Source organism: Nicotiana sylvestris, chromosome 5 (genome assembly GCF_000393655.2).
Source record: "Nicotiana sylvestris chromosome 5, ASM39365v2, whole genome shotgun sequence".
NCBI lineage: Eukaryota > Viridiplantae > Streptophyta > Magnoliopsida > Solanales > Solanaceae > Nicotiana > Nicotiana sylvestris.
The window spans coordinates 62067043-62211221 of NC_091061.1; the positions used below are offsets into that span (position 1 = coordinate 62067043).

The window sequence follows — 144179 nt, forward strand, 5'->3', positions numbered from 1 at the left end:
TCCTCAAACACGACTGAAGAAACGAAGACCGGGCAGTGAATAGGATTCACGAACGGATCTCAACAGACCGAAACTTCGACTCTTCAGCGATAACTGAAGCGGATGACTGTTATCCTCGAAATTTCTCACTCTGTTTCTGCCCGTTTTTGAGTGTGTGTGCGTAAGGTCGTTGTTAGGTGAGAGACAGCGACGGGGGAACTGGTTTTCGGTGATAATCCGTTCGGTCTGGTTCGTCGCTGTTTTCCGACGGACTGGCGACGTGGCTGGCGGGGCTGGTTCGTCGGCTTGGTTGAAGGTGAAAGCGCTGCTTCTGTTCTTAAAATGAAGAAGAAGATGTTCCGGGGTTGTTTGGGTGGGGGGTGTGAAGAAGATGACCTCATAGGGGGGTCTGGAGAAGAAAATGTGAAGGGGGTGGGGGTCACTCATTTGTGCGCAGCCTTAGCAGCTGCTGCTTGGTTTTCGTTTTTTTTAGCCTCCTCCAGTTCTTTCGTTCCCACGCAGGTTTTGCCTTTTGCTTTTTTTTTGTTTCGTTCTCGTTCCTTTTTTGTGCTCCTCCCTTCCCTCATTCTTTAGGTAAAGCTTGTTTATATACATAGGTCTAGGTTAGTGGTAGGGTTTTAGGTTAAGGGGTATGGGCCTAGGAATTATGGGCTTGGCAATTGTGGGCTATGTCCAAAATTAGGCGTAAAGATGGGTTGCTCGAGCCCAAGCTCTATTCTTTCACTGCGAACGAGATTAAAAATACGAGCTCATTTATTAATTAATCCTACTATTCAAATAATTACTAAAATAAAACTAACCATTAAAACAAATCTATTTTTGGTATTTTCAAATATCATATTAAAATAAAAATACAATACTATCGTTGTATATATTTTTTAAGTTTTTTTTTAGATTAAAAATGACTACTAAACATTAATGAACCTATTTTTTATGATTTTTGTTTTCTTGTAATAAAATAAAGTAAAAGAGTTAAAATTACTTAAAATATCTATATTATGCCTAAGTTAAATATTTTACTCTAATATATAAAAAAATCTTGGGGAGGATCAAAAATCACATGTCTACAGCTGCCCCTCTTTGACTGGAAACGTATAAAGTTTTCAAACAAAGACTGACTAGACAAGTTTTTGACCCGACCCTTATTTGGAGAGACTAATACTAAGAGAGGGGGGAATGTGACCGAGCCCTGGTATCTGGGCTGCCTACATATCCTTGGCTATAAAGGAATCATGCCACGTGTAGTTCAAAAATGAGTGAGATGACGGAGTATGTTGAGGTGGAGATCCGGTCGAGGTGTCGTTCCGCCGAGGTTCCGGTCCGTAGTCCTGCTATTACATCAAAATCAAATCATGAAACAGACTAGCCAAGCCTATTAACTACGAGTTACAAGATTCCTATCTATAAGTCTTCTGAAGCTTGATCTTGAGTCTTGAGTGGTTCTTCATGCAGACTTTAGATTTGAACCTTAACGCTTGCCAGTTGCAGGTGCTAGCTTGTTCTTCTTTAGATTTTCGGACCAAGACCGGACATGTAGTGCTTGTGACCTCGGCCATGTCTTGAACAACTCACATCCTTCATCAATTTCTGCATTTGGATTAACTTGTTGCCTTTCTCTCTTTTCCTTTATTGACTAACTTCTGTTGATCATCTAGGACTGCTGACTCGCATTCTTGACGCGAGCTTCTTTTGTTACTGACCTGAATTGCATTCTAAATTGAATTCCCTTTCTTCCAGGTGGGCGGCTGATTGCTAAACTTGAACCGTCTTCTCTTGTTACTTGTCACTGTTTTCCCTTGCACCTTGAACCATTTTTCCCTGAAACTTGAACTGTCTTCCTTCGAAACTGCTTTCCCTTGAAACTCGAGTTGTCTTCCTTCGACACTGTTTTCCCTAGAAACTTGAGTTGTCTCCCCTTGTTCTCCAAGTGGGCACCTGATTACAACAAAATAGACAAAACAAAGAAATTTTTCTGCCCCAGTTTGCACTAGGAAGATTTGTGAGTTGTTAGCAAAATTGTAAACCACTTGTACTATTGATGCAATGATGAAATTAAACTAAAGAATAGACTAGGAAAACTATAAACTAAGCTTGACTCAAGTAAAAACTGACCCTATTCTCCAGGCGGGGCTCCCTGACTGCTAACTTGAAATGTATTCCCTGCTCTCCAGACGGGCTCCTGACTTCAAAATAGACAAAACAAAGAAAATTTTCTGCCCCAGTTTGGTGGCTGGGCATAGATGTAAGTGTAAAATGGATCATGTTACCAAATATTACTAAGAATTTGAAAACTAAAACTTGAATTGTACTCCCTTGTTCTCCAGGTGGGCTCCTGACTGCTGACTTGAAATGTATTCCCTGCTCTTCAGGCGGGCTCCTGACTGCTGAACTTGAATGTATTCCCATGCTATCCAGGTGGGCTCCTGACTTCAAAAATAGATAAAACAAAGAATTTGAAATCTAAAACTTAAATTGTACTCCCTTGTTCTCCAGGCGGGCTCCTGACTACTAAACTTGAAAGTATTCCCTGCTCTCCAGGCGGGCTCCTGATTGTTGAACTTGAATATATTCCATGCTCTCCAGGCGGGCTCCTGATTGCTGAACTTGAAAGTATTCCCTACTCTCCAGGCGGGCTCCTGATTGCTGAACTTGAAAGTATTCCCTGCTCTCCAGGCGAGCTCCTGATTGCTGAACTTGAATGTCTTCTCCCTGTTCTCCAAGCGGGTACCTGATTTCAACAAAATAGACAAAAACAAAGAAAATTTTCTGCCCCAATTTGGTAATTGGGCGATTTGTGAATTGTTAGCAATATTGTAACCCACTTATACTATTGATGCAATGGTTAGAGTAAAGTAATGACTAGACCAGGATGTGCGTCTCCTATGAGTAAAACCCAAAACTTTGACTAGCAAATGCGTCTGCTAAAAATAAAACCTGAATGAACCAAACTAGGAAGTGCGTCTCCTACGGGTGAAATCTCAATTTAGGAGGTGCGTCTCCTAAAATAAAATATAACTTGAAATACCAAGACTAGGAAGTGCGTCTCCTAGGGGTGAAATCTCAACTTAGGAAGTGCGTCTCCTTAAAAATAAATATAACTTGAAATACCAAGACTAGGAAGTGCTTCTCCTAGGGGTGAAATCTCAATTACTCAAGCTAGGAAGTGCATCTCCTAGGAATGAACTTAAATGAACCAAATAGGAAGTGCGTCTCCTAGTGGTAAAAATCTCAATTTAGGAAGCGCGTCTCCTAATACAACAATACAACCTGAACTACCCAGCCTAGGAAGTGCGTCTCCTAGGGGGTGAAATCTCAATTTAGGAAGCGCGTCTCCTAAAACAAAAATATAACCTGAACTACCCAGACTAGGAAGTGCGTTTCCTAAGGGTGAAATCTCAATTTAGGAAGTGCATCTCCTAAAACAAAAATATAACCTGAACTACCCAGACTAGGAAGTGCATCTCCTAAGGGTGAAATTTCTATTTAGGAAGTACGTCTCCTAAAACAAAAATATAACTTGAAATACCAGACTAGGAAGTGCGTCTCCTAGGGGTGAAATCTCAATTACTCAAGCTAGGAAGTGCATCTCCTAGGAATGAACTTAAATGAACCAAATAGGAAGTGCGCCTCCTAGTGGTAAAATCTCAATTTAGGAAGTGCGTCTCCTAGTGGTAAAATCTCAATTTAGGAAGTGCATCTCCTAAATCAAAACATAACTTGAAAACCCAGACTAGGAAATGCTTTTCCTAGTGGTGATGTGTGATCTTCTCAATAGCCTTTGCGTAAGTAGAATTGGGGCATTACACCTGAAAATTTCAACCTTCCAAGCTTTGATATGAACACAGCTTCCGTCCCTATCTCAGACAAAGAAAACTTGTGAGTTTAAACATGGTGGTTGGTTTGTAGCCTTGACTTTGCGGCGGCTGATCCTTCACTTGCCATGATAACTTTGATTTCACCTTGAAAGACATTGCTCACTTATTGACTAACCAATTTCTTTGTCACCCTTATCACAGAAAATACCTCTTCTCCGTTCACCCAACATCCACTATCTGTTGCATTGTTCATGAATTGATATATACCAAACCTTTGTATTTCACATGAATCCCAAAGCATGTTGATTGTTAACAACTCAGTGCGCACGTTGTTCTTTCCTAACTTATGCCACTTTGATATGCTAGCCAAATTCCGTTTTGTACAATTGGAAAGTTGGTAGAAAATTTTGAAGTCATTTCTCACTTGTTCTAACCAAATAGACTCAGTAAGAGGAAGTAAACAAGACAAAAGGAACGGAGTAAAGGACAGAGGAAAGAGGTGATTCCTAACAAGAAAACTACAAAGTAGAAACCTATCAAATGTGGATACCCACTCTAATGACCATGACATGCACTTGTGGCTTATTCTGTTGAGCAAGTCTGATGTTCAACTACTATTATATCCCTAAACCGTGAAACTGGGCTTCAATGCTCCGATTTCTCTCAAATTACTGTCGCCTTACGGTGCCCGCGAGGGTTTTTACCAATAAGACTCTCATTTTTTACTTCTCTCAGCTCTCGTCGCCTTACGGTGCCCGTGAAGGTTTTCACCAATAAGACTCTCTCATTTCATTATTTTCTGCTTGGACCAAAGTGTTGCCCCTGATATGAATTACCTCTCCTTGCTTGACTTGACATCTCTCGAAGACTGATCGGAAGGTCTTTCTTTGGACCGTAACGTGGGCTTTTGGATAGGGTTAAAAAGAAAGGATATCAAAGGCTCAAAACAATTCACATGGGTTCAAAATTACAACTTCCGGAATCAGATTTCTTGCAACGACCACAACTTCTGCCCCAGTTTCTTGCTTGGGGACTTTTGGATTTTTATTTTTATGGGACCGAACCGTGAGGCTGCCTACGTATCCTTAAAAGGGATCAGGTCAAACGTAGTTCATGACATAGGAATTGCTTCATTTTTGTACCTTTCTCTCTTTCTTCTTTTTCTCTTTTTTTCTCTTTTTTTTTTCCTTTCTTTTCTTTACTCTTTTTCTCTTCTTGTTGTTTTGTTGTTTTCTTTTTTCTTTTTCCTTTTTCCTCTTTTTTTTTCAATTTTCATCTTTTCTTTTCTCTCTTTTCCTTTACTTATCTTTCATGCTTGCGTTTCTGATCTTTGCTACTGATTCCAAAAGAGGGGTATGAAAGAAAATAAATGAGGCTCAAAGGGGTAACGAAGGATAAAGTATTTAGATAGCAGAACAAAATGTCTTCATCATTCCAATCTCCAAAACATGCCAAGTGCAAACTACACAATTAAGCAGACCAAGGAAAACATTTGTAACATCTTTTGATTGTACAAGACTTGAACACCATATCCACACATTCGCCTTCTACATCTGTTAATTACCAAGCACCATTGGACAACACCCTCACTCTCATTACCACGAACGACCCCCTACAAATTTGGGGCAAACTTGCCATTATCTTCACCCGATGCAGCATGATGCATTTCAATAGTGTGTTTTTATGTTCCACCTGCCCTAGTTTCACACAATTTGGGCTTGAAGTGATCTCAAAATGCCTTCACTTATTTCCCTCCAATATACCTACATCTTCAACATTGTTTCGTTGCTTCATGACTAAACTAACTTTTTAAGACCAGACTGAGAATTACGCATGCATGTCATGTCACTAGAGTCAACAGGAAAAGGACTATAAAAGGAAAAGAGAACTAAACAAAAATGACTAAAAATAACAGAAAACAGGAAATTGCATTAGACATGAAAGGGTTTGAACAACAAAACAAGCAAACTAAACTGGGTTACAACCCTGGAACAAACCTAGACAACACTAAACGAGTTACTACAAAAAATAAACTAGGCAAAATAAAAGTATAGAAGGATTTGAATCACAAGACAATATCCGGATTACAACCTTGAAAATAACCCGGACGACAGAAATGACAACAAAATAAACCACCAAGACTCCTCTCCAGGTAGCCAAGAGATGAAGTGTCTTTCCAATTACCAAGCACAACATCCTAGCCACTGGGTTCCACATCAATATTGCCAAAATCATTAACAACTTCAATATCACTAACTTCAGTCCGCAAGTTCCGAAGAGGATTTGCATGCTCCCTGTCATTGTCATTGATCACAATTACCTCTTCTTGAATCATTCTTTCTATTTCCCTTTTCAAAGAACGACAATCTTCAATGCTATGCCCTTGGACATTAGAGTGGTACATGAATCGTACAGTAGGATCAAAGCCTTTTGCATATGGGTCTGGAGTATAGCCGAGGAGTGGCTCAATCAGGCCAGCATGCTTTAACTTTTCAAACAAGCTTGTGTAGGATTCCCGAATTGGCGTGAAACTATTTCTTTGCCTTTGTTCCCTTCCCTGCCCCTGTTTTCTAGGGTTGTTGGGTGCTCGAAAATGTTGTGAAGGCAAGAATGTATTATGCGGTGCTGGCGCTCGCCATAGGGAATGACCTAGTGGTTGGACATATGACCAGACATTGTTCGGAGGATAATACTAAGGTGGATTACGTGGAGCTCGGGGACAGGTTTGGGGTTGGAGTTGAGGCTGGGTAAATTGGGGAGGCGGGCCCTTTGGTCCATGTCGTGACTCTGAAACAACCATAGCAACATCATCGTGTTCCTTCTGACCCAGCAAACTTCCTGTGTCGTTCTGAATTGCTTGTGTTGTGGCTTTTAAAGTAGAATAACTCATGATCTTGCTAGACTTCAACCCGTCTTCTACCATTTCTTCCATTTTTACCACATCATTAAAAGGCCTACCTACAGTCGTGATCAAATGCCCAAAGTAAGTTGGTTCTTGATCTTGAAGAAAGTACTCGACCATCTCTTTTTCTTCCATGGGAGGATGGACTCTGGCAGCTTGCTCTCTCCATCTGAACCCGTATTCCCTAAAGCTTTCATTAGGTTTCTTTTCCATCCTGGCGAGGGACATGCAATCTGGGACAATTTCTATATTGTACTGAAAGTGCCTGGCAAAGGCCTGAGCCATATCATCCCACGTGTACCACCTGCTAGCATCTTGGCAGGTGTACCACTCCAGAGCTGCCCCACTCAGATTTTGACTAAAATACGCCATCAATAATTTGTCTTTCCCACCGACGCCTCTCATCTTACTGCAGTAGCCTCTCAAATGGGCCACGGTATCTCCATGTCCATCATATAAATCGAACTTTGGTATCTTAAACCCATCAGACAGTTGGACATCAGGAAACAAGCACAAGTCTTTGTAAGCCACGCTCATCTGGCTCCTTATCCCTTGCATGTTTCTTAAAGACTGCTCTAAGATTTTCACCTTCCTGGATATCTCATCTTGCTCCACTGTCTTAGCAGGCTTTTTAGTTTCACCGGGAGGCTCAAAATGAGGAGCGGGAGAGTATGAATCTGAGACTTTGAAAGTTGGTTCTGGTGCATAGTGTTGGGCATCAGGGACTTTGAACACAACCTCGTTAGAAGATCGAGGAAAAGTAGCTGGGGGAGGAACTACAAGAGCATGATTGGCCAAAGGAGCGGGATATGAGGTGATTTTGGCGGGTAGAGTGTGAAAAGGTTGTGGGGTGATATCAGCAGCAGTGAGAATCTAGATTTGGGATGGCGGTGGGATAGTTGCAGGGTTTTCGGTGTAGCTAGTGGGGAATGAAGGAGGAGGATGCCCCCTGATCCAAGACTGATACATTTCTGTCATCTGTTGTTTCACCCTTTGGAACTCCTCTTTCAATTCAGACTCCGACTCCACAAACTCCCTTGACAGGCCAACAACTCTTGAGCCCAAGTTTTTGCTAGTCATGGTTACCTTGCCCTTTGGCCTTGTGTTGAATGGATGAATTATCTTAAGAACCACAAGCCAACCAACCTTCTGCTATAATGAGGAGAACAAAAGGAACAAAATGAGGTCATCATGTTAGCGTTAGAGCATTTAACAGCTAAAAATATCACATTTTGTGCCATGTGCCTAGCAATAATTAACGGTCCAAGAATGACTTCGAGGGTCACAAGGTCACTTGGCGTCATCCCAATTTATCCATTTGAATCTTCTATTTTCTTTTTAACACTTCTTGGCTTGCTCATTTTTCTTTCTCTTTTTTTTTTTAATCATCACTCTTTTTTTTTCTCTTATTTCTCACATCCCATAATTTCATCTCTTTTTCTTCTTTCTCTTTTTTTCTTTTTTTTCATATTCTTTTAATAAATAAAAAAAATGATTCGATCGAACCCTATGTAGGTTGCCTACGTATCATGACGCCGCATGAATCAGATCTTTGCGTAGTTCTGGAGATCGGGAATAAAGTAAACAAACTAACGTTTTCTTTTTTCATTTTCTTCTTCTTCTTTTTTTTTTTCTATTTACCTTAGTGACTAATCCGATGAGAAAAGAGAAATAAAAGAAGCAAGTCTTTTTTTTGAATCTTCTTGACTGAATGCTCTATAACCTATTCTAAACTCAAGCTTAATGAGCATGTTTTTTTCTTTTTTTTTTTTGAAACAAATACTCTATTAAGGAAAATCCTAGAAGAGAAAACCCCTTTTTTAATTTTTTTTATGAAGAAAATCTGAATAAACCACAGAAAAATATTTTGAATCTTCATTTGATATCCTGACGCAAGATTTCGTAGCAAGCAATGAAAAAAATAAAACAGAATGTTTCTGGATTTCAATTTTGATTGCCTAAAGGAAAAATTCTAATGATAAACAAAAGATAAAGTATGCTTTTTTCTATGTACAGTATCCTAAAGTTCTAATGAAAATAAAAAGAATTTTTTTCCCACTAATTTCCCAAAGAAATACCTCAAAAGAAAATCTTTTTGGATTTTGGAATTAACACCTTAAAGAAAGCTTTTAAAGAAGTACAAAAATAAAAGTACTAAAGGGAACATAAAAATAATTCATTTTAAGTCCTAGATATTAATTGCCTAAAGAAAAAACAACCTCAAAAAATTTTCATTTCTAGAATTAGTATTCTAAAGAAAATTTATAACGGAAATATAAAATGCATTATCTCTTTTTTTTTTGGATTTTTGAGTTACAACACATTTTTCAAATATAAAGCAGAAAATACAATAACAAAATACTTGACATTACTGTACGAAACTAGAAAGTAAAAGACGACATAAAAAACATAAAAATAAAATAAAAATAACAAATATAAAAATGTCCTTAAACAACTCCTGAATGCGGTGGTCCTGGGGTATCTGTCATTCTCAAACTCCGGTAAATAAATCCACACCTGTATGAGAAAACTTTAAACCAACACTATGTGAGACAATAACACTCCCTACTGGACACATGCAAGACATGATTGAGGCTATTTTTGCAAAATGACTTATTTGACCAAAAGGTGGCTAGAAGTGAAAAATTTGGCTATGACCCCGCAAAGCCAAGAACTAAGATTTACTAGGAATACTGGACCCTATGTGGGTTTCCTACGTATCACGCACCGAAAGACGAGAATCAGGTATGCGTAGTTTGGGCAGATTGGATACGGGCGATAATTAAAAAAAACAATAAATTTAGAGATAACATATTTATTTTTTGCTTTTTCTTGAAAAATGATGAAACATGCAAAATCTTTTTGGATTTTCTTTTTCTCTTTTTTTTTTTTTTTTGATTTTTTGATTTTTGGAAAACGATGAAAAATTGCAAAATCTTTTTTCCCCTAAAATTTCAAGCTCTTTTTTTAACAACATAATTGGGCCCCACTCGCTTTATCTCCACACTTCATTCTCTCTTTTCTTTCTTTTTTTTCATTTTTCATTTACCCTCAACTATCATTGGTCCGCCAAATGACCTTTTTACCCTTGAATAAATGCAACATGTAGCACATAGGATGCATCAAGATGGTCTGTTATTTTGGGTGCACCTGTCCTAGACGGATCCAACCCCTGTGTTGAGTCCCCCAAAGTCAAATGTACGTGATGCAAACAAGCGTTCCTACTAGGGATCTGACATGAGGTTTTGTTATACTGGGTTCAAAACCTGGGTTTATTGTTCTAGATCTGGCTTACCCGAGCGGACAGCTCGAGCCGAAGCGAGGGCAACGTACCGGGAGCACGAAAGTCTACCCGGCCTAGTTACTTGACCCAACCTCGTTCTATTAGGTATGACTTCTAACAAAAAAGTGGGTCACGCGTACATGTGCACCATAAATTCAGAAGACTCAAAAAGAAGAAGGGTTTCGTAGCAGTTTATATATACAGTTCAGATAATATTAAAGCGGTAAAAAGCAACGTTTAGTACATTAAGCCCAAACATGTAAAAATCAGATAATAAATAAAGCCAAATATAACAATTCATCCAAGCTCGAATTCTTGAACCATGAACCAGAAGTTCTGGGTTCTTTTGTCCCCAGCAGAGTTGCTAGAGCTGTCACACCTCCTTTTTCACTTACACCCACGGGGAAAGGGTATAAATAAAGGAGTTTTTCCATTTAAAGGACAATCGAAACGAGATTTATTTATTAAAATTCAGAGTCACCACTTGAGAGATTTATGGTGTCCCAAGTCACCGGTTTAGAATCCCGAATCGAGGAAAGATTGACTCTATTTAACAGTCCGCAAACCAGAAATCCGGGTAAGGAATTCTGTTAACCCGGGAGAAGGTGTTAGGCATTCCCGAGTTCCCTGGTTCTAGCACGGTCGCTTTGATTATACTTGGCTTAACTAAATTGTTTAATTACTGAACTTAGAACCTATGTGCACTTACTTTTCACCGCTTTTTAATTAAGAAGATTATCTTGAAATGAGTCACGCGTACGTGTACCCATTTTTTTTTTTGGCGCGTCAAAAATCATGTCACGCGAATGTGTCCACAATTAATAACGCTTTATTATTATTAAGAAAGTTTAGTCAAAGTTGCGCGAACGCATACTTCGATTTTTTTTTTAAACAAAAAAATCGTAATCATATCACACGAACGTGTACACCACCACAATTATAGATTAAAAGCGTACCTAGAAGTATACTAGCGGTGTTCATGAATTATTTAACTTATTCAATTTTGAACAAAAAAGCAGCAGAAATTGCAATGTTCCATCTCCCATATTTTGGCACCTTATGCCAACTAGATTGACGTGTGCCCCCATTAAAGAACAAATAAAGCAAATGCTTAAAATTCAAGATGCCAAAGTTTAAAAATTCTCTGCCTTCCACTCTTACTCACTTAAATTCCAATTATCACATTAGCCATCTAATTAATAATATCATATGAATAATTAATCACACTAAAATGAAGTCAATATGCTAATATTCTTCAAGCAATGTTCAATGCCAACAACACAGAACGTTCAAAAATGAAATACAGAGACTCATTCATGGCATATATGATAAAATAGTGATGTAAATTAAGAGATGAACCTTAAGAAGGATCTGACTTTGAAAGTTTATAGCTGGGAAGATCCAAAGGCAAATGAAAATTCCAATAGGATTCACGAACGGATCTCGACAGACCGAAACTTCGACTCTTCAGCGATAACTGAAGCGGATGACTGTTATCCTCGAAATTTCTCACTCTGTTTCTGCCCGTTTTTGAGTGTGTGTGCGTAAGGTCGTTGTTAGGTGAGAGACAACGACGGGGGAACTGGTTTCCGGTGATAAACCGGCCGGTCTGGTTCGTCGCTGTTTTCCGGCGAACTGGCGACGTGGCTGGTGGGGCTGGTTCGTCGGCTTGGTTGAAGGTGGAAGTGCTGCTTCTATTCTTAGAATGAAGAAGAAGATGTTCAGGGGTTGTTTGAGTGGGGATGTGAAGAAGATGACCTCACAGGGGGGTCTGGAGAAGAAAACGTGAAGGGGGTGGGGTCACTCGTTTGTTCGCAGCCTTAGCAGCTGCTGCTTGCTTTTCGTTTTTTTAGCCTCCAGTTCTTTCGTTCCCACGCAGGTTTTGCCTTTTGCTTTTTTTGTTTCGTTCTCGTTCCTTTTTTGTGCTCCTCCCTTCCCTCATTCTTTAGGTGTTAGCTTGTTTATATACATAGGTCTAGGTTAGTGGTAGGGTTTTATGTTAAGGGGTATGGGCCTAGAAATTATGGGTTTGGCAATTGTGGGTGTGAGCACGTGATTTTTGCCTCATACGAATTACTCCAAAATAATTCCCCAAAAATTAGGTTTTGGTTTTGATTATTTGTTATTTTTAGGAATTATTGCGTGATTTTTCTGATTGTTTGCATATGTTTGTGTGCATGTTTAATTTTATTAATGCATTAAAAATACAAAAAATATAGCATTTGCATTTAAGATTTGATTTTTTACATTTTTGGAATTAATTAATAATTAGGTATTTTACAAAAATGAAAATTCGCAAAAAATAACATATTTTGTATTTTAGTCAAATTGTGTGATTTTCTTTTAATTTAGTATTGCATTATTTGTGATAATTCAGAACTTAAGAGATTGTTAAAAACAAAAACTTAAGGGTAATATTGAGGATTGTTTAACAAAAAGGGTATTCATCTAATTGAGAAGCTTCTCAATAGTGGTAGGGTTAGAATTACACTAGCTAGTTTAAGTGGACAATTAAGAAATAAAAAGCTGAAAATGATAATGAGAATGACACTAATTGATTAATTTGGAGAAAATAAGTTAGTGGGGATAATTAAAATAAAGTAAGGGATACTAGTAATGAGGATGGCATTGATTGAGTGCCTATAAGAGGGGAATTCGGAAGGAGAAGAAAAAAAGAGGGGGGCGGAGAGAGCGGTATACACTCGATATACACTCTGGATACACTGAATATACAGGGGCAGAGAGCTAAGAAAACTTGGAAGAGATTCTGAGAGAAGGAGACAAGAAAACATTCTGAAAATACTGGAAAAAAAACCGGAATTTACTGTTTCATTGATTTCTATTTTCTGGTTTTCAATTTCGAATTGGCTGAAACCATCTTCCATATACTGTTTCATTGAACTATCTGGGGTTAGTAGCTGGATTAAAACTGGGACTGTTTTGTTGTTGCTAGTGATTGCTGTTGTTTTTACTTCTGATCTCACCCCCTTTTGACTTTCATTTTCAGGTATTCCTTCATACCCTTTGCTAACAAATGAAGTGCCACAAGTTGGAACCAGATTGAATTTGTATACAGATTTGGATGTTCGAATTGGAATTTGAATAAGAATCTTGTTTGAATGTTAAATTCTATTAGCTTCTACTGTTTATACTTTTGTTTTCTTGTTATGATTCATGTGTTAAGTTGTCCAACTGTGCTCAAGGTATAGATTGTATACAACAATAACTTCTGCTGAAATTTTGGCTATATATGTATAGATTGTCTGGTCTTAACTGTAACCAATTGATGTTTCCATATAGTTTATGCCTTAGTTTAAAAGGGGATTATTGTTGATTGATATATATAAAGTTCTTATTCATGCCCCGACTCATTTTTCTCCCCTCCTCAACGGTTAAAAAGATTATGAGAGATCACTGGTAGGTATGGCTTCAGGGATTCGATCCTGAAGTCCTTGCTTGCAGCCGGCGTTGCCAAAATATTCAGGCCCTTCCGCTAATAAAATGGTTTAATAAAGCCTTGTTGTTTGGAAGGGACTTCTCAAGTACTTTAGTGTTAAATAATTAGGGTCTTAAAAAATGGAAATTTGAGGCAAGCCATAGTTAGACACTTAGTAACAAATGGCTCTTGTGTTAATTTCATAATGTAGAGGTAAAATAATAAATATTCCTAGAGAAACCTTTAGGGCCGTTTAAAATATTATCGTGATTGTGGACATGTTCGCGTGACATAATTACGAATTTTCAAAAATAAATTAAGGTTCGCGTCCGCGCGACTTTGACTAAGTTTTTTTTTCTTAAATAAATTAAGTGTTGTGAATTGTGTACACGTACGCGTGACATGACTCTTGACACGCCAAACCACACGAGTATACGTATGCGTAACTCGATAATTCTTTAAGTACGAGTAAATCATGTAATTAAAAGCTGTAAAGGTAAAAATGCATGTAGTTTCTAAATACATAATTAAATAATTTAAGCCAAGTATAAATGGTTAAGCGATCGTGCTAGAACCACAGAATTCGGGAGTGCCTAACACCTTCTCCCGGGTTAACAGAATTCCTTACCCGGATTTCTGGTTCGCAGGCTACAATACAGAGTCAATCTTTTCCTCGATTTGGGATTCGAACCGGTGACTTAGGACACCATAAATTATCCCAAATGGCGACTATGAATTTAAATAAACGAATCTCATTTCGAATAATGTCACTTTAATTGGAAAAACTCTCTTATATACCTTCGGGTGTAGGAAAAAAGAGGTGTGACAGTGGGCTATGTCCAAAATTAGGCCTAAAGATGTGTTGCTCGAGCCCAGGCTCTATTCTTTCGCTGCGAACGAGATTAAAAATACGGGCACATTTATTAATTAATCCTACTATTCAAATAATTACTAAAATAAAACTAACCATTAAAACAAATCTATTTTTGGTATTTTCAAATATCATATTAAAACAAAAATACTATACTATCGTTGTATATATTTTTTAAAGTTTTTTTTAGATTAAAAATGACTACAAAACATTAATGAACCTATTTTTTGTGATTTTTGTTTTCTTGTAATAAAATAAAGTAAAAGAGTTAAAATTACTTAAAATATATATATTATGCCTAAATTAAATATTTTACTCTAATATATAAAAAAATCTTGGGGAGGGTCAAAAATTACATGTCTACAGTTGCATCTTTCTTGCATTCAACAATTGCCTTAAATCCTCTTGATATTGTTCTACAGGACCTTGATCAATTGGTTCTTGAAAAACTTCTACATCTTCAATCTCATCATTTTGGTGTGCCCTTTTCGATATATATCGACATGTTTTCTCATCGTGGCCCTGATGTTTACAGCAATTACAATACAAAGGTAGATTATCATACACAATTTCCTGAAAAACTTCAACAATTTTTCCAGATTTTTTATCCAAACTTTGGATTCTCACTCGCTTGGGATGCTTGTTCATCAGGTCCAAAATTACCTTCACCCTCGCTGTGCTTGGTTTGGATTTAATTTGTGTTGCTTTATCAATGGCTATAGGTTTTCCAGCAGCAGAAGCAATTGATAGCAACGAACGCATAGCAAATAACTCCGGCGACAGATTCGGCAACGAAATCCAAACTACTGCCATTGTAGTTTCTTCGTTTGGATTAAATCCATTTGTCCATGGAAAGACTCTGTACTGGTGTTCTTTGCCATTCCATGATAGGTAATTTACTGCACGAGCTAAGGCCTGTACATAATCTTCATTTTGATCGAACCTTAACAAAATTTGCCTTGGTGCGAGTGAACCTACGAGGCATCGACCTTTTGTTCCTAGATGTTTGGGCAATAAATTTCTTAGCTCTTTGAGATCTGGTGCACCTGAAGATAGTTTAAAAACAACAGATTGGTGTAACCCCTCCTCCATTGCAAATTCACGTCTTTCTTCCATGGTAAAACAAACAGTTGGTTCGCCATGTACATATTGAATCGATTTCAACACTGTTTTTGTTGCAATTTGTGTTGGTGATTTGGTTTGGATCTGAGCAGCATATGTTGGTTTAATAGATGGCTCTCCCACAGCCAAAGGCTGGGGAGAGGACGCAGCAGACATGAAACTCTTCAACACTCCATTAACGTGAAGAATCAGAAGAAATTAATGAAGAATGCATGGTTGCTACAGTAACCGCAAAATGAAATTTAAGATCATTACCAATTGGTTACAAATTTGAGTATGAAAACAATTGGGGTTTATGCGCAAAAAGAAGATGCTTTTTTTGACACCAAGTTTGCGACAATCCGCCACCGGATGCCGAAATTATGGCCGGAAAATGGTGACGAAAATACTATTCCTTCTCTTCCTAGAGAGAAGGCAGAGAATTTTTAGAGATAACCCTGAAATGCAGTTGCCTTTTAGTACTGTCTACAGAGTTTCTTCTGTTTTGAAGTGGTTGTTGCAGAGTTTAGAAGGAAAAAAAAATCTTCATATAAGAGATAATTTAGCAATGACTAACCTGAAAGATAACATCTCATTGAATTTGCATATAAAATTATATTTCTTTCTAGCTCTCCACTGATTCTAGGAGGCTGATCGTCTTCGCAAGAAGAAACCGTTAGGTCTCACAAACAAAAAATTTTACTCTGGATTAAATTAGCATGAAATGTCCACTTCCAAAGCTGCACAAAACATACAAGGAGATTTCATGTATAAGGCAAAATAATTGAGAAGTGGTGCATTTGCTGTTAATTATAATGATACAAAATACTTATTGTGGTACTTTATCATAAAACATCGTCTGATTTGTTCTGCCAAAGGCCAATGAGTACTGAAACCAATAGTTTTTACCAGCTCCCTATTGCTTACAGCAACACAAAACAACAAAGCATATGTTTGTTCCAAATTCAACACTCACGATCCTGCCAAGGACCGATACACTCCTTTATATTCTTGTGAATCACATGCATGAAGCCGCCAGTAGAGGTGACCAGTGCATATAATTGGAATAGTAGCTCATAATACCAGAAAATCTAGTAGAGGGAAAGAGGAACTTAAATGACAATATCATGTATATAGTGGAGATCGTGTGATTAATCAGTAAATAGATATTTCATCAGGAAATCTCTCTTAAAGAAAAACTTCAACTTATGTTTGCAAGAGTAAGTTAACTGATAATAAATTATCTTCTAAGATGAAAAGCACATCCCCATTCTTCCATATTTCTCAAGTCAAATGCTGATGATTTGTTAGAGAATTGACGGAATTCTCTAACCATAGCTTAGAAGAAAAATAATATACCATAGCTATATTTTTTATAATTATGAAGAAAGTGAAAGGAAGAGGACTTACAGCTTTCTCATTAACATCCAAGAAGTCACGGAGACGCTGTTATTTGATTTCAGCTCTTCCTAGACAATGTACATGACCATGGGGTCTATCATATGGTATTGTTGTAGATGGTACATACAAAGTTTGATATAAGTAGGTCCAAAATTTTGATAAATTATCAGGAAAAATATCACTAAAACGAAGCAGAACAATAAAATGAAAGTTACACTCTACTACCCTTATTAGACTTTAGAACCAACTGAACTGCAGCATCCAGCGAAAAAATATATGAGTAAATGCCCCATGCAATTTGCTCCGTCCCTCTTCAACTGTGACCTAAAAATCAATTTTTTTTTATAAGTAAAAAATTCAAATTGAAGTAGATAAATGTCAGAGCTTATGAAAAGCTTTGATCAAGCACCTATTTTAATCAACACAGGGATGTGTTCAAATAGGATATAGGATCAATAAAGCACTAAAGATCAAAATATTAAAACAAACTATTTACTTTCTCATACCATCAATAAGTGCCACAACCAATGGCTCTGCCAAAACACTATCATCATACACTCCCTTCCTCGACTGTGAAAGTGCAAATTCATGACTCATCAAATCTTCAACTCTACTCTACAACAATTTTATGGGAAACAATATTCCAAATGTCTTAAATCTTATATATGCTAAGATCAAAAGAGTATAAGTCCAAATGCCTCTGAGGAGAAAGATGAGTGCCTTGTAACAAAATCAATACATTAAGCAAATCATCAAGCACATTAGACACGGTATGCTTATCGAATAAACACTTTACCCATTCAAAACAATACACATGTATACATCTGAAACTTGCAATAACAAAACTGCGAGGTAAGCAAATGGCATGACGGTATCATATATCATATTTGTATTGTTTTTCTTGGAAGAATAGTCGAATTCATACTGTACTTTACCAAGTGAAAAGCTTGTTAAATATGAATGGATTTATTAGAATAATGAAGCCTTTTTTTTAGAATATATAAGAATTTACCAAATTGAAAAATGAATCTACAATTCCAGAAATAAAGAAAGTGAACCGACAATTAAATTTTAAAATGCAATCTAACCTTAATTACACACTAGTGAATTTATCCGCGCTTCGCGCGGTCATAAAAATCATATAAGTGAATTTACGAAATCATATACGTATATCCATATCTATATAATATGAAGTTGGTCATTACATTAATAATGTGACACGCCTCATAAACCAAGAAAGGTGTTTGCTTGTTTTTTCTCTTTTTTATTTTGCTTTTTATTCTCTCATTCCTTGCTCTTGATATATATTAATTAACCCCCACCGCCCACCCTTAGAATTCTCTTATTAAATGAAAAAATAATAATTGATTTGTGTAGGAACCGCAAAAGCCATCCGCCACTGAAGTGTTCTCATTAATTCTTGAATGGTTATTCAACTTCTCATATGAGTAGATAATAAATTAATTGCAATAATTACGAGTATTAATGCATGACTGAATTATGTTGTGAATGTTCAGCCCTTTTTCTTCTTGTGTTCCTGGTTCTAGTAATGTAGTGAATAGCAGTCTTTTCCAACCAAAAAAAAAAAGTGAATAGCAAGTCTTTTTGTGAAAGTTTTACTAATGTTGCCTTATCTTCTGTTTTCTCCAAGAAATTTACTTTCTTGAAAGAGAAGAATCTCCATGATTAAAAGTAAAATTCACGAAATTGATTATCTGGCAAAATGAAATCGGATGGTATAAAACAAATAAGATAATTATATAATATATTTTAGAATATATAAAAGACACAAGTATCTCAAGTTAATCTCTCTATTTCATTTTAGCCTTTACCAGATACATTTAGGAATTTGATCATGAAGGTTATAATGACTTTATATAAACCCAAAAGAAATTCAATCTCGAACTTTATTTGCCGTGAAAATCGATCAAATTCATATGAAGAAATTTTTTCACAACCACTTTCTTGTTTGGACAAAGAAAAAATAATAAAATAAGAAAAAAAGATAAAGAAGATTCCTAACTCATCAGCCTTTTTCTTTCCCGGCTCAAAAACATAATCTTATCTCAATTCTATTTTCTTATCTTCCTCGCCTCTTTTACCGTCAACCGTTCTAAAAATTATGTTCCGTTAGAAATTAATGTCTCTAACTCTCTAAATGTCCATGTTCCTATTTATATGTAGGAGTAGTGATTTTTAAGATCATATTTTATAATGTAATTTCAACTTAAAAGATTTTTAGTTGTTTTAGTAGGAATAAGAGATAAAGAAGATATAAGAGTATACCACATGCTGAAACAAAACAAAAAAATAATACCCCAATATAAGTATAACATAACGAAATTTAAGATAACAAACAAAACTTGCCTCACGCGAATTAAAAAGGTAAAAGAAAATATAAAGGCACACCACAAAACAATCTTAATTCCTTGATGAGGCTTATGCCAGAAATAGTTCTTATGAAAGGATTAATTTTTTTATGTAATATTTTGTGCTTCTAACATGAAGTGAAAAAAATATAAAAGCTAGAGAAAGAAGATAATTAGTTTTTTTGGCCTATGAGAGGTGCCAAGTCTCAAGAACATAATCAACATGCAAATAAGAATATAAGTTGTGTAAAATCAGAGAAACAAAACACAAAAAGGAAGTAACATCAAACCATATGTTTGTTAGCCTTGAACTGTTGAACAAGAGTGTCAACCTGAAATAAAAAGAAAGAAGATCACCAATTATTACTTAAATCAGAATATTTCGAGATATAAACCTCATCATTGCTAGAAAATATTGCTTCTAAAATACAGAAAAAATTGCAGTACTTCTAACTTTTATTTATTTTAAAAATATTTGTGTAATATATATATATATAATAACTTGTGTTTTAAAATAAAACCCCATCAGTTTATATGTTCTCTAGAATATTGACATCAGTTTTTTAGCTCTCTTTAATTACAACAATAGTGGGCGTACTTGATATGCTGGCAAAAAGGGGGCTATTTGACATGAAGGTAAATGATGCCAATTAAGTAAATAGAATAAAATCTTATTGAAATAATTTTTTCCAGCATTTAGAAATTAAATCCCACATACAACAATGCTATATCAACATTAAAAAGGGGTACTTGACATGAAGATAGATGTTGGCAATTAAATAAATAGCACAAAATCTTATTCAAATACTTTTTTCTTGTATTAAGAAGTTGAATCTCACGTACGACAACAGTATATCGATATATTGTACAATTGATAAGTAACTCAGTTCTGAATAAAATTGTAAAATATTAAAAAAGAAAATTCCATGATAACTAAGGAAAGAAGGCAACAAATACTTCACCTGAAGTGAAAAAATACGTGAGGAAAATAATAAAATTCAAATAAAGCTCAAGAACACAATTGAATGTGAAAATGATCTAAAACAAAGCCGCCTTGAGCAGAAATGTTCCTTTTTTGCTGGAGTCCTCAATGTCTAAAACGTAGCAGATAATACAAGAAAAATGTGTTGCTACATTCTTTAATTTGAAGAGGCAGTAGAATCAATTTATGAATATGAGAATTTTCCGTTTCTGATTTCAATGTAATTAACTCCTTCACCATTAATTAAGAAAGATAATAGGAGTGGGGATTTGTTTGGGCACTGAAGAAGAACGTTTCTTGTTTTGATAGGCGCTATTTTCTTAATAATACAGATTGGTGGCAGTTATTCTTATTAATTAGGAAAGTAAATGCACCTTTTGAATATTTTTATGAACATAATTGTGAAAAAAATTGGTGGAAAAGTAAAAAAAAAAAACAGGAAAAAAGATAAATAGCAATCCTCAACTATGAGAGGTGCCACATCAACTTTACTATTTCCAGAATTATATATATATATATATATATATATATATAATGTCAGTGATTATAGATGCTCGAGAGTATTCCAAAGAGAAAATCATTCCCAACTCTTTCCCAAAGGACTTTACTCTTAACCATGAAAAAATATATAGAAAAATTTACTCCCAAAGCTACAGTAACATAAAAGTAGAATCCACATATATGGCCAAAAATAGAAAAGAACCCATTTTCAGTCAGTTATAAATTGTAAAGAAAGAAAAAAGTATAATATGATGTTAATCTTAAAGTAAATTGCTTGATTTGTTTTGTCAAGGATCAGTAAGTATTGAAGCCAACTCACATTTAAAGAAGAGTGAAAAATTACCTTTTATCCTTGAAGTTGGTATTGATGTTCTTTCCAAATACCTGAAAAATAAAATGATAAACACTTTGCCATTGAACACTTTCGGTATACTTGAAAAAATAAAGATCAATTAGAATCAAAACATAAGTCTCGGTCACAATTCACATACACTTTTTGCTCAAAATACATGCTCCCTCAGTTCCAATTTATTTGAACTTGTTTGATTGGGCATGAAGTTTAAAAAAAATGAAGACTTTTAAAATTTGTGGTCCTAAGGGCATCTCCAACGTTTACCCCATTTTGGGGACAACTGTTACACCTTGTGTATTCGGCGTTATCATGCTGTAAATGGGCTAATTCGATAGGAAGATAATTTCTATGAAATATTTTAATGATGTGATAGTTATACATTAAGATTGGAAGTCATTTGAGTTGTGATTAAAAATTCGACAAAGATCGCGCGCAAGTTACGGGTTTAAATTTTACTGGAATTTGGATAAAATGTTGATGAGCGTTTCTCTCAATATACTGGGAGTTATGGTGTGTTCTACCTACCGAATCGAAGGTCTATGAGTCTAGTTTCCAACGCAACAAACCGTTCATTAATACGACTTCGGAGTAGAGAGATATTAACATTTTCGTACAGGGGTGCACACTGTTACGGGAACAGTGTGCCTAGTCGGGTTTAGTCAAAATTTCCTTATTTAAGTCAATTTTTAAAACAGAACCCCTGCGTTTTATCCTCTCCAAAACAGAACCAAAAACCTAGGGATTTTCTCTCAAACTTCTCCCATCCATCTAGCCAAGCATAACAACAATTTAGTCATCCTCAAGATGGAGAACACCATGGTAGCTTCGGAATCGTGAATTCTTCGGTGTTTCACTTTTCATAGCAAGACTCCGCCTTGAAGTAATTTCGAATTTTGAGTAATTCTGGTCACGTAAGGTATGATTTAACTTCTCTTTGATCTTTGTAAACTTCTACCATAAGAATTCTTAAGAAATAGTTGAAACCTCTATAGAAATATTCTTGATTTTTCTTAAGAAACCTCTATTAATATGGCTTGATTGTTGGGGCTGTTCTATATGGTTTTATTGTGTTGTTTTGATCTGTGAAGACATGGATGGAATTCTGTTGATGAGGAGATGTAGTAAAGAAAAATTTGGTGGTGTGTTGGGGGGAAATTAATCTACAAAAGAGTCTACAAATTCATGGCCACAAGTTGTTCGCGTAAATGTCTAAATGAAGAATTATTTAAGCTATGAGCTTGAATTTGATTTTGAATGGTTTGTATTATGTAGGAAATCATTCCTAAGGCTTTTGAGGTCTTGGAAACAGTATATAACCCCATCGACAAGGTATGTGGGGCTTTCGCTATACTTTTCGGCATGACTAGAATTCGAATAAACGTTTATCGAATTGTCTCGTCGGATTCGAGTTATTTCACCTTCAGCTTATAAAGATGCTTAGACCTGATCTTTTCTCATAGATTGCTTACTCTAGAGGATATCTATGAATTCTCGGATTTCCTTGTTCCTTGCTTAAAAAGAACTAGAGCCTTTTTACTCGTTCTCATTTCGACATTCATATAAATCATGAATAAGGAACACTTACTTCAAAGGTATTCATAATACATAACTCTCATGTTCTTAGTACTTGTTGGCTCGTAGTTGAAAAATTATATATTTTAGCAACAACCATGATAGTTGAGGAATAATGATGATAGGCCACTTCGACTCTTCTTAGAATACGTCTTTTAAGGTTGGTTTCGCATTGCACCTATATAATTCATGATTTAGTACATGTATGTATTTACTTTCATTACCGAGCCGCACTATAGACGGCCGGGTATGACACATATTGTGTAACCACTGATCAGTTGGGATTACCGAGCTCCACGTGGCCGGGTACGATTCTACCGAGCCTTTATTATGGCCGGGTATGTTATGGATATTATAGCCCCACAGAGGGATTTATTATTATATAATGTGATATATTATAAGTAGCGATAGTGAACGACGGTGTCACGAGCATACATTTATATCCATGTTGAATTTTAGTTTCCTACCGAGGCTAGTTTCAGAATTCAAATTATCTCTATGTCTCTTCTATTGTTAATTACATTTTTCATGTTACACTTGTCGCCCTACATATTCAGTACATATTTCGTACTGACGCATTTTTATGCGCTGTGTTCATGCCCACAGGTTCGAATAGACAGAGTGGCGTGCCTCCTCAGTAGGACCCCCAGGATCAGCGTTGGGTTTCGCACTCCACTTCTTCGGAGTTGCTGACTTTGAGTCCATAGGTACTATTACAGATGTATATGTGTGGTTTTGGGCATGTCGGGGGCTTTGTCCCGCCCTGTTGAGATTGTCTTACACTCTTAGAGGCTTGCAGACTAGCGGTCATTTTATATATATATTTTTCGTATCGCCCTATCGACCTTCTGGATAGCTGTTATACTGTTGTTACAGCCTTGTTGGCCTAGTTTATATATATATATATATGTCGTGTTGGGCTCTTCTGCCTGCAGGTTATTATATTTCAGATCATATCTCATGGTTGGTTCGCTCGGGCCTTCGGGCATCGGGTGCCAGCCATACCTCCCAAGGTTGGGGTGTGACAACAACTTACTCCAACCATTTCCCCATTTTTTCCTTCAAACTTTTTTATATTCTTCTCTCTCTTCTATATTGTATTATTATCTTTCATTTTAATTTTCATTAAATAAATTTCATCTTTTAATTTTTTTAATTTGTAATTTCCATTAAAACAATTTCATAAAATTTTAAATAATATAATTTGTAAGCCATTAGTATATATTAACTAATAATTCAAATAAAAGTGAAACCATGGCGATACAAAATTAATTAAATACATATTACATAACGATAAAATTCATTCGAAATACTACATAAATATTCAACTTCAACTTTTAATAAATTTAACTTATAATTTTACATAAAAATAATAAATGCACAAAAATTAACTTATCAAAATTATACGCCAAAGTTAAGATGGAAAATTAATATTATAAAGATATTACATAAAAATAATTAGATATATATAAAGAGATAAATTAAAATATTAAATAATAAAATAATAATAAAAAATATGAATAGTAATGGGGGAGATGAATAGTATACCCCATATTTGAGGGAACTTTATTCATCCCCCATTTTGGGGACAAAAATGGGGGAGGGTTGGAGCTTCATTACCCCAAAAATTGTCCCCATTATGGGGAAATGAGGTAAGGTTGGAGATGATCTAAACAAGTCAAAAAGGGGTCTAGAGTATTTGTGTGGTTATAAAAGCTTCTCATTAAGGGTAGAATTAGAAGTTTAAGCTAAATTGTTTCCAAATTTAGAAAGGGATCATTCTTTTTGGAACGGACCAAAAAGGAAATAGGTTCACATAAACTGAAACGGATGGAGTAGTATACTTCAATAATTGCTTATAAAGCAAGAGGTACATATAAGGGTGTTAAACGGGTGGGCCGGGCCGGGCCGGGTTGCTGTTTTTTGGACCCGTACGAGTTACGGTCCGGGCCGATTACGGGTTGGGGCTTAACGGGTTCGGGTTCATCCGGGTAAAAATTGAACCGTACGGGTTACGGGTTGAGGGGGTCGGGTCGGGCCGGGTTTAGTGTATTTTTTATTTTTTTTGTATTTTGTATAACTATTGTAAGTTATATTAATACTTTGTATTAATTTAAAGATTACAAGTTATATTAATACAAAAATATTAATATAAATTGCAAATGCTACATTTATTTCAAAATTCAAAATTAAAGTTTGCATTTAAAAAGTAAATTAACAAAAAATAATAAAACTAAATTTTCATGCATAATAAATTAACAATACTTCAAATTAATCTAACAAACTAAAACATTAAGCATAAATACGTCTAATAATTTTAAAATAATACAAATTGTCTTAAAATCTTAAATACGAATTTCCGGAGGACGCTCAAGACAATACTTGATATGCCTCCTTAAACTGCCTGTGCCAGACTCTGAACGAAAATTTAAGACTTGACCACAGTTCTTGCACTTTACTTTCTGACCTTCTTCATTTTCTTCTACCACCTCAAAGTGTTGCCAAACATATGAGCGCACTCTAGAAGTACGAGACATGATTTAAATTGAATTGAGATTTGAGAATTGAGAATTGAGAATTTGAGATTGAAACTTTAAATCTTGAAAATTGGAGAATGAGAGATTGAGAAATGAGAGTTGAGTGAAGAAATGAAGAAGAGGGGGTGTATTTATAGTTTTAGAGAAGGTTAATTTTGTAAATTGAAAAAAGGTTAAATTTTAAAGAAAAAAAAAGGTTATTAATGCAATTAACCCGTTGGGCAACGGATCCCTGCCAGGTCTGACCGTTGCCAACGGTTAGTGGGCCTCACTTAATTCAAAAAATTAAAAAACAAAACAAAAAAGAAAAGGTTGTACCGGGCCGGTTTAACCGGTACACGGTACTGTTCACGTGGACCGGGTTTGATTGGTCCGGTTAACCGTTACCAAAATTTAAACGGACCAACCCCTTCTACCCCTCCTACCCAGCCCCACCCGGCCCCCTATGTACCGGGCCGATCCGGTTCCGGTTTTAATCGATCTGGGCCGGTCTAGTTACGGGTCAACCCGGCCCGTTAAACACCTTTAGGTACATATATGAAAAATATCCCAAAAGAATGTATTTTTTCAAAATTAACTTCATCGTAAGAAATAGGGAAAAAGGAAACAACATGCATATTATACTTCAGAAAGTACTCCAACAAACAAAAAATTTAGGATGATGAAACAAAATTGTGGGTATGAGCAGTAGGTGAAATATAGAGAAGAAACAAATTCAATAAAAATAGAAGAAATTGTAAAAGAAAACATAAGAACAACAAGGAAACGGAATCAAAGCATGAAAGCACAACGATAAAAAATTCAGCATTTTTCCTAATTCCGAAATGAGAATAACTTAAGAAATGAGGGAAAAGATAGAGAAAATATTTGTCCTTTTTCCTCTTGGTTGCCACCTGGACTTGGTTCCCTCTTTATCAAAATGATCTAGAGGAGAACGAAAGGGAAAGACGATGAGGGGGAAGATCCAATCGAAATTAGTAGTGGTTTACCAGTTTCTGAATCTTAAAGAGCAGAGGAAATTGAAGAACGACCAAAGAAGCAAAGATACAAAGAGAAATAGAAATGTGGTCAACTACGTGGCTGTTCCAGCTCTACAATAAAAGACATGTAAAAGTAGATAATTTAAAAGTTTAATATACCCTCAATCTGAAATCTATTGACGTGAAACAGACATGTCGAAAAACTTGCTCTCCTATATAATATAAATTTAAAATACCACCGTATATGCTGACACGCATTCTCACATTTTGATCCATATCATATAAAAATACCAATAGAGAAGTATTGTATCATTTTATGCAGTGGTATATGACTAATTACGAAGTATAAAAAAAATATTTGGGACTTATGATTTGAACATGTCATTACATTTATGTGACTATTAAGTGTTGGGATAAACTCTCCACAAGAATAATATTTACGGTAATAACAGCGGAATAATAACATAGTGCCGAGATGCGGAAAGAACAGCAAGGATACAAAAATTTTAACGTGGAAAAATTTTCTGAATAAGGAAAAAATCACGGGTCCGAGAGGAGCAAAGTAATCCACTATAATGAGGAATTTTACACTTCATAGTCCTGAGTAAATACTCCAGGAACCACTATACACTCAAAAGAAATAACCCTCTTTTGAGATTCCTACCTGACTACAATATCTTTCACACTCTCAATTTTTCCTCACAGATTACACCGCATATGAACACCTCACACTGCTTTATATGCTCTCAGATATATTTCTCTCTGAGATTGGTCTGTAGAAATGAGAGTTGAAACTCTCATTTTATGGTGTTGAGCGCCCAATCTTCCACCAATCAAAACGATTGGTTATTGCAATTTGCAATTGCAAATTGCTTTGTCTAACGTCTACTATTTTTGACACACTACTAGAAAATGAACCTATTGAACGGTTATTCTGCAACGGTTATGTAACTGTTATAATATATCATATTTTGGAACGGTTTTTATCATCCCAGTAGAGACAAAAGGCTTTTGGGACACTTTAGAAGCAAAACCGTTCCAATAGTATAATAACCATCACCATAAGTACAACTATTGAGACGGTTTCTAAAGGCGATACAATAGAATTATTTGTGGGAACGGTTTGGTAAAATAAGTGTATTGGGCGGTTCATTTTTCCCTCCTTTCTTTCCCTCCAACATATTTATTAAAAAAGAAAATGTAGGACCCCGCAAGCATTTTAACTACTACTAATTTATACTTTATATTTTAAAGAGGCACTCCTATAAAATCTTCTATCTCTCTCTCTAAGAACCCACGCGTCATTTAAGCTTTAATCTAGAATAAAAAATCGACCAAAATCTACTGTCTACTCCGGCGAAGGAAGACCAATTCTATCACAATTCGAATTTTTTACCTTCGGGACTCGTGATGGCACCTACTAGTGAAAGCTAGGTAAGCCAATCATTATAATTATTTTACCTTTTCCATTTTTAATCCTCTAACAGTTGTGAGTTAGCATTATATAAACAGGGGAATTAAATAAGCGAAAGAACGAAATGTAACAATTTAATGTTACCGATACAAATCCATAAAATAAAAACTACCCAGAACTGGTGTCACAATGTCACGGACTATCTAAGAGTACTAGAAATAAGGGTCCGAAAGATAAATATAAGTTGTTTCAGAAATACATAGAAGAAACAGTATAGAAATATAGAAGGAGACACCAAGGCCTGCGGACGCCTGCAAGACTACCTCGGGTCGCCTGATGGACTGAAGCAGCAATCTCACTATGGTCCAAAAGCTGCAGCACCGGGATCTACATACAGTGCAGAGTATAGTATCAGCACAACCGACCCCATGTGCTGGTAAGTGCCTAGCTGTCACGACCCAGATTTCCCACCCTCGGAAGTCGTGATGGCACCTACTAGTGAAAGCTAGGCCAACCAACCGTTTGAATAATTTACTTTTTCCCATTTTTAATCCTTAATTAATTAGGAACCAATAGTTTATAAACAACGGAATTTAAACAAGCGGACGAAACAAATAAATCCATTTAAATAATTCCAAAGCGATTTCTTAAACAAAAGCTACCCAAAACTGGTGTCACAACTTCACAGACGGTCTAGGAATACTACGAACAAGGTCCAAAAAACAAATGCAACTTTGTTTCTGAAATACATAAATGAAATAAGATGAAAGGATAGAGGGAGACGCCAGGGCTTGCGGATGCCTGCAGGACTACCTTGGATCTCCGTATGGACTGAAGGTAGCCACCCAAAGCTAAGGTCCAAAAGTTGTTGCGCCGGGATCTGCATACAGTGCAGAGTGTAGTATCAACACAACCGACCCCATGTGTTGGTAAGTGCTAGCCTAACCTCGGCGAAGTAGTGACAAGGCTAAGACCAGACTACCAAGTAAACCTATGCAGTTAAATTATATACGACGGAAATAAAAGCAGGGATGTATAATTAGGAATGGGAGGGGGAAACATGCTGCGGGGAAACATCATTTAAAATAGAAAGACAACAAGTAAATACGAGGAACACCATGTCTCAATTATCAACAAGAATCAGGAATCAAACAAGTGCACGACATCACCCTTCGTGCTTTTACTCTCGTCCTCACCATAAGAATTAATATGAACTACACGACATCACCCTTCGTGTTTTTACTCTCTTCCTCACCATAAAATCAATATAAACTGCACGACATCACCCTTCGTGCTTTTACTCTCGTCCTCACCACAAAATTAATATAATCGGTACGGAACTGTACATCGTGCGGCACTGCATCACCCTTTGTGATTTTACACTCTTCCTCACAAAATCATACACGGCATCACCCTTCTTGCTTTAACACTCTCTCACTAAAACAATACACGGCATCACCCTTCATGCTTTAACACTCTTCCTCACCCAAACAACAAACACAAGCAATAGGGCAAAGAAGTAAATAAAATTACAATAAAATCCCGGCAAGGGAACAATCGTTCAACAATCAAATCCCGGCAAGGGAACAATATCAAAAGCATCAACATCTCGACAAGGGAGATAGCATTAAAAGCAACAACATCCCGGCAAGGGAGACAATTTAATAATTCTATTCTCTTTTCTACTTTTACTTCATAACTCACTTCACAACTTGAGCCAATACTTTATAATGTTCAATTGCCAATTATACTTTCACAATTCATATCTCAGCTTGAGCCAATGCTCTACAATGATCAATTACCCATAATACTTCCACAAGTCTTGTTCAACAATAGAAATCATCATATAAAACATGAACAATACGAAACAGAGTCACATTAATCATAGTATAAGACTCGCGGGCATGCTTGACACCAATGTATAGATACTCTTCACAATGCCTATACGTCGTACTCAACAATTAACACATAGCAAATAAGACATGACTCCTAATCCCTCAAGTTAAAGTTAGACAAAACACTTACCTCGATGCCAAGAACACAATTCAAGTCTCAACTATCGCTTTACCTCTTGATTCCACCACCAATTCGCTCGTATCTAGCCACAAGTTACTTAACTATACCAATAAATGCTAAATGAATCAATTACAATGCATGAAAATAGGTATTGCCCCCGGGCCCACATGGTCAAAACCCGATGTTCGAACCAAAACCCGATTACCCATTCCCCCAAATATATAATTTGTTTTGAAATCGGACCTCAAATCGAGGTCAAAATCCCCAAAATTTGAAAAACCTAGGTTCTACCAAAACACCCAATTTCCCCCATGAAAACCTTTGATTTTGAGTTCAAATCATGAAAAAATATGTTAAATATTAATAAAAACAAGTTAGAAATGACTTACAATCGATTTGCAAGAGTATTTGTCTTTGAAAAATCGCCCAAAAGTGTTTTGGTTTGGAAAGGGTTTGAAAAATGAAAAATTTTCGGTTAAGTTATAAATTTGTAGGTCGCAGATGTCGCAACTGAAGTTTGTTATTCTCTCATTTGCGACAACATTTCGCAATTGCGAACTCGTAGTTGCGATGGGGGAGTCACATTTGCGACAAAGGGAAATTGCTGGGCCACTTTGCATTTGCGAAGAAAGGATCACATTTGCGACCAGCCCTGCCCAGGCCTTCTCTCGCATTTGCGAGCTAGGCTTCACAAATGCGAAGCCTGCAGGCCTGCAACCTACCAGCTAAAAACCTACAACTTCCTAAGTTCAATTCCACTACGCGGCCTATCCAAAACTCACCTGAGCCCTCGGGGCTCCAAACCAAACATACACACCAACCTAAAAATATCATATGGATTTGCTCGTGCAATCAAATCATGAAAACAACATGTAAAACCATGAATTAAACCTCAAAACTTATCATTTTCACCAAGAACACTTAAAGTTCATAACTCTTCAACCGGAAGTCCAAATCATGTCAAATAAACTCCATTTTTCACAAAATTTCACAGTTATCATTTAAATACTATAACAAGTTTGTACCGGGCTCCGGAACCAAAATTTGGGCCTGATACCAATGGTTTCAAACATTAATTCTTTTCTTTATTTCATAAATAATTCAGCAAAATAATTTCTTTCAAAAATTGATTTCTAAGGCTTGGGACCTCGGAATTCATTTCCGGGCATACTTCCAAGTCCCATATTTTACTACGGATCTCCCGAGATCGTCGGAACATAGATCCGGGTCTATTTGCTCAAAATGTTGACCAAAGTCAACCATAATCAGATTTTAGTTCTAGAAATTTCTATTTCTCATACTTTCACATAAAAGGCTTTTCGGATATAGGTCCGAACCACACATGCAAATCGAGGTGAGGTAAAAAGGATATTAAGGCCTTGGAACACAGAATTTGTTTCTAAAACAAGTGATGACCTTTTGGGTCATCACATCCTCCACCTCTAAAACAACCGTTCGTCCTCGAACAAACATAAGAAGGAAGTACCTGAGTCGGGGAAAAGATGGGGATAACGACTCCGCATATCGGACTCGGACTCCCAGGTCGATGCCTCAGCAGGCTGACCTCTCCACTAAACACGAACAGAAGGGAAACTCTTCGATCTCAACTGACGAACCTGCTGGTGTAGAATAGCTACCAGCTCCTCCTCATAGGACAAGTCCTTGTCCAACTGGATAGTGCTGAAATTTAACATGTGGGATGGATCGTCGTGGTACTTCCGAAACATGGACATATGAAACACTGGATGCACGCCTGACAAGCTCGACAGCAACACAAGTCTGTAAGCCACCTCTCCCACTCGATCAAGAATCTCAAACGGGCCAATGAACTCAGGGCTAAGCTTGCCCTTCTTCCCAAATCTCATCACGCTTTTCATAGGCGACACCCGAAGAAATACCCGCTCACCGACCATGAATGCCAAATATCGAACCTTTCGGTCGACATAACTGATCGAGGCCAACCCTGCACTACTATTGAGTAGTGAGAGAGGTCGAAGCAGCTTTTACCCGATTAAGGTCGGGATCGATTTCCACAGAGAGCTAGATATTGAGTCGGGTGTCTATCTAAAGTGGAGTTGTGTATTTGCTCTTAATTGCACTTCTAAACATTTTGGGTTTTGATTTACTTCTAATTTTATATATCTATAATGCTCAATTAAACTAAAATAATCTAAGGTTAAACTATTGCGAGTTGTTCAAATGGGTAAAAGGCACTAGGGTAGTGACTTTCGCCTAGGTGGTCAATTGACAGGTACTTGGGTATAAGACATGATTGTCACATTTGGGGATTACGATATAACCATTGCACGATTCTACTCACTCTACACCTCTCGATAATTTGAGTGATTTTTCTCGGATTGACTTTCTCAAGACCAATTGGGTATGCAAATTTGCACAAGCTATCAAGGTTCAAGTCGGGTATTACTATCTCTAGATTGAACCCTTTAATTGGGGCTATCAATCTCTTGAGTATGCCCCAATTCCTTGTTGGACCAATTTCAGAGACTTAGGCTCTCTTTTTCAAGAAAAGTCAAAGTCAACTAAACACAAACTAGTGTTTGTAACCACTAATTCAGCAATTAAACATGAAATTAGTCCAAATATCAAACACCCATAGACAATCAAGCATCAAAACACAAGACCCATCAATTACCCACACTAGGGTTGAGCCACAACCCTAGCTTATGGGTCTAGCTACTCATAATTAGAGAAGAAAACAAAGAAATAGATGAAGAAAAACTCATATTAATTAATTGCTAAATTAAACTTGAAGATTCAATGTTGAAATGAAGCTAAAATTACTCAAAATAGCTAAAATATTCGAAGTTACGAGCACAGCCAGTGTACAAAACTATCTGATAACCTAAAAATGGGAAAAGAAACTATTTTTACTAAGCTGAAAAATCTGGATAAAAATACACCGGTGGGGCTAGTGCGGACCGCACAAAATCACGTGCGGCCGCACTAAGGCTCTTAACTTAAAACTCTAGCTCTCTGAACTCGGGCAATGCGGACCGCACAGAATCGAGTGCGGCCGCGGTGGCTTCTGGTGCGGTCTGCATGAAATGGAGCGCGAACCGCATTGGACTTTAGACTTGGAACTAGCACTTCTCTGAACTCTGGCTTTGCGGACCGCATTTAATCGAGTGCGGCCGCGGTGAACTCAATGCGGACCGCACAAAATCCCATGCGGTCGCAATGCATGTTGGCCTGGAAATGCACACTCTCTGAACATCACTTCTGAGGACCGCACAGAATGGTGTGTGGCCACACTGGCCTTGTTTTGCTTGAGCTTTGTTTTGTCTTGGTACTTGTGCAAGTTTCACTCCTTTTTGAGCTGATCTTTGACATCTTGTCACCTTGTTGATACATGCAATCAAGCACAACTTGTGAGCCTTTGGGACTATTTTTACACATTTTTAATCAAAACTTAAGCAAGAAGAAGTATAAAATATATCAAAATCCCTAGTTATCAACTCCCTCAAACTTAAGCTTTTGCTTGTCCTCAAGCAAGCAAAATAAGACTCACCCCTTAAGAGAACATCCAAGAAAATTTAGCTATCCTAAAGTGACCTCATCTAGCATCAATTGGGGCTAACAATTGCCCTCAATACAAATGAACCATTAACAACATTTACCCTTTTAAACACCATGGATTAAGTGCGACACATGAGCATCAAGAGTTGACTCAACACATCAAAGAACTCTTTTCTATTACTTTGGTCATTGTGGAACCCAAACTCACACATGCTCAGCTTTCTCTAAGCAAACCTCACATTTAGAATAGTAGCACTCAGAACGAGGTTAATGGGAAATCACTCATCTCTCTCAAGAAAAAGTCACAAGTCCGGCTCTAAGTACCATATGCTTGCCCCTTATGTGAGTTACCACTAATATAAGTTTCATTCAACTAGAGATCATATAGGGCTTTTGTGGATACATAGTGAAGGCTTTTGGTTCTGGGTAAGCAATGTTTGGTCTAAGTAGCTTCCATCTTCCCTTAAGCACTTCTTTTGTTTCATTTTGGCACACATTCACTTGACTTTTTGAGTCTTTTCACTTCTTTCTAAGGGGTTAGAGAGATACACTGTCAATCTTTTTTGTTCATTTCAATTCTTTTCTCCTTTCTCAACTTTCCACACCTTTCATTCTTTGCTTTTTCTTGAATCCCTTTTTATTCTCTTACACATTGAACATTCTTTTTGTCTTTTTGCTTTTCTTTCTTTTTCATTGCCTTTCCTTTTCTTCATGTTTGTACCTTTTTACCACTTTGTTGCAATCCTCATCTCTCCCCCCAAAATTATACTTTTTCCATATGCTAAAGGAAAGATCGGGTGCCAAGAGAGGGTATCTTTTAGAATGGGTAAAGGCTTGTATCATGGTTCTTGAAGGAAAAAGATCTAAGGCTCAAAAGGGTTGACTAGGGATCTTATCATTGGTAGGTTATGGAAGTGTTCAAGCTATCATTTGGATCAAGGAGAGCCTATAATCATGTCTCAAGACAAAGTTCATTTAGGATTTCGCTTCGACAAACATTCAGGGCAAGTTCTAGACCAATGGCTTGGGACTTGGACTTGCAATGCAATTACTCACCACACAAGCTATGGGATCGCTAGAGACATAGAGTCGGGGGCCCAAAACGACCTTAGATAAGATTTGAGACAATGGCCCCGAAAAACCACTTGATGATTATCGGTCAACACAAGAGTCTCAAGGTCACGACTTTCACCATCCTAAACACAACAATTTGTTTTTGACCATGAGATCAAAGACAATTGTGCTAGGCTCAAGTGAAGCTTTTCTTGAGGCACCCTTATCACTAACTACTAAAAACAAAAAGAAAAACGGACTCAAACTCTTAAGAAGGTTGTCACGCCATCCATCATTAGGAAGAGTCACCCGGTTCACACAAACTACACCTTTGGAAAGAACCGTGGCATTAAGAAAACCAAAGGCTTATAGTAAACGTTTAAAACAAGAAGCTGCGAACATAAATAAGAAGCTAAGAAAAAAAATTGCGGAAAGTAAAATGAATATATATAAGAGGGGATTTAATCGAATATACAATAGATGGGATGAATATGTACAATGTAACATAACTTTATATACAGACCCAAAGTATAATAAAAGTACGAGAAATATAACGAAATGTTAAAATTATATACAAACCAAAAATGAAAAATAAAGAAAGCATAGAAACTCTCAAATATATACAATCATCCACAAATCAATGTAGGGCCTACCCCCTCAAATGAAAGCTGGCATTGTCCTCAATGCCAACTAAACCAAATAAGCACTAAAAATAAAAAAGAAAAAGGATATAGAGACTCCCTATCGCCCGTCTGTCTGCATGGGATCCTGAGTGGTCCCTAGGTCCTCAATATGCTCGGGAACCTCAGACTGGTTCCCTATAGCCTGTTGCTCTGCTGCTGGGACCTGGACGGGCTCCTGGGCTACATCCTGTGGCTGACTGGAAGAGGTCTCCGGTGGGTCTGCCAACTGGATGAGTGCATCATCTGCTCGGGGAATCATCCTCTTTCTCTTGGGCGGCCTCTGGGACTGCTCTGGATGGAAATGAGCTGTTGGCACCGGGTCTTGTAGCAATAAGTCCAAAGGCAGATGATCTGCCTTCATACTGTCAACCTCAACCCTCAACTCCTTTATGGACTCCTTGGAAGCCCGCGTCTTTCTCATCTTCTTAGCCTCCTTCGCAAGCTCCTTAAGAGCTTTCCCATGAGACTCCACAGCGTCCGTAAGAACCTTTTGTGTGTCAAGGATTTTCTTCTGGTTGTCTATAATATCCTTGAGGACGTCCTCAATAGACTGTGGGATCTATGGAGGTGGAGATGCCGACTGAGCTGCTACGGTAGATGTGAGGACAGACAACTTGGATGAAGCTGTCTGCATCCAGTTGTTGATGCTGAGAAGAGTCTGGCTCAGTCGGTGTGCAGTCACTGGGTAGGCTCGGGAAGGGGTGTATCTGGATCTGCTGAAGTGGATGGACCAGGGGGAATGCCCGCTGAGGTGGAGGAAGGCTGAGTAGGAGCCACTACCACAACTGGATCTTTCGACTGGCCAGTTGGAGCAGTGGCTGTTCCCTTGAAGTTCTTGCCTTTTGGGTTGTCATCACCTTGCATACTGTACCATGAGAACGGGGCCTTCGCTTTTACCTTGATATCAAATGGCCTCTTTTCAACTTTTAGGTCCCTGAAGTACATAGTTAAGAAGCTGGGGAAGGGGTAGTTTTTGTCACCCTCACTGACTACATGCGTAATTACTCGAGACATTACCTTCCCGACATTAATCGGTATCCCTCCATGATCGATGCCACCAAAACTGCCCAATGAAGAGGGAGAGAGTTGTCATGAGTAGTGGGGTCCAATCTGCTGCATACAATAGTTTCCCACCCCTTGGCCTCGAAGTTCAAACTTCTTCTCAAAATCTTTACGCCCGCATTCAACCAATCGGGGGTGGTACCTGAGATTGCCAGATATTGTGCCAATCAGGGACGAACCTCCTCGCCCAATTCCATCTTTGCTAAATATATTGCCTCATCCTCCTCATCAAAGCCCAGGTAATCATTTATGGTCTTCCCGTCAAATAGCACTTTCAGGTTTCGCACCTTGGTCCCTTTGGTGCCCTTTTTGATGTGGGAAGCATTGGTATAAAATTCCTTGACCAAGTGCTCATTTTCATATACACATTCACCCAAAAAGTACTCCCAGCCAACTCTCTCCCTAATTTGCCTCCTCATATTGGGGTTGTGAGTCAATAGGTCTCTATTAACAAAGCTCCTCTCTAGGATTAATTTCCAACCGGTCACCATTCCATGCATTTGTGATAAGCTAGCTCACTTACAAATCAGTCTTGACACACCTTCGATTTTCTAGTTCTAGCAACACCTCCCACCTGAGGTTCACCCCCTTCTCCTACTACCTGTTCTCCTCCTACTTCCTTATCGCCTCCTACTGCACCCTCTCTGGATAATGAACCTGTGGGAGAGGTGGAGTATTCATCCCCGCTGCCTTCCGCTGAACCCTCAGACGACTCAAAAGATACATTTACTGAAGCTTGGGTAACGGGGGACGGTGGATGAGTGTCTCTTAGCCTGTTCCTCTCCGGCCAGTCAAGGATGTACTCTGGCACGGAGTCTGAAGATATATCTCGGGAGGGCTTGTACTCACTCCCAGACTGATCGATGGCCCTATCAGCAGCTTTAATCAGCTTCCTTTTATTTTTAATGTTTTGCCGGTCTTGAGGAGTCAGTCTTATCATTTTCTGTTTCCCTCCTAGGGAGGACTCTCCTCTGCCTGGTTGTTTAGAGCCCTTGCCTCTTTGTTTCACAATTGTCAGATGTGAGAAGAACTGAAGATTAACGATTCCAAGCAGTTAGTTACGAGCAAGAGGAAAGATGAACAGTGATTTTACGAGTTCTGAGAGTCAAGAGATCAAAAAGTGTAAAAGGAGGGCCTGAGGTCCTATTTATAAAAAAGGACCTGGGGCCAAGCTTACCACCCCAATGTGGACCGCACAAAATGGCAATGCGGTCCGCATGCTCAAAGTCATGAGGTACAGACCAAGGCAGCCACTGCGGTCTGCACTAAATACACTGCGGCCGCAGTAGACCACCGCGGACCGCACAAAATGCAATACGGCCGTGGTGGTAAACTTTAGAGAGCTATTAATTTCATCCATCATCAGTGCTGTCCGCACTAAGTTTGTGTCCCCCCGCACTAGGTTCTTTGCGGCCGCAAAAAATATGGTGCGGTCCGCATTGTAAACTTCAGAGACTTGACAATTTTTTCACTGTGTCTTGCACTGTATTAATACAAACCTGTAACATCTCACAACCAGTTAGTCCAAAAATAAATCCCATCCTACAATGCAAAACAAAGAAAAACACATGGGTTGCCTCCCAAGAAGCGCCTGATTTAACGTCACGGCACGATGCAGGTTACCATCACATCATTTGAGATGAAGAAGTGCCACCACGTGGCTGTCATCAATGTTTCCCAAGTGGTGCTTGACCCTATGCCCATTCACTCTGAAAACTTCCCCATTTCTGTTCTTTAAATCAAGTGCACCAAACGGGGTCACACACACCACTTCAAAAAGTCCACTCCATTTTGACTTAAGCTTTCCCGGAAACAGACGTAACCGAGAGTTGAACAAAAGAACCAAATCACAAATTTTGAACTCCTTGCTACGAGCATATTTATCATGAAGGTACTTCATCTTGTCCTTGTACAAGGAAGAACTAGAGTAGGCATGGAATCAGAATTCATCAAGTTCATTAAGCTGCTCCATACGAAGATTGGCTGTAACATCCCATTCAAGATTTAGCTTCCTCAAAGCCCACATAGCCTTGTGCTCTAACTCAATCGATAGATGGCCAACTTTCCCAAACACCAACCGAAACAGATACATACCAATCGGAGTCTTGTAAGCAGTCTTATAAGCCCATAGAGCGTCATCCAACTTCTTTGACCAATCGGTCCTATTTGCATTGACCGTCTTTGACAATATGCTTTTGATTTCCCTGTTGGAGACTTCAACTTGACCACTTGCCTGAGGATGATAGGGAGTAGAAACTTTGTGATTGACACCATACTTTGCAAGTAAAGTGTCGAAAGCTCTATTGCGAAAATGAAACCCCCCATCACTTATGAATTGCATGAGAAGTACCAAACCTTGTAAAGATGCTCTTCTTGAGAAATGCAACAACACTCCGGGCCTCATTGTTGGGCAAAGACATGGCTTCAACCCACTTTGAAACATAGTCCACCGCCACAAGAATGTATGTGTTTCCACACGAGCTAACAAATAGGCCCATAAAATCAATGCCCCATACATCAAAAATATCAACCTCAAGGATGGTATTGAAAGGTATCTCATCTTTCTTCGAAATTCCACCCGCTCTTTGACATTCGTCACACCTCTTCACAAGTTCACTTGCATCTTTATACAAAGTTGGCCAATAAAACCAGCAACTAAGAACTTTGGAAGTCATCCTCGCCCCGCCATGATGGCCTCCATAGGGAGAGGAATGACAAGCCTCCAATATACTTAATTGCTCTTCCTCCGGGACACACTTTCGGATCACACCATCCGTGCAAATCTTGAACAAGTACGGCTCATCCCAATAGAAATCCAAACTATCCCACTTGAGCTTCTTCCTTTGGTTAGAAGAGAGCTCATACGAGATTATACCAATCACAAGGAAATTAGCAACATCCACAAACCATGGCATACCATTCATCGACACCGAAAGAAGTTGTTCGTCGGGAAAAGAATCATTGATCTCTAGGCCGTCACGAGGCCTCCCCTCCTCCTCTAAGCGGGACAAGTGGTCCACCACTTGGTTCTCACTACCCTTCCGGTCCACAATCTCCAAATCAAACTCTTGAAGTAACAAGACCCATCGCATTAGTCTAGCTTTGGAATCCTTCTTCGTCATCAAGTACCGGAGTGCGGCATGGTCGGTATGAATAATAACCTTAGCACCCATGAGATACGGCCGAAATTTTTCCATTGCGAACACAATAGCCAAAAGTTCTTTCTCGGTCACTGTGTAGTTCACTTGATCATCATTCATTATCTTGCTCGCATAGTACACCGGATGAAACGTTTTGTTCATTCTTTGACCCAAAACCGCCCCAACCGCAACATCGCTCGCATCACACATGAGCTCAAAGGGTAAGCTCCAATTAGGTGCGGTAATGATAGGAGTGGTGGTCAACTTATGCGTGAGAAGTTCAAAGGCTTGCATACATTTTTATCAAACACGAACTTAGCATCTTTTTCCAACAACTTGCATAAAGGATTCACTACCTTCGAAAAGTCTTTGATAAATCTCCGGTAGAACCCCGCATGACCTAGAAAACTTCGAACTCCCTTGACAGATGTAGGGGGAGGGAGCCTTGAAATCACATCAATTTTTGCTTTGTCTACCTCAATACCATGCTTTAAAATTTTATGCGCAAGAACTATGCCCTCTTCCACCATAAAGTGGCATTTCTCCCAATTGAGAACAAGATTTGTTTCATCACAACGGGCCAAAACTCTATCAAGATTCTTCAAGTACTCATCATATGAATCACCCACAATACTAAAGTCGTCCATGAACACCTCCAAAATGTCTTCCACCATATCGGTGAAAATGGCCATCATACATCGCTGAAATGTAGTCAGTGCATTACACAACCAAAAAGGCATCCTAGAGAAAGCAAAGGTGCCATATGGACAAGTAAATATGGTCTTCTACTGATCTTCTGGAGCAATTAAGATTTGGTTGTACCCAGAATACCCATCCAAGAAATAGTAGAAGGCACGCCCAGCAAGTCGCTCTAACATCTGATCAAGAAAAGGCAAAGGAAAGTGATCATTGTGGGTCACTTTATTCAATTTGTGGTAGTCCATGTATATCCTCCAACTGGTGACAGTTCTGATAGGAATCAACTCATTTTGTGAATTTGCAACCACGATCATACCACCCTTCTTCGGTACACATTGCACCGGTGATGTCCAAGAGCTATCAGAGATGGGGTACATAACCCCGGCATCCAACCACTTGATCACCTCTTTTTTCACAACTTCTTGCATTGCCTCGTTCAACCTCCTTTGATGCTCCAAGGAGGGCTTTGTATCATCTTCCAGAATAATCTTGTGCATATAGAATACGGGGCTTATCCCCCGAATATCAGCTAAAGTCCATCCAATTGCCTTTTTCCGCTTTTGAAGCACCACCAATGTGGCATCAACCTGCATGTTAGTAAGACAAGAGGAAAGAATAATTAGCAAAGTAGAATTTGAACCTAAGAACTCATACCTGAGGTGTGGAGGCAGTATTTTCAACTCCAACACCGGAGGCTCCTCAATTGAAGGTTTTGTTGGTGGAGTCTTCCTATTTTCGAGATCCAAATATAGTTTCCTAGGCTCGTAAGAGTAAGAGCCCATCCCATGTAAAGCATTCACGCACTCCACTCGGCCTTCATCATCATTGACATCAAGATTCAACAATACGGCCTCCAAAGGGTCCTCCACATAGATCATTGCACTGGTGTCATCAACTATCACTACTGTGACAAGGTCCACAAAAGAGCACACCTTCGTACTGTTGGGATGCTTCATTGATTTGCACACATGAAAGACCATTTTCTCGTCACCCATCCGGAAGGTGAGTTCCCCTGCTTCCACATCAACTAAGGCCTTCCCTGTAGCGAGGAAAGGTCTTCCTAATATGATAGGAACTTCATAATCCACCTTGCAATCCAAGATCATAAAGTCAGCTGGCAAGATAAATTTGTCCACCCGGATAAGCACATCATCAATAATACCCAATAGCCTCTTCATCGTTCTATCTACCATTTGTAATCTCATGAAAGTCGGCCTCGGCTGCCCAATACCCAAAGTTTTGAAAACCGAGTAGGGCATCAAATTGATATTAGCCCCCAAATCACATGGAGCCTTAGCAAAATCCACACTCCCAATGGTGCAAGGAATGGTGAAAGCACCGGGATCTTCAAGCTTCGGGGCCATTGAACGCACTATTGCACTAACTTGGTGAGTCATCTTTATAGTTTCACAATTCATAGACCTCTTCTTTGTTACCAAGTCCTTCATGAATTTAGCATAGCCCGACATTTGTTCAAGAGCCTCCACCAAAGGCACGTTGATGGATAAGCTCTTCATCATGTCAATGAACATTTTAAACTGATTCTCATTTTTCTATTTTGCGAGCCTTTGAGGATAAGGTGGAGGTGTCCTTGGCAAAGGAGCCTTGGCTTTAGGCACAACCGGCTCCGACATGTCTATTATGTGTTCCCTAGACGGGTTCACATCATTATGAGTTTCCACCTCGACATCTTGAATATCAATCCTCACTTCCTCATTCACATTTTCATCAATCACATTTTCAACCACCAAAGGAACTTCATCTTCTTGCAACTCAACATCATCATCCACAATTTGCTTTTGTTTAGAGGCATGCACATCACTTCCTCTCCCACTTCTTGTTGTTACCGCCATAACATGATTGTTCCCACTCTTTGGGTTCACTACCATATCACTTGGTAGAGCACCCTTAGGGAGAGTATTTAAAGACTGTGAGATTTGGCCTAACTGCACCTCCAAGTTTCTGATAGAGGTATGTGGGAAGCCAACTGAGCATCCAAGTCCACATTCTTCTTCATCATCTGTTTGAACATCATTTCAATTCTACCCATATCATTGCTAGAAGAACTAGGACCTTGAGATGGAAATGGGGGTGGATTTTTCGGTTGTTGGTACATTGGGGACCTTTGAAAACCTTACCCCTGGTTTTCTTGGTTTCCATTGTTCCATCCACCTTGATTGTTATTACCACCCCAATTATTGTTATTACCATTCCAATTTCCTTGGTTGTTTTGATTGTTGTTCTGATTGCCCCAGTTGTTGTTTTGGTTGTTATTCCCCCAATTACCATTGCCTTGTTGTTGATTGCCCCAGTTGTTGTTTTGGTTGTTGTTCACCTAATTACCATTGCCTTGTTATTGATTGCCCCAATTGCCTTGGGGTCTCCATTGTTGTTGGTTGGAAGAATTGCCTCTTTGGCCTTGATCCACCATAATCATTGTCAAATTGCTCTGAATTCCCTTGGTTCTGTTGACCTCTTTGTCTTCTTTTGTTGACAAGCATGTTAACACCCTCCATGGCATTCACTTGGCGAGGATTTTGAACTTGTTGCAACTGTGCCTTTGCTAGTTGGTTCATTATAGTTATCAACTCAGCTATAGCCTGCCCATGATCATGTAACTCCTTGGGCAAATGAGTGACCATGGGGTCACCTTAGGGCATATTAGCTCTACTTTGCCAAGCGGAAGAAGTGTTAGTCATCTCATCAAGAATGTCACAAGCCTCATCATAAGACAGCTTCATGAAGTTGCCCCAAGCAAGTTGGTTCACTATGCATTGGTTTGTGGTGTTAATACCCTGGTAGAAAGTTTGTTGGATCATTGCCTCGGTCATATCATTGTTGGGGAATTACTTCACAATTGTTCTATAACGCTCCCAAATCTCATGCAAAGGTTCCGTGGGCTCTTGCTTGGACGCCAAGACCTCATCTCTCAATGCAGCCATATGCCCCGGTGAGAAAACTTTTGCAATAAACTTATCCGCCAACTCATCCCAAGTAGTGATGGAATGGTTAGGAAATCGCTCAAGCCAATCAAGTGCTTTCCCTCTAAGTGAAAATAGGAAGAGTCTCAACTGAAATGCATCCTCGGACACATTAGTTTGCTTTCTCCCCGAACATGTATCCACGAACCCCTTGAGATGTTTGTAAGCATTTTGATTTGCAGCGCCCGTGAAATACCCACGCTGCTCTAGTAAGATCAACATCACATTGGTTATTTGAAAATTGCCCGCCCGGATTTAGGGTGGGACAATAGCACTTGCATAGCCTTGGTTCGGAAGCACTCTAGGAGCCACTCTTGGAGGTGGCGGAGGAGGGTCTGGAATATTGTCATTTGCATTAGCATTGGCCTGGCGGCCTCTACGTTGTCCTTGAGGTACAAGAGGCACCTCATCATCTCCGACATCATCTACCTCCTCCCCCAAAAAAATATTTCCAAGAGGGTTATTGGCGTTGTTTGCTGCCATTTGGAACCTGAAGTTGTGACACACACAAATTAGTAAAAAAGAAGGAAAGAAGAACAATACACAAAACTATTTAGATAGATAGCCAAAACTGTTAACTCCCCGACAATGGCACCAAAAAGGTTATTGAGGCCCACCCTGCACTACTATTGAGTAGCGAGAGAGGTCGAAGTAGCCTTTACCCGATTAAGGTCAGGATCGATTTCCACAGGAAGCTAGATATTGCAGTCGGGTGTCTATCTAAAGCGAAGTTGTGTATTTGCTCTTAATTGCACATCTAAACATTTTGGGTTTTGATTTACTTCTAATTTTATAAATCTACAATGCTCAATTAAACTAAAATAAGCTAAGGTTAAACTATTGCGAGTTGTTCAAATGGGTAAAAGGCACTAGGGTAGTGACTTTCGCCTAGGTGGTCAATTGACGGGTACTTGGGTCAAATACATGATTGTCACATTTGGGGATTATGATATAACTATTGCACGATTCTACTCACTCTACACCTCTCGGTGATTCGAGTGATTTTGCCCAGATTGACTTTCTCAAGACCAATTGGGTATGCAAATTTGCACAAGCTATCAAGGTTCAAGTCGGGTATTACTATCTCTAGATTTAACCCTTTAACTGGGGCTATCAATCTCTTGAGTACACCCCAATTCCTTGTTGGACCAATTTCAGAGACTTAGGCTCTCTTTCTCAAGAAGAGCTAAAGTCAACTAAACACAAACTAGTGTTTGCAACCACTAATTCAGTAATTAAACATGAAATTAGTCCAAATATCAAACACCCATAGACAATCAAGCATCAAAATATAAGACCCATCAATTACCCACACTAGGGTTGAGCCACAACCCTAGCTTATGGGTCTAGCTACTCATAATTAGAGAAGAAAACAAAGAAATAGATGAAAAACTCATATTAATTAATTACTAAATTAAACTTGAAGATTCAATGTTGAAATGAAGCTAAAATTACTCAAAATAGCTAAAATATTCGAAGTCACGAGCGCAACGAGTGTACAAAACTATCTGATAATCTAAAAATGGGAAAAGAAGCTATTTATACTAAGCTGAAAAATCTGGACACAATTACCCCTGCAGGGCTAGTGCGGACCGCACAAAATCACGTGTGGCCGCACTAAGGCTCTTAACTTAAAACTCCAGCTCTCTGAACTCGGGCAATGCGGATCGCACAGAATCGAGTGCGGCCACGGTGGCTTCTAGTGCGGTCCGCATGAAATGAAGCGCGGACCGCATTGGACTTCAAACTTGGAACTGGCACTTCTCTGAACTATGGCATTGCAGACCGCACTAAATTGAGTGCGGCCGCGGTGAACTCAATGCAGACCGCAAAAAACCCCATGCGCCCGCAATGCATGTTGGCCTGGAAATGCACACTCTCTGAACATCACTTGTGCGGATCGCATAGAATGGTGTGCGGCCGCATTGGCCTTGTTTTGCCTGAGCTTTGTCTTGTCTTGGTACTTGTGCAAGTTTTACTTCTTTTTTAGCTGATCTTTGACATCTTGTCACCTTATTGATCAAACCTGTAATAAGCACAAATTGTGAGCCTTTGGGACTATTTTGTACACATTTAGAATCAAAACTTAAGCAAGAAGAAGTATAAAATGTATCAAAATCCCTAGTTATCAATAACTCTTTTGCCTGGACTGAGCTGTACGAAGCCTATTCTGAATGATTCTAACCTTGTCCAAGGCATTCTGCACTAGATCCGTACCCAACAACCGAGCCTTTCCCAGCTCGAACCATCCAACCGGTGACCGACATCGCCTACCATATAAAGCCTCATAAGGAGCCATCTGGATACTCGACTGGTAGCTATTGTTGTAGGGAAACTCTGCTAAAGGAAAGAACTGACCCCACGAGCCTCCAAAGTCAATGACACAAGCTCGGAGCATATCCTCCAAAATCTGAATAGTCCGCTCGGACTGCCCGTCCGTCTGTGGATGAAACTCTTTGCTCAATTCAACCCGTATGCCTAACTCTCGCTGAACTGGTCTCCAGAAATGCGAGGTAAACTGCGTATCTCGGTCCAAAATAATAGACACGAGCACATCATGAAGACGAACAATCTCCTCGATATAGATCTCTGCTAACCTCTCGGAAGGATAGGAGACTACCATATGAATGAAATATGCTGACTTGGTCAGCCTATCAACAATAACCCACACTGCATCGAACTTCCTCTGAGTCCGTGGAAGTCCAACAACAAAGTCCATAGTGATACGCTCCCACTTCCACTCAGGAATCTCAATCTTCTGGAATAAACCACCAGGCCTTTGATGCTCGTACTTAACCCGCTGATAATTCAAACACCGATCCACATATGCAACAATGTCCTTCTTCATTCTCCTCCACCAATAATGCTGCCAAAAATCCTGATACATCTTAGCGACGCCCAGGTGAATAGAGTACGAGAACTATGGGCCTCCTCTAAAATCAACTCCCGGAGCCCATTCATATTAGGCATACAAACTCGAACCTACAACCTCAAAACTCCGTCCTCTCCTAAGGTAACTTGCTTGGCACCTCCGTGCTGCACCGTGTCTCTAAGGACACACAAATGAGGATCATCATACTGCTGATATCGGATACGCTCCAATAAATAAGAACGAGCGACTATGCAAGCTAATACACGGCTGGGCTCAGAAACATCGAACCTTATGAACTGATTGGCCAAAGCCTGAACATCCAAAGCAAGTGGTCTCTCACCGACTGGAATATAAGCAAGACTGCCCATACTGGCTAACTTCCTACTCAAAGCATCGGCCACAACATTGGCCTTTCCTGGATGATATAAGATGGTGATATCATAGTCTTTCAACAGCTCCAACCACCTTCTATGCCTCAAATTTAGGTCCTTCTGCTTGAACAAGTACTGCAGACTCTTGTGATCCGTGAACACCTCACATGACACGCCATATAGATAATGCCTCCAAATCTTCAATGCGTGAACAATGGCTGCTAACTCCAAATCATGAACTGGATAATTCTTCTTATAAATCTTCAACTAACGTGAAGCATATGTAATAACCTTACCATCCTGCATCAACACCGCACCAAGTACAATACGAGATGCATCACAATAAACTGTATATAGCCCTGAACCTGTGGGCAAAACCAACACTAGCACCGTAGTTAAAGCTGTCTTGAGCTTCTAAAAGCTCGCCTTACACTCGTCCGACCACCTGAACTGGGCACCCTTCTGAGTCAACCTGGTCATCGGGGCAGTAATAGATGAAAACCCCTCCACAAACCGACGATAATAACCTATCAATCCTAAAAAACTGTAGATCTCTGTAGCTGATGCTGGTCTAGGCCAGTTCTTGACTGTCTCAATCTTCTTCGGATCTACCTGAATACCCTATGCTGATACAACATGACATAAGAATGCAACTGAACTCAACCAGAACTCACACTTCGAAAAATTCACATACAACTAACTATCTCCCAACGTCTGGAGGACCACTCTCAGATGCTACTCATGCTCCTCCCGGCTGCGGGAATAGATCAGAATATCATCACTGAAGACTATCACAAAGGAATCCAAGTAAGTCCTGAACACTCGATTCATCAAATCCATAAAAGCTGTTGGGGCATTTGTCAACCCAAAGGACATCACCAAGAACTCATAATGCCCGTACCGAGTGTGGAAAGCTGTCTTAGGGACATCAGATGCCCTAATCCTTAACTGATGGTAGCCAAATCTCAAGTCAATCTTCGAAAATACCTTGGCACCCTGAAGCTGATCAAACAAATCATCAATCCTCGGCAATGGATACTTATTCTTGATTGTAACCTTGTTCAACTACCGGTAGTCTATACACATTCTCATCGATCCATACTTCTTCTTAATAAACAACACTGGCACTCCCCAAGGCGAGACACTACGTCTAATGAATCCTTTTTCAACTAAGTCTTGTAACTGCTCCTTCAACTCTTTCAACTCAGGCGGGGCGATACGATATGGCGGAATAGAAATGGGCTAAGTGCCCGAAACCAAATCAATGCAGAAGTCAATATCCCTATCATGTGGCATACCCGGCAGGTCTGAAGAAATTACCTCAGGGAACTCACGAACAACAGGCACAAAATCAATAAAAGGAACCTCGGCACTAGAATCACAGACATATTCCAAATAGGCCAAACACCCCTTCTCGACCATACGCCGAGCCTTTATATATGAGACAACACTACGGTAGAATGACCAGGAGTCCCTCTCCACTCCAAACGAGGTAAACCCTGCAAGGCTAAGGTCATAGTCTTGGCATGACAGTCCAAGATAGCGCGGTAAGGTGATAACCAGTCCATCCCTAATATGACATCAAAATCAACCATGTCCAGAAGTAACAAATCTATACGAGACTCAAGACCCCCAATCATAACTATACACGAACGATGGACACGATCTACCACAATAGAATCACCCACCGATGTAGACACATATACAGGAGCACTCAAAGAATCGCTAGGCATGACCAGATACGGTGAAAAATAAGATGACATATAGGAGTATGTACACCTTGGATCAAATAGAACTGAAGCATCTCTACTATAAACCAGAACAATACCTGTGATAACTACATTGGAAGCCTCAGCCTCAGGCATCACTAGAAGAGCATAACATCGGGGCTGGGCCCCACCACCCTAAACTACATCTCTGGGATGGCCTGCTGCTAGCTGGCCTCCACCTCTAGCTACCTGACCTCCACCTCTAATACCTCTACCTCCACCTCTAGTACCTCTACCTCCACCTCTAGCTGGATGAGCGGGTTGTGGAGCACTCGGTACCTGAACCATGGCACGAGAACCCTGATGCTGAGAGCTGCTTGATGCTCAAGGGCAAAATCAAGAAATGTGACCCATATCACCACAGGTATAACAAGCCCTCGGCTGCTGAGACTGCTGACCTTGACCACCTGAATTACCACCCCGAAAACTCTGGAGCGGTGGTGCACTGATAGGAGCTGGTGGTGCACTATAGGACTGCTGATCAGAATACTGCATATGAGAACCACGACCACCTGAAGTGCCGTGAGAAACCTGAAGTGCTGATTGAAAAGGCCTAAGAGGATGACCTCTACCATACGAATCCCTGCCTCTAGACGAGGTACCACTAAATCTGGCTGAATGACGAGGCCTCTTGTCAGACCCCTGACCACCTCCCTGCGATAGAACCATCTCAACTTTCCTGGCCACATTGGCCGCCTCCTAAAAAGAAATCTCACTCCCCGGATCCTTAGCCATCTGAAGTCGAATAGGCTGGATGAGCCCCTCAATGAACCCCCTCTTTCTCTCTTTTAGTGGGGAGTATAAGTAGAGCATGATGGGCCAAATCGATAAACCTGGTCTCGTACTGAGTAATAGTCATATAACCCTACTGGAGACACTCAAACAACCTCCGATAGATCTCTCTTTGAGTGATAGGGAGAAACTTCTCTAGAAATAGCTGAGAAAACGGCTCGCAAGTCAAAGTTGGTGACCCAACTGGTCTAGCCAAACAATAATCTCTCCACCAAGTATTGCCAGATCCAGATAAGCAAAAAGTAGCAAAGTCAACCCCATTGGTCGCCACTATCCCCATGTTCTTGAGAACCTCATGACATCTGTCCAAATAATCTTGGGGATCCTTAGAAGATGCACCACTGAAAGTGGTAGTGAAGAGCTTGGTGAACCTGTCCAACCTCCACAAAGCATCGACAGACATAGCTGCTCCATCACCGGTCTAAGCTACCACACCCGGCTGAACTGCTCCAACTGGCTGAGCTGCTGGAGTCTGAAACTGGGGAGCCATCTGCTCCGGAGTGCGAGTAGCAGGAGTCTGGGCTCCTCCTCCAGCCTCAGAGATGGCTGGTGCTACAGGAAGCAAGCCCGCCCGGGTGACACTCTCCATAAGGCCCACTAAACGGATTAGAGCATCCTAGAGTACTAGGGTAGCAATGAACCCCTCTGGGACCTGAGTTGGGCCCATCGGAACTGCCTGGGCCGGAACCTCATCATCAAACTCAACCTGAGGCTCCGCCACTGGTGTTGTTGCTCTAGGCTGAGCTCTACCCCTACCTCGGCCTCTAGCATGGCCTCGGCCTTGCCCTCTGCCCCTAGCGGGAGTTGCTACTGGGGGCTCGGGCTGCTGATCAGTGGATGAAGAAGCGTGTGTTCTTGCCATTTGCGAAATAACAGAGTAGAAATTCAATTAGTATTGAGAAACCATACCGCACGACAGGAAAGAATAGATGTGAAGCTTTTCCTAACTCTGTAGCCTTTGGGGGATAAATACAGACGTCTCTGTACCGGTCCCTTAGACTCTACTAAGCTTGTCTGTGAATTGTGAGACCTATGTAACCTAGAGCTCTGATACCAACTTGTCACGACCTGAATTTTCCACCCTCGAGAGTCGTGATGGCGCCTACTAGTGAAAGCTAGACCAGCCAACTGTTTGAACAATTTACTTTTTCTCATTTTTAATCCTTAATCAATTAGGAACTAACTATTTATCAATAGCGGAATTTAAACAAGCAGAAGAAACAAATAAAACCATTTAAATAATTCCAATACGATTTCTTAAACAAAAACTATCCAGAACTGGTGTCATAACTTCACAGACTGTCTAGGAATACTACGAACAAGGTTCGAAAAATAAATGCAACTCTGTTTCTGAAATACATAAACGAAACAGGATGAAAAGATAGAGGGAGACGCCAGGGCCTGCGGATGCATGCAGGACTACATTGGATCTCCGTATGGACTGAAGGCAGCCACCCAAAGTTAAGGTCCAAAAGCTGTTGCGCCAGGATCTGTACATAGTGTAGAGTGTAGTATCAACACAATCGATCCCATGTGCTGGTAAGTGCCTAGCCTAACCTCGGCGAAGTAGTGACGAGGCTAGGACCAGACTACCAAGTAAACCTATGCAGTTAAATCATATACGACGGAAATAAAAGCAGGGATGTATAATTAGGAATGGGAGGGGGAAACATGCTGCGGGGAAACATCACTTAAAATAGAAAGACAACAAGTAAATATGAGGAACACCATGTCTCAATTATCAACAAGAATCTGGAATCAAACAAGTGCACGACATCACCTTCCGTGCTTTTACACTCGTCCTCACCATAAGAATCAATATAAACTGCACGGCATCACCCTTTGTGCTTTTACTCTCGTCCTTACCATAAAATCAATATAAACTGCACGGGATCACCCTTCGTATTTTTACTCTCGTCCTCACCATAAAATCAATATAATCGGCACGGAATTGTACATCGTGCGTCATGACATCACCCTTCGTGCTTTTACATTCTTCCTCACAAAATCATACATAGCATCACCCTTCGTGCTTTAACACTCTCTCACCAAAATATTTCACGGCATCACCCTTCGTGCTTTAACACTCTTCCTCACCCAAACAACAAACACAAGCAATAGGGCAAGAAAGTAAATAAAATCCCGACAAGGGAACAATATCAAAAGCATCAACATCCCGGCAAGTGAGATAGCATTAAAAGCAACAACATCCCGGCAAGGGAGACAATTTAATAATTCTCTTCTCTTTTCCACTTTTACTTCACAACTCACTTCATAACTAGAGCCAATACTCTATAAGGTTCAATTGCCAATTATACTTTCACAATTCATATCTCAACTTGAGCCAATGCTCTACAATGATCAATTACCCATAATACTTCCACAAGCCTTGTTCAACAGTAGAAATCATCATATAAAGCATGAACAATACGAAACGGAGTCACATTAATCATATTATAAGACCCATGGGCATGCTTGACACCAACGTATAGATACTCGTCACCATGCCTATACGTCGTACTCAATAATTAACACATAGCAAATAAGATACGACTCCTAATCCCTCAAGCTAAGGTTAGACCAAACACTTACCTCAATACCACGAATACAATTCAAGCCTCAACTACCGCTTTACCTCTTGTTTCCACCATCAATTCGCTTATATCTAGCCACAATTTACTTAATAATATTAATAAATGCTAAATGAATCAATTCTAATGCATAAAAATAAGTTTTCAAATGATTTCCCCAAAAAGTCAAAAATCGACCCCGGGCCCACATGGCCAAAACTGGAGGTTCGAACCAAAACCCGATTACCCATTCACCCACGAACCCAAATATATAATTTATTTTGAAATCAGACCTCAAATCGAGGTCCAAATTCCCAAAATTTAAAAATTCTAAGTTCTACCCAAAACACCCAATTTCCCCCCGTGAAATCCCTTGATTTTAGATTGAAATCATGTGAAAAGATGTTATAGATTAAAGAAAATGAGTTAGAAATGACTTACAATCGATTTGGAAAAGAACTTTCTTTAGAAAAATCGCCCAAGAGAGCTTAGGGTTTGAGAGAGTTTGAAAAATGAAGAAAAATGCGTCTAAATGATAATTTAGCAGGTCGCAGATGTCGCAATTGCAACCAGGGTTGGCAATTGTGAACCCCTTTGGAACCTGCTATCTTCGCAATTGCAAAGAATCTGTAGCATTTGCGACCAAGGAAAAATCCGGTAACCTTCGCATTTGCGAAGATAACATCGCATTTGCAAAAAGGAGGGCTTCGCAATTCCCATTCTGGATTCGCATTCGCGAAAAGGAGGGCTTCGCAATTCCCATTCTGGGTTCGCATTTACGAAAAGGGCCTGCCCAGGCTTGGTTCGCATTTGCGATGTGTTGGTCGCAATTACCAAGCCTAAGAACTTCGCAATTGCGAAGCCTGATCTCGCAATTGCGAGATCAGAGGCCTGGGCAAAAATACGAGATACCAGCACGTGCTCCTAAGTCCAATTTCACTCCGTGGCCTATCCAAAACTCACCCGAGCCCTCGGGGCTCCAAACAAAAAATGCACCCTAACCTAAAAACATCATAAGGACTTGCTCGTGCAATCAAATTATCAAAATAGCATCAACAACTATGAATTAAACCCCAAATTCATGAAATCACTCAAGAACACCAAAATTTCCAATTTCTCAACTTTAGGTCCGTTTTATACCAAACCAATTCCGATCTTTACCAAATTGTATAGATTCAATCTAATTATTATTTCAAACTTGTACCGGGCTCCGGAACCAAAATACGGGCCCGATACCATCAATTTCAAATATCTTTTCATTTCCCAAAACTCTTATATTTTCCAGAAAATAATTTTCTTTAAAAAAATTTTTATTTCTCGGGCTTGGGACCTCGGAATTCGATTCCGGGCATATGCCCAAGTCCCAAATTTTACTACAGACCCTATGAGACCGTCGGATCACGGGTCCGGGTCCGTTTACCAAGAATATTGACAAAAGTTAACTTTATTCAATTTTAAAAGCCAAATTCCTTATTTCACTTAGTTTTCACATAAAAGCTTTACAGAAATGCGTTCGGACTACGCACGCAAATAAAAATGAGACAAAAATTTTTTTTAAGGCCTTGAAACACAGAATTTACTTTTGTTGACGACCTTTTCGGTCATCACAGAAAGGACGTCCACTTCGGCTAATGTAAGGAAAAATCCGATGTTGGATGTCAGTATTTTCTCCCTGTGCGGTGTTTGTATGGAATTTCGATGTTTCGCTGAAAAATTATTTTGCTACTTCACCGGTTTTCTTTCTCTGGTAATATTTCTCATACCCCCATAATTTTGCTTATGTTCTTTCTCTGTTTTTTATGATAATTTTTGTTATTTCTAATTTATAAAATTGGAGGTTATGTTGGTGGATTTTTATTTCATGTTAGAAACCATGAGATTTCCCCCGTTCGATGTTTGCTATCGATATTCGATGCTGGTTGTCTTGTTCGTTATTCTGGTAATATTGCCGATAAACTCATCATATTTTACTTCTGTTTGTTGTTTGCATTATACTTTTTGTGATTTCTCGTTTTCAGATTTGGGGGTTTAGCTGGTGAATTTTGATTTCGTGTTAGAAACCATGATAACCCCATTGTGATTTCTATTTGATGTTCGATGTTCGCTGTTTTGTTCGTTATTCTGAAAAATCATTTCGACGTTTTTTTGTTCTGTGGTAATATTGCTGAAAAATCACAACTTCATCTCAATGTTGTGAAAATATATCAGTGTCCCGTGATAGACTTTTTGGCATTTGTAATATAGTTTAGAAAAACTTTAACCCCATTGTTTTTGGCGAATGTAAAAAAATTGAAAAGCTCCTTTTGGCCGTCTGGGAGGCCATTTCTTGGTTCATGTTGAAAATGCTTCTATTAAACCATACATCCTCTTGATGTAGAAACTTGACAGTTCTTTAATTATTTTAGCCATTGTATTTTGTGCTTCAAATTGGATGTGACAAAACTAACTCTTAGCTAGCTTTCTTTTTACTCCTTCTCTGTTCACAACATGTATATGTTTGAAATTAGACAAACTTGCTAGATTTTGGTTGCTTTAATATATATATTTATTCTTATAAAAAATCTATCCTAGTGTACAAAATACGAAGTATGGTAAAATAGAGAATATTGAAAAGCTTGCCGAATGGTGAGTTAATGTTAGTATAGACCAATTTAATGTTAACTTATAGTTGCATGTAAAAGAAGGATTTAGGCCTACCACAGTATGACTCTTTAAATAACTATAAGCAAGCTTTTGCTTTCAAATGTGAAGTGACGAACAATTATATGTACTCTCTTGCTTTCAGAATGTTGAGCTGTTAGTACAACCTTTAAAGTTGCACCCAGCACAGATGAAGACGGCGTTAGACAAATTTGCAGCAGTCGGAATACTTCAGGTAATAAAAGAACTTACCCCGTCTGTACAGTTGAGTTAGAACCATAGTTTACTTCACTGAATAAGTATGTTTTCTTTTTAATTCTTAGACAAGTTCATAGTTTACTTTGCTGAAGAAGTATGTCTCCTTTTCAACACTGAGACAAGTTCCTTCTTAATCGACATTCAGTTATAAAGAGAAAAAGGTGATTTATAGGAATAATTTCTGGTTAAAATATTCGGAAAAACGTTTGCAGTTCATAGCTGTAATAGTCTCTACTTATTTTCAACTAAGATAAGTAGATTTTTTTCATATTTATGTGTAGCTGCTTCTTCAGGTACAATTTATTTGTTAGCATTTTGGACATGTATAGGCTTTTTAACCTTGTCCAAATGACACATGTGGTGTCTTAATCAATGATGTTATTTACCACATCATGTGATAAGTGCATCATGATTGCACTAGCAACACTTTCATCCAAGCTAGCCCAATCCTCAGCTTTCATGGTATTAGGCTTTATGGTATCAACATCTAGTTCTTTGTGTAATCTTTGTTGGATGAGCAAATCCCTCATCCTTCTTTGTCATGTTAAGAAATAGCTATCTCCATTAAATTTTACTACCTCGTACTTTACTTTGAACATTTTTTCACCGAGTATAGTACTACCGACAGTGAATAGTATTTCTGTGAACAAGCAGATCCTGTGATCTAATACTAGTTGTCGGGAAACTCCCAACAAAAATAATATTTACGGTAATAACAACGGAATAATAACGTAGTGTCGAGATACAATAATCAAGAAAAATAAAAAGAACAACAAGGACACAAAGATTTTAACGTGCAAAACCCTTCTAAATAAGGAAAAATTATGGGCTCGAGAGGAGCAAAATAATCCACTATAATGAGGAATTTTACACTCCGTAGTCTCGAGTAAATACTCTAGGAACCACTATATACTCAAAAGAAATAATCCTCTTTTGAGATTGCCACCTCACAATAATATCGCTCACACTCTTTTTTTTTACCTTACAGACTACACCGCCTCTGTATACCTCACACTGCTCTCTATGCTCTCAGATATATTTCGCTCCGAGCTCAGTTTGTAGAAACGGGAGCCGAAGCACTCCATTTATAGTATTGAGTGTCCAATCTTCCACCAATCAAAACGATTGGTTATTGCAATTTGAAATTGTAAATTGCTTTGTCTGACGCCTACTAATTTTGACAATTTGCAGAATCCAAAATAAGTGATAATGAAATCTGACACTTTTCCTTTCTTTTCTTTTTTCTTTTATTTATTTATGGGGATATACCCCACATAAAGTATTTCATTAAAGTTAAAATAAAAAATTTAAAGTTAAATTACTTTTAAATATAAAAAGATATTAATTGAAATAGATTAAAAGAGAAATATTGTCATATAAATTTGAACATGTGGAGTATTTCAATATTTGCAAATATTGTTAAAATATCGAAAACTTGTTTGATGAGTATTTCAAGTGAAATATTAATTTTCACTCACAAAATCTTTACTTATTTCACTTTAGATTCAACTATTATTCGATTTTCACTTTAATCAAATATTATTCAATTGCCTACTTCCACTTACGAAATAATCCTAGTGTTTTGTCTTATCAAATTGTCACAATTCAAACTATAGTATCATGAGCTCGTATTTCAAGCAATGCTGGATCATTGGCCATCTGATACGAATTTAAAAGTGGAAGACAAGAAATTAAAGATAAAGGATAATATTTCAGAATAAATCCAATAAAGTAGTAATTGAAAAATAATTTATAAAGATCAATTACCCAATAATTACGTAACAAAGTTAATCAAAACTATAGGAATACCTTCGAGTGGAAGTTTGATTCAACTTGAAAAACGCACTTTGAATAAAGTTGTCATCAACAATGGCAAACCACCATTACACCTCTCAAAAAAGAACTCATCATTCATCAAAATCAATGCGCCTAAAATGAAAGCGTTAAAAGGGTAGTTATACTAGATTGGGTACTTTAATACAAATTACCCAAATACCCCTAAGTTAATTCTAAGGAATTAAGTGTAGTGTGATGACCCGCCATGTCATCATGCCACATAAGCGCCATTTGACATATATTAATGCCATGTGGAAGCTTACATAAGAAGAATGCTAGCATTTGTGAGAAGATTCTAGAGAGGTATGGACATTTCCTTAGGAAGAACCTAGATCCTTATGGATTTGCTAGGAAAGTCCTTGGAATCTTCTAGACTTGTAGAGAATTCTAGAAAAAGCCCTTATCTTGTAAATATCAAGGACTTGTGTAATAATTAATATTTACACACTAGCCCCTAGAAAACTAGTATATAAAGGGGGCCATTCATTTGTAATTCATCAAGCAAACAATTCAAGTTCTCTCTAATACAAAGCTTCCTTTAACAATTCTCTTGTGTTCTTTCTTCCATTCTCTTAGCGATCTTGAGTGTAGCAAGACTGACTTGACATAGCAAGAACATGAGCAAGTTGTGCAAGATCGTGAGCGAGTTGTCAAGTGCCGCACGTGTACTTGGTTAACAACTAAGGACGTGACAACGTGGTATCAGAGCGAAGGTTTCAACTAAGGGAATGGCGAACGACGGAGAAATTAACGTTGCTAACACCAACGTCATCCAGGATGCTGCTGGCAAGAGCGGCCGTAGCAAAAAGAGGAATGCCACCAACAAGAGCCAGGAGGTGCCACCTAAGGTTGTGTCAAACGAAGGGCTTACATCCCAAGAACCATCTACCACTGAGGCGAGCGAGGATGAAGTGGAGGTCCTTCTAGAGGACGTCTCGCTCGGTAAAGAGTGGGTGATAAAGATGAACGAGGGGATGGACTCCGTGGAGATCTTTGGCCAACGCTTGGGGAAGGTGGAAGACACCCTTAACGTTCTTGAGGGGCACACTCTTGAAGAGATCGAGAGTATCCGAAATGACTTGGAGGGACGTACACAGACTGAGATGGAACTAAGGCAAACCATCACCGCCTTAGAGTGCAGACTCATGGAGACTTTGAGTACTATCGATGCTCTGAAGGCAAAGATAGAGTCACTCGAGGAGCATGTCAATGCTGGCGTGACCGAGGTAGCTAGCAATGTTGTGGTGACGAGGGAGGCCAAGATCGAGGCTCCCAAACCCCCAATGTTCAAAGGTGTTCGTGATGCACAAGAAGTGAAAAACTTCCTTTGGCACTTGGATAACTACTTCAGGCACGACAAAGTGAGGGATGACGAGGCCAAGATCAACACTGCGGTATTGTATTTCTCAGAGACTGCCATTCTATGGTGGAGAAGGAAGATGACCGACATGGATAAAGGTCTATGTACTATTAGCACATGGGATCAGTTTAAAGCGGAGTTCAAGCGACAGTTCTTTCCAAACAATGTCTTGTACGAGGCAAGGCGCAAGTTTAGGGAATTGAAGCAAACAAGGAGCATACGTAATTATGTTAAGGAGTTCACTACCCTTATGCTTCAAATCCCCAACCTGACCAATGATGACTTGTTGTTCCACTTCATGGACGGGTTACAAAATTGGGCTAAGCAGGAGTTGCAACGCCGACAAGTCACTGATATATACCCATAGTGGAGGCCGAATCATTGATGGACTTCAGGTATGACAAGCACGACAAAGGCAATGGCAAGGAGTCAAAGGTTAACAATGTCAAAGGTGGGAGAGACCGTGGCAAAGGCAAGGAGATACAACAACAATACTCCAAGACTCAAGATTTCAAAAAGTCGAGTGGCCATCAGGGCTACGCCGAGAAGAAGGGACAAGTCGAGAAGAAAGGATGCTATATGCGGAGGGCCACATGGCTTCAGGAATTGTCCTGACCTCAAGAGCCTCAGTGCCATGGTACGTGAGCGGAAGGAGCAGCCACAAGGAGAGAGTTCGGGAACCGCACAGTTGGGTATGATCGGATTATGTGGTGCTATCACGAAGCAAGCTATCCAACCTACCGAGAATGGCAATCAGTACGTGGATCTCACCATCAACAACAAGCCTGCTCGTGCAATAGTGGACACTGGAGCAACTCATAATTTCGTGACTGAGGCTGCCGCAAAGAGACTGGAATTGAAGCTTGCTCGAACCAACTCTCGCGTCAAGACCGTGAATGCCGAGATACAGAATGCTCGTGCGGTAGCTAATGGAGTTGGTGTCAAATTAGGAACTTGGAAAGGTATGACAAACTTTACCGTAACCGCTATGGATATCTTTGACATCATACTGGGGCAAGAGTTCTTTAGACATTGTCATACTTTAATCAACCCCTACCTCCAACGTCTCTTGGTTATGGAGCGAGAAGGAGCTTGCATGGTACCTACAGTGACTATGCCACACGGGCAGATCCAAGCACAACTATCAGCTATGCAGGTTGTCAAGGGGATCAAGAAGGGGGAGCCCACATTTGTGGCAGCCATTGCAAGTCTAGAGGAAGACAAGAATTTTCAAGAGACAATGCCGCCTTGCATATAGAAGTTGCTTGAGGAGAACAAAGATGTCATGCCTGAGGAGTTGCCTAAGCACTTGCCGCCTAGGCGAGAGGTGGATCACAAGATTGAGTTGGAGCCAGGGGCTAACCACCCGCATTTTCCCCATATCGTATGGCACCGCCCGAGCTGGAGGAGCTCAAGAAACAATTGAAAGAGTTGTTGGATGCTGGTCACATTCGCCCATCAAAGGCACCTTTCGGCGCACCAGTATTGTTCCAGAAGAAGAAGGATGGATAACTGCGTTTGTGCATAGACTACCGAGCACTTAATAAGGTCACCGTGAAGAATAAGTACCCAATCCCGCTCATTGCTGACTTGTTCGATAGACTTGGGCAAGCCAAGTACTTTACCAAGGTGGATCTTCGAAAGGGCTACTACCAGGTTCGCATTGCAGAAGGGGATGAGCCAAAGACAGCATGTGTGATGAGATATGGAGCCTTTGAGTGGTTGGCGATGCCCTTCGGCTTAACCAATGCACCGGCCACATTTTGCACCCTTATGAACAAGATCTTCCATCCCTACCTTGATCAGTTCGTGGTAGTCTACCTAGACGACATAGTCATCTACAGCAACACCTTGGAGGAGCACATGGAGCACTTAAGGAAGGTTTTCTAAGTCTTGCGAGAGAACGATTTATACATCAAGAGGGAGAAATGTGAGTTCGCGCAATCAAAGGTGCACTTCTTGGGCCATGTCATTAGCAATGGAAAGCTACGCATGGACGATGCTAAGGTACGTGCTATCCAGGAATGGGAGGCACCCATAAAGGTAACTGAGTTGAGATCCTTCCTTGACCTTGTTAACTACTATCGCCGGTTCATCAGTGGATACTCAGCAAAGACCGCACCATTGACTGAGTTGCTAAAGAAGAACAAGCCATGGGTTTGGATGGAGCATTGTCAAAAGGCGTTTGAAGGCCTTAAGACAGCTGTAATAGAGGAGCCAGTCTTGGCGTTACCTGACTTTGCCAAGACTTTTGAGGTGCACACAGATGCCTCAGACTTTGCCATTGGGGGTGTCCTGATGCAGGATAAGCATCCCATAGCATTTGAGAGCCGCAAGTTAAATGAGACGGAGCAGCGTTACACGGTACAAGAGAAGGAAATGACTGCCATTGTGCATTGCCTTCGTACATGGAGACATTATCTGCTCGGGTCGAGGTTCGTGGTCAAGACTGATAATGTGGCTACTAGCTACTTTCAGACACAGAAGAAGCTCACACCAAAGCAGGCTAGGTGGCAGGATTTCTTAGCCGAGTTTGATTATGTGCTAGAGTATAAGCCGGAAAAAGGTAATGTTGTAGCTGATGCCTTGAGCCGGAAAGCCGAGCTTGCTGCAATCACTTCAGCGAGATGGGACATTCGGGAGGCTATAAAAGAAGGCATGCAGCATGATCCAGCAGCCAGATAGCTTATCGAGTTAGCTAACAAAGTCAAGACGAGATGCTTTTGGATAGAAGACGGCCTACTACTTACCACAGGTCGGCGGGTCTACGTTCCTAAGTTTGGAGACATTAGACGACAGATCATAAGGGAGAGTCATGACACAATGTGGGCTAGTCATCCAGGTCAACGTCGCACTAGGGCCTTGGTTGAGTCAGTCTACTATTGGCCACGCATGTGAGATGACATAAAGTTCTATGTGCAGACTTGTCTTGTCTGTCAACAGGACAAGGTTGAACAACAACAACCCGGAGGACTTTTGGAGCCACTACCAGTTCCAGAGCATCCATGGGAGAGCGTGACTATGGACTTTATCACTTGCCTACCGAAGTCTGACGGTTATGGTACTATTATGGTGGTCGTGGATAGATTTTCCAAATATGCCACCTTCATTCCCGCCTCACCAGGTTGCACAGCTAAGGAAACCGCCAAGCTATTCTTTAAGAACGTGGTAAAATATTGGGGCTTACCAAGGCATATCATCAGTGATCGAGACCCCTGCTTCACTGGGAACTTTTGGAGAGAGTTGTTCGACAAACTTGGCACAGAATTGCACTTTTCTACTAGTTTCCACCCATAGACGGATGGACAAACGGGACGGGTCAATGCCTTAATAGAATGCTACTTGAGGCATTATGTAAGCGCGCACCAGAAAGATTGGGCAAGGCTCTTATACATCGCCCAATTCTCTTATAACTTGCAGCGGAGTGAGTCCACAGGGCGGACACCATTTGAGCTAGCCACAGGCCAACAACCACAAACTCCACATTCATTACCAGCCATGTCCGAGGGAAAGAGTTTGGGGGCTTATCATATGGACAAAGGATGGGAGGAACAGCTTGACACTGCTAAGTCATACTTGGATAAGGCAGCTAAGAAGATGAAGAAGTTTGCGGACCGTAAGTGGCGTCCCACATACTATAGAGTTGGGGACATGGTCATGGTGAAGTTTAACCCAAGGCAGTTCAAGGCACTACGGGGCATGCATCAGAATCTGATTCGCAAGTATGAGGGGTCATTTAAGATCATCGCCAAGGTAGGCAAGATCTCATACAAGCTTGACATGCCATCGTATCTTAAGATCTACCCTGTCTTCCATGCCAGCATGCTTAAGCCATATCATGAAGATAAGGATGATCCGAGTAGGGGCCAATCAAGTTGGGCTCCAATGACTATTACCGCCTCGCATGATCGGGAGATTGAGGCTATCATAGATTACCAGGCCAGGCAAAAACAAGGGCAAAAATCCACCGCTATGTTCCTCGTCCATTGGAAAGGGCAATCACCGGAAGAGGCCACGTGGGAACGATATGAAGACTTGTGGCAATTCAAAGATAAGATCCGAGAGTTTATGCAGCAACATTGCGCCGTGGTCGTCGCAATATTGGGTGGGGAAAAGTGTGATGACCCGCCATGTCATCATGCCATATAGGCGCCATTTGGCATATATTAATGTCATGTGGAAGCTTACATAAGAAGAATGCTAGCATTTGTGAGAAGATTCTAGAGAGGTATGGACATTTCCTTAGGAAGAACCTAGATCCTTATGGATTTGCTAGGAAAGTCCTTGGAATCTTCTAGACTTGTAGAGAATTCTAGAAAAAGCCCTTATCTTGTAAATATCAAGGACTTGTGTGATAATTAATATTTACACACTAGCCCCTAGAAAACTAGTATATAAAGGGGGTCATTCATTTGTAATTCATCAAGCAAACAATTCAAGTTCTCTCTAATACAATTCTCTTAACAATTCTCTTGTGTTCTTTCTTCCATTCTCTTAGCGATCTTGAGTGTAGCAAGGCTGACTTGACATAGCAAGAACGTGAGCAAGTTGTGCAAGATCGTGAGCGAGTTGTCAAGTGCCGCACGTGTACTTGGTTAACAACTAAGGACGTGACAGTAGTCACTTATTATAAGTATAGCCTCCAATTACATGTAGTCTTCATGTAATGACAAATTACACATATAGCCTCCAATTACTAAAGTAGCCATCAATTGACATCCAAAAATCATGTATAAAACATCATCACATGGAGTCATAAAATCTCCCAAGTAAGCACAAAGTATGACTCTTATAAACTTAACAAACAAGAAAAATGAATTGGGTAGTCCAAACATAGAATCATACCACATGTATAGAGCATATTTAGATCTACCAACTCTCATATAATTCAATGTCACTTCGTGCCAAGAGTCAAAATAATCAAGCTCAATTTTTTAGCACCAAGAAATAAAATATAAAACATCTCATGCTTACAGACAAATGTGCATGGTAAAGACACTTAACAATAAGACTCATGCACCATTTTAATCCAAAGAGCTCTACCACATGAATCAAAGCGAACATTCTTGAAGTATAACCAAGCATCCTTGAGATCAACAAAGAATATATTTCCCAATAAAATAATAGGCATTTGGATCAAACGCAAACCATCATAGAATGAATCACCGGGATCAAACACATATTATTCCCAAATAATCTCTATGTTGGCAACTTGGCAACTCACAACATGAATATAATAGCAATATTAATAAATCATAGTCATTAAGTACAAAGCTGCTACTATGACATTCAAGGGTATAGCAATTACCTCCACGGCTATAGAAAGCCCAAAAATAAGCACTAACCAATCAAACATACCATTATTACCTTAGATAAGCATTAAAGTTTTAAAACCTTTTGTTGGACCATTTAGTAGCTTCAAGCATCTATCTCTCTTATGGTTCCCTGTTTGATAATCCTTTACAAAGAAGTTCAAGATATTAGTCAAGTCACCACAAGAAGATTTATCACATTTAAAATTAAATAAGTTATTTCATGCTTCAATTAGCACTAAAGCTAGCATCAATTAGCACTAAAGCTAGCATCAATTAGCTCACTCTCATTTTTATTAAAAACTTCTTCATCCTTGAGAATAGCATTAGGACTTTCCTTCTCAAATAAACAAGTTAACTCCTCATTAAAAAATTTCTCTTCAAAGGAACAAGAAAATTCTCTATTAATATCCTTCACAATAAAGAAAGAAGGAGTCAGGTTGTTCAAAGAATTAGATTCATCCTTCCTGTTGCACCAAGTAAAAATAAGTAAGAATCATTCACACCAAACGTGAAAGATTCATGTTCACTCTCAAACACACAAGATTCTTGACTTACTTGCAAACTAAAATAATTATCCAAAGATGGATCCACAAAGCTCATCAATTCACTTTTACAAAGATTCATGTCCTCACTAATTTGATTATACAATGAATACATAACTTCACAAGATGAAGAATTCCAACAATAAAACTCATTAGCCAAGAGCCTTTCATCCTCTCTCAATTTTCACTCTCAAAAGTATTTCTTATAGCTAAAGAAGAAGTAAATTCATTTTCATGGCAAACATTCAAAGAAACACATTCAAAATCATGATTCCCAACCAATGACACAATACTAGTTTGAAGAATTTCAAATTCACAATCAATAGTAATTTTAGCCCCCAGATTATAATCAACTAGTAGGTGGTCATAACTTTCCTTTTGCATGTCAAGACAAAGTAAAGAATCATCAATATCACAAGTAGTTAGATTATCGCTCACAATCAAGTCACTAACAATGTCATTTGAAGTAACCAGAAAGTTATGACTAGCTCTTTTACCTTGAGAAGCAACTACTGAAACTTTTTTACCTCGGTCTTCCAAATTTAAGCTCACTTGCTTATTTGATGAAGTACATCAACTTCTTTTGCATTGCCCAAGTCATGAAGTTCTTCCCGTGTTTTCTCATCAATTGGCTCATATTCACAATTGCCAATACAAGAATTCAAATAACTAAAGGAAGAGAGTTAAAAAGATTAGAGTTAGAATAAGATATACTCTCTCATACACTCTTGTTTTTGTCTGATCTCTTTCTGTTTTCTCTTACTCTTTTCAATTTTCTTCTCATTCTTTGCTTTTATTTTGCAACTTATGCTCAATCTTTGGATCTTCCATGGGCAAAGGATTGATACCTCCTAACACATCTATCCAATGTTCTTTGAATTTTAATAAAGAGTTAACTTCCTTGAGATCATTGGTCAACACTCCCAATTGTTTCAATAATTGTTCCATCATGGCTTCCATTTTATTAGGAAGACCCTTCACTAGTTCTCATCATTCCTACAAAATAAACAAACAAGTTAGTCGAAATAAGGACTACACGTTCATTCTCTTAGTGTTTACACTAATTATAAATGTCACTCAAGTTCACTCGTGTATGCACTCAAGATCGTAGGCATTCAAGGCCGTCACTCAAATATTCTCACCACTCAAGCCTCTTACCGCTCTATGGTATTTGCCAAACTTACTTTCGAACTCGACAAGAGTATTCAATAAGTAACCCTTCCACTTTGAGGTCGGAGTGGAATATATATTGACACGAAAGAAAGGCACAATAAAAGCAACAGACAAGAGTAAAACACTTCACAACGAAACAAAAAGATAATTAGCACAAAATAATGACACAAAATTGAAAAACGAGTTAATCACAAGTAGGAACAAGTTACTAAGTATTAACTAGCCTATGAAGGTTTTTAAAATTGAAAAGGAATGAAAAGACACAAGTTCCGACCCAAAAACCAAACTCAAAACCTTCAAAACTTCTGTTGAGAAATTGCTGATGCCCACTCCACGATGGTGAATGTGGCCACGATTGGCTCCACGATTCACTCCATATTAAGAAATTGTAACGACTCAATGTTTAGTGTTGAGTCTAGTTGCAATCGTGGAGACAAAATTGAATCGGCTCCACGATCTTGGATATTCTCCAATCTATAGCAAATGTTCAAATTTTATCCAAATGCACGAACGGGTCCAATTTATAGAACAATTTTTTTTGAATTTTCATTTTTTGTGTGATTTTCAAATAAAATCAAATACTTAGCTAGTGTATATATTAACAAACACCAATCCAAGCTCTGATAGCCAATGATACCAATCTAAAAGTGGAAAACAAGAAATTAAAGATAAATGATAGAATTTGAGAATAGACAAATAATTGATAAAAATTAATCACCCAACAATTACATAACAAAGTTAACCTAAACTATAGGAATACCTTGAATAAAGTTGTCATCAACAATGCAAACCACCATTACACCTGTCAAAAGATTATTTATCATTCATCAACATTAGTCCCCCTAAAATGAAAGTCTTAAGGGCTACTTATACTAGATTGAGTAGTTGATTGCAAATGACCCAAATACCCCTAAGCTAATTCTAAGGAACTAACTGTGTTCACTTATTACAAGTATAGCCTCCAATTACATGTAGTCTCAATTGATGGAAAATTACACATAACCTCCAATTGCAAAAGTAGTCATTAATTTATATCCAAAGCGTATGTTGGCTATTTTGGGTCGTATCACTATCCCTCTAAAATATTAATTATGTAAAAGGTGCCAAACTTTCCTTGTCTGGATAAAGAAACCCATAATCTTTATCTATTCTCAGTCAATAATTTGCTAAAATAAAGAAACCAATATCGATCCAACAAAGACAATAATATCTGAACTACAGTCTACTTTGTAGATAACAAGTGATGAATAATTCTTGTGTCCACATTATCCTGCAATAAATAGACAAGTCAGAAAGTTTGTTATTTAGAGAAAAAAAAAGTAGTGTAAAATCGGTGATCCCATTTGTTGTATTAAATATTAAAATGGAACGTGAGGATGACAAGGAAGCATTCTGGCTGGCTGCTATAGATCCACATATGGATGACAATGATATGCCTTCACCTAATTAAAGCCGCTAATGGTTTCCTTTCCAAATCCATGTGCTCCACTAGTCAAATTTTCATAGGATATGCCAAATTTTACTAGCACACAGACAAAACCTCCTAGCTGTGGCAGTTACTCTCTGCTTAAACTTTAAATTAATTAGCTCTGTTTAAACAAGCTTTCCAAACAAAGTTATAATCAATCATATATGTCTCAATAGAGGCGGATCCAGAATTCAAACCCTATGGGTTCAACTTTTAAAATTTTTAGCATTGAACCTATTATATTTTTAAAGTTATGGGTTCAAATATATTATTTTTATAATTTTTTTAAATTCTTACATATAAATTTTTACTTCGTGTTAAATGTTATGAGTTCAATTTAACCTGTCGGTGATACACTATATCTGCCCCTGGTCTCAATCCCAGAATATCTAAAACGAGTTCTATTAGTTCAATTGTATCTCTTTTTATCGGCTCGAACTATGCATGCATATAAAAAGTACTTATAAGAGAATGTGTATATATAAAGATTTATTGTGAACTTATTAACTTCAAACATCTTAAATTCAACCGCGCTCGATCCTAAACTACTCAATGTCAGTTATTCATCATATTTTATCTATTTTGCGCTAATCGCCAATCTACTAACTCTCCTCATCTATTTAAGCTTTGGATTAACTATACTATTTGAGACTCGCATAAGAGGAGTTCAAGGTACGAAGTCGATATTTCAAAAAAATTCTGAGTTGTTGTGTGGATTATAGTATATCTTTGGCCTCTCTGTTTGGTGCTCAAGAATTAAAAAACTTCTAAATTTGTCATTTCATCACCAAGGAAAGCATAAAAAATGTCAACAATGGCTTTCCACAGTTGTGGTAATTTTCTCACAAATTCTTGCTCTAAAATGGGAAGTCTCTCCAGACATCTGAGTATTTCAGCTTCCTGGACAATGTCAGTAAGTCCATCCATTTCCCGATCGAAAACTCCATCGCATTTATTATACATAAGAAAGTAAAGATCAACCTCTGATTAATTACTTTAAGCAGGTCACTGGATCAAAATTCCTCGGGCATAGGGAAGAAAGAAGTATCTACAGAATTCCATCGATATCCGGTTCTGCAGTCTCAGTCTGAGACAAGTTACAGATCAAATCTCCATTTTGATAGAATGCAGCTTCCAGATGAAGTGTTAGACCAGGAAAACAGGCTCGAATTTGGTCAGTTCATGGCACGTGAAGCCATTCTTGATGAAGAATATTGGGTTAGTATCATTTTTCCACAATCTTTAATGAATGTATGTGTTCAGCTTCAGTTAATGGCTAAGCTGCAGTCAAAGCTGTACGTGTTTTTGACAGACAGCAGCATGGCTGAGAGCAGAGTCTCATTGGGAAGACCGCCAAAATGATCGGTATGTACACTGTTCCATGATACTACTATAAGTTTCTCATATATTCAATCTCTTAGTGTTCAAGAAAACTGGAAAACTAGGCATACCGATCATTCAACAGCCCATGTTCCTGCAGCAAACTGATATAAAGCAATCAATCAATCAACTTTGCCTCATGAATTAGCTAATCAGGATCAGCTATACAAATTCGCTATATCCATTTTTTTGTAGGATCCATCATATTATGACTATTTTTATGCTAGGACTGGCTATATTCTGCCATCAATCACACTCCTACTTTGTTTAAATTTGAGAAAACTCGGAAAGGCCAGAGTTAAAAACCATAGACGATCCTGCATTAAAATTAGACATAGATTCATCTGGTTGAAATAAAAAAGAAATGTACCAGCAACACATTGATAAGCACCTATGCTTCAATAAACAATCAGTATGAAGAAAGTCGATCCAAAGAGTAGTAGGTTGTAAGGTTTCCCATTTATAAGAAGCAACGACTGCATGAGTGACTAAAATCAACTTTCTCTGATTATGCAGATACATCAATAACTATAAAAGGAAATATGCGGAGCAGGTAAGGGTTAGCTATTTTACCAATTATCCAGGAAAAGCTTATGCACAGTGCATAAAATCTTCTAGTCCCATTATGCAGGAGTTTAATGCTCTGAAAAGGAGATGTAAAGCACATATCGGGCAGAGATGTACTTGCATTGTTACGGTATAAATTCTGGAACTTTTCTTCGCTGCATGTTGTTTTTCCAAAATTACTCTTCGTTCTTGCAAGACAAGCTTTATATATACTTCTTCCACTTCATTAGTTTAAAAAAAAAAAAAAGATTATATGTTATATATATCATCAGAGAATTTTAATAACTCTATTCTGTTGACATCAACAGGTGAGAAATGAAGAACAGAATATCAGACATACAGTACTTAAGAGTGTTGTTGGGACTCTAGATTTGATGATTGGGCACTTGTCACAGGGAGAGGATTTTCCTGGGGTATTCTGGTGTACCTTAAATAAAAAGATAGTGGTAATCTTTTATTTCAAAGATTTGAAAGTCTTCTATTCTCTTCCACAGGAAAGGGTGAATGCGCAAGTTTTCTGCAACACTGAAAGAAGATCCTCCAACAGATATGGTTATATTGCAAATTTATGTGTTGCCAAATCTGCTCGAAGGCAGGGTATTGCAAGAAACATGTTACATTTTGCTATTAGATCCGCGAAAGCAAATGGTAAGGAATTAGGATGCACCAATTCCATAATTGCTTGAATCATCAGAACACCTAAATCTGTTGTTTGTCTGACAGGTGCAGAAAAGGTGTTCGTGCATGTACATACAGACAACGGACCTGCACAAAAGCTGTATCAAAAGGTTGGCTTTGAGGTAATATAAACCAGAAAAATCAGTTATAACTCCAGTCACTCTTCTGGTTTTCTTTTACATGATGAAGCCCAAATTCCATTTATGCTTGTCTTATACCAGGTTGTTGAAGTGGCAAATCTTAAACTCTCAGAAGAGCAACCTCACTTGCTTTTACTCACAGCATGAAACACATTCAATGCAAGTCAACTTCTTTGTTACTTTTTACCTTCTTTTTTTCTGACATACTTGGGGGGCATATCCTGCACATCTTATTAGCTCCCAACATGCAAAAAGTTCACGTATATTTAGTAATGAAAGCTTCAGTTGTGATTAAATAAATCATTCATGTTCTGCTTATGAGGCACAAAATTTGAGAGGAAGAACTAATCAATAAGTTTCCAATGATACATCATGTCTTGTTTGACTTTCTGAAATTGACATTTTTCGCGAGCACATAGATTGGGGGTTTAAATGGAACAGTTGGTCAGTATTATATTTATCAGCTGAAGATTACCATAAATTCTGCAAGCACCTAGTAAAGCACCTCAAAACATCCACATCAGGTTAAATAGGCATGTTGCAGTTGGCCAGCTCGTCCTTGAAGATCAAGCATACAAGCACATTGCTCAACTCAACGCATTATCAATTACTCCTTTGTCTTTTTTTCAAACTGCTTCCTTCTTTCCTCTATAAGACTTGACTGCTGACAATCAGTCAAACCAGCAGCGAATGTGAAACTATTAGTTTGATTTCCTTCTTGTTTCATCATTGAGAAGAGTTCAAGAACATCTGCCCCATGCCCATGAGAGCACAAGTTCCAGTAAATGTCTAGGATACAACATATTCCTGAGACAACCTGTCAAAAACATCCCATGCTAGTTCTATAATCCTATACTTAAGATACATACGATAAGTCTGTATACGGCAGAGCCGTCAGTATGGGCTTGGCCCGTTGGGGCAGCCCAACCCAGCCCGTGATTTAGCAGGGCTGGGCTAGAATTTTTGGAGCCCGTTTAAAAACGAGGCTTTTAAGCCCGGTCGGAGTAAGCCCGTGGCCCGTGAGGCTTGACTGAGGCTGGGTTGGGCCGGCCCGTGGGCCTAATAAAATATTTATTTAAAATATATAAAAAATAAAAAGTATACTGCCTTTAGAGATGGAAAGTCAGAATTTGATCTTTACTAAAAGGAACCAAAACTTGATCTTGAGAAGTTTCAAGAGATGATGTTGTCATGTATTGGAAGGACAATTCTAGAAAATATCCCGATCTTTCAATGATGGTGCGTGATGTACTTAGCATTCTTATTACCATTGTACCATCAGAATCAACATTTAGCATTGGTGGCGTGTTCTTACAAAGTACAGAAGTTGCATTTATTATGAAAATGTCCAAACACTTGTTACTACTTGAAATTGGCTGCACAGGTTTTGCCGAACTCAAACTAGTAATATTTTGTATGTGAATTTAAATATTATTAATTTTTAAAATTTAATTATTTTTAATATTTAACTAATTAATATTGCATATAAATTGTAGATGAAAGTGAAGATGTTAAGACAACCTTGTCACAAGTGGATTCAAATATGTTTGATGAAGATGATGTGTTGGATATCTTATAAGCATCATGAATGTTCTCTTGAATAGTTTGTTTTATGTTATTATATTATGAGTCTATCAATAGTACTAATATATCGTCACTTGGTGCTTTCTTGAGCTGAGGGTCTCCTGGAAACAGTCTTTCTGCCCCTCGGGGTAGGGGTAAGGTCTGCGTACATACTACCCTCCCCAGACCTCACTTGTGGGATTATACTGGGATGTTGTTGTTGTTGTTATTGTTGTAGTTTGTTTTAAGTTTTCACTTTTAGTGAATGAAATATAGTCCTGTCTTTTATTTTTTTTAGTATTTATTGTGATATATTACAATATAAAAAGTTATTAAGTTTTGTGAATTATTTCCAATAAGATATTTTTTAACTTTTAAATAATCATCTTTTTTTTAGGTCATAACTTAAAGAAAAAATATAAAATTATATTTTCAAAAATGATGTGGGGGCCCGCGGCCCACATATGGCTGGGGTGGGCTGACCATTATAAGGCCCATCAAAATGTTGGGCTAGCCCAGCCCGTCAATTGCTAAAGCCCATGTGAGCTGGGCTGGGCTAGCCCGACCCGGCCCATATTGACAGCTCTAGTATGAGGACGTGGAGGTGGAGCCAGGATTTAAAGTTTATGGGTTTTGAACATGCCATGGAACTGATAGCTCATTTTGGTTACTGGATTTGTAATTAAATATTTATACATATTTAATGTATTTATAATACAAATACAAAATCTAAGCAAAAGCTACCTGACTCGTCCGAGACTGTAGCTAATAGTCTAGCTCCCCTCCTGTCTGTATCAAGCACATACGGACAAGCACATGCCAAATAGTAGCAAGTATTGCAATACAATTAAACTCAACCCTTCTATAGCATTCTATGAAATAACATCTAGCTGCACCAGCTTCATTTTGATCTTAAGCAGCAATCATGACGATGACGTTACATGAGACCAAATTATGCTCCTCCATCTGATAAAACAAGGACCTACAATATTAATGCGTCCATGCTTACCATATAATGCATTAAAAAATAAAAACGTTAAGAACATATACAAAGTAAGTTTAGAATGTTGTGCAAACACATCAGAGTCAAATCCATATGTTAGAATGGAATTATCTGCTTCTCTCAAAGCTGACAGCACATAGCAAAAACAAAGCACAAAGGGAATGTATAGCTATCAGGTAAAAGCCCGCCCGCAATGCATGTCTTTGCAAAATAAATAAGTTTGGTGCATATTAGGATGTTGTTGCAGTATCCACTTGTCAAAACGAGTTCTAGCTTCCTCAGTTGCATCCTTACTTTTTAGTTGGTTGGCTGACATGAAACAAGAAATTTGACGTAATCACAAAATATATGGCGTATGCATTTGCACTGCCCAAATATATTTCCCTAAACAAGAATATTCTGTGGAGTGTGTAGTAGCAAATCCTTGTTTGCCTCATAACTCTTAAAAGCAAATGCCTGCAATACATGGAACTCTACAGGCAAATGCTTATTGTAATACACTGCTACTTAAAATATCCTCGGAAATATAACAAAAGTTTGAGCTACATTTACTGTTCAGACATCAAAGAGATCTTTTTTAACATTTAAGTTTTCTGGAAAATAAGAATGTATACTAATTTGATTAGAAGGTTAAGTTCCCCTGATGCTAAAAGGTACTTCATTCAGATTAATATGCTAGTGCAAAACAAACAAAAAGCGAGGCAGATTCTTTTAATGTGTTAAAACTTAGTACAAATATACGTTTTTCAATAAAAATTCAAATATAAATATAGCTCAAGCTGAAAACATAGTATACATCCATCCCACGGGAATATAGAGAAAATTATATCTTACCTCCTTCAGCTGCTCAATTTCCAGCTTAACAGTCACACTCCCCAGAGTTATTTCAGACAATGGCAATAGATAATTTTTTTCTCAAATTCTAAACATACAAGAATGAGAATTACTTAAAGTAGAAACAAATGAAAAGTATATCAAATTACATATCATCTGTTCAACATTTTGTAACTGAACATAAACCATCTGTAACTTAAACAAAGCTATTAGCTAATGTTTTTCTTAAAGTATGACTCTCGTCGGTTAGAAAGGGTAAAGCAACAACACAATTCATCAGCACACTGCAAAGCTAGAAAATGACAGGGCACAAATCACTGCCAATGAGAACGAATATCTTTATGGGTTAGAATCATCACCCCAAATGCGTGATATTTCACTTAGACACGGGAACAGCTTACTCCATATGCATTGACAGACAAAATAGGACCCAATATAACCATCCTTAGAAAAATTATCAGATAAATGACAAATTATCTAGGTTCCAAACGATGTGTTCAAGGTTATAAGTTGTCTTTTAGGGGCATGTTGGGATCGAAATAACATGGTGCATGCGGAAGCTAACAATACAAAGTTTGGTGGACGATAAATCATACGACAAAAGAATTATACTAAAATAATAAGATACTATAATGGAGTTTGGTCAATTGACCTACATATAAAAACTAGTATAAAAATAGAAAACCATTGAAAAAAAAATCTCCCCCTAAACAAGACTCTTTAAAAATTCAGAGCAAAATCCTAACTACATTTTCTGCTGAGATCTGGCTGAAAATACTTTGAACAGAATTACCAAAATGCAGATCCTACCTCTTAATAATGTCACCCTTCTCTAAAGATTCTGTCATTTCAATCCAATTAATGTGAAATTGTGTGGATTTGAGTGACCATATTGAACACAGTGGTAACCTGCAAACTCCCCATGCCTTAAGTTAGTGTGTTAACCTCAGTGGCTGAGGCAGTTGCTGCTAAATTTTTTACTCAAACAACGGTTGCTGTTTCTGTACCCTTTAACCTGCTGATTGCAGTTATGAGAAATGTGATGGCCTGTTTGGACTATGTTGTTGCCCTTTACACTGATATTTTCTTTTACACATATGATGTCAATTGGCCAAGGCAGTACATGGTTATTGGCCCTTCGGAAACTTTCAGAAGACTATCGGCCTGGGCTGGTAATTTCTCATGCTGTCTCACTATCATGACAGAAATATACAGATTTTCCATTGTATAATGGCAAGAATGCGACATTCCCAATGGATATACTTCAATAAAAATATTGACATGTAATATTCTATATGCAATTTGAGTTAAGTAACCTTGGATGATGAATTTGATGATGTAAGATCGCATGGAAGAAATTCAGCTTCAAAGTAAAAAAGTTTGAGGATCATCTGGGTGCTTCTATATCAGGAAGTCTGGTTAATTAACGCAAATGGGTTGTTTAGGCTATATTTGGACGGGTCAAGATGAGCTGACTCGTTATTGCCAAAGTTCACTATGTTGTGTCAAAATGGGCTAAATAATTAGTTATAATCCAATCCGCCCAAATTGATCCAAATCTTTGTAATATTCTCAAATTTTAAACAAGCATATATAAAATATTCTCATATATAACAATAATTTTTATTTTCTTATTTCGTAAATATCATTCTGGAATGGTTTGTGATGACTATTTTTCCGTTTTGCTTCTTGTCTTATGTTTTGAAATAAATATCAATTCATGCTTAATGATTTCTTTCCTCAATTTAGATTTAGAACTTTATTTGATAGTTCTTTATCTTATAACAAAGAGCAAAATAATAATAAAAAAAGTAGTTGTTATGAATAGAATTCTATTTAGAGTGAATGTCTATCTTGTAGAGAGTTTAACTTTGTGGCTAAGTCATTTTTCCCCTATAAATAGAGGGGTCTTACCCCATTGTAAATCATCCCAAAATTCAATAAGAATTTACTCTCTTTTTCTCTGCAATATTGTTCTAATACTTTTATTGTTTCATCACACGTTATCAACACGAAACTCTACCGTCTCAAGAAGATTAAGGTACAACTTTTCTCCTCTTTTAAGTATGACTGATATTATGAAAAGAAAGTTCGTTGCCCTTGAAATTTCGGGCAAGAACTATATGACATGGGTGTTGGATGCTGAAATTCATTTAGATGCAATGGGTTTTGGAGACGCCATTAAAGACAAAACTAAAGCATCCACCCAAGACTGTGCTAAGGCCTTGATTTTCTTGCGCCATCACCTTGATGAGGGGTTGAAAATAGAATATCTCACAGTCAAAGATCCACTTATTTTATGGAATGACTTAAAGGAAAGATATGACAACTTAAAGTTGGTCACTCTTCCACAAGCAAATGATTGGGCTCATCTGAGGCTCCAAGACTTCAAGTCTGTTTCTGAATATAATTCTGCAATGTTCAAAATTACTTCTAAATTGAAACTCTGTGGAGATACTATCACTGATTATGATATGCTTGAAAAACGTTCACAACGTTTAATGCCTCCAATATGGTCTTGCATCATCAATACAAAGAGAAAGGTTTCAAGAAGTACTCTGAGTTGATTTCTCTTCTCCTTGTGGCTGAGTGAAACAATGACTTGCTCATGAGAAATCACGAAAATTGATCCACTGGGTCTACACCATTACCTGAAGTGGATGAGGTGTATTCCCATTATGCTAAGCGTGGAAAAGGCCGTGGCCCTATTCGTGGTCGTGGTCGTGGTCGTGGTCGTGGCCGTGGGCAAGGAAGAAATTTTCCTGGTATTAATCACCCCCCAAAGAAAAATAACCACCAAAAGTGGAAAGGGAAAGATGAGAAACCAAAGGCAAATGGTTCAAAAATCGAATGTTATCGTTGTGGTGGAAAAGGCCATTGGACAAATATTTGTCGTGTACCAAGACATTTGGTTGAGCTTTATCAAGCATCTCTAAAGAATAAAGGCCCTAAAGCCAATTTTGTCTTTGACAATGATTTTGACATCACCCACTTGGATGTGACAGACTTCTTTGAGCACCCTGATGGAAAAATAGATCACTTGATCGGTGATGGATCTGTGGTTAAAGAAGATTGAGTAGTTTAAATTTTATTTTTGCCAATTCGTAGTAGTTAGTGAATAAACATCATGTAATCATAGTTCTTTACATGAGTAGTAGTCATTAGTATTATTTGTTTTACGAAATAGTGTTAGTACGTTTTGATTAAAAATATGATTCTTATCTTCGTTTTAAACAATGAACTTGATGCCTAATCAATCACGTGAACTGCAACACAAAATTCAATGTTATTACGTACATTTTTTTACTACAGTCATTACAATTTCAGAATAGTTATTTAATTGTAAAAACTAGCAATTGCACATGAAATGTACATTAGCATTACTAATGATAAATAACATAATCATGACGTATAGTATCATATAATTATTTAATAAATAGTTTGTTTGCATTACTACTACACAAGTCTGATATAGTAGTATACTAGTTAATTTTTACGACATTTGTTTACAAAAAGGTGTTGATACTTTTTCAGTTTTCCAAAAGCTTTCCAGCTAAACACTATTAGAGCATAGTTTTTTAGTTTTCAAAAAAAAAAAAATCGAAAACCACCTATTGAATAGAATTTTTCAAAAATATCAAATGATATTTGGGTAATATTGTTTTTGCGGAAATTTCCAGTTGTTTAAAAAAAATGTCTATAATAATCATTACCATACTGGGTCATAGGTGTATAGTGTGCTTATAATTGTATAATCTTTAACTACGTAATTGTTTGTGGTATATATAATAAGAGTTTACTCAAAAGTGCATTAAAATGTCATTATCGAATCATTTGTTTAACTTTATTTCTTTCCTTTTTCTCTGAAAATACTACTATTTATTCGTCTATTTCTTTTGTATGCCAAAACATTGGAAGCAAATATGGATATCCCACAAAACAAACTTGGATTAAAGTTCAATTTTAAAAATATTTGTTTAGTTGATTCATGTACGACACATACAATATTCAAAGAGAAGAAATATTTCTCTCATTTAAGTATGTGTAAGGCAGATGTTACTACAATTTCTGGTAGTAGTAAATTAATTGAAGGCTCTGGAAGAGCTACTATAACTCTGCCTAAAGGAACAATACTTATCATAGAGAATGCAATGTTCTTCTCCAAGTCCAAGAGGAACTTGTTGAGTTTTAAAGATATCCGTCGAAATGGATATCATATTGAGACAATAGATGAGAATAATCTTGAATATCTCATCATTCCCAAGAATGTCTCTGGCCAAAAGAGGGTTATTGAGAAGTTCCCATCTTTATCTTGTGGCCTGTATTGGACAAGAATTAGTGCAATTGAGGCACATTCTACCGTAAATCAAAAGGTTATTGATCCCAATACTTTTGTACTTTGGCATGATCGATTGGGACACCCTGGATCAATTATGATGAGATGAATTATAGAAATCTCAAATGGGCATCCATTAAAGAATTTAAAGATTCTTTTAAATGATGAATTTTCTTGCACTTCTTGTTATCAAGGCAAGTTAATTATTAGACCATCACCAACAAAGGTTGGAATTGAGTCCCCTGCATTTTTGGAACGTATACAAGGGGACATTTGTGGACCTATTCACCCACCTAGTGAGTCGTTTAGATATTTTATGGTTTTAATAGATGCATCTTCTAGATGGTCCCATGTGTGCCTATTGTCATATCGCAACCTCGCATTTGCAAAATTAATGGCACAAATAATTCGATTACGGACACAATTTTTCGATAATCCAATTAAGTCTATTAGACTTGATAATGCTGCTGAGTTTTCATCCCAAGCATTTAATGATTATTGCTTATCAATTGAGATAAAAGTGGAACATCTTGTAGCTCATGTTCACACTCAAAATGGTCTTGCAGAGTCTTTAATTAAACGTCTGCAATTGATAGCAAGACCGTTACTCATGAAAACGAGGCTGACCACTTCTGTTTGGGGTCACGCCATTTTGCATGCAGCAATGCTAGTTCGTCTCATACTGACAAATTATCATAAATATTCCCCGTTGCAATTAGTTTTGGGTCATGAACCTAATATATCCCATTTATGAATTTTTGGATGCGCAGTATATGTGCTTGTAGCACCGCCATATCGCACCAAAATGGGTCCCCAAAGAAAGTTAGGAATATATGTTGGGTTTGAATCGCCCTCCATCATTCGCAACCTAGAATCATTGACGCGGGATGTGTTTACTGCACGATTTGCAGACTGTCGATTCGATGAGACACTTTTTCCAAAATTAGGGGGAGAAGTTGGTGAAACCAAACGAGAATTTTTGTGGAAAAATCCATCATTATCTCATATTGATCCACGTGCCTCTATTTGTGAAAAAGAGGTGCAAAAGATTATCCATTTACAAAGAATAGCAAATCAAATGTCAGACGCATTTATAGATCTGAAAAGGATAACAAAATCACATATCCCTGCAGAGAATGTTCCAATCCGTATTGATGTCCCTGTTGGACAATCTTCTAGTGTCATAGCTAATGAGTCAAAAACACGCCTAAAACGTGGCAGACCATTAGGTTCCAAAGATCGAAATCCTAGAAAAAGGAAAATAAATGATCAAAATGGCACTACGAAAGAATCTCATGAAGAAATCCACAATTTAATAAATTCTGAGATTCATGAGGAATCCACTGAGCCCGAGACTCAAGAAAATAAGAAACTATCAATAAATCCAATCGATATTGAGACAAATTTGAATTGAGTGGATATAGTGGTGGATTATGTCTTTGCATATAATGTTGCATCTAGCATTATGCAAGAAAGTGAGGATCTTGAACCTCAATCTGTTGGAGAATGTCGACAAAGACTTGATTGGCCAAAATGGCAAGAAGCAATCCAATCAGAGTTGAATTCACTTGCAAAACGTGAAGTTTTCGGGCCTGTAGTCCAAACACATAATGGTGTTAAGCCTGTTGGCTATAAATGGGTCTTTGTACGCAAGATAAATGAGAAAAACGAGGTACAAAGATATAAGGCATGCCTTGTTGCACAAGGATTTTCACAAAGGCCTGGTGTCGATTATGAAGAGACATATTCACCCGTTATGGATGCTATAACGTTCCGTTATCTCATTAGTTTTGCTGTCCATGAAAAGCTTGACATGCATTTAATGGATGTGGTTACCGCCTACCTTTATGGCACACTTGATAATGAGATATACATGAAAATTTCCGAGGGATTTAAAATGCCTAAAGCAAATAATTCAAAGTCCCGGAAAATGTTTTCAATCAAATTGCAAATATCATTGTATGGTCTAAAGCAATCAGGACGAATGACATGAAAATTCCCGAGGGATTTAAAATGCCTAAAGCAAATAATTCAAAGTCCCGGAAAATATTTTCAATCAAATTGCAAAGATCGTTGTATGGTCTAAAGCAATCAAGACGAATGTAGTATAATCGTCTTAGTGAGTATTTATTAAAGGAAGGCTATATAAATGATGCCATTTGCCCATGTGTTTTTATAAAGAAAACAACATCGGAATTTGTTGTACTTGCCGTATATGTTGATGACATAAACCTTATTAGAACTCCTATAGAACTCCAAAAGGCAATTGATTATTTAAAGAAGGAATTCGAGATGAAAGATCTTAGAAAGACAAAATTATGTCTTGGCTTGCAAATTGAACATTTGGCAAACAGAATTTTTATTCATCAATCTGCCTACATAGAAAAGGCATTGAAACAGTTTTACATGGATGGAGTACATCCATCAAGTACTCCGATGGTTGTTCGATCACTTGATGTGAATAAGGATCCATTCCGACCTCAAGAAGAGAATGAAGAGCTACTTGGTCCTGAAGTACCATTTCTTAGTGCAATTGGTGCACTAATGTATCTTGCTAATACTACAAGGCCTGACATAACTTTTTCAGTTAATGTCTTAGCAAGATATAGCTCTGCTCCTACAAGGAGACATTGGAATGGAATCAAACACATATTGCGGTATCTAAAATGGACTATCGATATGGGTTTATTTTATGGCAACAATTGCAGTTCCGATCTGGTTGGTTATGCTGATGCTGGGTATTTATCTGACCCACACAAGGCTCGATCTCAAACAGGTTATGTATTTACCTGTGGAGGCACTGTCATATCTTGGCGATCGACTAAGAAATCAATTGTGGCTACTTCATCTAATCATGCTGATATAATTGCTATTCATGAAGCAACTCGAGAGTGTGTGTGGTTGAGGTCTATAATACATCTTATTCGAGATAAATGTGGTTTGAAATGTGACAAACTACCCACGATTTTGTATGAAGACAATGCAGCATGCATAACTCAATTAAAGGGAGGATTCATAAAAGGAGATAGGACAAAGCACATTTCACCAAAGTTATTTTTCACACATGATCTTTAAAAGAATGGTGATATCAATGTGCAACAGATTCATTCAAGTGATAATATGGCTGATTTGTTCACAAAATCTCTACCAACGTCAACCTTCAAGAAGCTAGTGTACAAAATCGGGATGCGAATGCTCAAGGATGTGAATTAATGCTCTCATCAGGGGGAGTTAATGCGCGTTGCACTCTTTTTCCCTTACAAGGTTTTGTCCCACTGGGGTTTTTCTTGTAAGGTTTTTTTAACAAGGCAACCAAAAGGCGCATTTCTAAACATGTGTACTCTTTTTCCTTTTCTAGAATTTTTTTCCCATTGGGTTTTATTTTAGTTAAGGTTTTAATGAGGCACATTACTTATTGAGTAGACATTCAAGGGGGAGTATTATGAATAGAATTCTATTTAGAGTGAATGTCTATCTTGTAGAGAGTTTTACTTTGTGGCTAAGTCATTTTTCCCCTATAAATAGAGGGGTCTTACCCCATTGTAAATCATCCCAAAATTCATTAAGAATTTTCTCTCTCTCTTTCTCTGCAATATTATTCTTCTACTTTTATTGTTTCATCACAGTAGTAGAATTAGTGATAAAATTACTCCATTTTACTAGGAATGTTTTTGAGGTTTTTTCATTCCTATACACTATTGAAAACTTTATTACCCTAAATGTCTATGTTTTAATTAGCCGGCATAAACAAGTTTTGTTTACAAAATATATACATGATAGTAGGCTACATAGACGGTATTTACGCTCTAAATGTACCATACTTTATTGTTGTTTTAAAGGCTAAATTATAACAAAATACTCTAATTGGTGTTCTTTTGCTTTGCAGGGACTAATCCAAGTTAGGAAGAGACTATGGAGTGTTTTGGAGTCAATAATGTGGATATAAGGCCAATCAAGAAGAACCCAAATGAAAATAAGAAAGAAAGAGGCAAAGGAGGACGAGACAAGAGGCCACCGCAACCGCGGTCGACCGCGGATGGAACGCGGTAGGCCAAAAGATTGAGGCAGAATAGTTGCGATGCACTGCAGTCGCGCCACGTTCTGCTGCGGCCGCGGTCGACTGTGTAATCACCCAGAAATTTTGGGACTAAAGTGTAAATCAAGGGAAACTTATCCTAACCCTTTATAAACTAAACAAACTCGCCCAAGCAAAGGTTAAGCTTGTTTTTAGACTGAATTGGAGGCAAGAACAAGCGTGAGAAGAGCAATCAACCATTAGTGTTTTTCAATCTTCTCTTTGTTATCTTTATTTGCACATTATGAATACTTTTGTAGTTTTATCTTGCTTTGCTATGAGTAGCTAAATATTTAGTCTAGGGTTTTGATGGAACCTATTGAAGGATAAATTTCGTGTTATGTTAATATAGTTTGCCCGGTTTAATCTCTATTTGTTCAACTACGTTCGTGTTGTAGTTAATTGATAGGATCCTCAATTAACTGTGCCTATTTAGTATGTATTACTTGGGAGAGAGTGCATATTTAGGTAATTGTTGAACAACACCACTCCCAGATATATGAGGGATCAATTACTGGGGGTTTAAATGCGGGATTAGGGATAACGAAGCCTTGGGTGCAATCTAAAATGAGCTGTAGTAAAAGCCAGCTAGCGTAACTCGGGAGAGTGCGTCTAGTAAATTGTCGTGATTAATCGGGAGAGATTTATGGTAATATGAGCGCTCATGATTAATAGAGACGATTAGGCAAATCTATGCGAAACATAACAAGAAGGGATTCCATCATTAGGGGAAATCATAACCTTAGATCCTTCTCTTACTTGCATACAAACCAGTCATAGTTAGTTGTTAGTTACTTGTTTTCATTCAGTTATAATTAGTAAAAAAACATCTCCAATTGTTATTCAAAATATTTGGAAAGTTGATTACGAAGAATTTAGTGAGTCTAACAAGAGTAATTGGTAGGTTAATTCCCTGTGGATTAGTCTTTGGGCTAAATACTCGGATTATATTTGTAGCAACCACTTTGTACTTTTTATAATGCATTGTTGGGCGTGATCAAATTTTGGCGTCGTTGCCGGGGAGTTAACGGTGTTATCAATTACAGTTGGAAGAAATACAAAAATTCTTAGTGTAGTCAGTTTTCTTTATTTTCAATCTATACATTGAAATTTTAACGTTTGTTGACTTGGTTGTACATGTGCATGCCTAGAAACTCATTGAGAATTGGTGAATTATTTGAAGCATTATCAGATCTCAAGAAAGTTTTCAAGGCCTTGAATCGGGTCAACCGGAAAAACAAACAACAACAATCAACTAAAAAACTCGAACCAGACATGGGGGATAACGTGGTAGATCCAGCTGCACCATTAGCGCCAGTGGCACCTCTTGTGCCAGAGGCTTCTCTATATGACTGGGCACAACCCACAACAGAGAATTTGGCCACAACGATATTAGTCTCGCAGATTCAGGCTGAATCTTTTCATATCACGAACAACATGTTGCACTTGTTGCAAAATAAGGGACTATTTTCGGGGTCATACATTGAAGATCCTCAGCAACACTTGAAGAATTTCCTGTCAATCTGCAAAACTCAAAGGCAGCTCAACATAACTCAGGAAGCAATAAAGATGTTGTTGTTTCCATTCTCATTGACAGGAGCTGCCAAGACCTGGCTAAACTCACTCCCCATTAATTCCATCACGACTTGGGAGGAGTTAGTCAAGCAATTTGTGAATAAGTTTCATCCACCCAATAAGACTGCTCAGCAAATTGATGAAATTTTGAGCTTCAAACAGAAATCAATGGAGACACTGCAAGAAACGTGAGAACGATTCAAAGGGATGTTGGTTATATGTCCGCACCACGGTATTCCAGATCAGATGTTGGGGCAGCGGTTTTACATGGGTTTGACGGATAGCGTGAAGGTTAATGTTGATGCTTCAGCTGGTGGAGCATTCCTGAGCAAAACATAGAGAGAAAGCCAGAGCCTGCTTGACAAGATGGTATAGAATTCGGGGTGGACAACCAGGAATGCACCTATCACTCCAGTAGTTCACTCAGTGCCATTAGATCCATCCAACACTTTTGCTGAAAATATGGCCACATTAATGATACAGATAAGTATACTCACCAAAAAAGTGGAAGAGTCAGGGCAAAAGCAGCAGGTACACATTGTTGATACTACCAATGGGGGCTTATGCATATCTTGCATTAGTCAGCCAATTGGTAACCAGTGGAATGCAGAAAGTGAACATCATCATTACCTTGAGGACATGAATTATGTGTCTAATTATGGGGGCCAGAGATAGGGTGGTCAGAATTGGGGCCAACAAAATCAGTCATACAGGCCAGTCCAGCCACATCTCAACAATGGAAATATGGGAGGTATGCGACCTCATAATAATATGGCGCCTTATTGCAGCTGGCTGACAAGACCGTGAAAAGACCCTCGGGTATCTTGGATGATGTGTTGATTCAGGTAGGGAAATTTGTGTTCCCTGCAGATTTTGTGATTCTAGATTGCAAGGTGGATGAAGAAATTCCCATAATTTTGGAAAGGTCGTTCTTGGCCACGGGGAGAGCTCTCATTGATTATGAAACTGGGGAGCTCAAGATGAGGTTGAACGATGGGGAGATAACATTCAATGTGCAGAAATTTATGAGGCAACCAAGTGAATTCACCAATTGTTCTCTTATTGATGTCGTGGATGTAATCATAGAAGCAGATGATGAGACGTTAACTATTGAGGACTCTCTTGCTGCATGTCTGGTAATTTAGATGAGGTGAATGGGGAAGAATTGGTAGAATAGGTGCTGTCTTTAGAGGGCAGAGGGTTTTGGGATAGAACTTTTGAATTCGAGCCCCTGCACTTAAAAAACAGAGAAACTCCTCTAGCCAAGCCATCCATAGAAGAACCACCAAAGCTGGAATTTAAGCCACTTCCCGTCCATCTCAGGTATGAGTTCCTAGGACCTAACTCCACATTACCTGTTATTATTTCATCTAGTTTGTTAGATGTGCAGGCACAACAACTTTTGCAGCTACTCAAGGAGTGCAAAACTGCCATTGGGTGGACCATGGCAGACATTAAGGGGATCATCCCGGCATATTGTATGCACAAAATTCTGCTGGAAGAGGGGCACAAACCTTCTAGGGAGCACCAAAGAAGGTTGAACCCCAACATGAAGGAAGTGGTGAAGAAAGAGGTGATTAAGTGGTTGGATGCGGGAATCATTTTCCCCATCTCTGACAGCAACTGGGTTAGCCGGGTGCAATGTGTTCCTAAGAAGGGTGGCATGACGGTGGTAAAAAATAATAACAATGAGCTGATCTCTACAAGAACCGTCACAGGCTGGAGAATTTTCATGGACTACAGAAAATTAAATTTGGCCACCCAGAAAGACCACTTCTCACTTCCCTTCATTGATCAGATGCTCGACAAATTGGTAGGGAGGTCCCACTTCTATTTTCTAGATGGCTGCTCAGGGTACAATCAAATCTCCATTGCACCAGAGGAAAGAGATAAGACCTCCTTCACATGCCCATATGGCATTATGCTTTTCGGAGGATGCCCTTTGTCCTATGCAATGCACCCGCCACATTCCAAAGGTGCATGATAGCCATATTCACTAACATGGTCGAAGACATAATGGAGGTGTTCATGGATGATTTCTCAGTAGTGGGAAACTCATTCGACTAGTGCCTTATAAATCTGACCCGAGTGTTGAAAAGATGTATTGAGACTAACCTGGTACTTAATTTGGAGAAGTGCCATTTCATGGTACAAGAGGGCATAATTTTGGGACACCGGGTATCAAGTAAGGGAATCAAGGTGGATCGTGCTAAAGTTGACGTGATAACTAAGCTACCACCCCTACTCGAGTCAAGGCAATCAGGAGCTTCCTCGGGTATGTCGGCTTCTACGGAGATTCATAAGAGACTTCTCAAAAATTTCCAACCCTCTCTGTAAGTTGTTCGAAAAAGATCACCCTTTCTTGTTTTTTGATAATTGCAGGGAAGCATTCTAGGAGTTGAAAAAGAGGCTAGTCACATCACCCATCATTGTTGCCCCCGACTGGGAGCAACCATTTGAACTCATATGTAACGCCAGTGACTATGCAGTGGGGGCAGTGCTGGGACAGCGGAAAGACAAGCTAATGCACTCAATCTACTATGCCAGTAGAACGTTGAGTGGAGCCCAACTAAACTACATTGTGACTAAAAAGGAGATGCTAGCTGTGGTGTTTGCATTCGATAAGTTCAGATCATACCTGATTGGCTCTAAGTTAATTGTATATACTGATCATGTAGCTCTCAGGTACTTGATTGAGAATAAGGAGTCCAAACTGAGCCTGATTTGTTGGGTGCTGTTACTGCAAGAATTTGACCTTGAAATCCGTGACTGTAAGGGCACAGAAAACCGAGTCGCTGATCATCTATCACGACTTGAAGGAGCTGAAAACTCAGTTGAGGTTGAGGATATCCTAGAAACCTTTCCAAATGAGCAGCTACTCGCTACAAGCCTTGAGGAAGTGCCATGGTATGCAGACTTTGAAAATTACCTGACAAGCGGTATAGTTCCCTATGACCTTTCCTCTATGCAAAAGAAAAAGTTTTATCGTAACTGCCGCATGTATTATTGGGATGAACCTTATCTATTTCGAATATGTGTTGACAATATGATCTGGAGGTGTGTCCCCGAGATAGAACAATCTTCTGTTTTGCAGGCATGTCATGCATCGACGTATGGCGGGCTTTTTGGAGGAGTCAGGACGGTAGCGAAAGTACTAGAAGCCGGGTTCTACTGGCCAACAGTATTTAAGGATTCACATTAATGGGTGAAGGGCTGTAATGAATGTCAGCGAATCGGGAACATTTTCCATTGCCATGAGATGCCCATGAACCCAATTCAAGAGGTTGAAGTATTCGATGTCTGAGGGATAGACTTCATGGGCCCCTTCGTCAGCTCCTTTGGCAATAAGAACATACATGTTGCTATAGATTACGTGTCCAAATGGGTGGAAGCTACAACACTTCCCACTAATGATGCAAGAGTGGTGGTGGGGGGTTTTTGAAGAAGAATATATTCACCCGTTTTGGGACCCCGATAGCTATTATCAGAGACGGGGGCACTCACTTTTGCAATCGAGCCTTCGAGAAGTTGCTGGCAAAGTACGATGTGCACCACAAGGTGGCAACACCATATCATCCTCAGACCAATGGATAGGTCGAAGTGTCTAATGGAGAGATAAAGAGTGTGGTAACCAAGGCTGTGAATGCCACATGAACTGATTAGGCGAAAAAGCTAGATGATGCACTCTGGGCCTATAGAACTGCTTTTAAAACACCAATTGGTATATCACCATATAAGTTGGTGTTCGGGAAGGCCTGTCACTTGCTAGTGGAATTAGAACATAGAGCTTGGTGGGCAATGAAACAGCTGAATCTGGACATTGAGACTGCGAACACAACTCGAGTCACAGAATTGCATGAGCTCGACGAGTTCCGATATCTTGCTTTCGAGAGCATGAGGTTGTATAAGGAGAGAATGAAGAGGCTGCACGACAAGTACATTGTTGAGCGAAATTTCAATCCCGGAGATATGGTATTGCTTTATAACTCAAGGTTAAGGCTATTTTCGGGTAAACTCAAGTCACGATGGTCTAGACCATTTCGAGTGGTCGAATTATTCCCTTTAGGTTCCGTAGAGATTGTCTCAGGAAAAGACTCACATACATTTAGAATCAATGGGCAGAGATTGAAACCATATGTGGGCATGGATGAACCAAAGGAAGTGTCAGTGATCCATTTGACTGAACCTCAAAGGTCGAGGGAGCCTTAAATGCACTAATCTGTGTCGTGCCGCGAAGTTAAATCAGGCGTTGCGTGGGAGGCAAACCATGATTTTTATTGTTTTCCTTTTCTTTTGTTTGATGTTGTACCAGATGTATAGGAAACTAACTTCCTTAAAAAAATAAAAAAAAATCCTCGTGACCGCGACCGCGGTATATGACAAGTATTTTGTCTTAGGAACCCTTGACTCATTGCGATCGCGGTGGGACTGCAGTGAAACAAGAACATTCTGTTTCGCCCATTTAACTCACTGTGGCCGCGGTGGGACCGCGGTTGACCGTGGTGGTTCGTGAATATACTATCGCCAGGTAAGTCGTTTATGTTAAAAAAAAATTATTTATTTTCTTTTCTTCTATTCTTAAACACTAAAACCACCCGCCCCACCGTCACTTTCCCCATTCTTCTCTCACATTTCAAACCCTACCCAACATCTCTCTCTCTCTCTCTCTCTCTTTATTCTTCTTCTTCTTCTTCTTCTTCTTCTTCTTCTTCTTCTCTCCAAGCCCTAACCCATTCTTTCCACACACACACACACACACACTTATACAAGACTTCATCTTCCATCAATATCAACTTCTACAAACCCAGGTATGTCAAGCTTCTCCTCCCCCTTCTTGTGTTTTTTTTATGTTGGAAGTGTGTAGTATTCATATCTAGATTTTGTTTTGGTTTTATTTTTTGTTTTTTAGTGAGTTATGTGAAAAATGTTGTAGATAAGAGTGTGCTTCTATTGTATAAAGTTCATTGTGGTGGGGTGGAATGGTGAAGTACGAATGGTTGATTTGGGGGAAGAATTTATGTTTTCATAGGGCTGGGTATGTTAGATTAGCAACCATGCTCACAAGGTATTTGTGAAATTGCCCCAATGGAGCTGTAATGGATAATGTGACCATGGTGGTGGTAAAGTCTGAGTAACCACCCAGGGTTCACGCAACTCAAACCCTCACTAATGGGAGCCTCTGTTTTTGGCAGGTACAATGCATCAATCCAGGAAGCAACGTACCACCAAGTCCTCCGATAGTGGACTGGGTAGTTCTTCTAGAGCTCGGGGTCAAGCTAGTGCGGAACAGTTTGACTGCGCTAGGTTTGTCTCCAAACCAGCTAAGGACAGGTATAACGCCAAGGCATCGAAGAAATTATTACCTGAAGTACATATTGACTGGCAAGCCTTGCAAATGGAATGCCCAACTATCTTTGCAGAGTTGGGGAGGTGTCAGCTGGACATCTTCTTTGATGAACCAGAGGAGGTGAATGTACTGATGGTACAAGAGTTTTACGCAAACTACCCAGAGCATGTTAATGGGGTGGTCACAGTACGAAACACTCGAGTAAATGTGCCCCTTAAGGCCATACGCCGAGTATACCGGCTGCCAGTATTAACTGGGGATAGAGATCATTACCTTGCTTATTACCTCCCAACTGTCTGGTGGACACCGATTCTTGACGCAATATGTGTGCCTGATAGGGAGCATATATGGATAAAGCACCAGATCACATTGAACTCCCAGTCTCTCAATTGGGAGGCTAAGTGTTAGCTCACAATTGTCAACAGCCGTTTGCTTCCCTCCAATAACACTACCGATGTCAATGGTCCACGAGAAAAAGCTATCTACTATTTTATGACCCACCATGATTTTGATGTCGCCAATCTCCTTAATGATGAGATGTTCATTCGCTCCCCAGAAGTACTCAAAGGGTTTTACTTCCCCTATCTAGTTACCAAACTATGTCGTGCTACACTAGTTCCTGAAAATCCCAGAGTAGATGGGAAATTGCCATTGAAAGCCCCATTCCGAGCTAGCAAAATCACACTTGGGAGAGAGCCGGTAGTGATGTGTAACGACCTGACCGGTCGTTTTGAGCTTTTGCACTTTGATCGCCAGTTCTCGGGCATGCCTTTCCCTGTGTAATGTATTATGACTGATGTAGATCGTTGGTTTGGGTTTTCAGGAAAATCGGAATGAATTTGAAAGAATAGTCTCAGATGAAAGCTTTGAATTTGAAAAGTTTGACCAAGAGTTGACTTATTTGTATATGAGCTCGTAACGTAATTTTTATGATTTGGTTAGCTTCGTTGGGTGATTTATGACTTAGGAGCATGATCAGAATTGGTTTTGGAGATCCGGAGCAGAACTAGGCTTGAATTGGCGAAGTTGAGATTTTGGCGATTTCCAGTTGGTAGGTGAGATTTTGATCCGGGGAGTTAGAATGGAATTCTGAGAGTTTCAGTAGCTTCGTTATGTCATTTGGGATATATGTACAAAATTTTAGGTCATTCGGATGTGGTTTGGTTGGGTTTCTGATCGAAAGCATATTTCGGAAGTTTTTGGAAAACTTAGGCTTGAATTCGATGTGTTTTGGGTAATTTGATGTTGTTTGAGGTGTTTTGATGATTGGAACAAGTTTGAATGAGGTTTAAAGATGTGTTGGTGACTTTGGTTGATGTCCCGGAGGCCTCGGGTGAGTTTCGGGTGGTCAATCGGACCATTTTTGGAGTTGAGAAATTGCAAAAAATCAGTCCAGCAGTTGTAGGTATTTTGGCCTTCGCCTTCACGAAGGGCTGGGATCTGGAAGCTACGCGTTCGCGAGGGTCTAGGCCGCATTCGCGAAGGGTTCATAAGGCTGTCCATCGCGTTCGCGATATGGTTTTCTCGTTCGCGGAGGTATAAGAGGAAAGGGATCACGTTCGCGACCTGTATGTCGCGTTTGCATAGAGTAAAAAGTGGTCAACGCGAATTGTGCATCGCGATCAATAGGTATTGACCGCGATTGCGAAGAATCAAGGGTCAGACCTGGGCAGAATGTTTTAAATCACTTCATCCGCGATTTTGGGGCTCATTTCCCCCATTGTTGATCATTTTGTGAGTTTTTTGAAGGAAATTAAAGAGGGATTCAAGGGGAATCGATTGGAGGTAAGATTTTTGAACTTAAAACTCATTTCTATTGCGAAATCTACCTAGAAAACCATGGAACTTAAGCTAAAAATGGAAGAATAGGGCTTGGGATTTTTGGACTTTTGAAATTAGATTTGAAGGACCATTTGAGGTCGGATTTGAGAACTTTTGATATGTATGGACTCGTGGGGAGATAAGGAATCTAATGATGTAAAAATTTCTGAGTTTCAAGAAGTGGGCCCAGTGCTCGGATTTTGGTAATTTCGGGATTTGTGCCGTTATTGATTATTTTCGCTTGGGCTTTGTTCCCTTAGCATATTGTGATGTATTTGTTCTGATTTTGGATAGATTCGATGCGCTTGGAGGCCGATTTGAGGGGCAAAGGCATTGCGAGCTAGAGATTTCGCCAGTTCGAGGTGAGTAATGTTTGTAAATGATATCCTGAGGGTTTGAAACCCCGGATTGCACATCGTGGTGCTATATTGAGGTGAGACACACGTTGGATGACGGGCGTGCGGTCGTGCACTATTGGGGATTGTGACTTGGTCCGTCCTGATTGATGTTTTTACCGCGTATTTGACTGAAACTTATTTGCGATCATTATATTTTGGGCTGATTGCCATATTTGGACTTCGTGCCAGCTATTTGAACCCTTCGGGGACTGTTGTTCATATTTCCTCACTATTTTGATTTTATACTTGAACTCAGTCATGTATTTTCCATTATTTTCAAAACTCAGCCAAGTTTATTTCGCTTTAACACTTGAAATGATCTTTCCAATAATATTTTTGGGCTGAGCATCATGTTTTACTGCTGCCCGAGGGGCTTATGTGATTTTTGACTGAGTAAGGACGAGGGCCTGTATTGTGAGGATACTTTTGGATCGGGCTGCACGTCGCAGCAGTGAGATACTGATTTGATTATGAGGCCGAGGGCTTGAGATATGTACGTCACGAGGTGACTTGTGATTTATATGAGGCCACAAGCCTGGATTTGATGCCACGAGATGGCTTGATATTGCGCTTGGGCCGTAAGGGGCCCCTCCCTGAGTCTGCGCACCCCCAGTGAGCACCGTCGACGACATATATGGATCAGGCTGCACGCCACATCGATATATGGATCGGGCTGCACTCCGCAACGGTGCTGGTACTGTTCTATGTGTTTACTTTATTTCATTTGTCTGCCATTATCTGTTGTTTGTGCTACTTCATTTGATATCTATCTGATTGGGTTGTATTCCGCACTTAATAAAGAAAACTTTTGTTTAGAATATAGTTATTTAATTATGCTAAAACTGTTTATTAATATTAACTATTCTGAAAAGGCGAAATGGGTTGGTTGGCTGGCCTTGTCTTCATGAGAGGTGCCATCACGATCGGATCGGGGTCTGGGTCGTGACATGATGGTTGCTTATGATGATGATGATGCTGAGGACGCTGCCACCCCACCACATCCGAGAGTTGATGAGGCAGGCCCATCACAAGCCTGCCGAAGTACCCGTATGACGGTCCTGGAGCAAGGAATGGCGGGCCTCCGCACTTCGATCACTGACGTGGGCACTAGAGTTGACACTTTGACTACTAAACATGCCAAGTCGGAGAAAAAGATCATGGGCTAGCTCCGGGCACTAGGACGAGCGTGTCACCTCAATCCTAGCACCGTATCTGATCAGGATTGAGCATTAGGGAAGTAACCTTACCTTACTCTACTTTATATTAGTTGACATGGGGACATGCCAATTCTTTAAGTGTGGGGTAAGGGATGGTTGTTGTTGTAAAATTGTATAACTTTGTATGGTGTTGTTTTTTTTGTTTTGTTTGGTATTGTTGGTTTATGCTAGTTAACTTCGACTTGGCCCGAAGACGGACACCTCTCAACGGGTATCTTGAGGGATATAAGTCAAACAAAAAAAAAACAAAAAAAGGATTTTTGTTTGATTAGGTAGTGTATCAACTCCCCCTTGGTTTTTCTTTAAACCACGGTTCTTTTCCAAAGGTTTCTATTTGAACCGGGTGTATTTAGTTTACCTTTTTAGTTTAGAAAGTCTTGGGCGAGAAACAAAAATGGAAATAGGGACCCTTAACTCTATGGTACCTTGAATAAAGACTGATTTAGTGTGACACTTAGGCTCTTTAGTTGACTCAAAGAAGGCCTTAAATTGTGTGTTCCTGAATGGCTCAAGTACTTAGAACAAAGTGTCTGATGATCCTAACTGAATTGAGTCACATGCCGTGTGTGAGTGAGGCTTTCTGTATTCTGTGTTAACATTCAATGCCTAGAACTTGCCCTGTGTGTGTGCAAAGCGAAATGGTAGCCTTGTTTGGTTTGGAAAGTGATATAGGCGTTTTTTTGCTTAACCCTTCTATGTATGCTTGTTCCCACTTAACTGTGTATACCCTAGTCAACCCCGTTGAGCCTGTAAGCCTATTTTCCTTGGCAACCATATTACAAGCCCAACTTGAGTTTAAATAGCCTATCTTGTTGAACCCTATCACCTCTTAGAAGCACTCAAAGTGTAACGGGTATGGAAAAATATAAGTGTGGGGTGGTTGGTTGGGCTGTTAAGTGGAATTAAGGGGACAAAAAAAAAGAGAAGCCTCAAAGTGGTGGCAGCTATTTAAAGAAAAGGTGTGCTTAAAGAAAAAAAAAAGAGGGGTTAACACAATAATGTAATGGTGAAAGGAAGGTGTGACAAAGTTAAGAGCTTAAAAGTACACAATGTAGTAGAGTGCTTAAGGAGGTGTAGTCACTATACCCGGATGTATCCTACCCGTCCCGCAGCCAACATTACAACCAAATAAAGTCCTATTTGATTCTAGACCGAATGAGCTCGATTACTCGAGTACTACACTACGGGCAAACATATGGTGTGTTGTTTGTGGCATAAGAATTTGTTCTGAGGGTGAGTGAAATGTTGTATTCGAATTCCTCAGTGTGTGGTTTGTAAACGATATCTCTTTTGTAGTGAGTAGGCACATGATTCATGAAGGCAAAGTGAGTTTGGACCTCTGACTGAGAGTATGAGAGCTGTTTAGGGGTATTGCGTGGCTAGAAAGGAGTCTACTCTTGAGGTGATGAGGTTGTGTTAAAGTAGTTTATCCATGTGAACTATTCTTGGTATAGGGAGTAGGGAAGTGACCCAATGACGATTAGGCCTATAGAGTATGGTTTGTTGCTAGAAGGCTAGCAATGGTTTAAGTGTGGGGTGTTGATAGTAGGCTATATAGACACTATTTACACTCTAAATGTACCATATTTTATTGTTGTTTTAAAGGCTAAATGATAATAAAATACTCTAATTGGTGTTCTTTTGTTTTGCAGGGACTAATCCAAGTTAGGAAGAGACTATGGAGTGTTTTGAAGTCAATGATGTGGATATAAGGCCAATCAAGAAGAACCCAAACGAAAATAAGCAAGAAAGAGGCAAAGGAGGATCGGACAAGAGGCCACCGCGATCGCGGTCGACCGCGGCTGGAACATGGTAAGCCAAATGATTGAGGCAGAATAGTTGCGATTCACCACGGTCGTGCCGCGTTCTACCGCGGTCGCGGTCGACTGTGTAATCGCCCAGAAATTTTGGGACTAAAGTGTAAATCGGGGAAATTTATCCTAACCCTTTATAAACTCACAAACTCACCAAGCAAAGGTTAAGCTTGTTTTTAGACTGAATTGGAGGCAAGAACAAGTGTGAGAAGAGAAATCAACCATTAGAGTTTTTCAATCTTCTCTTTGTTATCTTTATTTGCACATTATGAATACTTTTGTAGTTTTATCCTTATTTGCTATGAGTAGCTAAATATTTAGTCTAAGATTTTGATGGAACCTATTGAAGGATAAACTTCGTGTTATGTTAATATAGTTTGCTCGGTTTAATTTTTATTTTTTCAACTACGTTCGTGTTGTAGTTAATTGATAGGATCCTCAATTAGTTGTGCCTATTTAGTATGTATTACTTGGGAGAGAGTGCATATTTAGGTAATTGTTGAACAACACCACTCCCAAAGTATATGAGGAATCAATAACCGAGGGTTTAAAAGTGGGATTAGGGATAACAAAGCCTTGAGTGCGATCTAAAGTGAGCTTAGTAAAAGCCAACTAGCATAACTCGGGAGAGTGCGTCTAGTAAATTGTCGTGATTACTCGGGAGAGATTTACGGTAATATGAGTGCTCATAATCGATAGAGACGATTAGGCAAATCTATGCGAAACATAACAGGAAGGGATTCCATCAATAGGGGAAATCATAACCTTAGATCCTTCTCTTACTTGCATACAAACCAGTCATAGTTAGCTGTTAGTTACTTATTTTCATTCAGTTATAGTTAGTAAAAAACATCTCCAATTATTATTCAAAATATCTGGAAAGTTGATTTGCAAGAATTTAGTGAGTCTAACAAGAGTAATTGGTAGGTTAATTCCCTGTGGATTCGACTCTAGGCTAAATATTCAGATTATATTTGCAGCGACCGCTTTATCCTTTTTATAAGACATAGTTGGGCGTGATCAATACAAATCCACCTTAAAAGGCTCACAATCCATTATTTATTCCTTCAATCAAGGAATTTAGTTACACCTTTTTCCTTTTTTCTCTCCTATCTCCCCTCTTCTCTCCATATTCTTTCTTGCAGAGTTAATAATCTACGTACTTTTTGCATTATAATTATATTATATTTCCTGACTTTTGAGAAGAAGCAGTGATAACCGATATTCAGCAAAGACCGACATCTTCACAGTATGGTTTGTCTTTTCTTCATGGCAGAGAGACATATATTTCTATCTCATAATTTTCACTAACCGCCCAAAATAAAGGAAGAATTGTGCATCATCCCCATAAATACGAAAATGATAATGAAATGTGCAAGCACTTCTTGTTGAAACGGTTAGGGGATTTCCTGACTCTTGAGAAGAAGCAGTGATAACTTTCTACGGAACATCTGGGTAACGTAACTTTGAGGAAGTTAATTACTTATGCCCAACACCAGGACTAAGACCCGAATGCAGATCATCAACTTCAACATCTTCAATATTAGTAATTGGTTTCTCAAAATCTTCATATTCATTATGGCCAATGCCAGGACTAGGCCCATAATTATTCACCACAACTAAAGATTTTCTACGACTTTGACACCATCTACAATTTATCTACAACTTATCTACAACTTTCACACATTATTTCTACCAAGTTAAATATAACTACAATAACATACAACTTAAATACAAATTTATACAATATGTCTTTTGTATATTTTGTATCTGATTTATACATAGTAAAAATAAATTTCATACAACTAATTATATATTATATAACTTATCTACAATTTTCATATATTATTTCAACTCAGTTATATACAACTACAATATCATACAACTTAAATATAATTTTTATACAATATTGTTCAACTTTCATACAATAGTTAAATAATATATATATATATATATATATATAAATATATATATAAACAACATAATATAATTTTTCTACAGTTTTACTACAATTTCGTAAATATAAGGTATATCATGTCTTCTTCTTCTTCGAGTTTCAATCTAAAATTCAGCCAAAATCAAGTTTAATCTTCACTAAAATACCCTCAAAATTGAGATATAAACTCTATACCATATTCCCAATTGTTTGCAACAACACCCAATCCAAACAAATAATAGTTTTTGAAAATCCACATTCGAATTCAATGCTTCAAAGATTTTTAATGGCTGTCAATGGTGGAATTGATGCTCTCTTTTCCTTTACTTTACATTACTGAAATTAGGGATTGAGAGATAGAGAGAGACGTAGAGAGAATTACCAATTCTTTGCAATAATACATAACTCAAACAAATAATATTTTTTGAAAACCCAAATTCGAATTCAAAGCTTTTTAATGGTTGTCAATGGTAGAATCATGGGTGAGTGCAAGATACGTAGGGGATGGGGGTGGGATGTGGAGAGAGAAACGTGGGGGAGTGGAAGATATGTTTGAGTTATTTTAGGACACTAGTTATTATCATTAATTCCCTTAAAATGTACATAAATGGTAATTAGGTATACAAAATGTAATTATAGTAAAACTTGAGTAGGGAGAGTAATATAGTTTCATATAGTGTATAGGAATGTAAAAATTCTAAATTTTTTCTAAGGAAAACATTACCAAACACATCCTTAGAATTCCTATTCATGGGTCAGTTTAGGCTGAAATTATGGGCTGACTTGGACTACTGAAAATAAACGGGTTTAGTTGGGTTGAGCCCAAACTTACCTCATCATTAAAGTAACTCATGCCCAATCCATTAAAACCTGAGCAGGTTGGGCGGGTCAAATGAGTTTGGGTCACTTTTGCCTAGTTAATAAAAGCTGGAAGAATATGCAAATCCCCTTTCTGGCTATTTATCTGAGAAAAAGGGTAAGAAGTAGCAAGCTCAAAGAGAAAAGTTCTGATCCTTGATCTCCTATTAGTTCAGCCAGCAGAGGACATTATGGGAGGCTTTGCCACATATATGGCTCAAAAAGTATTTGAATTGAATCTTTACCAAAAAAAATTCATCCCATTGGGACAAAAGTTCTCCCTCTTTTGAAAACCGGTGACATGTGTATATACAGAACCCGACATGATCAAGTTCTGATTGCTATTATATTTTTTTTATCCGCATGCCAAATGATTGACTGGATTAGGTGTTTGAAATAACTTTTTGCATTTGGAGATACATATGACAAGGCAGACCTACCTTGCCTCTTGAGGGGTTACGGGACTCGTTAGTTTCGACAGAAACCATATATATATATATATATATTTGTAAATACAGCAGGGAACCCTTAAATAATTTACGTGTGCCCCCAAATATAAAAGCTTGACTGGTGGAGTGCTTAAGTTTCCTCCTCCGTTAGTGGTTGATGTGGGTTCGAAACTCATGTTTAACTTTTACTCCTTTATATTTTACTTATTTGAATTCAACATAATTTAAATTTAATAGCAAATTATTTTTTTTAATCTTTTTTTCTAAATTCAATTTTAGTTTATTACTAATACATAATGCTCAACTTAATTAATTTTATACTTTTTTGTAAATCTCATACTTCAAATCAAAAACCTCAAATTGCAACTTATTGCTCCACAAATAAAAAATATAAATCCTTTCTGTCACAACCTGTTCGAGAAATAAAATAATATGGGGACGAAATAATTAGGCTTTGATAGTGTAGTCACTGTCCTTAAGGAATTTAAGCCTCCCAATTTCTTTGCTGCAGGGATTATGGCAGAATTCTTCTAGGATTCTACAAAGCCTTTGAAATTCGAGTACCAACAATTAACTCGAATTTTCACTTGAACAAACTTTGTGAATTGAAAATAGCAAAAGAAGAAGATGAAAAACTGTTGCTTTTCTGATGATTTTCATTTTGGAGAGGAATGAGGTATTTATAAACTCTTTAGGTGTATGTTAGGACTAACAGACTCAACCTTTGCCAACATGCATCTTTTAAAAATCAAAAGTCACCTTTTTCAAAATTAATAACTGTTAAAACGTTTTAATAATTAAAATATTTTTATTAATTAACAAAATTAATAGGTGACTAAAAAGAAATAAATTTCGGGCTATTATAATTGGCCCAAGTGCCCAATCCTGACTATTAATAATATAGTCAAATTCTAGTTTCCCTCCAAAACATTTTTAAAATTTTCAAATCATGTAAGACAAAAGAAGTGCTTTTAAACACGTCTTCCTTTCTTTCTTTTTCCAATGAGGGACAAAGCAACCTCTTCTCAAATACTCCCATCAAAACTCTAACTAATATAACACAACCTTCTTCAATAATCACTTCGATAAAGTAGTGGGCATCGTCAACTCTGACTCCACGATGGCAACTGAGAGTTTGAGACTTTTCTTCAATTCCTTGACTACTAACACACTCCTAATCTTGATTTTTCTATGTAAGTTTTTGATAATTTTAAAGTTTTAATGCCTTTTTGATCACTGACTCCTTTTTTATTTGAGAAAAAACTAGAAATTTTAAAGTTTGAAATAAGCTTAAATTAAGGGTGTTAAACGGGTGGGCCGGGCCGGGCCGGTTACGGGTTGGGGCTTAACGGGTTTAACTGGTTCGGGTTCATCCGGGTAAAAATTGAACCATACGGGTTACGGGTTGAGGGGGTCGGGCCGGGCCGGGTTTAGTGTATTTTTTATTTTTTTGTATTTTGTATAACTATTGTAAGTTATATTAATACTTTGTATTAATTTAAAGATTACAAGTTATATTAATACAAAAGTATTAATATAAATTACAAGTGCTACATTTATTTCAAAATTCAAAATTAAAGTTTGCATTTAAAAAGTAAATTAACAAAAAATAGTAAAACTAAATTTTCATGCATAATAAATTAACAATACTTCAAATTAATCTAACAAACTAAAACATTAAGCATAAATACGTCTAATAATTTTAAAATAACACAAATTGTCTTAAAATCTTAAATACGAATTTCCGGAGGACGCTCAAGACAATACTTGATATGCCTCCTTAAACTGCCTGTGCCAGACTCTGAACGAAAATTTAAGACTTGACCACAGTTCTTGCACTTTACTTTCTGACCTTCTTCATTTTCTTCTACCACCTCAAAGTGTTGCCAAACATATGAGCGCACTCTAGAAGTACGAGACATGATTTAAATTGAATTGAGATTTGAGAATTGAGAATTGAGAATTTGAGATTGAGACTTGAAATCTTGAAAATGGGAGAATGAGAGAAATTGATTTTGAGAAATGAGAGTTGAGTGAAGAAATGGAGAAGAGGGGGTGTATTTAAAGTTTTAGAGAAGGTTAATTTTGTAAATTGAAAAAAGGTTAAATTTTAAAGAAAAAAGAGGCTATTAATGCAATTAACCCGTTGGGCAACGGATCCCTGCCAGGTCTTACCGTTGCCAACGGTTAGTGAGCCCCACTTAATTCAAAAAATTAAAAAAAAAACAAAACAAAAAAAAAGATTGTACCGGGCCGGGCCGGGCCGGTTTAACCGGTACACGGTACTGTTCACGTGGACCGGGTTTGATCGGTCCGGTTAACCGTTACCAAAATTTAAACGGACCAACCCCCTCTACCCCTCCTACCCAGCCCCACCCGGCCCCATATGTACCGGGCCGGTCCGGTTCCGGTTTTAACTGGTCTGGGCCGGTCCGGTTACGGGTCAACCTGGCCCGTTAAACACCTTTAGCTTAAATCAAACACCTTCCCTTCTCGTAGCACCCATTTTACGAAAAGGTCTCTCTTTGTTTGATGCTTTTTCTTTCTTTAGAAATGTTTTTGGAATGCTTAGATGATAAGTTATCGATCATAATCATTAAGTTTTTAAAGAGTTTTATGTGGAATTTTATCGCTAGTAATTAGCATCCTGGGTCCGTCTCTTTATTGACAAACATGAAAAAAAAGATACAATTGACAAACATGAAAAATAAAGATATAAATGACAAACATGAAAAGAAAAAAATGTACAAATGACAAATAAATTCTTACATAGTCAATCTTATTGCCTGTGGCACTTCTTTGTATTGAACAGTGCCACTGCCCCTTAAACTCCTTTTATTGCCTGTGACAAATAAATTCTTACATAGTCAAACCAATTTCAGCTTTAGTTTTCCTATTTACCGTTGCATGTTTTCCAGTTTACTGCGTCAGGACAGAGTAACTGTATCAGGTCATAGGAGGTGGAATACTAGTCATCCACAGAGAAACCCCTTATTATGATGCCATATTATGTGACATTAGTACTAATCTCCCTCAACCTCTCATCAGAATTTGAACCAAGATCCTATATTCAACCTTCCTTCGATAAATCTTTGGGTTTCTCACTATTACTAGGTAAACAATAAGAAACAGGCTCAGAAATGGTTACTCGATCAGAAAGAAAACTTCATAAGATGCAACAATTCAAAATCAATCCATAAAACTTTCTAAACACGAGGAAAATTTCAGGAACATGTTCCAATAATACTCTGGGTTTTCCCTGTCCGGTGTCTATCATCAAATGTACGTTCTGTCCACAAACTAATTAAAGAATCACAGAACAAAGAAGCAATGGAGAAAATGAATGACGGCATGGCACTATAAGTGCAGAATAGACTCAACAAGCTCATAGAGAGGTGCAAGCTCTGCCTTGTCTATCAAGCGGAATTCCTGCATCAGGCAAACTCAAATTAGCAACTTGTTTCGGGAAATTCAATCTTTCTACCTCATACTACTTGTGAGGAACAAATGACTGCTAACAACTTACGACAATGCATCAAATCGACAATATGAAATGAGCTACTTACCCATGTGTAGAGAACAAAATGCTTAAAGCAGGTATTCAGATGAGCTTCTTCCTTTAGACTAACAATCTTTTGGAAATGTGAATGGTAGATATGGGCATATACACGAAATAATCGCTTAAATATTGTCTTCACAACATCCTGAAAGTTAGGCGGAAATGGCGCACCTGTAGCATACCATTGGTCTAACATAAATACGCCTTCATCAAGGAGGGAATTATTATGCACAAAACAAAGAGACACCACTTACCCAATTTTTGAGGAAAGATTGATTCATCATCTAGCTGAGTCTCTATCCAGTTCATAAGATAATCCACGTACTTTGGAGCAGAAACTTCTATAGGTTTCTTTATATTCACTCCATCAGCCCATCGGTACTCATACCTGCCAAAAGTTGTTTTGGAAAATTGGATGGTCATTCCACAACAAGTATAGGTTGCATTGCAATTTCCAGTAAATTCATACTGGCAAATATACAAATTCGGTGCAAATTTTTACAAGCTCAATGCACTAACAAAGAAAACTCAAGAGCAAAAAAAATGGAACTTTTTAGGTTCCTTCGCCAAGATGCTTCAACATTTAATACTTTAAACAGGTTGATTCAGAGAGACAAACTGACTATGATTGGATTACCTATTCCTACTGACATACCCTCATTCTCCTTTCTCCACTTAATAATCTGTATGCATATATTATTGAGAGACAGATATATAAGAGAAGTGGTAAAATCAAAGCTCAATATTCTGAACATCGAGTTGAAACCAGTTTGTTGTGGTATCAGGTATGTCTGTGGAGATGCGGTTCTCACTTGATTAAACACTGACAAATAAATTTTCCCATCTTCATGCCACTAAAAGATCAGTCTAAAATTCAAAATGGTCTAGATTATCCATTACAATGATTGACCTACGCATGCAAATTAACTCTCTTTGGATATATTCAGGAGCAAGGACATTGTATGCTGGATATTGTAATCAAAAGGATGATTGGTCCATGAAAGTCTGTTGATAACTACCAATCCTTCAATGGGATTAATAAAATTTTAACGGTTTCCAGAAGAACACTCTCAGAAGCCTTCAGAATTGATTGGTTTAAGCCAATAAAGAACGCAAGATACTATTGGTATTAAAGGTCTTAAGCAGATTATTAACTGATAAAATCAGAATCAGAACATATGCAGCACTATTGGAGACAGAAACTCCAAATGCAAGGAGGAATTAGGATTTGAGATTGGAAAGAGATTTGGCTGGGTCTTCTCTGAAAATTATAGTGTCAACGAGTATATAACCTCATATGACAAAGATATCTATTATGGCAGTATATGTACTATAACAAGTAGAATCAAAAACAAACTAAACAGATTGAGAGACATACTTTGGTCCTGCCGACATTGTTGGACAACTTGATGAAGTGCAGAATTCAGTTAGGGTGCCATACAATATATTCACTTGGTTGAAAAAGTCAACAGCTGTGTGAAATTGAACAAATTAAAGGTCAGCATTAACTAAACGGTGCAATATATCAGTGATTATCATTGTGACATTAACTTCAATGAGGCATTCAAAGCAAACATCCAAATAGAACAGCAACAATGACATTTGTGGTGAATGAACAGCTCAAGTACCAAATGAAGAAGGATAGTTTTCTAAGGGAGCATTTGGTAAAGGCACTTTGGAATATGCGACTCTGATAGTACCTTCCACAGCCTTCTATACAATACTATAGAAATGAGAAAGGAGGTTACACTCTTGAAGTATTTTTGGAGTTGGGATTCAAACTCATGAGTTTTCATTAGCGAAGATAAATCATATCTGCAAAGCAAATAGAATAATTAACCACCATCCTTCTTTGGAGAATGTGAAAAGGTCATTCACCTTTGGTTTTATTGATTCCATATCTGGACACAAATATCCATATTTAATTTGGGAGTCTCTCCTTTTCTTTTATTTGTCTTACTTATCATTCCTCTGCAAAACTTTTAGAGATTAATTTACCCACGCTCGCGGCTAATGTCATTGTAATTCATAACTGCGGCACGTGCCAACTATATCTAAGCATTATCTGGTTCAAAAGCTTAAACATAGTAGATGCCGTATATGCTAATCTCTGCTGATTGTGTTCTATAGTTGCAATATCTGCTCTGCTCTAGATCACTAATTATTGGTTTACAGAATTGCGCAGTATCATAAAAAGAAAGATGAAATGAATGCATCAATCATAGATGTTATAGACAGCTGCAGCCTATGCCAAATTGTCCATCATTTAGGCATTATGCATATATAATTGACAAAGATAAGCAAAGTAAAGTTATAAAACGATGACTTTGCAATAATATCATGGACAGACTTCTAAACGATGTTCCATTGGGATGCATTTATAGGGATGGAATTCTTACTATTTATAGCTAGCCACTCATGAAGATCTTCACCAGGCGGTAGCCGCACTGCTTCCCTTAAGTTGCCACTACCTAAGGTAGCATCAATGTGCTTTCTAAGTTGCTCACCCTGCATTTGGATAAATAAAAGACAGAACGTGAGAAAAGTTAAAATGAAAGAAAGTTGCCGCTGGCATAAAAATCAAACCACACTGAACACCCAACTCCTAAGCAAATTAAAATGAGGAATGTAATTTGAGACACATGATAGAACTAGAAGAGGCATTAACCAACCTTGCTTCCTGATGGAGCATTCTTTTTAGGGCGAAAAGTCTTCTGGTTCCTGAAACAACCATTTGAATTATAATTAATCAAAGTAGAGCCTTCACATTTGGGACAAAACACATCACTTCTCCTTCTAGTTGCATAAAAAGTTAGACACAAAATGCGTGAAATTAGCTTGATTATTGATACAAAAAACTCTAATCTGGTCATAGTGAATGCAGGAAGCTGTTTTTGTCTTAGAGACACAAGTTAATTCCAAAAGTGAATGCAAACATCCTATGCATCAAAATAATATTGTAGTATTATGAATATTACTTTCATAATCATTCAAACTTAAAGATTATCATTCAGAATCAAGAGAATGAGAAGTTACAAAAATAAGTATGATCGCAGTATTGCACTTCTTTAATCATTATAAACATTACTTCCATGAAAAATCAAACCCAAAGATTATCATTCAAAATCAAAACCCCAGGAAAAAAAAAGAATAAGAAGGAAAAACACTTATGCTTAAACACTTTAGTAAGATTAGTCCTGTCTTTATCAATCAACTCGGAAGATTGTCATTCAAAATTAAAACTTGGAAAACCCCCATTAAAAGAATAAAATTGAAAAGTATTTTGCATACAACAAATACCTGCTTCCAAGGCCAAACAGACTCATGATTGCAAAAAGAGCAATTGGGTTGGTCAATAAAAAGCTCCGACGATTATATATATAGAGTGTGTTTTATATTATACAGAGTGGCACCTTCCCTCTCTCTCTCTGTGGGTGTGTGTAATCTGTGTGTTTGTATTTCTGTTTTCTGGCTGTATATGACTGTTAAATTTTGATTCTTTGCCATTGCCAGCGCTAAGCTTACCTGGCTCTGCCTCATTGTCTCATTTCTCTATGCATGCTCGCTTGTACTTTCTACACTACTTGCTTCCTAATTTATTGTCTTCACTCACGGGTCGTTTGGTTGGAATACGGCTTATGATGGTATAAGTTGTGTTGGGATAAGTTATGGTGAAATTAGTTATATTGAGATTGTTGTTTATTCACTGTTTGGTATGTTGTATTAAGAATGACAATTGCATAATTTCTAAGAAGAATGTATAAGTTATACCGGTGCTAATTACCCAACTCTCTATAAGGTATAACTTATCCCCGTGTTAAAATTAACACCGGGATAACTCATACCTTGTTTGCTAACCAAACAAAGTATTAAGATGATATTAAATTTTTATAGCACCCTTATACCTTCTTATAGCTCATACCAAATAACCCCTTAATCTTTTTTCTCTACTACTTATTTATTTCTCTTTTTTTTCTCACTTGACAACATAATAAATTTTTACACCATTCACGTGATTTAGTACGTCATAAAAGATTATTCATTTTAGTTTTCAGGTTATTAATTTTATATAAAGTTATTTTTATGTAAATGTTATACGGTTAAAATCGGACCTACCCGATTTTACTAATTGATCGAGACCAAGGAATTGCATCGAAGGTCAGCCTCATAGTGGATCAGACCAGAGCACGAAGACAAGGTATCGAGTTCGAGAATCGAGGTGCCTGTCGAGATCGAGACCAGCAACAATCGAGACCAAATATGGTAGACTTCGAGCAAAGCGCAACAACAGAAAAGCGAAATATTCGTGACCGGTCGAAGATCACGACGAAAATCCCAGAACAGATCAAATCAAGGGCGATTGTTTAGGCTAATCATGGGATTTACTTCTGTAATTAGAATTGTACCATAGATAGGATTCCTCTACTATATAAAGAGTGTTCTAATCATTTTGTAAACGCCCTACATTCACGCATATCAAAGCAATACAATAATTTCTATTTAACTTATACTCTTGTTCAGCAGCTTGTTATATTTTTAACTATTCTTGCACCACGCAGTTCGAGGGTATTCGAGCTCGAGGGTGAACTCCGTTCAAACACTGGTTTGTTATATATTATTGTTAATTTCTATTATTAAACTTTACATTTATCAATTGGTATTAGGTGAAATCACGTGTCCTTAAAATCACATTACAAGTTTAATTGTTATCCAATTTTAAGTATAAACAGTTTGGTGCCCACTGCGGGGCTAAGGATAATAGTGATTGTCTGGTACTAATTCCCATAACACACACTACTTTACGCTTGTTCTCGTAAGTGTCTTTGATGTCAGGAATCAACATGTCAAACTCTCAAGTAGCACCAACTCACACAGACAACTGCCTCGGTCTTCATAGCGAGAATGAGAACATAGTCGCCCCGAGAAACGGAGTACCTCCAGTCAACCACGAAGGACCACCGGCTAGAACTAGTCGATGTCAGCTCTCACATTTTCATTAATGGAAATTTGGGTGTCGACCTTGAAAATAGCGTCTACAAAGATGCCCGAGTAGCTGATCAGAACGTATAGAGCGGTGAAGAAGGCAGAATTAGCCTTGAATGATATTCGAAATGTTACAGACTCAACAAGCTGCGATAGCACAACTCCAAAATCAGAATCGAGTACCAAGCAGAATTAAGCTCGAAACATCGCAAGAGGTCGTTCGTAGAGTCGAACCTGTATCGGAGAAATCGAATGCCAACGAATTGGGGAATGACCTCGCCATTATGAAGATGCTCGAGGAGCTCACTAAACCGGTTGAATTAGGTGAATAGAAAATTGAGGGTAATGACAAAAAGGTAGAAACGTACATCTCACGGGTTGACCAAATACCGGGGGCACCCCCAATTCTAAAGGGTTTGGATTCGAAGAAGTTTGTGCAGAAGCCTTTCCTTTCAAGTGCAGCTCCGAAGCCCATCCCGAAGAAATTATTTATGCCAGAAATTCCCAAATACAATGGGACCACCAACCCTAATGAGCACGTTACTTCTTATACATGTGCAATAAAGGGGAATGACTTAGAAGACCATGAGATCGAATCCGTTCTATTGAAAAAGTTTGGAGAGACTTTGTCGAAAGGGGATATGATATGGTACTACAATTTGCCGCCCAATTCCATCGATTCCTTCTCTATGCTTGCAGATTCATTCGTGAAGGCACATTGCGACTAGGAAGTCGGACCTCTTCAAGGACAATGAAATTTTAAGGGAATTCGTATCTCGATTCCAAATGGAACGCATGAACCCACCCCCGGTCACAGATGATTGGGTTGTTCAAGATTTCACTTAAGGTTTAAACGAGCGAAGTTCGATAGCATCACGACAACTAAAGTAGAATTTAATTGAATATCCAGCTGTGACCTGGGCCGATGTACATAATCGATATTAGTCAAAGATCAGGGTCGAGGATGATAAATTGGGAACCCCTTCCGATTCTGTTTATTCAAATAGGCCTGTGGGCAGAATTCAAAGAGACATCGACAATGAACCCCGATCGAACAGAGATAGTTACCAACCATACAACACAGATCGTAAAAATAGCGGCCCAAGACGTGATCCCGTTCAAAATGATCGAAGGAATGATCGAGGATAGAGCTCCCGAGGGCTCATGAGTAAAAGTGGCTTCGATAAAACATGTCGAGCCTATAGAAGCACCACGAATGCTAGAATACAGCTTCAACATCAATGCATCAGGTATTGTGTCGGCCATTGGATGGATCAAGGATACTAGATGGCCCAGACCCCGAAAGACCGATCCAGCTCAAAGGAATCCTAATCAAATATGCAAATACCATGGTACCCATAGATAAAACTGAAGACTGCAGACAGTTGAGGGAGGAGGTAGCTCGTTTATTCAACGAGGGTCACCTTCGAGAATTCTTAAGTGACCAGGCAAAAAACCACTTCAAAAATAGAGATTCGAACAGGCAAAATGAGCAGGAAGAGCCACAACATGTGATTCATATGATCGTTGGAGGGGTCAATATTCCTCAAGAACCGGTATTCAAACGCACCAAGGTAACGATCACAAGGGAAAAACAAACCCAGGACTACTTATCGGAAGAAGCTTTGTCTTTCAACGACGAGGATGTAGAAGGGATCGAACAACCTCACAACAACGCACTGGTAATATCTATCCTTATGAATAAACATCAAGTTAAACGTGTGTTGATTGATCCAGGTAGCTCAACAAACATTATTCCATCGAGAGTTGTAGAACAACTTAGTCTTCAAGATTAAGTCGTGCCCGCAGCTCGAGTACTTAACGGCTTCAACATGGCAAGTGAAACCACCAAAAGAGCAATCATTTTGCTGGTGAATGTGGCTGGGACAATCCTGGAATTAAAGTTCCACGTGATCGAAGGTGATATGAGGTACAATGGGCTGCTCGGAAGGCCTTGGATTAATAATATGAGAGTAGTGCCCTCAATGCTTTACCAAGTCTTGAAATTCCCATCATCAGAAGGAATCAAAATGGTGTACGGTGAACAATCCGCCGCCAAAGAAATATTTGAAATCGATGAGGTAGTACCAGTATCAGCGCTTTTATTAAGAAAAGAATCAGATTCGAAGGGAAAACAAGAAGTCAAATAGCAACCATAGTCATCGGCCTCGGCCCGATCGGTGGAGAAGGAAACTTTCGAGGATGATGATTATATGATACCTCAAATGTTCATAATCCCCGATGATTCTGATGCGACGAAGTCAACGGTTGAAGAGCTGGAACAAATCGTGCTGATCGAGCATCTGCCCAATCGAAAGGTATAACTAGGCACGAGGTTAACTCCCGAGCTTAGGAAAAAACTCGTTCAATTTCTTTTAAATAACATGGATTGTTTTTCTTGGTCCCACCTAGATATGACAGGGATCCCACCAGAGATCACTACGCATCGACTGAGCTTGGACCCGAAGTTCTGCCCGGTAAAACAAAAGAGAAGACCTCAGTCCGAGGTAACAAAACTTCTCAATATAGGATCCATTCGAGAGGTAAAATATCTCGAATGGTTAGCAAAAGTAGTTGTAGTCCCTAAAAAGGGAAACAAACTTAGAATGTGCATAGACTATAAGGATCTAAACAAAGCATGCCCTACGAATTCCTTTCCTTTGCCAAATATTGATCTCATGATCAGTGTCACGGCTGGCCACGAGACCCTTATTTTTCTCGATGCCTACTCCGGGTACAATCAAATACAGATGAACCCGGAGGATCAGGAACAGACTTCGTTCATCACTAAATACGATACCTATTGCTATAATGTAATGCCGTTTGGACTAAAAAAATGCTCGTGCTACTTGTCAACGCCTAGTAAATCGAATGTTCGAAAAACAAATAGGTAAATAAATGGAGGTTTATATTGATGATATGCTAGTTAAGTCCCTACGAGCAGAGGACCATTTGAAACATTTGCAGGAGACATTCGACATACTGAGAAAGTATAACATGAAGCTTAACCTAGAGAAGTTTGCATTCGGGGTCGGTTCGGGCAAGTTCCTCGGCTTTATGGTATCAAATCGGGGAATTGAAATCAACCCCAATAAAATCAAGGCAATCGAAGACATCACAGTTGTTGACAATGTCAAAGCTGTACAAAGGGTGACAGGACGCATAGCCGCCCTGGGTCGATTTATTTCGAGGTCCTCCGATAGGAGCCACCGATTCTTCTTACTACTTAAGAAAAAGAGCAATTTCGCATGGACCCCAAAATATCAACAAGCTTTGGAGGAACTTAAACAATACCTGTCAAGCCCACCATTCTTTCACACCCTAAAAGCGGACGAGGAACTTTACTTATACCTAGCGGTCTCAAAGATAGAGGTAAGTGGAATCTTAGTTCGAGAAGAGCAAGGTACGCAATTTCCTATTTATTATGTTTGTCGGACCCTAGATGAAGTCGAGACCCGGTACCCACAATTAGGAAAATTTGTGCTTGCTTTAATAAGCGCCTTTAGGAAATTAAAACCATACTTTCAATGTCACCTAATTTGTGTTGTGACCACCTACCCCCTTCGCAATATTTTGCACAATCCCGAACTCTCGGGGTGATTCGCCCAATGGGCCATCGAGATCAGCGGGTACGATATCGAATACCAACCCCGAATGACCAATAAGTCTCAAATCTTAGCTGACTTCGTGGCAGACTTCACACCAGCCCTCATACCCGAGGTCAAAAAGGAACTATTGTTAAAATCGGGTAGATCATCGGGGGTGTGGACCCTCTTCACAGACGGTCCGGGCTGGGCATCATTTTGAAGCCAACCGAAGGTAATACAATTAGACAGTCTATCAAAACTTCAAAATTGACTGAAAATGAGGCCGAGTATGAGGCCATAATTGCAGGTCTCGTGCTAGCTAAGAGCTTGGGAGCGGAGGCCATCGAGGCCAAGTGCGACTCCCAACTTATGGTAAATCAAGTCAATAGAACTTTCAAGGTTCGAGAAGATCGAATGTAGAGGTACTTAGACAAATTACAAGTATCTCTGCATCGATTTAAAGAATGGACGCTACAACATGTACCTCGAGAACAAAATAGCGAGGCCGATACCCTTGCAAATTTGGGGTTGTTGATCGAACACAATGAACTTAGCTCGGGGACTGTCGTACAACTTTCAAGGTCAGTAATCGAAGAAGGATATGCCGAAATAAACTCCACAAGTTTAACCTGGGATTGGAGGAATAAGTACATCGAATACATAAAGAACGGGAAGCTTCCATCGGATCCTAAAAAGTTGAGGACTCTACGCACGATGGCCACACAATTCACATTGACCGAGGACGGAATGCTGTATAGGAGGACGTTCGATGGACCATTAACAAAATGCTTGGGACCAGGAGACACCGACTATATTCTACGGGAAATTCATGAGGGCACTTGCAGAAATCATTCTGGTGCCGAATCATTAGTTCACAAGGTCATCAAAGCAGGATACTATTGGGCTGATATGGAAAAGGACACTAAAGAATTTGTTCGAAAGTGCGACAATGTCAAAAGGTATACGTCGATGATCTACCAGCCCAGAGAGCAACTCCACTCAGTCCTATCCCCATGGTCGTTCATGAAATGGTTGATGGATATCGTTGGTCCTTTACTATCGGCCCTAAGTAAAGCTAAATCATTTTGTTTATGACTGACTATTTCTCTAAGTGGGTTGAAGCACAGGCCTACGAGAAAGTCAGAGAAAAAGAAGTCATAGACTTCATTTGGGACCACATTATATGCCGATTCGGAATGCCTGCCGAGATCGTATGTGACAATGGAAAGCAATTCGTCGACAGCAAAGTGACAAAGTTTTTGAGGATCACAAGGTAAAAGGGACACTGTCAACGTCGTATCATCCTAGTGGGAACGGACATGCCGAATCGACAAAAAAGACCGTCATCCAAAATTTGAAGAAAAGATTGAACGAAGCTAAAGGAAAATGGAGAGATATATTTCCCGAGGTCCTTTGGGCATATCGAACAATGTCGAAATCCAGCATGGGGGCAACACTGTTCTCTTTAGTCTACGGTGTCGAAGCTCTAATCCCGGTCGAAGTCGGGGAACCTAGCTTCAGGTTTCAGAATGCAACGGAAGAATCAAATCACGAGGCTATGAATATGAGTCTCGAATTGCTAGATGAAAAACGGGAAGCCGCCCTCGTTCGAATGGCCACGCAGAAACAACTTATCGAGAGGTATTATAACCAAAGATCTAATCTTTGACACTTTAAAACCGGGGACTTCCTTCTGAGAAAGGTCACCCTCAATACTCGAGATCCAAACGGAGGAAAACTTGGCCCGAACTAGGAGGGACCATAACAGGTCCTCGATATCATCGGAAAGGGATCCTACAAACTCGGCACGATGGATGGGGAGTAATTACCAAACAATTGGAATGTATCACTTCTCAAATGATACTACTTCTAAGGTACGACCTTCTTCATTTTCATTTACATTTTATATTAACCAATTGTAGGTGTTAAACCGAAGACATCAAAGGATTCTTCATCACAAAGTCCTTATGTCTGAAAGCACGCGTTACACTCTTTTTCCCTTAGACCAGTTTTTATCCCAAATGGGTTTTTCCGGCGAGATTTTTAATGAGGCAACCATTGTTCGTACTAACATAGATAAACTCAACAGTATCCGAGTCTTCTTTACAATCAACCTCAAATACTGGGGGGCATCATCCACAGATGTTAACTTTGTTACAAGGAAGGTACTTCGTGTCAATAGGGTCTTGATAGGTAAAACTTTATAAGGGCCAAACAGTCAAACGAACCGTGCCTATTCAGATCACTCGAGACCTAAAGGCAAACATGCACGCATGTATAATCTATTGAGAGAAGCATTTTTCCTGGTAAAATATTTCTTGCCTTAAAGAAATTTTTCCTTTACAGTTTCATACTTTTGATCTATTGTGGAAACATGCTTAAGGGACGATCACAACTGAAGGTCAAACAACTTACCCTGTACTCGGGGACTGCTGTCCAAAAAATCGATAAAATCAAACTACTAAAATCTCGAGATCATAAGACCATAAAAAAGGCAACCCTCGTTTTTTTAGGCCACGGCCACCCCACTCGGGGACTAACACTTCGAACAAAAGTATAACCGGGAAACAAGCCTAAGAGGCAAATCCCAAGTCAAAGGCTACAGCAAAACCAACATGGCTCGGACACGTTCGAATTCCGTAAAAAAATAGACCTTCAAATATTTCCATAAAACCGGTTTAAAAGGCTACCTTCGGCACATTTACAAAGGGTTTCGATCACATCAACCCTTGAAAACCCTAAGGGGTACTGAATTGTTCGAACTACCGAACAAGCTTATTTCACACTAAGGCGCAATGAAGAAAAGGGTTTCGATAGCACTAACCCTCGAAAATCCTAATGGTTACAAATTTATCTCGTGCTAAGGCATAACAAATTTTTATATGATTAACTTTTTAAGCCGAAAAGGGAGAAAAACCATTCCTTTTAAGGCCATATCAGCCTAATTCAACAGCCTAAGGGCCAGTGTATTTTTGAGTTCGAGAAGTCATCCTCACTTAACTAAAACCTAAGGGTCATCCTACTTTGAGTTTGAGTAAGTACTCACTCGATTACAAAGACTACATTAGTCCGACTTCGACCAAATTGCCTAAGCCTTGTACTCATGAACAAGGCATGGATGAAACAGAATTTTAACAAGGCAGAAAATGAAATAAAGACAAGTCAGAAAGCTAAGAGATCTTTTATATATATGAAAATATTTATAGGGACCGATCAGAATCCTACACAAAATTCAAAAAAGAAAAAGCCTAAGTGCCTAATTTTCCTCAAGAGCTACATCTTCGCCATCAGGATCTTCTCCACTCTCAGATCCACCCGCGCTCCCAGAAACATTATCATCAGAAGAGAGCAATGCTTTGGCTTCAGTCTCAAGCTCTTTCGTATTCTCGATCTCGACAACAAGGTTAAAGTCACGAGCATGAATCTCCTCTAGAGTCTCTCATCAAGATTGACATTTGGCATGTTCGACAAGCCAATATGCTCAAGCCTGAGCATCATCAAAAACTTCTTTTGCTCGAGCTTGAGTGGCCTCGGCGTCTATTCGGTAGACAATTGCGATCGCCCCAGAAACGGCCTTAGCCGCCCCAGCCTCAGATTTCGCCGCTGCAATCTCCGTGTCCAACAGAGCCTGTAGCTCCTCAATTTTCTTAGCTTGGTTCAAGCTCTTCTCTTTTATGCATTGGAGGTTGCTTTCAGTTGAGGATAACTGAGCTCGAGCTGCCTCTTTCTCCGAGGCAAGGCAATCCATCTTTTACTTCCACATTGATGTTTCAGCCTTTACCTCATCTACCTCTCCTCGGAGTTGCATGATAGTTTCATGTAGCCGCTGGACCTGTGAGATCGAATCATCATCCATCACTCCTAAAACAAGGTCATAAGCGTGTAAGACTTTATTTACCTACTCGGTCATTTCACTTTGTTCTTTCTGAGACATGGCTAACTCAGCTCGGAGACCTTTGATTTCTTTTTCTTTTTGCTTACTAAGAAGTTTGAGAGCATTTTTCTCCTCGGTAAGCCCTCGAATTTCAGCTTCATAAAGGCTCAACTCTCTTCGAGACTTGAAGAAAGCCTCATGATGAAGTACCAAGGCCTAAACAAATAGAAAGAAAAGAATTAGGCAAGGAGAGAAAAACACAAGTATGAAGACCGGCGTCAACAGAAAAAGTTAGGGCTTGCCCGATTCAAAGCTTGCTGGGCCTCGTTGAAGAGGTATGGTGCTCCCACCTCGTCCATCATATCTTGATCCTCCTCGATGACCAGACCCTGAAGGTAACTGGCCACCCTTATGGGGGCGGCAAAAACTCGTGCATCCTCCGGGATCATAATAATGATGGTCCGTTTGCACTCGGGATCGACAATGGGAGCTGGGAACTAGATGGTTCCAAAATTCGATGAAGATTCACCCATGCTCCTCCTCGATACGTCCAAGTCATTCAAGCCAGCGACATCATCGACCCCAGCAAAACAAGTTTGGAAAAGGTCCTCCCCTCCGAGGGCACCTTCTACCTGAGGGGCCTTCATAGCATGAGCCTCACGAACTTCCCCTTTCGAGAATGAAGGAAGCGGTAGGGAGTCTCCAATTTCTATTTTCCCAAGCGAATCAGTTGGGGCGTTCTCTTCATTTCAAAGGGCCTTGAAGCCGGCTCTTTCGGACATACCCGCCAACTGCTCATCTCTATGGGAGGCATCTTTAGTCTCTGATATCCCCTCTGTCCGAGGCTAAATTTCTCCAACCCTCACCGACTCAGAGGCCTTTGGGGCCTCGGTGTTCCTCTTCACTCGGGCCACCAACTTGGAGCTGTCGTCCTTGTTTTTTCTTCTTCCTCTCTTAGTCGTTGAACTACTTTTGCAGGCAGGACGACAATGTCTTTCTTCGACTTACGAGCCTTACTTTTCTTGGGCTTTGGTTCCTCAAAGGTCGAGACTCTTTTTCTCTTCTTATTCTTTATCGGTTTCGGAGCCGGGGGCGACACCTCTTCCTCCCCGGACGGGGGCCTCATGACAGTATTTTCTCCGGGGCCTGTATAAAAGGAAATCAAGTGAGTATGAAAACAAATATTTCAGCGAAGATCTTCAAAAATGTGAAAAAGGGCTTACCATGATTTTTGGCCTCCCATCGGCCCCTTGCCAAATCACGCCATGAGCGCTCAGCATACGAAGAGGTTGAAGCTAGGTTCCGAACTCTGCTCTCGAGGTTAGGAATTGCACCGAGCATCCAAGAGAACGCTACAACATAGAAAGGGATGTTGATAAGAAGAAAAAAAGGAAACGAAATAATAACTAGAGGCTATAAGTGTGATTGTACTTACGCTTCATATTCCATTTCTCAGGAAATGGCATCTTCTCGGCCGGGATTCGGTCGGAAGTGTTCACTCGAACGAACCGGCTCATCCATCATCGATCCTTGTCCTTATCTATGCTCAAGAATAACACCTTGATAGCCTGATGCTGAAGTCTTATTAACCCGCCTCGATAGAGACGGGGGCTGTACAACCTGATGAGGTAGTTGAGGGTGAAAAACATCCCTTTGACTTTGCTTGCGATGAATCGGAGCAGAATGACAATCCGCCAAAAAGAGGGATGGATCTGACCTAGGGTTATTTGATATTAACGGCAAAAATCGATGATGACAGGATCGACAGGGCCCAGCGTGAAAGGGTAAGTGTAAACACTTAGAAACCCTTTCACATGGGTAGTGATATCTTCTTCGGGGGCCGGAATCACCACCTCTTTATCTTCCCAATGGCAGTTTTTCTTTACCTGCTCATGGTCACCCTCAGTTATTGAGCATATATATATATCGACATTGACTCGCATCGACCAGGGACCGACAAAGTTTTCTCGACTTTGAATTCGGAAGTAAGTTCAAACCCCCTGGGAACACACTCCTCAGGGCATGGCTTCACCGGTGTTTTATCGGTGGTCAGCCGCGATGAGGAAGCTATTTCCTTTTGAGGAACAATTTTTGACATATTTGCCATTTTTGTATAAAGAAAGAAGAATAGAATAAGGCTTGGTGATTTGAGGAAAGGTTGACAATGAAACCTAGAGATTATGCAGAACGGAAAAGCTTAAGAGAGATAAAAAGCTTAAGGGATTAAAAGGAAGTGAAAGTAAAAATTGAATCAATGAGAGAAGGGGCCAATTTAAGGGATACACGGCGACGATTCAAAGGCACTGGTGGCAGACCACCAACTGTCGCTCATTAATGATTTTGGGAATAGTACCGCGGGACGCTTCGGTCGCTTACGTCACGAGGATGACGTCATGACAGGTCAAGGTACAAAACGAAGGCTCAATTTGTTTCTTCTCATTACACTCCAAGAAACGAGGGGACTATCTGTATATGGTTAAAACCGACCCTACCCGATTTTACTATTTGATCGAGACTAGGGAATTACATCGAAAGTCAGCCTCGTAGTGGATCAGACCAGAGCACGAAGACAAGGTATTGAGTTCGAGAATCGAGGTGCCTATCGAGATCGAGGCCAGCAGCGATCGAGACCAAATATGGCAGACTTCGAGCAAAGCGCAGTAACGGAAAAGCGAGATATCCGTGACTGGTCGAAGATCACGGCTGATATCCCGGAACAGATCAAATCAAGGGCGATTGTTTAGGCTAATCATGGGATTTACTTCCGTAATTAGAATTATACCATAGATATGATTCCTCTACTATATAAAGAGGGTTCTAATCATTTTGTAAACACCTTACATTCACTCATATCAAAGTGATACAATACTTTCTATTTAACTTATACTCTTGTTCATCAGCTTGTTATATTTTTAACTATTCTTGCACCAAACAGTTCGAGGGTATTCGAGCTCGATGGCTGAACTCCGTTCAAACACTGGTTTGCTTTAATATTATTGTTAATTTTTATTATTAACCTTTACATTTATCAATTGGTATTAGGTGAAACCACGTATCCGTAAAACCACATTACAAGTTTAATTGTTATCCAATTTTAAGGGTAAACAGTAACCTACCAGTATTCATTCTATATGTAGGATTTGAAACATTTTTTTGTTTAACTTTTCCCCTTTCTTTAAGATTTTTATATTTATATTTTTTTTGACGATACACACATGTGGTTCAATTTCTCGTCTTAGAGCAAGTGAAAGGAAAATATCTTTTAACTTGTGTTTAAAATGCGGCAAGTTAGGAAATTAGTCATCAGTAGTAAAACTTGCATGCGCTTTTTCATCAAATCAATATTTTTATCTCATTAACTCATCTAACCATGATAAGTTGATATAATTTAATATAAACATCAGGTATAATTAAATTTTTACTCTTATACAACCTCATGACTAGCTAGAGGGCCGTGGAAAGATTTATGAGAATCCTAATTAGAATACTCATTTTCTATTAAGCAAACATCTAAAATTCTACAGGTAATCAGATACAAGTTATATTACATTTGATGGGCAAGTAATAATGAAATTTTTAAGAAGATTTTTTACATTGACAGTGAAATGAAGTCAAAAATTTTTTAATGCGAATTTTTCTTTTCTTTTGGACTTCATTTTGTATAAACAAAGTGACTAATTTAAGAGATTGAGCTGGCTTTTGAATTTTTATGAATTCATTGTCTACAAGGCTCAATTTATATAAATGTTTTATTAGTAGATATTTGCCCTTAAGTAGGGACAAATTAATCCAGAGTAGTCGAAAATGTGATTTTCTTCCGCGAGGTAGAGAAGCAAGAAGAAGAGGCCTTTCGTGAAGAGATTCCATCTCGTGAAAGTCTCAAAAATTCCAAGTTGCTGAAATCTCTTTAATCACCTCTGATTAATTGACCTTCCTCATGAAATCCAAAAAAGAGAAATACGATTGGTATAAAATGATAACAACATTAGATTACGCTGATTCTGAATCGTTCTTCAACATATAATTTCCATAATTAGGATGGACAAAATCAAGATGTTAAAAGGATACCATTAATTATTAGTCTTAATGACTGGAAATGCTTGACCGTGAACAAAATTATTAGATAGAAACCATCTCATCATTTATTGCTTCTTTCCTGCATCTCTGGAAGACATCGTTTCTTTAAAACTTTTTGGATCACTTTCAGTATTTAATAAAATGGGTTTATATTGATGTACTTTGCTCCTGGTCAAACTATAGATATTGCCAATAAAAAGACTAATTTGATGAGTCAAGTCAAGCAGAGCGATGAAGAAATGCAGCAGAATTTTCAGAAGGCACGGAGGAACCTGGTCCCTTTATTATCTCAACTAAAGTTGACCACAGAGTTGTTGATATTGTATCAAGCACTCATGATGCAGGGCAAAGAAGTGGAAATCCCACCTCCGTTGATGTCAATGACTGTTCGAATACATAGGAACCTGGTCCCTCGAATCCTGATGTTCAAGCATCCAACTGGAAACACAAGAGATCATCCACCTTCAAAATGTAATCATTCCCTTAGACTTTGATATTCAAACTAGTTCTAAGTCAAGGAACATGTTTGTCTTCTCAACCTTCATGTCTCAAATCGAGCCCAAGAACATCAAGGAAGCATTGAAAGATGCTGACTGGATAACTGCCATGCAAGAAGGACTCCGTCAGTCGAGTGTAACAAAGTGTAGAACCTGGTCCCTCGACCTTCAGACAGAGCAGTGATTGGAACCAGGTGGGTGTTTAGGAACAAGCTTGATGAGTTTAGAAACACAATAAGAAATAAAGCAAGGCTAGTGGTTCAAGGATGCAACCAAGAATAAAGGATTGATTATGATAAGACTTTTGCTCCTGTTGCTTGAATGGAAGCAATCAAGATTCTTATTTCTTTTGCATCCTATATAAAATTTAAATTATTCCAAATGGATGTGAAAAGTTACTTTCTAAATGGATATCTGAAAGAGGAAGTATTTGTTAAGCAACCCCCTGGCTTTGAAATTCATGAGCATCTTGAACATGTCTTCAAGGTTGACAAGGCTCTATATGGTTTGAAGCAAGCTCCTCGTGCATGGTATGCGAGATTGTCAAAATTCTTTATTGAAAATGGCTTTACTACAGGGAAAATTGATAATAATTTATTTCTAAAGAAAAGAGGGAGAAAATTGTTGATTGTACAAGTCTATGTTGATGATATTATCTTTGGTGAAACTAATTATTTTCTTTGTGAGGAATTTGCAAAGCTCATGGGAAGTGAATTCGATATGAGTATGTTGGGTGAGCTAAATTTCTTCCTTGGGTTGCAAGTGAAGCAAACCTTAAAGGCACCATGATCAGTCAATAAAAGTACATCAATGAGATGCTGAAAAGATTTGAGATAGAAAATTCTAAGACCATTGATACACCTATTGCCACTACTACTCGATTTGACATGGAAGAACCTGGTTCTCCAGTCAATGAAACTATATATAGGGGTAGCATTGGATCTTCTATACATGACTGCTAGCAGACCTGATATTGTCTTTATTGTGAGGTTGTATGCTAGGTTCCAATCAAGCCTAAGAAAAATCTCATTTAAAGGCTGCCAAAACAATTTTGAGGTATCTCAAGGGAACGCAGGACCTGGTTCTCTTCTACCCCTTAGAAGATAATTTTGACTTGATTAGATATGCTGACGTTGATTATGCTGGATATCATTTGGATAGAAAGAGTGCATCTAGAATGACACATTTTCTAGGGTCATGCTTGATCTCATGGGGTACAAAGAAATAAAATTCCGTTGCTCTTTCTACTGCTGAAGTTGAGTATGTGATTGTTTCTTGTTGTTGTGTTCAACTACTATGGATCAAGCAATAACTTGAGGATATTGGTGTATTTACTGATTGTGAGCCCTTGTTGTGTTATAATACAAGTGCTCTTAACATGACAAAGAACCCGGTGCAGCAAAAAAGGACAAAGCACATTAATATGACGCATTATTTCTTGAGGGACAATATTGAAAAGGGTCTATTTGTATGAAGTTCTGCAAGATGGAAGATCATGTAGCAGATATCTTCACCAATGTACTGAATAGGGAACACTTTGAAAGAACTCGTTTGGAGTTGGGCTTGATCAAGCTCAACTAGTTCTCTTCATGAGTGACTATGTTAAGAAGGAAAGGTACAATACTAAAAAGTATTTTTTGGCAACATCTAACTCAAATCTATACTGTTACAGGACACATGGCAGTCTCATGACAAAACAAGTGAGAGTGACATTGCACATCTAGAAATTTTTGCTCACATTTTTCAAAAATTGTCAAGGAACCTAGTTCATCTGACTTAGCTTAGTAGTCTCTTTAATGCTTATATACCTTTTAAACTAGTGGAGTGCCATGTTACTAATTTATTTCCGCCTATCTCCTATTTTTAAAGTCCAAAACATTGCATCTGTTTTGAACCGACCCATTGCCTCATTTTTCTCTCACACCCAATAGTAACCGCTCCCTTTCATCACTTATAAACTTCACACGTTGTCTCTCTCTTCACGTTAACTCAAAAATTTTCTCTCTCTCTCTCTCTAAACTCTCTTCTCCTCATATTTTCCTAGTGAACTCCTACCATGTCTCAACAAAAATCAGAGTCTCCTAAAATGTCAAACGAAAATATAACTGCGTCGTCTTCTAAAGCCCCATTTCCATCAGAATCTAAACCTAATGATTCACCCCCAAAAGCCCCAATCTCCACAGAGACCAACCCTACTATCACTCCCTCTAAACCCTCTATTTTTGGTCCCCTGCGAATCCGAAAAAGGCATACCCCCAAAGGTTTGTATCATCACCCTCTCCTTCTATTCTTACTAACAAGCCTAACTACGAGCAAATAGTGTTTGTGTCTCAATTTCTTCAAAACACCGAGGAAATTGGAGAAGATGATGATGGTGTAGAGGTAACGAGTCAAACTTTCATGACTAATGAAGTTAGTGTGGAGGAACAAATGGGTTCTGGATCTATTGCAGACATGCATAATCCCAAGGAAGATGAATATAAGGCTATTGAAGGAGATATTCAAGATAACACTACCAGATCATGTAATCTTCCTTATATTCCTACTGGTAAAGGGGTAGAAGACATGTCTATGGAGTTTGAGGGTAACTTAAGTGAAAAATAATAGGGTAGATCGAATATCCTTGAAAGTGAAACTGAAATAGTGGCTGGGTTTATTGAAGCCTTAAGTGAGGGTGGTAGTTGTGAAGGGACTCAGGGGGAACTGCAAGGTTAGGTGGAAAAAGCGAGCTAGAGGGAACTGATGGATGGGCTTGAACTAGGGGAACCAACTAAGGTAGCTAATCCCCTTACCCAGGGAGAGTCTAAGTTTTCAGTACTCAAAACTGCTCCCACTTGGTATGAGACACCAGATTCCTCGAGGCCTTACATGGATAACATTGACAATCCCCAGTACATGTCCCTTATACCTGTACCTCTGGAAGTTGTGTATCCTAATAAGGCAAGTAAGGAGAAGAAGAAGGCTAGTAAAGAGTCAGTTGATAATGAGGAGGAGGTGCCACTCACTAATGTTGTGGACACTGATGATCTGGAGGTTGAGCAAGAAGAACGCCTCTTGTTAGAAAGAATTAAAAGAAGGGTGTTGCTGGTAAGGAAAAGGGAAAAGTGTTAAAGAAAGTGATTCCAAGTGAATATAATGAGGAGGTGAGCGGGAAAAAGGGGAGAAAAGGCCCCTCAAAAAAAGGAAAGTCAGTACAAGTGAGGAACCTGGTTCCTCTAAAAAACCAAAGGTGCAGTTGTCCGATTTGGAGTAAGGCAACTCTCAAAACTCAAAAGGTGTTGCTCGATCGAGTATTTGATCTAGAAATTACTAAGCAAAGAGGAATGAAGGAACTTGTGGACATTGTGGAGTTTCAAAAGTGGAGTCATCTTTTTACTCCCCCATGTCCAAACGTTTATGAGGATGAGATGAGAGGCTTCTATATTGGTCAATTTGTGGTGGATGAGGATACATTGTGCTTGAATGACAATTGGAAAGAGTTCATCCTGGAAGAAGACGCGCTTGGGAAAATCCTTGGAGTGCCACTAATTGGCCTTCACAGTTGAGGAACTGCATCATCTGCCTTTAAGAAATAGATTGTGAAAAGAGAAGATACTTTGTCAGGGCTCATGTTGTACAAGAAAGAACTTAAGCCATAATATCAACTTATGTTCAAAATGGTGAATACAGTATTGCTTCCTCCGTCTGAGATGAGGTCTATTGCTTCCATCATGGACCTAGTTCTCATTGAAGCACTAGCTTCCTACACATCCTTTAGCCTTCCATGACTCATGATTTAGCATATGATGAAAGTGGAAACGTTAGGGATGTCAAGCATGGTCTTCCATATGGGTTCTTCCTCACAAGCATTTTTGAGCATTTTGATGTCCCGTTGGGAAAAACAACTATGGGGACCAGGAAGTAGGTGTTCACTATGAGCACCTTGGAAAATTGTGACACGTGCTGAAGAAAGGAGGAATGGGGAGCAATTAGACCATCTCCAATCTGAATGAGGCTCAAGAGATAGCAACTACAGAGATTAAGCGATTACAAGCTGAGAATGCTATCTTAAGGACCAAGCTCACCCAGAAAAGCACGGAACCTAGATCCAGTGGTCCCCTAGTGGAGGAGAATTCTTGGTTGAAGGCTAAGAATGAAAGGTTGAAGAAACAGGTCGAGGACTTGAAATAGTAGATGATCATTAATTAGAAGACTACGAATGAAAGAATGGACAAGCTCTTCAAGGCCTTTTCTCCTTAATCCTTTTTTCCTACTTAGTATCCCTATCTTAACCCCTCTTCAATCTCATCCAAATCCTGTCCTCTTTTGATGTTGTTGTTTAATGACTTTGGCATCTTTGGTTGTTAAAATTGTAATATTGGTATTGTTGATATTGTTGCACCTCTGATTAATTTTTATTTTCTATGGAAAATCGCTATATGTTTTTTGTTTACTCTCTTTTATGCTTGTTATTGTTTATGTTGTGTGCACACAAGTGGTATGATTTAATGTTGTTGAACTTCTTTTTTCTTGTGCTAGTTCTATTATTAGTTTCAATGATTTTCGTCTGTTTTGGAGGAGGAAACTCATGTTGTTAACATGAATGAGTTTAGGCCTGATCCGTAGGGGAACATGTCGGAATCTAATTCTCAGGGGGAATATCAATTCTGGGTTTGTCTTTATCAAAGATGGAAATTGATAAGTTATGTTATTTTTAGGTTTTGATTATTTGCCAATCTTTATTGAGAAACCAGATGCATTTAGTTCCTTTGGGATTGTTGTGATAAGTTCATATGTCAGGACAAATGTTCTCAAGGAACCAGATGTGATCAGTTCCCTAACCGTCGTACATTCAACCCTATAACTGTAAAAGTGGTCACACTGTACCGATTGACAACAGTGCAGCGACACAACCACTACTGCTTGAGGCCAAAACCAAAAGATATATTGTCTCCATCAATTCTCACATGCTCTCTCATATATATAAAACATGATACAAGGTTTTACCTAACAATTGAAAATCTGAAAAACACATTCTCTCAAGTGTAGCCGCCACATTTTCTCCAGGTGCATTCAAGAACAAATGTCACGACTCCAATTTTTCTTCGTAGGATGTTGTGATGGTAGCTAGTCTCTAATACTATGTAAGACTAACATACATGCAGAATTTAATAGAGAAAATGATAAAAACCTTTAAATTGCTCAACAATTATCATAAAAGGACTCCGCAACTCAACAGAACAAAACTCCCAAAATCTGATGATACCAAGACACAAGTTCTACAAGAGTATACTGAACATCCCTATACAACAATATCTATAAAAAGGGAAAATGAAGTAGAACTAGATAGAGGGTGACTCCGAGGCCTTCAGACGCCAGCAAGTATATCTTGAATTCTCCAAATTCGAGCTCAACTCACTGGTGCCTAGGCTGGTAAGAGATAACTAGATTTGCACAAAGAGATGTGCAAAAGCGTACCATGAGTATACCATAATGGTACCCAGTAAGTATCAAGCCTAACCTCGGTAGAGTAGTGACGAGGTCAGGTCAAGATCCTACTAGAATAAATAATAAAACTGAACATGTATATATGACAGCATGATAATGAAAAACAATGGAAATCATACAATGAAGAAATATAACAAGTGTAGCTATGCTGAACTAGGGCAATTAAGACATCACGAAAGAAAAAAAAAGAATAAAATGCCAAGGAAAACAATGCAAACAAAACACAAGTGATGTAATGGGAAGGTATCAACAAGAATCACTACTGAGGTACCGCCTCGTAGTCTCATTTCACAAATCAAATTACAATCTTTCCTTATACCACCGCGGGAGCCTTGCATTTAGTTTTGAAATTCAATTTCCTGAAATAGCTACCTACATTTTAGCCCACCTTATTACACTGCATGGCTTCAAGTAGTTCCCCTACTAGCAACACGCGTATCAAGCCACCTTATCTCACCACATGCATTTCTACCCCAATCCTTATACCACCGCATGCATGTCAATATCACATCATAACAGAAATCGCACCTCAAGTGCCCAATACCACAACTTGATAAAGAAGTCAACAATAATAGTGTTTTCACAATAAGTATCCCATGGCTCAACAACAATATGCACAAGAGTCTCAACAATAGCTACCGAAAGTGAATAACTCAACAAGAATGGTATTTCAACAAATTTACAACGTTGCCTCAATGTGAATTACGACCTTTATAACTTTAACACCAAATTCAACAATAAGATAATCCATGGAATAACAACTTCAAGTAAACGGACCCAACGGCTAAATAATGAATAAGGAATTGAGAGAACAAATTCTTTTAGGAAAACATGTAAAAACAATTAGTAAATAAGAGATAATACAAGTATTAACGATGTCAAGCAAAGTATATAAAAATAGACGAATGATGATGAATATAACACGTTACAACAACTCAATTAAAGGCATGAGAAAAATCTTCATAGCTAAAACCGATCAATTACAACATTTAGCCCGTGTACTCACTCGTCACCTTGCATTCACGGCTTTTACATATCACAATTAACACAAAACAACACCAATCTTAGGGGTAATTCCCCCACACAAAGTTAGGCAAGACACTTACCTCAAAACATGCTAACTCAATCCACTAGTGAGCCTTTCCCACAATTATCCAACTCCGAACGGATAGAATCTGATGATTTACTTGAAAAACACTCGAAAAATCGCCACAAATCGAGCTCTCTAAGTCAAAAGATGAAGAATGGAATTAAAACCTCGAACACCCCTTTTATGCCCAGTGACTTTCCCTTTTGCAACCAACTGTCACATCTGCGACCCTGCACCTGCGAAAAATCCATCATAGGTGAGGTTCCCCCTAAGGCCCTAAAATCTCACACCTGCAGAACCCTTAAGCGCATCTGCACTTGCACATCTGCGGAAGGCCAACCATTTCTACGCGTCCGCTTCTACGCATCACTTACCGCACCTGCGGTCCCAGCTGGCCAGACACATTTTGTTACAACCCATATACGCATGTGTTAGTTCATACCATATATTAGTTAACATAAATACAAGAAGGAATTATCTTTGAGATGATAAGAAGTCAATCCTATTGGTCTTAAGTGATACAAGAGTGTATAAGGGTGATTAACAAGTATTAGAAGTTAAACGAAGCAAGGATGTTGTAACTCGTATTTTCAGGTAATCTAGCGGTTCTTAATACACTCAAGAGGTCATTTATTAAGGTATTTTAATCATATAATATCCATATTATAAGTCTTGAAGTCAAACGAGTTATGAAACAAAAGTCGACAAAAGTTGTCGCAACTTAGGTTCATAATTTTACTTAAACATTAGGTCAAATGTTTCTAATATTTTCTCATAATTTACAAGGAATTACGGGGTTATATACCAACAAAATTAAATATCTATGAGTCTAGTTTCCAACTCATTAAACCATTTATCGATACGATCTCGGAGTAGAGAGATATTCGCATTTTTGCGAGACTGCGCCAAGCACCTCTCTATGGGGCCCACTAAGGCGGTTTAAGATATTTGGACCTATATAGGATGCCTCCAACCCGTTTTAAGTCATTTCTTCTCACTATTTTCAGACCTTAGAACCCTAGGAACATCCTCTCAAGGTTCTCTCAAGATTCAAGACCCAAAAAAGGGCAAACAACACAAATCAAGTGTCGGGAATTCCGTGGCGCTAGTAAGTCTCTTGTTCTTCTTGTTGTTGCTCATTTTTGTGTCGTTCCAGCTCATGTGGGAGGTTGTTTTAAAGGGTTTATGTTCTGTAAATACTCCCTCATGTTCTTAATATCAATCCTAGGTGATTTCAAGCCTTCTAAAGTGATTCTAGTGCCGAAAAACACTAATTGATCGCTAGTTTCGCTTTTTTGTTGTTGTGGCAGCATTGGAGGGATATTTCATGGAAATTTAAGGTCAAATTGGAGTTTTTATTTCTGTATAAAGGTAAGTAACCTCTTACTCTATATGTATTTAAGATTATCCAAGTTGCGACTAAGCCATTGAAGCTAGAACTTGTGAAATATATATCGAAAGGCTTGGTAGTAATGTTATTGTTTTGTGGACTGTTTTGCGTTGTTGTTGGGCTGCGTATTTTACTACTATCTTGTGGAGTTTTGGAGGAGGAAGGGTGTGGAGAAACACCATATATATGTAGGGTTATGGGCTGATAGTTATTCGTAACATTTCCAGGTTGTTTGACACGACTACGGTGGTCGTCGTATGTATGGAGTGATTAGGCTGTGTGTGGACTATTTTGGGAGGCTCAATATGTTTATTATTGATGTTGTTTGGGCTGTTTGGTGACTGTTTTGAATGGTGTGAGGTCATATATATAGGGGAGGTGCTGTCCGTTTCATCGTAAAATAGGTTGTGGTCGATACATAATAGTTATGACGCTTAAATGATAACGATAGTATCGTTTCTCTTATTGTAGACTAAGGAGTTTTGACAATTGCATAGCTTGATATTGGGGCAGTATATACAAGGTATGTGAGGCTATCCCTTTCCTTCTTTTGCACGACTCCGATTGTACATAATGTAATGAACGAGCTTCCAAGATACTCTACTCTTAGAAGCTAGCAGTACTTACATTGTTTTCCCTCTTATGGAACGATTGATGTTAATGTTGCTTCTCTTATTCTTATGTTATCAATGTTGTTGGTACTTCCTGATTCTTATAAGGTTCATAGTGAAGAGTTAGTCCTAATAACGTGTACAGAGGATACTGACCTTACGTCACTCCGAAAGGTTTAGAATGTGATTCTATGAGTCGAGCATGCATTATATATATGTATCTATTTTACTCTACCGAGCCACGCTATAGTTGGCCGGGTACGGCACCTATTGTGCAACCACTGATCAGTTGGGTTTTACCGAGCTCCACATGGCCGGGTACGATTCTACCGAGCTCCACGTGGCCGGGTACGATTCTACCGAGCCTATTATGGCCGGGTACGATATGATGATGATGATGCCCACAGAGGCGAATGCTTTAAAGGTTTATGTATTTATACATATGTATCATGCATTTCATGTAAGTAGCCCTCAGAGGTACTAAGATGTTACAGGTTGTATATTCTCTATCCTTGCTTACATTACTGATCGTATTTATGGTTCCTTGCCTTACATACTCAGTACTTTATTCGTACTGACGTCCTTTTATTTGTGGACGCTGCATGTCGTGCTGCAGGTCCTGATAGACAGGCAGGTGCAGCTCCCCCACCACAGTAGACTGTCCAGTTCAGCGGTGATTGGCGAGATCCCTTCTCCGGACTTGCCTTGGTCTTGGTATGCAATTTTTGTTATAGACATTATGGGTATGTCGGGGCCCTGTTCCGGCTATGTTGCAACACTTATGTTCTTTTAGAGGCTCATAGACAGGTGTCGGCTCATGTATAGTTTGGTATGCCTTGTCGGCTAGTTTTTGTTGTATAGTCTTTCATAGTAGCGTGGTAGCTCATACCTTATATGTAGTTTCTTGATTGTCTGGTCATCCCCTGCTATGTATGTTCATGCCGTCATATTTTATTGCTGGTTGTCCATGATCCAGGTCTACCATTTATATTGATCTCGTCAGCCCTAAAAGATAATAATGAAGGTTAGATGAAATGTACGTTGGTGCTCGGCAAGTGTGGTCGGGTGCTAGTCATGGCCCTCCAGTTTGGGTCGTGACAAACTTGGTATCAGAGCAAGTCTGTCCTAGGGGTTGTCTATGAGCCGTGTCTAGTAGATTCTTGATTATGGATGTGTAGCGCGCCACATTTATAATCAGGAGGCTACATGACATCTAGGGTTGTTACCTTCTTCCTGAATCTAGATCGTGCGTAGAGTTGAGTCGTAAGTGTTCGTCTCTAATATTCACCTTGTTTTTTTCAGTGATGCCTTCGACTAGGAAGCAAACGATTAGTAGACGGCTTGATACAGCAGCGGGAGAGGGTACCAGTCAGGTGCCCCAAGTCAGAGCAGGACAAAGTGAGGCTCAGAGTGAGATGCCCTCTCATACCTCATCTACTCCATCTCCTCCAGAGGATATTAGAAGGCACCCAGCGCCTCCAGTTCCTCCGTCTGGCACTCCAGACCAGGATATGCGGAGTGCTTTGCAGTTATTGACTAGCTTGGTAGCTGCTCAGGCTCAGAGGCAGAATACAGGTGCTGCTGAGAAACCAGTTAGTACAAGAGTTCGTGATTTTATTAATTTAGACCCTCCAGTGTTTACCGGATCAGACCCCAAGGAGGACCCACAGACTTTTATTGACCAGGTTCATCGTACACTTCGGGTTATGCATGTTAGTGATACAGAGGCAGTAGAGTTGGCTTCTTATCGGCTACGGGATTTAGCGGTTCTCTGGTATGATAGTTGGGAGAGATCCAGGGGTCCGAACCCTCCTCCAGCTGTGTGGAAGGAATTTTCTGAGGCCTTTCTTCGTCACTACTTGCCAGTTGAGATACGACGAGCTAGAGCTGATAAGTTCTTGAACCTTAGACAAGGTAATATGAGTGTGCGAGAGTACAGTATGCAGTTTGATTCTTTGGCAAGGTATGCTCCCCATATGGTGGCCGAGATGAGTGATAGGGTGCATATGTTTGTGAATGGGTTGGGACCACATCTGATAAATGAGTGTACGACAGCCTCCTTGGTGGAGGGCATGGATATTTCCCGTATTCAAGCTTATGCCCAGACCCTAGAGGATCGTAACCGCCAGCAGAGGGCAGTTAGGGAGCAGGATAGGGGCCAGTATAAGAGGGCAAGATTTGCAGGGTATTCTGATGACTTCAGAGGCAGCATCAGGCCACAGTTTTTGAGGAGTTCGGCGCCACCTGTAGCTAGTGCTCCTCTATAGTTTCAGAGGCCTCGATATGATCGATCCTATTCTGGTCCGGATCAGAGTTCGCGGGCATCTGGCTCGCAACATCACAGGGATACTAGTCAGATGAGACTCCCAACACCACATTGTGATTAGTGCGGCAAGGCCCACTTTGGACTGTGTCGTCGAGGTTCTGATGCATGCTATTCGTGCGGACAGCCTGGCCATATGATGCGGGATTGTCCTAATAGAGGAGGTGATGGTATGGCTCAGCCGACTGGATCTGTGTCTGGTTCTTCCTCATCAGTTCGACCTCCAGCACGGGGTTTTCAGCAGTCGACAGGTCGTGGTAGGGGTAGAGGTGCAGTGCCGAGTTCGAGTGGTGCTCAAAATCGAACCTATGCTCTAGTAGGTCGACAGGATCTCGAGTCGTCTCCAGATGTTGTTACAGGTATTATATCTGTGTTTTCTTATGATGTATATGCGCTGATTGATCCGGGATCTACATTATCATATGTTACACCCTTTGTGGCTAATAAGTTTGGCATTGAACCTGAATTGATAAGTAAACCCCTTGCGGTATCTACTCCGATAGGAGATTCTGTGATTGCTAGAAGGGTATATAGAGGTTGCACTGTGATGATTTGTAGTCGTCAAACCTCGGCAAATTTATTTGAGTTAGAAATGGTTGATTTTGATGTGATAATGGGAATGGACTGGTTGGCCTCATGCTATGCAAATGTTGACTGTCGTACGAAGATGGTTAGGTTCCAATTTCCGGGTGAACCCGTCATTGAATGGAAAGGGAACATTGCTACACCGAAAGGTAGGTTTATTTCCTATCTTAAGGCAAGGAAAATGATCTCAAAAGGTTACATTTATCATCTCGTTCGCGTTAGGGATGCGGAGGCGAAACCGCCTACTTTACAATCAATCCCTGTGGTCAACGAATTCCCAGATGTTTTCCCAGATGAACTCCCAGGCCTTCCTCCTGAAAGGGAGATTGAGTTTAGCATTGATGTGTTGCCTGACACTCAACCGATCTCTATTCCTCCATACAGAATGGCCCCGGCAGAGTTGCGAGAGTTGAAGGTGCAGTTGAAGGACTTGCTGGATAAGGGCTTTATTAGGCCTAGCACTTCACCTTGGGGTGCACCAGTCCTATTCGTGCGGAAGAAAGATGGGTCGTTACGGATGTGTATCGACTATCGACAGTTGAATAAGTCTACTATAAAGAACAAGTATCCACTTCCAAGAATTGATGACCTGTTTGACCAACTCCAGGGTGCCAAGTATTTCTCCAAGATTGATTTACGTTCAGGGTATCATCAGGTGAGGGTTAGGGAGAAGGATATTCCAAAGACGGCCTTCCGGACAAGATATGGGCACTTTGAGTTCTTGGTGATGTCGTTCGGGCTAACAAATGCCCCAGCAGCTTTTATGGATCTCATGAATACTATATTCAGGCCCTATCTTGATGTGTTCGTGATTGTATTCATTGATGACATTCTAGTGTATTCTCGTTCGGAGGCGGAACATGCGGGCCACTTGCGGATAGTATTACAGACGCTTCAGGATCGTAAGTTATATGCTAAGCTCTCCAAATGTGAATTCTGGCTGAACTCAGTAGCATTCCTTGGCCATGTGATATCTGATGAGGGTATTAGTGTCGACACTCAGAAGATCGATGCAGTAAAGAATTGGCCGAGACCTACAACACCATCAGAAGTCCGCAGCTTCCTAGGGCTAGCAGGATATTATAGGCGGTTTGTAGAAGGATTTTCCTCTATATCATCACCATTGACTAAGTTAACACAAAAAGCTACCAAATTCCAGTGGTCTGACACTTGTGAACGTAGTTTTCAGGAGCTGAAGAATCGATTGACATCTGCACCAGTGCTCACTCTTCCTGAAGGAACAGAAGGTTATGTGGTATATTGTGATGCCTCAGGTATAGGTTTGGGGTGCGTATTGATGCAGCGTGGGAATGTGATTGCTTATGCATCAAGACAATTGAAGAAGCATGAAAAGAATTATCCAACCCATGATTTGGAATTGGCTGCAGTAATATATGCTTTGAAGATATGGCGGCACTACTTATACGGCGTCCATGTTGACATCTACACAGATCACAAGAGTTTACAATACATCTTCAAGCAGAAAGAGTTGAATTTGAGGCAGCGTAGGTGGCTTGAATTATTGAAAGACTACGACGTCGAGATATTGTATCATCCCGGTAAAGCCAATGTTGTGGCAGACGCTCTCAGCCGTAAATCAATGGGAAGCTTAGTACATATTGAGGCAGGTAGATGGGGGTTGATTAAAGAGCTTCATCAGCTAGCCAATATGAGAATCAGATTGTTAGACTCTGATGACGGAGGTGTTACTGTACAGAATACATCAGAATCATCTTTGGTAGCCGAGGTAAAAGCACGACAATATGAAGATCCTATCTTAGTACGATTAAGAGAAAGCATTCAACAGTGTAAAAGTATGGCTTTTGGGATCGGAAAAGATGGGGCACTGAGATACCAGAGCCGATTGTGTGTGCCTAATGTGGCAGGGTTGCGAGAGAAGATTATGAATGAGATTCATCAATCCCGATATTCCATCCATCCCGGCTCGACAAAGATGTATCATGATGTCAAGGAGCAGTATTGGTGGGATAATATGAAGAAGTCTATTGCAGAATTTGTAGCCCAGTGTCCCAATTGTCAACAAGTAAAGATAGAACATCAGAAACCCGGTGGATTGCTTCAAAATATAGAGATTCCGACCTGGAAGTGGGAGGTGATTAATATGGACTTCATTATTGGATTACCTCGCTCTTATCATAAGTTTGACTCTATCTGGGTGATAATTGATCGACTTACAAAATGTGCCCATTTTCTGCCAGTGAAGACAACTTACACGGCTGAAGATTATACGAAGTTGTATATCAAGGAGATTGTTAGGCTTCATGGTGTGCCCGTATCTATTATATCAGACCGAGGAGCTCAATTTATGGCTAACTTTTGGAGGTCTTTACAGAAGGGTTTAGGCACACAAGTAAATCTCAGCACTGCATTTCATCCTTAGACTGACGGATATGCTGAACGTACCATTCAGACACTGGAAGATATGCAACGAGCATGTGTTCTAGATTTTAAGGGGAATTGGGATGATCATCTTCCACTCATAGAATTCGCCTATAACAATAGCTACCATTCCAGTATTAAAATGGCCCCATACGAGGCACTATACGGGAGGAGATGTAGATCACCAGTTGGATGGTTCGAAGTCGGTGAAACAGAATTATATGGGCCAGATTTGATTCACCAAGCTATTGAGAAGGTGAAAGTGATACAGGAGCGATTGAGGACGGCACAAAGCAGGCAAAAATCTTATTCTGATGTCCGACGTCGTGATCTAGAGTTTGAGGTTGGTGATTGGGTTTTCCTGAGGATCTCACCAATGAAGGGTATTATGCGTTTTGGGAAGAAAGGTAAGCTGAGTCCAAGGTATATCGGGCCGTATAAAATTCTTCGACGAATTGGACAGGTTGCTTATGAGTTAGAATTGCCATCCGAATTGGAATTTGTCCACCCGGTATTCCATGTATCTATGTTGAGAAAATGTATTGGAGACCCTTCTCGAGTCGTCCCTATCAAAGATGTACAAGTTACAAAGGACCTATCATATGAAGAAGTGCCAGTGGAGATATTAGATCGGCAAGTCCGCAAGCTGAGAACAAAAGATGTAGCTTCCGTCAAAGTATTGTGGAGGAACAAAAATATGGAAGAAATGAAATGGGAAGCAGAAGAGGAGATGAAGTCTAAATACCCTTAATTATTCCAGAATGAAGATAACAAGGATGCTGGTGGAAGACAGGATACATTGGAAGGTGAAACGACTCTATGAGGTAAGCAATAATTTGAGAATACTCCTCCTTAATACAAAATGGTGATATGTAGATAATGTAAATACGCATAATGCTTTGTGTAGCCTTGTGAAGCTATATGTTGGGCTTAATTACTTGCAAGTTTTGCTAGTGACCATTTTATAGGGGAAAATTGATCGGAAATTTCCATTGGAATCCACGATAATTTAAACTCCCCATAAACCCTTACATTCGAGGACGAATGTTCCTAAGGGGGGGAGGGTGTTACAACCCATATCCGCATGTGTTAGTTCATGCCATATATTAGTTAACATAAATCCAAGAAGGAATTATCTTTGAGATGATAAGAAGTCAATCCTATTGGTCTTAAGTGATACAAGAGTGTATAAGGGTGATTAACAAGTATTAGAAGTTAAACGAATCAAGGATGTTGTAACTCGTATTTTCAGGTAATCTAGCGGTGCTTAATACACTCAAGAGGTCATTTATTAAGGTATTTTAATCATATAATATCCATATCATAAGTCTTGAAGTCAAACGAGTTATGAAACAAAAGTCGACAAAAGTTGTCGCAACTTAGGTTCATAATTTTACTTAAACATTAGGTCAAATGTTTCTAATCTTTTATCATAATTTAAAAGGAATTACGGGGTGATATAAAACAAAATTAAATATCTATGAGTCTAGTTTCCAACGCATTAAACCGTTCATCGATACGATCTCGGAGTAGAGAGATATTCGCGTTTTTGCGAGACTGCGCCAAGCACCTCTCTATGGGGCCCACTAAGGCGGTTTAAGATATTTGGACCTATATAGGATGCCTCCAACCCGTTTTAAGTCATTTCTTCTCACTATTTTCAGACCTTAGAACCCTAGGAACATCCTCTCAAGGTTCTCTCAAGATTCAAGACCCAAAAAAAGGGCAAACAACACAAATCAAGTGTCGGGAATTCCGTGGCGCTAGTAAGTCTCTTGTTCTTCTTGTTGTTGCTCATTTTTGTGTCGTTCCAGCTCGTGTGGGAGGTTGTTTTAAAGGGTTTATGTTCTGTAAATACTCCCTCATGTTCTTAATATCAATCCTAGGTGATTTCAAGCCTTCTAAAGTGATTCTAGTGCCGAAAAACACTAATTGATCGCTAGTTTCGCTTTTTTGTTGTTGTGGCAGCATTGGAGGGATATTTCATGGAAATTTAAGGTCAAATTGGAGTTTTTCTTTCTGTATAAAGGTAAGGAACCTCTTACTCTATATGTATTTAAGATTATCCAAGTTGCGGCTAAGCCATTGAAGCTAGAACTTGTGAAATATATATCGAAAGGCTTGGTAGTAATGTTATTATTTTGTGGACTATTTTGCATTGTTGTTGGGCTGCGTATTTTACTACTATCTTGTGGAGTTTTGGAGGAGGAAGGGTGTGGAGAAACACCATATATATGTAGGGTTATGGGCTGATAGTTATTCGTAACATTTCCAGGTTGTTTGACACGACTACGGTGGTCGTCGTATGTATGGAGTGATTAGGCTGTGTGTGGACTATTTTGGGAGGCTCAATATGTTTATTATTGATGTTGTTTGGGCTGTTTGGTGACTGTTTTGAATGGTGTGAGGTCATATATATAGGGGAGGTGCTGTCCGTTTCATCGTAAAATAGGTTGTGGTCGATACATAATAGTTATGACGCTTAAATGATAACGATAGTATCGTTTCTCTTATTGTAGACTAAGGAGTTTTGACAATTGCATAGCTTGAGATTGGGGCAGTATATACAAGGTATGTGAGGCTATCCCTTTCCTTCTTTTGCACGACTCCGATTGTACATAATGTAATGAACGAGCTTCCAAGATACTCTACTCTTAGAAGCTAGCAGTACTTACATTGTTTTCCCTCTTATGGAACGATTGATGTTAATGTTGCTTCTCTTATTCTTATGTTATCAATGTTGTTGGTACTTCCTGATTCTTATAAGGTTCATAGTGAAGAGTTAGTCCTAATAACGTGTACAGAGGATACCGACCTTACGTCACTCCGAAAGGTTTAGAATGTGATTCCATGAGTCGAGCATGCATTATATATATGTATCTATTTTACTCTACCGAGCCACGCTATAGTTGGCCGGGTACGGCACCTATTGTGCAACCACTGATCAGTTGGGTTTTACCGAGCTCCACGTGGCCGGGTACGATTCTACCGAGCCTTATGATGGCCGGGTACGTTTTTTTACCGAGCCTATTATGGCCGGGTACGATATGATGATGATGATGCCCACAGAGGCGAATGTTTTAAGGGTTTATGTATTTATACATATGTATCATGCATTTCATGTAAGTAGCCCTCAGAGGTACTAAGATGTTACAGGTTGTATATTCTCTATCCTTGCTTACATTACTGATCGTATTTATGGTTCCTTGCCTTACATACTCAGTACTTTATTCGTACTGACGTCCTTTTATTTGTGGACGCTGCATGTCGTGCTGCAGGTCCTGATAGACAGGCAGGTGCAGCTCCCCCACCACAGTAGACTGTCCAGTTCAGCGGTGATTGGCGAGATCCCTTCTCCGGACTTGCCTTGGTCTTGGTATCCAATTTTTGTTATAGACATTATGGGTATGTCGGGGCCCTGTTCCGGCTATGTTGCAGCACTTCTGTTCTTTTAGAGGCTCATAAACAGGTGTCGGCTCATGTATAGTTTGGTATGCATTGTCGGATAGTTTTTGTTGTATAGTCTTTCATAGTAGCGTGGTAGCTCATACCTTATATGTAGTTTCTTGATTGTCTGGTCATTCCCTGCTATGTATGTTCATGCCGTCATATTTTATTGCTGGTTGTCCATGATCCAGGTCTACCATTTATATTGATCTCGTCAGCCCTAAAAGATAATAATAAAGGTTAGATAAAATGTACGTTGGTGCTCGGCAAGTGTGGTCGGGTGCTAGTCATGACCCTCCAGTTTGGGTCGTGACACATTTACTCTTCTTTGGCTCGAGGGCCACTTCTGTGCTGCCACACATGCGATCCAGTGTGCACAGGTGCGATTGCACTAGACTCAGTAGTGGTTTAGCAATCAACCAAGTCCAAAATAGTTTTAGATTCAAACAAAATCACCCCATCTGAATATACCAACAAAATCCAAAACACATAACGAACCTACTCTAGGCCTAAAATCACATCAAATAACATCGATTCTATGAATCGCAACCCAATTCAAGCCTATTGTAACTAGGAACATCTGACTTCCAAAACTAATGCCGATTCAGAACAAAACAACTCTGATTAACCTTAAATTTTGCACACAAGTCATAAATGACATGACAGACAAATTCCATCTTTCAGAATCGGAATTCGACCCCGATATCAATAAAGTCAACTCTCGGTCAAACTTCTCAACCTTCCAAACCTTTAACTTTGTAATTTTCGCCAATTCAACCTGAAACGACCTATGGACTTCCAAATCAACATTTGGTCACGCTCCTAAGTCCTAATAACTATACAGAGCTATTGGGATAGTCAAAACTCCATTGTGGAGTCGTCTACACATAAGTCAAACTGCGGTAAACTCTTTCAACTCAAGCCTCCAACTTAAGGACTAAGTGTCCCATTTCACTCTGAAGCTCACCCGAAACCAAAACCAAACACCCCGACAAGTCACATAGCCACAATACAACATAGAGGAGGTAATAAATAAGGGAACGGGTCTAAAATACTCAAAACGACCGGCCTGGTCATTACATCCTCCCCTCTTAAAACAAATGTTCGTCCTCGAAGGAGTATAGAGACATGTCTGAAGTGGTGAAAAGATGAGGATAACGGCTATGAATATCATGGTTGGACTCACAAATTGCCTCCTTGACTAGTTGACCCCTCCACTAAACCTTCACTGAAGCAATGCTCTTGGACCTCAACTTTCGAACTTGCCTGTCCAAGGTGTCCATCGGCTCCTCAACATAAGACATATCCTTGTCTAGTTAGACTGAGCTAAAATCTATCACATAGGACGTATTACCACTATACTTCCGGAGCATAGAAACATGGAATACTGGATGAACTGCAGCTAGACTAGGTGGAAATGCAAGCTTGTAGGCCACCTTACCAATCCTCTCAATAATCTTAAAAGGTGTGATATACCTAGGGCTCAACTTTCCCTTCTTCCCGAACCTCATAACACCCTTCATGGGCGAAACCCAAAGCAAGACCCGCTCTCCAACCATGAATACAACATCGCGAACCTTCTAATCTATATAGCTCTTCTGTCTAGATTGGGTTATACGAAGCCGATCCTGAATTAACTTAACCTTTTCCAAAGCATCCTAAACCAGGTCAGTACCCAATAGCCTTGCCTCACCCGGCTCAAACCAACCCACCGGAGACTGACACCACTTCCCATACAAGGCCTCATACAGATCCATCTAAATACTCGATTGGTAGGTTTTGTTGTAGGTAAACTTCACAAGTGGAAAGAATTGATCCCAAGAACCTCCAAACTCCATGACACAGGAACGAAGCATATCCTCCAATATCTGAATAGTGCGTTCGGACTATCCATCCATGTAAGGGTGGAATGTTGTACTCAACTCAACCCATGTGCCTAACTCACAGCGATGTAAATTGCGTACCCCGGTTAAAGATGCGGCATGCCATAAAGTCAGACAATCTCACGAATATTGACTTGAGCCAACTGCTCTGAAGAATAAATAGTCACCACTAGAATGAAATGAGCCATTTTGGTCAACCTATCCACAATCACCCATACTGTGTCAAACCTCTTCTGAGTCTGTGAGAACCTAACAATGAAATCCATAGTAACTTTCTCCCATTTCTACTCGGGAATCTCAAGCCTCTAAAGCAACCCTACTGGCCGCTGATGCTCATACTTCACCTGCAGACAATTTAGACACCGAGCTATATACTGCACTATGTCTTTTTTCATCCTCCTCCACCAATAAAGCTACCTCAAGTCATGATATATCTTAGAGGCACCCGGAAGAATGGAGTACTACGAACTATGTGCCTCCTAATCAACTAGCGCAACCCATCTACATTGGGCACACATAGTCGGCCCTGCATCCGTAACACACCGTCATCCCAAATAGTAACCTCCATGGCATCACCATGTTCTTGAGGACAAGCAAATGGAGGTCGTCATACTAACGCTTTCTGGTACGATCATATAGCAAGGACCGAGAAACCACATAAGGGAGAACTCGACTCAGCTCCAAAACATCCAATCTAACACACTGCTTGGCCAAGTGCTGAACATCCAATACTAATGGCCTCTCTACTGCCAGTAGATATTCTAAACTGCCCAAGCTCTTCGCCTTTCGACTCAAGGCATCGGCCACCACATTGGCCTTCCCGAGATGATATAGAATGATGATATCATAGTCCTTAAGCAACTCTAACCACCTCCACCGCTGCAAGTTAAGATCCTTCTGTTTGAACAAATGTTGTAGACTTCGGTGGTCAGTATAAACCTTACAGGGGACACCGTACAAATAGTGATGCCAAATCTTCAAGGCATGAACAATAGCCGCTAATTCCAAGTCATGGATAGGATAATTCTTCTCATGCACCTTTAGTTGTCTAGACGGGTAGGCAATCACCCTACCGTCTTACATCAACACCACGCTGAGGCAAATATGCGACGCATCACAGTACACGTGTAAGAGCCCGAACACATAGGCAACACCAATACTGGGGCTGTAGTTAAGGCAATATTGAGCTTTTGAAAGCTCTCTTCACACTCCTCGGTCCTTCTCAACGGAGCACCCTTCTAGGTCAATCTGGTCATAGGTGCAACAATAGATGAGAAACCCTCAACAAATGACGGTAATACCCTTCCAAACCAAGAAATCTCCGGATCTCCGTAGTTGATGACGGTCTGGGCCAACTCTACACCACATGACCGAACTGCATAACTACCTTGATCCCTTCACTCGATACCACATGACCCAAAAAGACCACCGAATCAAGCCAGAATTCACACTTTGAAAAGTTTGCATACAACTTCTTTTCTCTCAAGGTCTGTTGCACAATCCTCAAATACTGCTCATGATCCTCCCGGCTCTAAGAGTACACCAAGATGTTGTTAATAAACACATGAATGAATCAAGATAGGGCTGGAATACACTATTCATCAAGTGCATGAATGCTGCAGGGGCACTGGTCAGGCCAAATGACATCCCAAGGAACTCGTAATGGCCATAACGAGTCATGAAAGCAGTCTTCGGAATATCTGAATCCCGAATCTTTAGCAGGTGATAACCTGACCGCAAATCAATCTTTGAGAACACTCTGACACCCTGTAACTGATCAAATAAGTCATCAATGCGTGGCAATAGTGTAGGCATGTGATTTTTGCCGTACTAAAAATACTCCTACAAATCAAAGGAATAGATTTTTTCCAAATCGTTTTTTAATTTTTATAGGATTTTATTAATTGTTTGCATTTTTGTGCACGTTTAAATTTGTTAAAATCATGAAAAATGCCCCAAAAATGTCAAAAATATCATGTATTGCATATTAGGTTTTGTGTTCATATTTTAGGATTAATTGCTTTATTAAAATAAAATATCACAAAAAAATATATTGCTCATTTTTACATTCTAGCTTTTAATTTTAGATTAGTAATTTTTTATTCATTAATTTAGGATTAACTAATTTTTTTAAATATTATAATTAGATAATTAGTTTAATTTAGGATTTAATTTAGGATTTATTTAATTAAAGAAAAGAAAAAGAAAACAAAGAGAAAAGAAAATGGAAAAGATTTTATCTTAGTGTATTGGGCCAAATTTTAATTAGCCCAAATACAATACACGTTCAACCCCAATCCCAAAATCCAGTATACCTGGTTTGTTTCTCTTAATAACCAAAACGATCTTGTTTCCCTGTCTTTCAATCATAGCCGGTTGATTCTTTTGATCCAACGGCTCGGAACTTGTCACTCAATTCCCTTAAAACTATCTGAACCCCCCAGATCTTAGAAATCTGTTTCATTTCCATCCCTTGTCTCTCTCTAATGAAAACCCTAGCTACCCTTATAACCCCTCGCCGGCTCCGCCTCTCTCCGCCGCCCGGAAATCGTATTACGGCGATGGAGTACCTCCAAACCGCCTCAAATTAACACCATATAATCACTTCACCCTCCTCTTCCCATATATCCCAACTGTTTCTTTCAAACTCGTTTTGAGGCGTATTCTACCACAACATAAGGAAGCAAAAGGAAAATTCGCTCCAAATTGGAAAGGTCAGTACAATATAAGAAAATTATTGTCAAAAGGGGCATTGTACTTGGGAGACATTGAAGGAAACAACCCCGAAACAGCTGTCAATGCGGACGTGGTCAAAAGGTATTACGTTTAACCCTTCTACGGTGCTAATATTCTTTGATTGGGATGATGAATGCTTTCATTCTCGCTATCCACACACTGTTAACCCTTTGCAAACCCTTTGAGCCGGTTACCTTTCTTTGACTACCCTCTTTGGAACCCGAAAATGTTGTTTAAAAAAAAAAGGAAAAAGAAAAAAAAACAAAACAAAACAACAAAAACAAAAAGAAAATCAAAAACAAAGTTTCCTGAACTACGTTCGACTTGATTCCAAAAGGATACGTAGGCAGCCTCTCTCTGGGGTTCAGTCATACCAAAACAAAAATCTAGATTTCCCCAAAAGTGAAACTGGGGCAGAAGTTATTATGGTTCGGGGATGATTTCGCCTAATTGTTCCAAAGTTCTAAACCAATCCAAACTCTTTTACCCCGAATCCTATTCAAGTCTTTCCGATCAGTTGTAAAAGATGTTTAGAATGGGATGATGTTGGTTACTTGGATCTGATTCAATCAAATGAGAGAAATAAAATGAGAGAGTCTCATTGGTGAAAACCCACACGGGCACCATAAGGCGATGATGAGCAGAGAAATAGAAAATGAGAGAGTCTTGTTAGTGAAAACTCGCAAAGAGCACAATAAGGCGATGGTGAGAAGAGAAATGAGAGAGGTCAGTTGGTGAAAACCCGCAAAGGGCGCCACTAATAGAAAAAGGGATCCCTTACAACCATTGGTACTGATAGAGTCCTAGCGAGGTTGCTCTGTTTTGAGGCATGGGTTATGATGGGTTTATAAGAATTGGATGGTTTGCACAGATCGGGTATCCAGTCCAAGGAGCATGTCATGTCTATTGAAGTCTGCATGCACTCCAAATAAGTCCTTCTTTCCTTTCCCCGAAAGGGAAGCTTCTCATTTAAATTCATTTTCATGTCCGTTGTTTACTTTTCTTTGAATCCCTTTCGGTCTAACTCTCCTCCGAAACTAATATAAAGAAAAGATGGCAAGATTGGTTTTACAGGTTTTTGTATGAAAAAAGCTAATATTCAAGGAAGCACCCAGCCTCAGCAGGTGCATCAAGTCAACCTCGACTGGCCATGATGGCCGATGCTCCAAAGTTAAAAACTCTTGAAAATAAAGGAAATCAAAGTCAAGTTCCCATAAAGGCAAAATAAGATGGAAAAGGCCAAGCCCCACACGGGTCAATCATCATGTGGAATTTGGGAAAGTCAAGATCCTCGGGTTTAGAAATGAATCCAATTTCTAGAGAGCCAGTGAGCAATGTAGATTTTATTGAAAGAGCTGGGCCGAGATCAAGTGATTGGAACAATCAAGGCCACAAAATTAACCACCATTTCAAACTGACAAAATGTTCTTTAATTTGAAAATAGATGAATAGGAACAATCCAAAACAACGCCACAAGGAGCAAATGCGATAAAATCAATGTACGTAGAGACCAAAACGGGTCTGCAGCAAATGTTAACCCGAAAAAGGGAAGTCCGCTTCAAACTCTTTATGCATTCTTTTAAATAAAATGAAAAGAAAGAAGAAGAAACATTCAAAACCATGGTAGCATAGGGTCTCTAATCTCTAGCTACGTCTCTCCCAACATAGGGTCCCATTCCCTAGTCGATGCCAACATAACCTGGTAATCTTTCCAACATAGGGTCCCACCCCCTAGTTGATCTCGGCATAACCCGAGGACCTTTCCGGCATAACCCGATGACTTTTCCGGCATAACTCGAGGAATTTTCCGGCATAACCTGATGACTTTTCCGGCGTAACCCGAGGACCTTTTCGGCATAACTCGATGACTTTTCCGGCATAACCCGAGGACCTTTCTAACATAACTTGATGACTTTCCTGGTATAACCCGAGGACCTTTCCAGTATAACCTGATGACTTTCCCGGCATACTCGAGGATTTTCCAGCATAAATTTTTCCAGCATATCCTGGTAATTTTTCCAAACATAGGATCTCATTCCCTAGTTGATGCTAGCATAGCCTGGTAATCTTTCCCAATATAGGGTCCCACTACCTAACTTTGCCTGCATAATCTGGTAATCTTTTCTGGCACAGGGTCTCATTCCTTAGTTGATGCCAGCATAACTTGCTAATCTTTCCAACTTAGGGCCTCCGATCCCCATTTGATTTCATTTTAGATATAGGGCTCCACTCCCTAATCTCTTTCTCCCAAGGATACACAATCCCGATTTTATTGTTTTCAATAAAGAAATAGTTTATATTTTTGTTGCAATAACTCACGAAATTTTCCTAGTGAAAACTGGAGCAGAAAATTTAGTTAGTTTGTTTGTTTTGGTGCCTGAACAGGTTTTTACCATAAGGCACGAGGTTTGAGATGACCAAAAGAAAAAGTCAATCCAAATAAAAGAAAAGAAAAACAAGAAAAGAAGTTGAACTCTAAGTGTAGAAGCGGAGAAAAGATGCGGACTGCTCAAGATATGATTGAAGTCACAAGCTTTGCATGTCGCGCCTTGATCCGAAAAGCTGAAGAAGAATGAGCCAACAGTTGCAGTTAACGAGCATCAAGATTCAGATCAGAGTTTGCAGGAAGAACCAACCAAGACTCAAGATCAAGCTTTATAGATAGGAATCTTGTAACTCGTAGTTGATAGGCTCAGCTAGTTTAGCTTTTCATTGTTCATTTTTGTATAATAAGGAGCTCAGCAAGCAGAAATAGCAGCAACAACTGTGAAATCACAGTTTCTCGGTAGTCCCAGCTACCAAAACTTCTAGAACTACACTAACCTGATTCCTTTATAGCCAAGGATATGTAGGCAACCTCCGAAGCAAGGTTCGGTCAGACTTTTTCCAAAAACTGCTTCCCATGGAGTTTCAAACGGGAAAAAATTGCTCGTAGTTGCTCATTTTATCTTTGCCCAAAAACTCTTCGTGTTTCCAAGCAAAGAGGGGCAGCTGTGTGCATGTGATTTTTGCCCTACTAAAAATACTCCTACAAAATCAAAGGAATAGATTTTTTCCAAACCGTTCTTCAATTTTTATATGATTTTATTAATTATTTGTATTTTTGTGCACATTCGAACAAGTTTGGAAATTCTCGAATTTTAGATCTAAAAGCCAAGCCCTAGTTTTTTTCCCTTTTTATTTTCGGTCAATTTCTGGGTTGTTTGAACCCAAGATTTCCATTAGTCGACTGTTCTTGTTGAGAACAGTCGATTAATGGTCGTCTAACTTCACTTTACCCCACTGAAGCTTGTCGAATAGTCGATTAATGGCCGTCTAACTTCACTTTACCCCACTGAAGCTTGTCTGAGTTCATGACTGGTTCCAAATTCGAAGCGAGTTTTGGTAATTACCTTTTCCCTTGTCTCTCCTTTCATCTTTTGGTTATCTCTTTCATCTTTTTCTTCTTTTATTCTACATGACTTAGGTAATCACAGTTTAGTTCTTGTCCTTTCGCTTGGTTTGTCTACTTGTTTATGAAGTATACTGAATTGCATAAGTATTTGAAGTTTAGTTTCAATTGCATGAATTTAGTTTAATTAGGGTTAACTTTTAGTTTTGATAAATAGCATAATTTTTCTGTTTCTTTCATGTTTCTGTCTTGTGCTTGTTTATTTTATGTTCAGTGTTTGGTTTAAGTTAATTAGTATAATTTTACTCAAGTTGGTTAACGAGCTATTTAGTCTATTTTTGGTTAGCTGTTAGAAAAATTAGTTGATTAAATTGTTTAACTTGTAAACTGAGTAGATTAATTTCTAAGGTTTTTTGCAGTTTCATTCTAGTCCTGATTTGTTCACTATTTAGATGTTTTAGTTGTTTAAATCCAGTTTTGTTTAAGGTTAATTAGGTAAGCCTGTTAATTTACTAATTAGATTTAAATTTGTTTGGTTTAAACCCTAAATGCCCTTAAGCTTAAGACTAATTTCGAAATTAAAATGACATTTGAAACACTGTTTAGGAGGTTCCATAAGGGTCTTTAAAATTAGAATTTGGGTCAGGACTAGTTAGGACTGAAATATCTAGCAAATGAAAGGGTAAAACTGGTTTTACATAAGGTAAAAATCAGAAGGTTCTAGCATTTTATACAGCTTCCCCATTCTTAGTAAAGAATACTGAAATAAGGTGGGAAAAAGGACATACAACTGTCAAATGATATTGTACTATCTGACCCTTAGGGAATTTCGATTAGAATATGCTCTTTTGATGCTATTTTAGGGATACCCTATAAAAGAAAAGGAACTCCTTCATTCTGGATAGATTTTCAGATCCTAAAAATACCCTAAAAGGTTTAGCTCTACTGTTCTATTAGCATTTGATCTAAATTCTGATTTCAAAAAAAGAAAGAAGTTACAACAAGTTTTCTTTTGGGAATTTCTGGTTTTCAAAGGTCCAAACATGGTTTAAGTTTAGAGCTGTGTTCCTGCTGTGTCTCTACTGATGATTGCATCTTCTGATTGCTGTTCTCTGTCCATTTCAGCTTACTACTTTGTTTTTTTCTTTGTCACCATGTATTTCTTGGACTTTGAGTGACCATTGAAGTGCAAGCATACCTTTTCCTTTGAAATATGTATTTGTAATATGAAGTTCTGTTCAAATTCAAGTTTCAGTTCTTATTCTATGTTTTCTGTTAAGTCAGTCCATTTTCTTTGTAATTTTCTTTAGCATTTGTTCAAGCCATGAATCTACTATGCTAGCCTATGATTTATTTATGGCCCTCATGTTTGAATGATTAAAAAATAGTTTAGCTTTTCGTGTATTGTTCAAGAGCTCAAGGTGATTGATGCTGTTTTGAGCTCATTTGGTGTTCATCTGTGTGAGATTCCATGATGGTCATGATATCCCCTTTGGATTTTAACGTCCAAACATGTATTGAATTTCAGCTGAATTTCAGTCTAAATAGTTTAGCTTAAAAATGTTGAATTTCAGTTTTTTTTACATGAGTTTCTTCTAAGTTACTTAGCTGTCTAGTTTTCTCAGCTTTATACAAAGTGTTTTGGATCTGTTTGATAGTCAATGGTTTAGTGGGGAATTTCAGGTGTGAATGTTTGAATTAGATAATCTTTTCATGTACTGATTCATGATTTCAAGTTGGTAAACAACTCCAGTAGTTTATTTTGCTGTATGTTAAAAATGTTGACTAGTATAGTATGCATGTTCAAAAAAATGCAGTGTTTGGTTGCTAAGTACATTCAGCTTAAATTGTCACTAATTTCAACGCTGATAAAATGATTGTGTATTTGAGTTTAAGGTGATCTATAAATAGTTTAAGGTTTAATCATATTTTGTTATTACTAAATGCATGATAATGAGTTAAGGCCCATCATGTTAGACGTTTAGCACTTCATTTTTTTAGGATTGGTGCAAATATTGGTTATACGTGAACTAGCGTGATTTAAGCCTCAACAGGTTTTAATGATGAAGTTTGTTCTTGAAAAAGTGATTGGGCCTGGCGATGACCCAAATAAGGCTGCCAAGTCAAAAAGTAGGCCCCCTTGTTTACATCCTCCTTTGTGTTCATGCTTGGGCTTAATTTCGAGCCCAATTAGCACCAACAACATTTTTATTGCAAATTTTCTTTAGATAAGGTAGTGGGCTTGCTGCTGGACCAATTCTCTCCAAATAATAATTGAAGGTCCAACCCATCTACCCCAAGTGTATAAAATTAGTAGCCTTGTATTGAACTTCGAATTAGTTTTAAATATGAACATTCGTAGTTTGCTTTAGGCGCGATTAATAAACTATCGTGATTATGGGTACGGTTCCCATGACATAGTTACGATGCTTAATGTTCCAAAATTCGGGTGCGCATTTCATGTGACTCGATCATAACAACATTGAATAAATAAAATAAACATATCACGAATAACAGGTGCATTTCATGTAGCGTGATTTTTGGTGTGTCACAAAACGGCAAGTGTACAACAATCGTAACTTGTTATATGAGCATCAATCAGTTGATTTTCTTTA

At 39.0% G+C, this 144179-nt stretch overlaps 5 protein-coding genes and 1 long non-coding RNA gene across 10 annotated transcripts; 5 read left to right on the plus strand and 1 right to left on the minus strand.

Annotated features, from left to right (window-relative positions):
• The first annotated feature begins 21446 nt into the window (after positions 1–21446).
• LOC104224236 (uncharacterized) lies at positions 21447–23463 on the plus strand. Its single transcript, XR_710310.2, has 3 exons — positions 21447–21929; positions 22286–22342; positions 23192–23463. It is a non-coding gene; the product is annotated as an uncharacterized lncRNA (long non-coding RNA).
• Positions 23464–52697: 29234 nt separating this feature from the next.
• On the plus strand, positions 52698–70278 carry LOC104233286 (GCN5-related N-acetyltransferase 6, chloroplastic). Of its 5 annotated transcripts, none has more exons than XM_070174414.1 (10): positions 52698–52808; positions 53847–53936; positions 66658–66871; positions 66966–67018; positions 67550–67586; positions 67665–67730; positions 67909–68013; positions 68095–68248; positions 68324–68400; positions 68500–69132. In XM_070174414.1, exons 3-10 carry the CDS (start codon positions 66779–66781, stop codon positions 68563–68565), a joined length of 651 nt encoding a protein of 216 aa, XP_070030515.1. In that variant the 5' UTR covers positions 52698–52808; positions 53847–53936; positions 66658–66778; the 3' UTR covers positions 68566–69132. The 5 variants fall into 5 exon arrangements, 3 of the variants coding, with proteins under 3 accessions (XP_070030515.1, XP_009784963.1, XP_009784964.1); XM_009786661.2 differs by lacking the exons at positions 52698–52808; positions 53847–53936 and adding exons at positions 66171–66562; positions 69915–70278 and having other exon boundaries at positions 68500–68577; XM_009786662.2 differs by lacking the exons at positions 52698–52808; positions 53847–53936 and adding exons at positions 66172–66325; positions 66446–66562.
• A 3957-nt stretch (positions 70279–74235) lies between these two features.
• Positions 74236–74894, plus strand: LOC138868726 (uncharacterized). Its single transcript, XM_070146293.1, has 2 exons — positions 74236–74371; positions 74476–74894. The coding sequence occupies exons 1-2, from the start codon at positions 74236–74238 to the stop codon at positions 74892–74894; spliced, it is 555 nt and encodes a 184-aa protein (XP_070002394.1).
• A 7646-nt stretch (positions 74895–82540) lies between these two features.
• LOC138868727 (uncharacterized) lies at positions 82541–86013 on the plus strand. The gene is made up of 6 exons (XM_070146294.1): positions 82541–82555; positions 82650–82940; positions 83195–83365; positions 84200–84711; positions 84862–84985; positions 85468–86013. Exons 1-6 carry the CDS (start codon positions 82541–82543, stop codon positions 86011–86013), a joined length of 1659 nt encoding a protein of 552 aa, XP_070002395.1.
• Positions 86014–98785: 12772 nt separating this feature from the next.
• LOC104233287 (MOB kinase activator-like 1A) lies at positions 98786–102760 on the minus strand. The gene is made up of 7 exons (XM_009786665.2): positions 102504–102760; positions 101876–101924; positions 101603–101711; positions 100582–100675; positions 99458–99591; positions 99211–99374; positions 98786–99073 (listed from the first exon to the last, which is right to left on the minus strand). The coding sequence occupies exons 1-7, from the start codon at positions 102527–102529 to the stop codon at positions 99002–99004; spliced, it is 648 nt and encodes a 215-aa protein (XP_009784967.1). The 5' UTR covers positions 102530–102760; the 3' UTR covers positions 98786–99001.
• A 2775-nt stretch (positions 102761–105535) lies between these two features.
• On the plus strand, positions 105536–105982 carry LOC138868728 (uncharacterized). Its single transcript, XM_070146295.1, has one exon. It carries the CDS (start codon positions 105536–105538, stop codon positions 105980–105982), a length of 447 nt encoding a protein of 148 aa, XP_070002396.1.
• Positions 105983–144179: the final 38197 nt, after the last annotated feature.

What these genes read in the sequence shown, in the direction of transcription:
- LOC104233286 (XM_009786661.2), top strand. Translation starts at nt 66,459, where the DNA reads ATGTCAACAATGGCTTTCCACAGTTGTGGTAATTTTCTCACAAATTCT. An exon ending in GAAGACCGCCAAAATGATCG is followed by an intron (nt 67,019 to 67,549) that starts GTATGTACACTG and finishes CTGATTATGCAG; the next exon opens with ATACATCAATAACTATAAAA. An exon ending in TAGATCCGCGAAAGCAAATG is followed by an intron (nt 68,249 to 68,323) that starts GTAAGGAATTAG and finishes TTTGTCTGACAG; the next exon opens with GTGCAGAAAAGGTGTTCGTG.
- LOC138868726 (XM_070146293.1), top strand. Translation starts at nt 74,236, where the DNA reads ATGTTCAAAATTACTTCTAAATTGAAACTCTGTGGAGATACTATCACT. An exon ending in AAAGAGAAAGGTTTCAAGAA is followed by an intron (nt 74,372 to 74,475) that starts GTACTCTGAGTT and finishes CATTACCTGAAG; the next exon opens with TGGATGAGGTGTATTCCCAT.
- LOC138868727 (XM_070146294.1), top strand. An exon ending in ACTCTCTTGCTGCATGTCTG is followed by an intron (nt 82,941 to 83,194) that starts GTAATTTAGATG and finishes TTAGATGTGCAG; the next exon opens with GCACAACAACTTTTGCAGCT. An exon ending in ACCCCAACATGAAGGAAGTG is followed by an intron (nt 83,366 to 84,199) that starts GTGAAGAAAGAG and finishes GAAGCATTCTAG; the next exon opens with GAGTTGAAAAAGAGGCTAGT.
- LOC104233287 (XM_009786665.2), bottom strand. Translation starts at nt 102,529, where the DNA reads ATGAGTCTGTTTGGCCTTGGAAGCAG. An exon ending in TGAGTGGCTAGCTATAAATA is followed by an intron (nt 100,676 to 101,602) that starts GTAAGAATTCCA and finishes AATTTCACACAG; the next exon opens with CTGTTGACTTTTTCAACCAA. An exon ending in ATTTTGTTCTCTACACATGG is followed by an intron (nt 99,074 to 99,210) that starts GTAAGTAGCTCA and finishes TGCCTGATGCAG; the next exon opens with GAATTCCGCTTGATAGACAA.
- LOC138868728 (XM_070146295.1), top strand. Translation starts at nt 105,536, where the DNA reads ATGGTACCCATAGATAAAACTGAAGACTGCAGACAGTTGAGGGAGGAG.